General features: G+C 48.0%; 3 protein-coding genes across 3 annotated transcripts; all 3 read right to left on the bottom strand.

Annotated features, from left to right (window-relative positions):
* Positions 1–4439: 4439 nt before the first annotated feature.
* On the bottom strand, positions 4440–47471 carry GCN1 (GCN1 activator of EIF2AK4; the record flags this gene model as incomplete). Its single annotated transcript, XM_084271828.1, has 58 exons — positions 4440–5146; positions 5737–5955; positions 7190–7294; positions 8406–8554; positions 9228–9324; positions 10478–10592; positions 11215–11408; positions 11772–12002; positions 12519–12632; positions 12941–13210; positions 14144–14287; positions 14540–14632; positions 15227–15388; positions 15813–15977; positions 16268–16483; positions 16627–16744; positions 17371–17513; positions 17854–18050; positions 18156–18294; positions 18443–18511; positions 19232–19452; positions 19793–19972; positions 20421–20535; positions 20826–20947; positions 21575–21821; positions 22004–22198; positions 23117–23282; positions 24058–24128; positions 24548–24737; positions 24878–25005; positions 25725–25868; positions 26381–26461; positions 26742–26923; positions 29876–30031; positions 30499–30697; positions 30892–31005; positions 31766–31859; positions 32021–32199; positions 32518–32642; positions 32753–32942; positions 34067–34226; positions 34403–34478; positions 35896–35988; positions 36719–36871; positions 38421–38594; positions 38851–38949; positions 39340–39390; positions 39619–39747; positions 40009–40083; positions 40499–40607; positions 40694–40762; positions 41083–41217; positions 41300–41398; positions 42099–42207; positions 43347–43478; positions 44063–44126; positions 45120–45222; positions 47454–47471. The coding sequence occupies 58 exons, from the start codon at positions 47469–47471 to the stop codon at positions 5021–5023; spliced, it is 8013 nt and encodes a 2670-aa protein (XP_084127954.1). The 3' UTR covers positions 4440–5020.
* A 320-nt stretch (positions 47472–47791) lies between these two features.
* RPLP0 (ribosomal protein lateral stalk subunit P0) lies at positions 47792–50811 on the bottom strand. The gene is made up of 8 exons (XM_084271946.1): positions 50801–50811; positions 50505–50608; positions 49950–50125; positions 49764–49851; positions 49338–49484; positions 48812–48997; positions 48349–48489; positions 47792–48030 (listed from the first exon to the last, which is right to left on the bottom strand). The coding sequence occupies exons 2-8, from the start codon at positions 50556–50558 to the stop codon at positions 47866–47868; spliced, it is 957 nt and encodes a 318-aa protein (XP_084128072.1). The 5' UTR covers positions 50559–50608; positions 50801–50811; the 3' UTR covers positions 47792–47865.
* A 3182-nt stretch (positions 50812–53993) lies between these two features.
* On the bottom strand, positions 53994–72956 carry PXN (paxillin; the record flags this gene model as incomplete). Its single annotated transcript, XM_084272063.1, has 11 exons — positions 53994–54346; positions 56265–56413; positions 56761–56842; positions 57462–57635; positions 57982–58152; positions 68061–68196; positions 68709–68910; positions 69108–69247; positions 71074–71189; positions 71640–71866; positions 72935–72956. 11 exons carry the CDS (start codon positions 72954–72956, stop codon positions 54080–54082), a joined length of 1686 nt encoding a protein of 561 aa, XP_084128189.1. The 3' UTR covers positions 53994–54079.
* Between the last annotated feature and the right edge of the window lie 32972 nt (positions 72957–105928).

Below are 105928 nucleotides of genomic sequence, written 5' to 3'. Positions count from 1 at the left end.
TATGCTCACAGAAGCCCTGCTAGGAAAGGGTTTGCAGCTAGGCCAATGCTAAAGCAAACTCCAAACACACACCCCCCCTTGCCCCGCAGAGCGCTCAGGCAGCCCATGGTCTAACAGAGCATCAGGGTAACTGAGGACACCACAGCTGCAGGGAGATGGCTTGAATCCAGCACACAAACCACCAGCTCAAGCCTGACATGACAATGACTCCTATTACCTTGATTTTTAAGCTCATGAGATCTCATCATGTGAAAAGCATGAGACAGGTGCTGTCCTAATAAAACGGACAGTGCAAACTGAGAGTTATCAAGGAGGGAAAAAAAAATCAAAATACTTGAATATTTTATGCTTTCACATTTGTCTCTTCTCCATTGAAATTTTTAGCACCTTGTAAGTTCGAACATCTCTCATAAATTATTTTTTGATCTTGAAATATACACGGTTCAGCTGTCACTCACAGACAGTTGCTTGACAGTTCAAAGATGTTATTACAGTCAGTTGTGAGGAAAAAATTATCTTCCCCTGACAACTGGTATTTTTAAGACATTTGAAATGAGAAAAAAAATTAATTCATTAGTCTCCAAGTTGGCACAATCAATTTATCAGATCTCATGTTGTGGCAAAAATTATGGGTATTTTATCTCTGCTGTATTATAGTGCAGTGTATAAATAGTTTAGTGAAAAGTAGCTATCAAAATCCAAATCTGCTGTTGCCCTGTAATTGAAAAATCAGCTTATTCTCAGTCAGTGCAAGGAAGCTCCAGAAACTGAGCTGCTGTTCTGGAAGATGAACGAGCTTTTCCACTTGTTGCTACATAAGTGGAAATAGAAATCATCCCAATACTTCTAATAACAAAAGAGCTTAATTGCTAAAATTAACAGGTTTATAACAAAGGCTGCAATTTAGTGGTAACTTTCTCCCATAGGTTTATGTGGAGCATCAACTAGAATCTTGGATAAAACAGGTAAGCCAAGGTGCCTGTGATCAGACAGCCATTCTTCAGAGAAACTTCACAGAATCACAGAATCCCAGGGGTTGGAAGGGACTTCGAGAGCCCATCGGGTCCAACCCCCCTGCCAAAGCAGCTCCCCAGCTCATATTGCACAGGACGGTGTCCAGACGGGGCTGGAATCTCTCCAGAGATGGAGACTCCACACCCCCCTGGGCAGCCTGTCCCAGGGCTCCCTCACCCTGACTGGGGAAAAGTTCTTCCAAATGTTGGAGCAGAACTCTCTGTGCTCCAACTTGCAGCCACTGCCCCTTGTCCTGTCTCCACAGACACTGAAAAGGGGCTGGCCATTCCCCCTGCATCCCATCATTAAGATATTTATAAACATTAATAAGTTCCCCCCTTAGTCTTCTTTTCTCCAGGCTGAACAGTCCCAGCTCACTCAGCCTTTGCTCATAGGGGAGATGCCCCAGGCCCTGGAGCCTGCTGACCACACTCCTCCTGATGCCCCCCAGGATCCCATTGTCTCTCTCAGCCCCCAGGGCACGCTGCTGGCTCATGGCCAACCTGTCATCCACCAGGACAGGACCCCCAGGTCCTTCTCCACAGAGCTCTTCTCCAGCAGGTCATCCCCCAGCCTGTGCTGATTCCAGCAGTTATTCCTTCCCAGGTGCCAGACTCTCCACTTGCTTTTGTTGAATCTCATCTGGTCTCTCCCTGCCCAGCTCTCCAGCCTGTCCAGGTCTCTCTGGATGGCAGCGCAGTGTCCTGTGTGTCAGCCACTCCTCCCAGCTCTGTATCATCGGGTACTTGCTGAGGGTGGATGCTGTTCCCTCATCAGGGTTGTCAGTGAAGATATTAAACAGGACTGGACCCAACACTGAGCCCTGGGGAACACCACTAGTCACAGGTCTGCAGTCAGATGCTGCTCCACTTGTCACCACTCTCTGAGCTCGATAAACTCGCAGTTTGTCTTTGTCCCTGCCTGCAGTGGAGAACTGGGTGGTTCCAGTACAACCACTGAGCTCTTGCCACCTGTTAGTAGTTTTTGGGTGGCACAGAGTTTGGTAGGTGGTCCAGCACACGAAGTCTCTGCGTTGTGTGCTTTAACTGCTGTGCCTCTGTTACCCCAAAACACATCAGAAGTGGAACTAATCGCAGTGCCCTGACACTGCCAAGTCCTTAAGAGCACTGAGTTGAGTTTGCACTCTGATTATTAGTAAGTGCAAAATACATCATTTTAAAGGAAAATAAACCAAATACAGCTGAATTAGGCTACTAGCATCATCTTTGAGATTTTGTAGACAAGAATGGAGATGTAGAACCCTGGAAGACAGCAAATACTGTTCTGTAGAGGAGAGGGAGGAAAGATACACTGTGGAGTTACAGACACAGTGGTTTTCAGAATACTAAACAAAGGTATTCCCACACAAAATGTATGGCAAAGGGCATGAGAAAAGCCACAGGTAAAACCTTTGGTGCCTACAACTGAGTATTTTAGTGTAGTAGACTTTGAATTTCACAGAGCATTCCCATAAACATAAAATACAGTCTTGACTAAGCTACTCCAAGGGATATCCATCAACAGTAAGTGGGAGCTTTCTACTCACTGTAGTTCCTTACTGTTCACTGTCAAACACTGAGCAGTAAATAGCTCTTCACAGTGGATTATCCCAGGACTGGTGCAGTTCAGTTGTTTCATTAATTACCTACATGCAGGGATGGAGAATACTACTTTTTTTTTTAATCCATAGGTAATAGAAAGCAGAACAGATTTGCAAGTACTTTGGAAGGCAAAATTAGCATTAAAACCACTTTAGAGCACAGACAGATGTTGTAAGTAGACTACAGATCCAGCAAGACCAACTGGGAAGCACTGCAGCTTTGTAGAAATAGCCAACTGCAGGAATACAAGATTGGAAATAAAGAGCTACAGAGCAATTCTGTAGCTTGGCTGCATAGTTGATTATAAATCAAACACATTAAGCACATTGCTGTTGAAAAAAAAGAACCCCCAAACCTAGTGTTGGGATAGACAAGAGGGTGTTATATAGGACTCACGATGTAGAATCTTCTCCTAGAAGAACTGGTCCAGCAGCAGACACCATGAGGCAAGTATGAATCAGCATGGGACAGACAGAGAGGGCAGCAAGTTTAGAAAAGGTGATCTCTGAGAAGACTCAGAGTACTGAGAAGTGTTTCATCCAGGGCTGAAAACACCCAAGTGACAATGTGGTTTCTGCAAAAGTGAGCTATTTTCCATGAACAGGACAAGCAGCAGCAGACTCAAATAGCAGCAGGAAGACTTTTTTTAGACATGAGGTAAGCTCTGACAGTCTGAAACATATACTTCAATAAATAGATGGCATAGAGAGGTTATGGAATCTCCATCACCTGTCAATAGTGTAAAAAAACAATTAAATCAGGAATGATTCAGCTGGAGCTGAGCCTTTCTTGGCTAAGAGATAAAAGCAGCTGCTTTTCCCAAGTCTCTTCCAACAGTATTCCACTGTCTGGCTCCTACAGCAATTCTTTGTTGCCAGGAGTCTGAACCACAGGCTTGGGAGCTGACATAACATCAAGAACATTTTGACAGGTTCTTGTACCCAGAACAAGGCACAGCACTCCCCATGCCTGCTGGAGAGTGGATCTCGCTGCTTCAGGCAGTAGCACAGTGAAGAGAAATGTTTTCCTGTTGGCTGCTACTGCTGTAACAATCAGCAAATTGCTTCTAGCATGAGGTGTGTTCCCATGTGGTTACATTTCATGCTTTCACCTTTTATGATGTGTAGTACTGTGTTTTCCTCCCCTCACCGTGGTTTTAGCCATCTACTTACATGCAAGGAAGAGTCACACACACACATATAGCACACACCCATTTGAAACAACAAATCTTAATACTCTGGCTTCTCAGGCATGACCAGCTTCTGTGTAGTTTCATAAGATAGATAAGGTTTACTTAACTATTATTCTACACAGAATGTGAAGTTCATTTTTCCTTCTAAAAGTTTGTATTCTGCAGCAAGAGTTTCACTATTTCCACCAAGTGGCATAAAAGGTATTAGTAAGTTACAATACATTTTTAAAAAGGTGTATGTGGCCAGGTAAAATAAAACATTGCTTTCTCATAGCAGTACAACTCCCTGACAAAAAACCCAAATCTCTGTGTTGGAAGTGCCAAGTATCTCATGAAGCCTTTGAAGACATAAAAATAGAGGACATTTCACAAGCTGAGTAAGTAAAAAGCTGTCTGTGGTCAAAAGTACTTCAGAAATGAATAGGGGTAATTACTTACAAATTTCATTAACTGTCAGTTCTGGCTTGGTGTTAAAGCCTAGCTTGCCTCAATTCTGCAGAAGGCTTTTATAGATGACAGTGTTAGCTGCTCCACAGACTATGTGCCCTAGAAAAAGCAGGTCTGAAAACTAAATCACAGTGCAAGCTTGTTGACTAATGAATTTCTAAGAAGGACACCTTACACCAAAAGGATCAAAGTCAGAGCCTTTATTAAATGTTCCTTCCTTAAACAGACTGCATTTAATCCCCCCTTCCCATTTGTGATTTCTAAGGCTATTTTAAATACTTTTCTTTACAGGGATTTTCAGTCTTCAGAACCGTCACAAGCAGCAAGTTAGCAGTAGACAAAAACAATACGCTTTAACTTCCACTGAGTTCTATTCCAGCTTCACAAGGTCAGTGGAAAAGCCCGACAGTACTTCCAATACTGGAGTTTTTGCACAGACCCTGGAAAGAAAATAGGTGTCACCAGAGTTTAAGCCTGATGTGCTCAAGCCACAAGTGGCCACAATTTGCCAGTAAAGATTAGCATGGCTGTTGCTTGTGCATTATCTGTTCCAAAAAGGGGACCAAATTTTCAATTTTCAGCTAATGTGGGTCTAATTAAGGCTATTCTGGTATATTTGATACTAAAATACTCTCTGGGAGTCCTTTTCATGAAATCCCATCAGAATTAATATTTTCAAAAATGAAAACATTTTAAGTAGGTGTTTGAGTTGAAATGCTGATGCAGCGGCTGGTTCAGTGTTTTCTTGTCTTGTGGAGCTGTGTTATCACGTCAGTATAGTGTCATCTATCTGTTCATCAGAGTCAGCCTGGCCAGCCAGCTTCTTCAGAGATCTCCTGCAGCTTTCATTGAGAAGCTCCAAGCTGGCAGCATCTAGAATCTTGGAAACCGACTGTGGAAGGAAGACAACACCCATTACCAATTCCTTCGGACGTACCATTCAAAGTAAGAATAAACCTAAGTGCCTGACACACTGTATTCACCCCAAAATCTTTCAAACAGACCAAAACCCTTCATTTGGTTTTATGGTTCCAGACATGGGAACTATCCAGCTACGACTTAGAAAAGCAGTCTGGAAACAGATGTATGAAGTAGCTGACCCCAAAGTCTCTCTCCAGCACCACTGATGCTACAGCAGGATGAGGCGGTGACAAAAGGACTAAGCCAGCACTGCTGGCACAGGTAACTACAGCACAGAAGGGCTTCAGGCAGTTGGAAAGCACAGCTGCTCTGTTAAACATGGCAGGTACATAAACACCTTGATGCTATTGATACTGCACCATAAGGCTGTACAGGATCAGTGCTGCTCATTGCTTCCAGCTTTAGCACCAGGACACTGACGAAGGCTTAAATGCAAAGAGGAACCTGCCACTCCATCTACTCCATGAGGGACAAGGGACTGCCAGCATGTCCTGAGGCTCCAGGCACAGCACTTAACCCTGCGCCGAGCAATCACCCGTTACATTTTCTCCTGTCTCATACCTCAAGCACTTCTTCACCCGCTCTCATCTTCAGAAGGTTGACAATAGCTTGGTCACTGTAGGCTCTTACACTGGTGTTCTTGTCCTTTGTGTTGTCCAGAAGTGCTTTGAGAATTGGTTTAATTGTCTGAGGATCCAGCGAAGGAAGATGGTTTTTATTTGCCCACCAAATCATTTTTTCTGCCACTAACTTTACGTCACTGGATGAGTTCTGGAGACACTGAAGGAGACAAAAATGGACTTCAAGTCAGATATACCAAGGACCAATATTTAAGGCAATAGCTTTTATCTCTTTTTTAAGTTAAGTGTTTTAAACTATAAAAAAGAGAAGCAATCAGGTTTCAACTCAGAGGTACACAAGAGACAAACTTGTAACCAGCAAGTTGGGCAAAGCTGTAAGAGACTACCAAACCCTGAAAACAAGACTCCTTTTTCAAAAGAAAACATTAAAAAAAAAAAGAGTGTGGTTGACAACAGGGTCAGACACCTCTCCCAACTGTCTCAGGAAATGACAGTGACCACCAACTGCACCAAAAGCTGATCGTAGCAGGTTTTACCTCTGTAAAACACAATCAGCAGCAACAGCCCAGTCAGTCTCTGGCTGGAATATAAGGTGCATTTCAGCAGTGGATTTCATTTTAAAATAATGTAAGTTTTTATTTTTTATTTAATCTCAACACATTTAAAACATGAAAACTATCATCTGAATGTGCTAAAGGTATCATGACAACAGTGATGCTTAGATTTTGGATTTAAATGCTATATACTAGGATGCAAATCAATAAATAAATGCAGGATTTCAAGCAAAAATTCTGCTTTGAAGAATGATGACCTGCATCATGTGCAGTAAGCTGAAAAGACATGTAAAACCTGAAAATGTAACACATTTTTATTTACAATAAAGATGAGAAACAAAAGAAAAAGCAGGTCTCCTGCTCCAGCACCTCCCCTCACTCCATCTTCCCCTGCTTTCCAAGACGTTAAAAACAACTGTGGTTTTAACATTCACAATTCAGACCTTGTCTGCCATGAAGAATGTCTGCCATTCCCTGGGTATGGGGAAGCCCACACCCCAAAACCCCAGAACAACAAAGAAAAGGAATTTTGAGGTAGAATATTTAAAAAGGTATTAACTGAAAGCACAGCAACACCAGGGGAGGCGAGTTGGCTTCTGATGCATTTCTAACAGAGGCCCCTTGACCTTTAGCAGCCTCAAAAATCTGACAGCTCCCCCACACACTCCTCTCTGCCAGCTCTTTGTTACAACAAATTAAAAATGAATTCAGAACAAGCAAAACTGAAGTTTAACACAAAAAGATCAAAAGTCTCATCTCTATTGCAGCCAGGATAGCAGTGGTGGGTTCATTCCTGCAGAGCACTCCAGTAACATTATGCCATCTGTACTCTGCCACAAAAAAAGGACATAGCTTGGGATTTCTCACAAGAAGTCTTACCTTTATAAAGAGGTTGGAAAGTTTTGGAGGCAGGTTCCCTCCTCCTTCCATGTGGTATTTCATAAGAAAGCCCATCCCTCTGATGCCGCTAACTGCAATGGGAATCTGCACCAGAAAGACAAAACCTGGCATTAGAGCAGCAGAGTTCAGCAGTCACATAGGCTGGGGAGCAGCTGTGGCAGGCTGAACAGATCCCAGCAGAGCAGGAACACATTGGGTCATGTTACTGGGTAATATCACAGAATCACAGGGTTGGAAAAGACCTCTGAAGATCATCAAGCCCAACCATTCCCATCCTAAGCTAAACCATATCCCTAAGTACCTCATCTACCCTTTTTTAAAACACATCCAGGGATGGTGACTCAGCCCCTGCCTGGGCAGCCTGTTCCAGGCCCTGACAACTCTTTCAGTGAAAATTTTTCCTAATGTCTGCTCTGACCCTGCCCTGGCACAGCTTTGTGCCACTGCCCCTTGTCCCATCTCCTGTCACCTGGCTGAAGAGACCATCGCCCACCTCTCTACAACCTCCCTTCAGGTGGTGAGAAGGTCTCTCCTCAGCCTCCTCTTCTCCAGACTAAACAGCCCCAGCTCCCTCAGCTGCTCCTCATAGGATTTGCCCTCCAGCCCCTTCCCCAGCCTGGTTGCCCTTCTCTGGACTCGCTCCAGGACCTCAGTGTCCTTCTTATGGTGAGGAGCCCAGAACTGGACCCAGCACTCGAGGTGCAGCCTCCCCAGTGCCCAGTACAGGGGCACAATTACTTCCCTAGACCTACTGGCTACAGTTTTTGATACAAGCCAAGATGCCATTGGCCTTCTTGGCCACCCTCTGGCTCATATTCAGCCTGCATATGGTGGGAAAAAAATCATCACTGGACTATAAGCCACATGGAACAAGGTGTCAGGTCCCACAGAGCCCTGAGGTCCCCTACATCGAGTATTTCATTCTACCCAAGATGTAAAATCTTCCTCCTAAAATGCAATACTTGCACTTCTTGTAAGCCTGGCCTTTAATCTTTCCTCTCCAGAGAGGTAAGAGGTCGAAGCATCGGAACAGTTGTGTAATTGCATGATAAAACTGCATCTAGTGAAGGGAGAACCATCCAGTTGCACCTGGGGTTTCTGTCCGGCTCAGCACCGCAGAGAACCCACACACCCTCTGGAGCTACTCCCAACAGGCACCTGCAACAGAACTCGCCCACTCTCAGGTAGCACTGACCCTGTCAGCAGTGGCATTGCTGAGGATCATCTCCTGCACGCTGTTGTAGTACTTGGGGGAACACAGCCTGCTAGGAGCAACGTTCACAGCCACGGAGAGAGCCAGGCTTCGGCCGTGTCTCACCATCCAGTCAATGCCAGAGACGTCTGCTGCAAAGGAAAGAAGTGAACAATAGCAAGGCTCCTGCTAGCCATTCCCCTTCACCTCTGAAAGCTTTTGTCTCTGCTTCCACACAACAAAATAACAAGCAGGATTCCCTTTTTAATTCCATAAGAGAGAGTAATCCCGTAGCACTGCCAACCACTATGGGTTCGTACAAAACTCATGCTTTTATCTAACTTAGAGGCAATTTAATAAATTCTCCAAAAGCATCTGAAGCCATCAGATGTGGTCTGCAGTTAGTAAAAGCCCAACTACGACCAGTGTCACCAAAAGAGGTGGGACAGTGCTCCTGCCTGCCCTGCCTCCCATCCCGTGTCACCACAAGCAACCACTCAGCTGTGGCACTTTGATCAACTCATCTGAACACAAATCCAGAAAATGAAGGACTGGCAGCCCCAAACTGGAACCACCACCCTGTGCTCAACTCTGTACCAGGATACACAAATGAACAGCCACGAGCAAAGCGAAAGAGAATCCAGAGTGGAGATTCAGGTTTAAGGTAAAGAGGAGGAACCTGAATCATAGAATGGTCTGGGTTGGAAGGGACCCCAAGGATCATAGAGCTCCAACCCTCCTGCCACAGGCAGGAACCAGTTCCTAAGCAGGGCCTTTCCCCTGCTACCAGACCCAATTCTGATCACCGCAAACAGCATCACGTACCCAGTAGGTGCTGGTGGAGAACGGTACTGAGCTCCTCTTCGGACAGAAAGGCACACAGCTCTGCTAAGCAGCCAGCTGAGGCCATGCGGGTGGCATCCTAGCGAGGAAAGGAAGGGAAGAGTGACACTGGCTGAGCTCAATGCACATCAGACATAAGCAGCAAGAAGAACAAGTGACAGAAGATGATACAAAATAAAATAAAAAGAGGAGTAAATAAATAGTAATAGCTATATTTCACTCTTACTACTTGTGGATTTCTGTTAGGTTGCAAGGTTTCTTGTGCTTAAGGGAACTTAAAGCCAAATCCACAGTCCAAAAAGCCATCAGTGGCTGAACAGTTACAGACCTTGGACATACATTCCAATTAAATGTCAAAGTCGCAGAGATGGAAGTGAATGTTTTAAAAGGCACGTTAAGAGTTTAGCTTCACAGACTAGAAAGTAAACATTGCTTCTAGCCATCTCTAGACCAGCTTATTGCTGTGATAAACTCATACTAATTTTAATTTAAAACTTCCAGGCTTTTGTTGTTTTGGCTTGCTTATGTGACCGTCCCATCACTACTCTCCACCACAAATCTCACTATCCAAGGGAAACTTTTCAATTCTTTTGTTTCTAACATGCCAACAGTTGCATGTCTATGTTGTACAGATTAAAACATAAGGGAGAAACTACTAGATGATTAATTTTTATCTCACAGATGACACTGCTGCTATCTGCCATATACAGAAAATCCTCTTAAACTCGGAGAGCTGCTTGCTCACTGGAGCAAAATCTGCCATTATTTCCTCATACTGAAGGACAAACTTCACCTCAGAGCCTAAAAACACGTGTATCTGCACAGAGTGAAGAAGGTTTTACGGGTTTTCTCCAAGACAAAAAACCAAATTGACTTCAGAGCTGCCTCAGACCTGTTGGCAAGGAGCTTCAGGTCAAACCCACGTACAGGGTTGCTAAGGAAATACTAAACTCACAGCCTTTCAGAGGTACCAGTGATTGCACAGGCAGCTCTGATTCTTGCACCCAATTCTCAGCTAACACACTACAAGGCTGAAACAAGATCGATTTTACAGACCATATTCAGCTCAGTGAGCAATGCCCAACCACATGCTGCTTTATTTAAGTTTCTTTCTACTCCATCATTAGTAATTTTTCCTGGAAGTTATTCTAGAAAGTAATTCTGTTGGAAAGATCCTTAAATGGAAAAGCTGAAAAGACAGGAGGGATCCGTTGCAGGGGCTGAAGCAGTACCTCATCATGTCCCAGCATCCCTAGGAGCACCGTGCTGATATTCTTCCTAATTGCAGCGTCTACTTTTGCACCAGCTCCTCGTGTTACAAACCGCAGAGCTTGCAGCATTGTGTCCCTAGAAGTGGCCAAAAGGTACAATCAGACACTTCCTCTTCCCTCACCCTAAAGAAAAAACTGAGCTCTGGATACCTGTAACACTTTCTTACACAGCAACATCTTCCTCTGCCTTATAGTTTAGGAGGCAAATACTCTCTCTGCAGAGCTGAAAACTCCACGCTGGAGAACATTTACTCATCTCTGTGTTTGCATCTGCCTTGTGCAATGTAAGGATCTTCTGACTATTCAAATATTGTAAAAATTCTCACATCAGGAAGCTGATTTCTTAGGGATCTGTCCAGTTCATGTGCAAGGAAAGTGGCATTACTTCAGGTCAGACTGATAATGGATATGGTTTTGTATTTGGGCTGTGGCAGGTTGCTGGGGGCATGCAGGAGGGAGAACCAGGCAGATCCCAAGCCATGCTTCCCCTGATACACAGTCACAGTTTAACTTCTGACCCAGGAAGTCCCCATCATCCATATCCTTTGCATTACAACCCTTGGTTAACAGTCACCTGCTCTCACCAATAAGTAAATCTTACTCTCAGAATTCAGGGGAGGGTGAGAAGCAATTCTAAACAATCAGCTGTAATTCATCCCTAATAAGCAGGAAGGTCTGACACACCACCTACAGCTTACCTGATGGCAGAGTCATCACTGGAACGGATTCCATTGAGCAGCTCTGTGAAGAGAGGATCCACTTTCACATGGATGACAATGAGTTTACCAAGAGCATCAGCAGCTTTAAGGCGAACAGCACGGTTTGAGTCTTGCAGAGCTTTGGTGAAGGTTGTTTGCAACTGGGGCAAAAATGGTTTCAGGGCAATCTCAACCTATACCAGAGATGAAAGAAAGGGAAGTGGCTCAGTCAAGTCTGAAATCAGACCCTAAAAACAGCACAACCTCTCCTATAGCACAGAGTTATTGTAAATAGCCCTTATGCAGAGTTAACATACTACTAAAACCAGAAAAGCAAGTATTTAACCATGCAACTTTCATCCCTTTCCAATGTAATCTAATTTTCTGTGTACTGAAGTACAAGAGTAACACTGTTGAAAGACTTTACAGCATCATGATGAGTCTTTTGTACACAGAGCCCTAAATAAAAGCTCAGCTCAAAATGAAAAGCAGCAGATATTCCTGAAAGTTATCATGGAAAATGTTCCCAAACCACAGTCAACTGCTTTGAATCTTACCTTAGCTAAAAGAAGGCTCAATGTTTCCAGCAGAGCCACCTTGACATTCCAGCTGAACCGATCTCCCAAGATGCGAATAAGTGGCCCGGTAATGCTCACCACAGATGGTTTAAGGGCTTCAGCTGAAGTCAGCTTAATCACCAGCCCTAAGGCCTTTGCTGCCTCCTCCTTCTGCTCTGGATTACCAGTTAAAACACCTTCTCGCAGCACCAGGAGTATGGAAGTCACTCCCTGTCATGAAAATTGGATAAGAAAGTTTAGAAGCTAAGATGCAAAAATATGCATCTTTATTTTTGCTCCTGTTATATACCAGACACACAAACTTGGAGAGTTTCTCTCAATTTCCTGTTGACCTTCAGCTGCCTGCTTCCACATTTACAGAGCTGCTTTTATTTGGTTTGGTTTCATGCATCTCTGCCTTACTAAGCCAGTTGCTATGAGAGAAGTGGTGGCAGCTCAGGGAATTTTTAAACTAGAGAAATTTGGCACAGGCGTCCAGCTTTACTCCCCCACAAAAAGCAGCCACCAAGACTTACATCCCTAACAGAACTGTCAAAGCTCTTGTTACAAGGAGTCTTCTGCAGGGTAACTCAAAAGCAGCAGTAACCTACAAATCATCTCTCCAGCACACAGGACTGGGGTGCCCCAAGAGTTACTGCTTCTAATAGCTGTAAAGTCCTCTCAGTCAGTGTCCCCAAACAGTGTGTCACTGCTGTGACAGACCCAGGCTCATCCTGATCCCTTTACCTTCTTGGGAATACAGAACCCCGGCACGTGCTCCCCTTTGGCCTCATTCCCTACGATCCGGATATCCTTGTGCAGGTCCTCAATGAGAGCAAGCTGGTTCCCAGCATCCAGTTTCTGCAGGAGAGAAGGGGAAGATAAAGCTGAGTCCAACATGACAACCAGCTACAACCTGTGAATTCTTTGTGGGTGTACCAAGAGGAGCCACCAACTGCCTGCCTCCTCCAAAGAGGTGGCTACTGGCTCACACAATACCGGAGCCAAGCTCCTCTTACAACTCTCAGATCTTTGCAGCATTTGCAAACATCAGTGTGGTTTAAAAATCCAAACAGAAGGTGTGGTTTAGGCAGTGTTTATTTTACCAGCTATGCCCATTTTCTCCTCACCAGGCATCACCCCTGTAACCTTCTTCAGCTGGCTCTCACCTTGGTGATGGAATTCAGCGCGTCCCAGCTTTCATTCAAAACGACAGGGTTGGTATCATTAAAGAGACGTATCAGGCCTGAAACCAAACTCTTGAGATGACCAGTATAGTCTGCTTTTGTCTTGGAGCAGTAGATATTCAGAATGACAGCTGCTGCCTGTCTCATTCCCAGCTCAGGGCTACGGGTTGCTTCTAGTAAGTCTTCAATTATAATCCTTTGTCCAGCATCATCTTCCACAGACAGGATTACAGACTGGCAGTTTGCCATCTCCTGAAGAGTCCAAATTAACTTCACGTTAACTCTCAAACAGAACAAAGCCAAATTTAACCCCAGGTTTCCCCGTGTCAGCCACAGCATTATCTCCTAAAGAAATGCTAGAAAACATCCCACCAATAACCTTTTCTCCTTAAATAAAGGGTGACTTCCCCACGAGAGCCTCTGTGCAGTCCCGGAGCAGATGCAGGTGTACAACCACCCCTCAGAATTTCACATGTGACAAACTCTGCACAGATCACTCACCAGCTGCAAAAGGGCTAATTCCAAAAATGAGAGTAGCTCAGTCTCCCCCACCTTATTGACCCCACAGAGACTGAGGGTCTAGTCACATAACATTTTGTTAATTTAGCTAGTTTAATGCTGTGCGTGATAACATTAATTTGAAGCACTTCTGGGGGTACTTTGGAGATCTCCAGGCAGACTTGAGGCTAGAAGCAGACAGACAACAGGACTCTGTCACTCACACTCCTAATCCACCAATTTATGTTCATGTCTATCTGCATCACAGCTCCAGGATGCTCTCTGGAGTCCAAATACCAGATGTTTTGGGAAGCAGTACAGGAGGAGCGCTGCATGCAAAACAGGAGATTTCCTCCCTTCAGCCCTTTAATCTCTCAGTCTTGTACACCAAGAATAAATACAAAGTTAACCAGACACTCTGGCAGTTCTCCAAGAATAAGCAAACCCAGAATTGTATCTTGTTGCCGGCCAAAGAGACTCTTCTATGGATACAAATAGCTTTGGAAAGCATACGGTTTCTGACTCGCAATATGCCACCAGGCAAAGACTCATCCTGAGGAAGCTAATGGGCTGGATTAAAACATGCAATCTGTGAAGCCAGAGAACATGGATCCTGTGCTGGGAGGTAAACCCAAAGCACTGTCTTCAGGCAACTGTCACAACAGAGCACTGAGCTGTGCTACTTGCCAACTGCTCTTCGCTGGTCCCCAGCTTCTCCTTCAGCGCAGACATCATAGCAGGGAGGATGACACTCAAGTGCCGCGTCAGAGCGTCCCCTGCCACCGAGGAGAGGAAAGCCAGCACACGGGTGTTCACAGGGGGGGTAGTCAGCTAAAACAGGAAAAAACAGGTTTAAACATTTTCAAAAATACTTGTTTTTCAGAAGGAATCTGATTTCATCTACAACATGGCAAATTCCTAAGTCAAAATGCATCACAACCCAAAAGACAATGTTTTGAGAATAAAGCAAGAAGACTAATTTCAGACTGTGCTCTTCCTTTTGGCCCATCAGTCTAAGGAAAACTGGCAGCAAGTGGAGGAAAAAGCACAGTTTGGAAGTTTAAAATTTGTTTCCAGTTGTACCTTTGGCACCAGATAAGGCAGCACCACTCGGCTCTTGACAGCCATGACTTGTTTAAGACCATCCACAGCAAAGTCAGATGTCTCTTCGTTATCCTACAGGGAAAGAGAAAAGTTATAAACCTGTGAGATGATTTGTGACACACCGAACTAAACCCTACTTCAAGTGACAACTCACCATGTCATCATATATTCAACACTCAAGTTCTATCAAAAAAACCTACTCTCATACTATATAGCAAAAACCTAACCCAAGATCTCCTGTCACATTTTCCCTATCAGGCACAGTGGCCAAGCAAGAAATGATGGTGATTCCCAGCAGGGCCAGGTGTAGGAATCTTTAGGCCCATGCTTCAGCCACAAGATCTTCCCCCTACCAATGGCTGGGATGACTGTGGAGAGGTCAAAACAGAGCTGCCATGCCCTGGAAGGTCTGCTACTCCAATCCTGCTTCTCCTTTAAGCTGATTATTCAAAACTTGATCTAACACACCAGTCATCAAGTTGTTGGCAGATCACAGAATCACAGAATTGTAGGGGTTGGAAGGGACCTCGAGAGCTCATGGGGTCCAACCCCCCTGCCAGAGCAGCTCCCCAGCTCATATTGCACATGTCAGCGTCCAGACATGGCTGGAATATCTCCAGAGAAGGAGACTCCACCACCTCCCTGGAAATGTTGAGCAATGCTTACCAGCTGCTTCAGCAAAAATGGCAGGATATCTTCAAGAGCCTGATGTCCAATGGTGGAGTGTAACTGCTCAAATGTTTTAGCTGCAGCCTCTCGGACTTCTTCCAGAGGGTCACAGAGCGCTTTTCTCACCGTAGGAACCAGGGACTCAGAGAAGAGAAGTACCTAAAGATGTAGGAGGTAAAATTACAGAATGTCTAAAGCACAACAGCCCCGTGCAGCTCAGTGAAGTAACTACAAATGCAGCATTTACACAACTGAAACTAAATTGCAGTTTGCTTGGAGTGTCTTGGAAGAACAGAGGGATTAATCAACACAAACACCTGCACTGCTCTACAGCTGCCTAGTGGGTGGTTTCTATTATTGTATCTCATAAAAGTGAGACCTGTGCAATGCTTTTAATTTACCTTCAGATAAATTAATAATAAGACATTTGCCTGAACAGCAACTGATGTTAGCTATAAGCCCCAAATTCAGCCCATAAAACAAGCCCAGCACTAGCTGCCTTACTCTGTCTCAGCTGCAATACCTGCATCATAACCCGGGTATCCAGCAAAAGTGACATTTCCACCTTGCACACAGAACTTACCGCATCCCTGCTGGTAGATTTCATTATCTCACTCAGTCCAATGCAGACGCCTTGCCTCTCATCACTCTTGTCTGACCTCAGTCCATCTTCCAGAATAGGAATGATTTCAGGAAGGATCTTCTCTCCTAACTTTCGGACAAGGTCTCCTAATGTCCGTGCTGCAACCTGTCCCCAGAAATTGATTCATTAGCTGGAGCAAATGTTAACTTTTGGCCACAAACTACTGATCACAGGATAGACAGAGCAGTAGGAATGGAAACACAACTACTGTAAGTAACCAGAGAAAATCACAGCTGCCTTCAGCGAAGAGCGAACTGTGAATTGAGTGAACTCAGAGTCATGCTCAGAATTGTTAAGGGCAGCTGTGATTTCTAGAAAAGAACTATCCTGGGTTCTTCAGGAATTGGTCTGTATGGTTGCCTGCACTAACAGGAAGGGATTACTCCAAATCTCACCGTTCGCTTATCTGCGCAAGTGCTGGCCAAGAATTTCAGCAGGAGCCCGAAGAGGGTCGGCAGGATTTCCCGCAGTGTGCGAGGGGTGTTGGAGACCACGATCTTCCAGACGTGGAGGGAGGCTTGTCGCACCACCAGCTGGGTGTCAGAGCGGCCCATGTACAGCCCTGCCAGCACCCTGTTCCTCCTCTCCACACCAAGAGCATTAATAATAGCCTGAAAAGAAACAGGAACACAACTGTGTTATCCAGTCTTGAAACTTACAAAAAGACAACAGGTGAGGATTCAATACATCTTTCCAGCAAGATTTAATTTTAAGAAATTACAAATAAAGGCACCAAAGATACAAACAGCTTTACCTTGTTTGACTGGGCTGTTCCAAAGTTGTCATCCTCTGAGGCAGTTTCTGTGGTCATTTTTCCAGTGACTCCGGAGATATGGAATAGAAGATCTCCGAGGAGCTGAACTGAGCTAAACCTGGCAACAGGAGTAAGTCAGGTGTTACAAAGAGCATATTCAGGTGGCACCTGTCCAGACACGACTGTGTGTCAAACATGAGCAAAGTGCAAGGCAAAGAGCCAGGTCAGCAATGCAACACTGCAGGGGCTGATACGTAACATCAGTCTGCCAACATGACTGAGAAGCAGAAGAGAAAGGGAAGGAGTGAATCCATGAGAGAATCCCTGTACCAAAGCAATCAAGGAAGGAAATGTCGTCTCCACCTGACAGACACTCACCTGGGACAAGCACGCTCAGCAGCTGACACAGGCCTTGTAGTACAGCTAATTTCTGAGCACTTGCTATCAGCTGTGAGTGCTCCACTGCACACTCCCATACACAGGGGAAAAATAACTTACTCGGCAGTTTGAAAAGTGAAAAGCAATATATGAGGGCTAATTATTGTCACAGCATCTGCCTCAGAAGTGCTTTTCAGAGCCACTACCAGAATTAAAAACCTGGTAGGAATGCTTTTCATGCACCAGGAAGCCTGATCCTGCTTTACAGGAGGTCTGTGCATTTTCTTGAGGAGCAAGAGGGTCTAAATCCACTGGTTTTTCAACCATGGAAGAGAAATGTCTGTGACTATGATGGCTACCCCTTACCTTATCCTCCACAGGTCATCAAACAGGCCATCCTCAAGCTGTGGCAGGAGCAGAGCAATAGCAGTCTCAGCGTACATGCTGATGATCCTCTGCCCGGCACGCAGGGCAGTGTCCCGCACAAACTCATTCTCATCTGCCAGGGCCTGAGCAGAGACAGAAAGTGTCTGTGAAAACTGAGGGGCCTGTTCAATCCCATGTACATTGCAATGTATTCCCTCTCAGCTATGGAAAGTATATAGAGCTGTGAATGCACAAAGGTGATCCAAGAAATTCTTAGTGACTCCAAATAGAAGACAGTAAAGGCAAAGCAGCACTTGGAAGAAGAAATCATTTCTAATTTAAATTGTTTTATAGTTTTTGTAATCCAGGAATGCTGGACAAGTCTCTGCATGTCTCCCAGTTACCGGAAGTGATGCTTAAACTACTCGAGAGGCTTCTTTTTATTCTTTAACAAATAAAACTCTTCAGGTCTCTGCTACGTACCTTAAGGATACAAGGTATGATGGGACCAACATAGGGGGTGAACTTGTCTCCAAAGGTAATTGGCAGGTAGTTGAACATCATGATATAACCATCTCGTACATGTGGAGCAATATCCACTTTACTGGCAGTAGCTACTATCTCTGGCATAAGTTTCTCCAGCTTTTCTACCCCCAAACCAGCCATAACTTCAGCCAGACCTGGGAAGAAAGGCAGGGAACAAAGCTGATGAGCACAAGAACAATCAAGCTAATTTGATTTAACGGGAGGAAGTCTGAACCTTGCACTCTGGAGGCTGTCCCCACCTTGAGCAGCACCAGACCGATCCACTGAGCTCTGCTCATATGTCAGTGTCTCCATCAGCCACGGCAACAAATCCTCAAAGCAGGATTCCCCCATGCCCTTCACCATGGCTCCCAGCGCCTTGGCAGACACCGTCCGCACCTGACAGACAAGAGGAACAGAGATTTCAGAAACATCCAGTCAAGTTTCCCCATGACAGACGTGTCAGACTGATTACAGATCTACAAAAAGTTAGGGCAGAGCCTAAGCTAATGCACAGAAAGACAAACTGTGTTTGCACAAGACTTACTTCAGGTACAGGATCCAACAGAGATGCTTTCAGCCCAGGAGTCACACTGGGTAGGTAGGGAGCCAGATCCTGAAACAAAGAGCCCAAGTAAGAACTAGATTCAACATGAGAAAAAAAACTGTAAGTAACCTTCTCAGAAAGGACATTCACCCCCTTATTATTAGCAGCCATCTTTAACTTCCTGAGAGCTTAAATAGTTGCTTTCACAGCCCTGCAAATAAGCACAATGAATTGTTCTGCAAGTCCAAGACTAGTTCCGTGCTGATCACTCAAAACCTTTTTGATGCTCACTCACAACCCAGCAGTCTGTACCTAAGGCAAATCCAACACTTAACATTTACACAAAGTTTAAATGCAGAGATTATCAGCACAGGAATTAAACACAGATCTTCAGCCTTCAGTGAGGTTCTACAAATACTTTTCAAACAAGCCCTGGATCCATTTGTAAGCAGCTAATCTGAGTTTCACTGGTGCTGGTTTTGCTTGTTTGTTTGTTAAGGCATTTCTTACACACTAAAAATTACAAGACCTTTTTGCAGGGATAAATCTGGTGATAGCTCGATGAGTCAAGTACAAAGCTGACAGTCTTAAGCACCTGAGAATTTTCACTGTCTTTATAGCCATCACCTGCTCATCTACATACATTTAATTAGAGCAGCTCCACAGATTCTAATATTGTCTACTTCAACAGCAAAATCTTCAAACCAAATAAATGCTCTCTAGTGCTTTCTCTGTTATCTCCTAAACATAACTACAGCAGGCAGGCAGAGAGCTTCTCCAGCACCATACCTTCTGATCAGTCAGGGAGTACATGTTGCCAATGATCTGTGCTGCCATTTTCCGCGTGTCCGTGGAACGGTCTTGAAAAGCTCTCTGCACAATGGGCATGATCAGTGCTAAGGATGGGGCATCAATGAAATGGACAAATTTGGTATCCAGGAGCGTTTGCAGACACTTCTGGGTCTTCCTGGAGGGGTCAGTGAGAGCGTCCAACAGAACTGGAGCGATTGCTGAACAATTTTAAAAAGGAGAGGAAAGACTTTAGTTGTAGATACAACAAAACACAGGTCAGGGTGAGCTGATGTTCTCTCATGGGATGTTTTAGATCCTTTTAAAGCAACTGGAAGCATAGGGACAGTGGAAACCTTATTAATGTTAGCTGACAAAATGGATAGGAGCATTCAAAAAGCCTCAAAGGAGAGAGCTGCTGTTAAGCTTTCCTGTTATACTTTTCCAGTAGTAGTTTCATTTCTATAGTAGTTTGGATTTAATCCTAAATGTTGTGAACATAAACCTTGCTATCATAAGCCATGGTCATGTCTGGACATTATTGATGCAGACAGTCCTTACCTAGGATCTCTGGATTCCTGATGACAGACCCAATCTGCCTGAGAGCTTGCTGACCTGCGTTCTGCACCTTCACATGAGAATCTGTGAGCACCTCAGTAAGTTTGGGTACAATATTGGGTAAGCAGGAAGAGAGCTGTTTGGGAGCACAGTATGCCATAGCCCCCAGCAGTTCCACTGATCCTGCATGTGAAGTACACAAAAAGAGACAAAAGAACACACAGCATTAAAAAGAGATATGAGAAGATGATCACATTTACCTCAAACTCCAATCTACCAGGTGCACAACACACAGAACGGCTGAAATATCTCTAAGCTACTCTATGTCACTTAAAGACATTAAAAACTTGGGGGGTTTTGTACAGAGGAAAGGAGGAGGGGGGAAAGCTGCCAGCTTCTGAGGTACTTCTGGAGAGGTAGGGGACAAAAGCATCCCTTGAATCTGCTGGGGAAAAATGTTGCTCAAATCTGCCAGGGAACTCATATTTCAAAAGTTACAAGCTCCACAGTCCCTTATGAGACAACAAATTACCACAGACATCTGAAGGGATGAAGGAATAAAACAAGGGGAACAACAGCAAAGGGAACTCTGGGTTACTCCTAACCATGGCAGTCAGGTATTGGTTCATACCAGCTTTGGTTCTCCAGGATTCTTCTTCCAGTGCTGCAAGAAGCGATGGCAAAACCAGCTTCACTCCATGGGTGCTCAAGTTGCTCATCACGGCTTTGGCACAGTCATCTGCAGCCTCCAAGGAGAAGAGAACATTTACAAGCTGTGTCACAACACTTTTTCTCCTTCCTCAGAGACTCAATGGGAACAAAGCCTTCACTTAAAATAGTGCAGCTTTCCAAGTAGGTCCCAATTAATGGGCAATGAAATAAGGCACTTTCAGTTATTAAGATGATCAAATGGTGTTACTGGTATCTCAAGGGACAGATCTGTCTTCTCAGTTTGACCAAATCCAAACAGTATTTGTATCCATTCCATTTCTGGTTTCTCTTAACACACTGTTCTGGGAAATGTAAAGCATCTTACCTCTCGCACGTACTGGTTCCCATCTCCAAAGCAAAGCAGCAAGTGAGGTAGCACGTGAACCACATAGGGCTCAAAAAGCTTTCCAAGCATGCTGCAGAGCATCTCAAAGGCAAACAGAGCCCCTAAAGAAACAAAAAGGAAAACACAACTTCATTTAAAGAGGGTGGAAAGAGAAGATACAATTTCTCAGATATCTGTAGAACTTCTCCAAAGGCACTTTAATCTCACAGCTGAAAGTCTCTGCCCTCTTGCATTGGTGGCTCACGCTACAGTGGGGATTTCTACTCTCAGAAAGGGTGAGAAGCCCAGTAGCATTAAAACCATGTGCAGTCCTCTGTGTCCTAGCTTACAGAAGCAGAAGTAATGACAAGAAACATCCGGCAGCAAAAGGAACAAATATGCTGCAAGAGCCCCTCCAGACCAGCTGGAGCATAATAAGTAGAGGTCTCTTCCCTCTCAGGAAGGAGGAGCCCACCTAGCAACACCTGCCCTTGGAAAGAGGAGAGAGGCCAGCAAACACCTTGTCTAGGATCAGAAACTCTTTCTACTCCGGAATGCTAATAGAGCAACCTTAGGACACAGCCCATGGCCTCCCGACAGATACAGCCCATTTCTTACTCTGCAAACACTGGTAAAATACCTGTAGATAAACCCAGCACAGGAGTCAGGTACTGTGTGATCTGACCACAACAGCAGGAGGTACAAGAGAAAACTCAAGTATTTGGGAAAGAAAAGCTTTTGTCCCTTACCCTCCCGCCGACGGAAGTTCTTCTTGTCCTGGATAGCATCAGTCAGTGTGGTCATCATCTCCTGCTGCTTCAGGGAGAGGATACCAAGGCCCTTGACCAGACCTGCCAGCCCATAAGCCGCACCTTTGCGCTCAGCGTATTTATCAGACTCCAACAGCAGCTGCATTAGCTTCTGTATCATCCCTCCTGCATCCTCCTTAATCGCAGGCACCAGGGGTGGCAAACAGCTTGCCACTGACTCCTGAACCTGTAAAACAATCCTCTCAGATCACAAAACACTCATCACCAGCATAATGTCCCCACAGGCTGCACCCCCAGTGACAGCTTTCTGTCACCAGAGCCTTTTTTCATCTCTGACATCTCTGAAAGCATCGTTGTGTTAACCTGTCTCTGCACAGGACACGAAAACTCCTCTGGAAAGGCACCTACCTGCTGAGACGGTGTGGACAAGGCTGCTATCAATTTGCCAACAATTGGTTTCACTTTAGGGTCACTTTTGTCCAGATGTTTTGCCAGTGAACCCATCAGAATGACCACACTCTGCCTGACAGCATCATAACTGGCATCATTAGGAGCATTTTTCAGGAATTCTTCAAACACTGGCAAGAGAGAGTTAACATTGTCCTGAAAAACAAAACCACAGAACTTGCCACTAGAGTCCACTCAGAATGAGATTTGCTATGCTCAGTGGACTTGTTTGTTCTTCTCTGAGCCAACAAGCTCAACCATCACGCTGTCTTCGCAGTTCATTTAACATGTCACATCAAATAAAACCTTGTACCAAATATTTCCTGCCAGAGAGAAGTTAGTTTTTAAAAATTAGACCCCCCCCAAAACCTGCCAGTATCAAGTTCTGCCAGAAGCAGTGCAAGCTACTAGGCAGGGCTGCCAGCCGAGCCGTCAGCACCTCCCTTTGCAAAGGGACAGCCAGAAGATAAAACCAGCTTCATGTGGCTTTTCTAAGAAATACAAGGGAAGAATGAATAATATGAAAATAACCCAATTGTCTTGGGCATAACAGGAATGCAGAGGGCTGTCCAGGAGAGGTGAGGGGCGCATATGAGGAAATCAGAAGCTGAGCAGTTCACACTGCGCACCTCCGCCATCTAACACTGACAGGGACGGGCGAGCAGCAGGAAGGATGGTCCTCAACTCTCTGAATGACTGCAGCTGGTTTCAGTTTAATCAAGCCAACAATCAGCAAGGCTTCATGCTTTGCTTTGTGTGAGGCCTGAAAAGGAGCTGTCACCTTCCCAGGATTAAAAGATCTGTGGTCTGATTTTACTTTTATTCGCCTACTTTTATATCCTTTTAGCTACAGTTGATTCAGGGCTGTTTCTTTTTCCTGGCAAAGACAGGAAGGACCATACTGAAGTCAACACTGGGCACTAACAGAAAGACTCTGAACACACCAGAATTCCTACTACAGGAAGGTTTTCAGCTGTTACCTCTGAAATAAAAAGTAATTAAAAAATCCTTGGGGTCCGACTCTGTATCTACATTTTCCCTCCACCTTCTCCCAGCGCCAGAGAACACACTTACCTTGCCATGAGTGTTGAGCGTTGAAAGAGCCGCATCCAACATGCACTTCCTGACCTCAGCACTGCGATCGTTCAGAGCATCAGGAACAAAGAACTGGAAGAGGGGCTTCACCTGAGAACTGTCCAGATGCTGCGAGAGCTTGTTGAGGGCCAACGCTATGCCACACCTGTAAAGACCGTGAGCCTGTGAGCTTACTGACTTCCCACAGGATTTGGGTGAGGTCACAGTCACATCAGCAGCACATTACAGAAATTGAGAGAGAACCATTAGGAAACCAAAGAGCTTCAAAGTATCCCACCTACTTGCATTTCGTTACACAACCCCTTGCTGCAGGCACCCAAAAGGACAACAATCCTTCAGCCATATAATGACTTTTATCCTGATTAAGCATTACAGATACTTGGGCCACCAAAGACAGACATCGGGGTCACTTCATCTACTGCTGAAATCCAGCAGCTTTATAAGGTATATCAGCACTAAAGAGCTCATTAGCTTAAGACAGGTCGTGAACAAGATAATCACCAGTTTAACCCGTATAGGGCATACAAGTAGACAAAACTTAATTATCCAAACTGCAATTTGTCCAGTTAATTAAGGCTTGTGCTGCTTCTCTTGAAATTATCCATTGCCCACACAGGGGTGGGAATACAGTATGGCCAGATAAAAGTCAGATCATCAGAGGGGGAAAAGACTCTGTTCTGTCCAAAGGGCACAGAGAAGATGACATCCAGCACTTAGAGGGAACTGAGAGCATTTCAGCCCAGTCACAAATATTCTCTACCAGCAGGACACACGAAACCAGCAAGTCAATATAACTGCTTCTATTCTGTTCCTCTAATATTCCCTTATTTCTCCACTAGCTGGACTTCTAAATATCTGTTTAATCTAACATCTCATCTGGACACAGAGGAAGTGATGAGATCATCTGAAGATGACAGTACCTTGCTTCCCACTGGTCAGGCGGTGATTCAGATATCACTCGTCCCAAAGCATCCAAAACTGGAGGTGGCCTCTGGAAGGAGAAAAACTGCCATCAGAATGCCTCTTCCAAGAACACACACACAGGGAATACTGTCAGCTGGACCTGTGATACCATGTTATAACACTGTACAGGGGTACAACACCACTAGCACAAGAGCATAGGAAAACAAACAGGGAGCTAGCTTAAGCCCAGAAAGACTCAGAGTGAGCCTGCTCTGGCACAGCCCCTTCCTGCATCACCTAAGGCATAGCTTCCTCCCATACAGTGGTGCCACAACTGGCTGGTAACTTGAGGGTCAAGATACTAAAGTCTGTCATAAGCTCAAACACAGCAACAGTAGGCTTCATGCAACATCCCCAAGAGAGACAAAAGGAAAGCCAATTAATAAAAAAAATATAAACTGAAGCACAAGCTTGTGCCTGTCAACCCCTCAGGACAAGAGTACTTACATAGAGCTTCTCCTGGTAGATCTCTGTAAGTTTATTCATGACCTCTGCTGCTTGGTTTCGATACTGAGCTACAGCTCTGGAAAGAGCTTCAGCACCTGCCTGTCGCACTGCCTCTTCGTGGTAGATGACATCTTTGATCAGCAGAGAACAGAGGTCAGGCTGCAGCTCCAGACCCATGGACTCCCACAACCTGCAGCACAAACCAAGAGGTCACCCCTCAGCACAAGAAGCCACCACTTCACGCAGTATCAGGGCCCTTCCAGTGCAGCTCCACAAGGTGAGCAGAAGAGAGGTCCCTTTGCAATCCAATCAGCCAGGAAGAGCTCTTACCTCTCTGCCAACTTCTGAATCTCATGTTCCACATCAAACTTTACCACCCAAAGGCGACGCAGCAGATTCAGCCCATTCTTTTCATCGCTGTCTGGGGTCGGTAGAACCATCTGTAGCTCCATCAGTCCCTGGATTAGTTCACAGAAAAAAAAGTGCTAGGATCTGATTTTAGAAACAGGCGCCTTAAGACACTTTAATACTTTGCCAAGTCGAGCTCTCAGTGGTTGGAAGGGTCAAAATTCAACATTTGCTTGTGCAGTGAATTGCCCAGGCAGATCAGAGACTTCCTGCTGCGAGCAGACGAGATGGTGAAACTCCGGAACAGGCAGGCTGCAGAGAGGCAGCGAGGCACTAGGTTCTGCTCTGCTGACTACAGGCTTTCCTGCTTCCAAGTATGGAGAAGCCAGCTCCAGTGAGCTAAGCTGAAAGTTGTCTCATGGCAAAGAAAACCAAGCACTCTTGGGTTGGTTTTTTTCCTTTTTATATACTCAGGAGTGACTAAGCCTTAATCTTTTCAAAACCATTGGGCTCAATACAGACACAGGACATTTTTTCCAGCTTCTCTCTTTAAGGCTAAGCTCTATGCAATTATAAATAGAAGGTGGCAAGGTGTCATAATGACACCTGTTTTAACAAAGCAAAGGTGTGGATAGACCCAGAGTACTCCTTTTTGCAACATAAATCCAGCACAAACAGCATTACTGTTCAGCAGCTGGTGCCTCCTCTGGCAGACACACTACCTAAAGTCTGGCATGACAGCCAAAGCCTTTCTTCAATCAGACCTGGAGAAGATTCACCTTCCAGAAAATTAAGCCATTCAGTGTGACCCTGAATGATTCCCACCTACCCTGAGCGCTGCATCTCGCACATTCATGCAGGGAGACTGCAGGGCCAGAAGTAACACATCGATCTCCTCCTGCTCGGCGTAGGCACAGCCATCCTCCCCGCTGCTGCTGGTGCACAGGGTGGTCAGGGCGTTGGAAGCCAATACCTGAAATGAGGAAATGCTAGAGATTCCACCACTAACTTCTGCTTCTGTGCCTTGGCTTAAAGCAAGCACAGGGTGGGGGTCTGTGGGCCATCACAAGAGAAATTCTCAGAGCAGTGACAAGGGTCCATGGCAAAACCAAGAACTGATGTGTTCAGCCCAACCCTTTGCCTTTTTGTTATTTTCGACCTTTCTGCCATCTCATCCCTTAGAACAAAGTTTACTGCTGGTTACTCAGGGGAGCAACTATTAAACTTCTTTGCCAGATCAAGGCCTTAGAAAAGGGATAAATGTCACCTGTGGAAAACTGAAGACTACATTTGGTGTAGTAAAACCACAGGAATAAAGATAAAGGCATTTTATGCCAAGAACACCATCATAAACATAGAAGAAAACTGGTCACATATCAACCACCAGCTTCAGAGACTTAAACCTGGTGGGTTTCTTAAACCTGGTGGGTTTATTGCCCTCAGGTAGATGCCAATGAAGCTGTGGCTATGAAGAAGAGGACTCACCTGTAACCGTGGGGAACCCGTTCCTATCACCCGGGTCAGCAGAACCAGCATGTCCCTCCGGGGCAGCAACTCTGGGCCATTCTGAAAAGTTGAGGGGAGAAATGGCAGAGGGAGGAGGAAAAGCTTTATCTCTTGTGAATCCAAAGGACCTTGACAGTGTACCACACTCCTTAGAAAAACCACATCCAAAACCTAGGGCTGGACTGATGTCACAAAACCCGTGACAGAAAGCAATCTTACAGTGTTAACTTCAACTTGTAGAATGAATCTGCTGTCCAGTTAACACATTAGCTGTTTTACCCTGTGCTTCATGAGAACAAGTGCTGAAGGAGGTCATCTGATCCTCACTGCACTCTCTCACCTCGTCCACCAGCAAAGCCTGGCCAGTTGCTGATGATCTCAGCTGAGCATGGACCGTAAGGACCTGCAGAATCTTGACCAGAAACTCCTCCTTGTCTTCACTGTCCTGAGGCGTCTCAGTCATAACAGTCTTTAGGAGAGGGAAGACTAAGGAAAATGCTGGAGCTGATAATGGGGCAGCACCTGTGAAAGGAAAACCAATCCTGTGAGCACAGCTGATCTGGTTCCACCCCCAGTGTAACTCTCAGCATGTCTGCTCTATAGTATCAACTGGTATAAAACACCCCCCTTGGCAGCACAGAGGGATACTGCCAGCCCCAGTCTTACCTACAAGCATGCTGACACTAAGCAGTTCTATGTCCCTAGAAACACCTGGTCTAAAGGACAGTCCCAGCAGCATCTGGACTTACCCTACACAGACATGCTTGAACTGGGCAGGGCAGAGCATGCACGGTTTAGCCTCTACCACTTTGCCACTTGACTTAATGACACTTAAGGCTCCAGCAGTGACACTCAGCATTTCAGTGTGAGGTTAGTGGCTGGACATGATGATCTTAAGGGTCTTCTCCAACCTAAATGAGTCTATGATTCTACCTAATGTTGTTGCTTGCTACACCAATAAGCTGGCTTTAATTAAAGTCCCACTAGGATTTTAAATTACTTCTAATGCTTCAACAATAAAATTGAAATAATTCAATGGACAAAAGCAAACAAAACTGAGGCTTTGTCCATCCTGGAAATACTTGTGGGCAGGACACAAACTCAAGTCCATCACACAACCAAAGTTGAAGTAAAATCCATTATTTAAGGTGCATTAAGTTTGTATGTACATTCTGAGAATTAAAATTCATTGAGCCAAAAAAATTACAGTCAATTCTACTTCTGAACAGGAGAATCCACTCAGGGTTAGGCTACAATTTAACAAATTCACTTCTGAAGTTCATTTGTCCCATTTGCCAGCTGTATTCCCTTTAAACATTTCCTACCACCCTAGCTAACCTGTCCTGCCAGTGTTCAGCTGGGCTCTTGAGATGAGGTTGCTCTAATTCTGGTGCAAGTCTCAACTCCCTGCCACCCCTGAATAAACTAAAGCATTTGGTTTCCTGTTGTTAAAGATTTTGATCCTTCCTTCTCAGAGACTTGGTTATGGGACATAACAAATGCTTCCCCCAGTCCTCCAGCCAGTCCAGTTAAACCTCAAGCACTAAGACATCCAGGGAAAAGGTCTGCTTTCTACATCCCATCTGTGCTGTCAGAGAATGGCAGATTTTACATTTCTGAGAGGCAGATGAAGAGCACTGCAGATACAATACTGCAGTATTAGTCAGCTTATGTAGGGCACAGATACAGCAAAAGTAGTTCAAAGGAGAAACATGAAATAGCAAACACACTGAGAGCTCCTATTTCACATGAACACTTTAGGTACAGCCCCCTCATTTCTGATGTGGGATTTTTCTCTCTGTTCAGAACCTGGTTGCTTTTAAACTTCTTTCTTTTTCTTTTTTTTTTTTTTAAGTTATTGGCCAGATAGTTTTAGGCTTAAGCAACTGTCCCCCTACACACAGCAGGAGGAAGAAAACTACTTTATCTGAGAAGATAAATGTTCCATCATCACAGTAGCTGGTACTGAGTAGGGTTATGAAATGTATCTTGGCATTTCAGCAAGGAATGGCACATTTTATCATCTACATTATAATGAGATAGGGTCTCTTTCAGGTCTCCTGGTAACCTCTACTAAATAATATTGCAACACTACATTCCAAAGAACTTTGAAAATGAGGAAAACAATCATTTGTGAATATAAAGACCTGTCCAGCAAAGTGCAATGGATCCTATTTCCCCTCCCTTGCAGAAGAGTAAAAAAACCCCAACCCAACAAAAAAACCCCAGACATTCATTTAATTAAGGACAGCAGGAAGTCTCAAATGACTTGGTTTGAAAATACTCCCCCTACTTTCTGGAAATAAGCCTGAAAAATGATTGAAATGTTAATGAACTTGCACTTACTATGGAAATAAACTACACAGCAGAGACACTGAGCTATCACTGAGATGTTCAGCACTGAAGTGGTGCTCACATAGGCAACTGCTGCTACTCAGCTGGGAAGACTGAACATGCCACAGCCATACAACTGTGGATCTGACTAGCAACAGCACAGCAAGAGAACTGAACTACAGGGGTAAGGCACCAAGAATCCTCCATTTCCTTTAAACAATTGTAAGTCATCTACCATGGTGGCAGCTTTTGATTGACAAACAACTCCAAAGCTCAGATCTGACCTCTGTCACTGCAGGACACCAGAGGCTTTGAGACAAACGAAGCCATCCCAGCCTCCAACCTACCCTCCCCCTCTTCTGTACTAGCATCTTCAGTGTACCAGTACCAGTACCTGTGCACCAGATTCTGGAAGTGATCTAGATTTAAACTAACCCAAGTGAGGGGAAAAAAAAAAAGACAAAAAAAATTAAATACAAAAAGGTTTGTTTCAGCCCAAAATACTTTGTTGTGCTGTATAAATCTTGGTGCCTGCCTTTGTGGTACAGAGTGGGAAAGAACTGCTTCTTCAACAACTATGCCAGAATAAAATATTCATGAACTGCAGCACTACACAGCAAAGGAGCAGAGGCCACTGGCACTTCACTGCTGAGATCACAGATAACAAGCAATTACTTTGTCTTTCCACTTAGTCTCACTGAATTACTTATGCTAAGTGGTGCTGAAAGTTAAGAACTGTCCTTGGCAAAGATGAGTTTTAATTTCACTACATTTATTTCTGTATGAGCCATTTTAAGAAAAAAGACTGTTATTTCAGGTCTACACTTACTATACTTGTAACATCGTTGCTACTACTACCACCACCACAAAACACACCCCTTGCAGCTTTGCATCTCTATGAAGACTGATCCAATTTAAAAAAAAAGAAAAAAGGAAAAAAAAAAGGTGCAGTCTGACCTATAATACATTATACAGCCCATCAGAACTAAACCACCACACAGCCCATCAGAACTAAACCACCACACAGCCCATCAGAACTAAACCACCACACAGCCCATCAGAACTAAACCACCACACAGCCCATCAGAACTAAACCACCTAACAGAGTGACTGGGGGGCATGGGGAGGGTCACTTTTTACCTGGCTCTCCCTTGCCTGCACGGCTAGGAATGGTATGGGCATGCAGCAAGCCAACAACTCTGTTCAGAGCAGTAGGCAGCTCCTCTTGACACCAGGATTCATCTAATTCACACTCCGGTTTCATCAGGCGCAAGGTGACGTGGCTCACTAAAGTACCTGGTATGGAAGAATAAGGACTCCATGAGAGGACTAAAACTGAACATTTCTGGAGAGAAAAACTCCCTGGAACAGAGAGATTCAAGAATTGTAATAAATCCCTGTGCTGCAGCCCAGGCAGCAGAACAGGCACGGAGAAGGAAGAGCAGCCCCAAGGCTTGCAGGCTCAATTCATACACATGCATGTGAGCTACACTCACATCCTCCAAACTCTGCAGAGGGGAGACAATCCCACTGCATCAAGTGCTACTGAGAGCATGGTCACCATGGCTAGACACTCCTTGTCTTTCTACCCAGTGGCAGAATCTCTGAGACATCACAGTCATCTTCCTAAGCTCTATTCCAGGGTGGTTCTTCCTCTTGGCTGTCTGTGATACATGGTCACAATCCACAGCTTGTTAAGAGCCAGGATTTTCAACGCCCCCAACATATAAATAGTTGCTTAAAAAGCAACTGCAAATACTCACCAAAGGTTTTCAGTCGAGCAGGCATGACACAGGAAGCTAAGGAAAGGAAAGGATCCCTAACCCTTGGAGCAGCCAAAGGGGATCGAAAAAGCGGCAAGAAGGAACCGACGAGCCCAGGGATGTACTGAGTTAGACCAGGAGGCTTTCTCTTTATCACAGTGTCCAGGAGTCCTAGAGCTGTTTCCAGCTCATTATCAAGCTGTAAGAGAAACAATTCAAAAGATCACATAAAACCTCCATGGGGGGAGAAATCAAGTCATTAAATCTGATTTCCAGTGAAACAAACAAATAGGGTCTTGCTAAATATTTACTCTGCTTCTCTATCTTCCCTTTATCAAAATTTCCTCAGTGTCAGTAGCTGTGGAGTTGGCAATAGAGCTGACCAAAACTCACCTCCTTCAGACGTTTCCTTATCTGTGACTCCCTTTCCAGCTGTGCATGCATCAGCTCCTTCTGCTTGCTAGTCAGCTGCACCTCATCCTTTATTCCTTTCTTCTTCTTTATTTCCTGCAGTGGAGTACAGAGACATTAAAAACTCAAGCAATTAACAACCCTCACATAGTCAGGTAAGAAATTTGGACACATTGGGTGGGGTTTTGTTTCAACATTTCCTTTTAAAACAGCATCAAAATATTTATCCAAGCATGTCAAACCTTAAGCAAAGACCCAAAATGGAAATTGGCAGGTTAACAACACTGCAGTGTCCCATTAGCAGCATAACACCAGTTTCTCCCAGGTTTAAACTGGTTGCAAAGTACTGGATACTAATACACAGCACTAGAGCGGCTGGGCGCATCATCCTCCCCAGAGCAAACAGAACTCAACCTTTACTAAGAGGATGCTCCAGTCAACCCAGTACATTCTGTTCCCCTCCCCTCACCAAATTCTTCCCCCATGTCCACCTACTGCTCTGGCCAGACTGGACAAAACTCTTGGCTCCCTACAAGGTGGAAGCATGGATTTAACAAGCCTTACCAAAAGAGTGATATGAGATACACTGAAGAAGAGGCAAAGAGAAAAAACAGGTACTACCAACTAGTAAGCACACTCACAAGTAAGTAGAATACCACATAAATTGATACAAATAGATATAAGAGAAAAGAAACTAACATGTCCAGATATAAGAGCAGACAATAAGTATTTAGAGCAGTTCAGAGGATCTTTCCCAACAGTGCATGCACAGATGCCAGAAGCCATGTGACAAAACCAACTGGACAGCCTGCTGTCAGAACCCCCACTGATGGCCTTCTTATAGCCATCAACTCACCTCCTTCAGCTCCAGCTCAATGATCTGTTCCTTGAAGGAATAAGCTTTGTTCTCTCTCTTCATGTTGGCCTTTTTCATGCTATCCTGTTGAGCACTGAGAATGAAAAGCAGAGAAAAGAATCAATGCTGCTTTGGGCTAAGATCCCAGCACACCAATCTGGGGAAAAGCATCTGACAATCCCACTCAGCTGCTGGCTAAATGCCAGGAGAAATCAATCCTCAGATCCACAGAGAAAAGAAGTTCTCAGGTCTTACCTCTGTATTATAGATTTGTCATACAGCTCTCCCTCTGGGGTCTTCATGATGGCAAATTCCTCTCGAGTAACCTGGCACAGAGCTGGATTCGCCATTGATGTCGAGATAATGCTGATGAGCTGGGGGAGCACTCTACCAGGTGAAAGCAGAGACAGAGATCCCACTGCATTCATAGAAGACTATCAAGAAAACAAAGGAAAAAACATTATTCTCAGTACTCCTTGACATTGTCTCAAAAACATATGCCCTGTTAAGGCAGCCCACGTTATACTGTAATTCCTAATTCCTCGTTCAGCTGGTACTTGAATCTCATCTAGAATTCCACTCAGTTGCTGGTACATACATTCCTTCCCCTTTCCACCAGAGAAATTCTCTCTGAACCACCTTTTAGACAGATCTCCTTCCTTATAGGCCTGTTAGTGCTTAACTCCTCCAGAAAACTCTCCTGTTCCACAGAATCTCCCAAAAGTAAAGCAAAGCAAGCAGGAGTTTAGCACCTGGTTTTCTGGAGCATAGGCAGTGATCCTGGGTAAGATGTCATTCAGGTGTTTGGTAATGAAGTCTTTGGGATCTATCTTCATCTTGATGAGGAGAGCTGGCCAAAGACCCGGCTGCACTGCCACTAGTGAGAACAATAAATGAGCATCATTAATATGGAGCAGACTGCTAACAATGAAACAGTGTCAGAAACCCATACAGTGGTCAGGAGAGGGGTCTTATCCCTTTACTTACCTACAGATGGATGATGGCTCACCAGCAGCATCTCCAGAGCCAGCTTTTCTGGCTCATGGGAATCCACATCAAGCCCTGCCACACTTGAGATGACACAGAGTGCCTCATGAAGGACACGAGGAGGAACATAGGTCTTCCCTAGCTCTGACAGCTCTCCCGACTCCATCACCAGGACCTCATGAGGCAGAACCTGAGTGGACAAGTTGTCATTAACACATCACACTATGTCTTCCTGAGCCCTGAGCACGCTTCCCTGCAGCAACACCACACCATATGCCAGCAGTCAGCTCCCTCTGTCAGTACCAACAACCTGAAGCTTTCAAAGGGAAGAAGTGATAAAGGCTTATCCAGGCTGGAGGTTGGTGGCCCTGCCTGTGGCAGAGGGGTTGGAGCTCTGTGATCCTTGGGGTCCCTTCCAACCCAGACTGGGCACAGAGATGACAGAGAAAGACAGACTAAGAATGGAGGACTATACTAGATTTGGCAAGCTGAGGTAAAATAAAGCCAAAATGATCCTGTTTGGCAGAGAGGACTGGAAAAGATTGAACCAGCTGGCTGGGAACACTGTGCCCAACTTCTGCAGTCTAATTTTACCCAGTATCTTTTCAAAAATACTTTATCCAGGCTGTATCTGTTACACGTATGTAGCCCCAGGCCTGGCTCCTCAGTAATGCAACTTAATCTATTATACAACTTGATGTGGCACTGGTTTAGCAGTGTGCCCAGCAATATACTGCTCATTCTCTCCTTGTTTATGGTTATAATAGTAGTATTTCTGCTACATTTGCTTTAAATAGGCAGCCTGAGCTATAAGCCAGGGCCAAAGAAATAGGCCATTGTTGTAGTTTTGCATGGCTGGGTTCTGGTGGAGGATGGGGCTGCAGGGGTGGCTTCTGCAAGGAGCAGCCAGAAGCTCTCTGCAGGCCCCACGGAGCAAACACCAGTCGACTCAAGGAGTTGTTGCTGACCAAAGCTGAGCCCATCAGTGATGGTCACAGCACCTCTGGGAATCACAGTGAGGAGAAAAGAACCGCCAGCAGCTGCTTTTTGCCCCCAGAGAGGGAGTGAGAAGATGTAAGAAACTGTGCAGAGACCTTTATATACAGGGAAGACTAGGCACACCACAGACACTGGTACAGTAACATGCAGTAGTCTAGCATTCCAGATCATACAGTAGGAATCAGATCATACAGTAGGAATCAAATCTTCTTCACATCACACTTTGTCAGTAGTAACTGCAAATCTAGGGTAGGGAGGTGACTGGCAGCATGCAAACAAGTGGCTAAGCACAGACTAGGCTTCTGGACTACTCACCTTGTGAGAACTGAGGATGACTTTCAGCTCCTCCAAGAGCCCATAGGCCAGTTTGTAGCCACCCAGAGAGGACAAGAGCTTCTTAACTGTTTGATGAGCCTGTCTTCGAACATGCCAGGTCCGACTCAGCAGCACTGCAACAAGGGCACGATGGTACTGCCTGGTAACAGAGAAACACACAGGTTTAGTGAGGGAGGCAGCTCTGCAAACCAACTGGACAGAAAAGCACAAAAAGCTCCATATTTTGTGTGATGTCCTGAGCCCACCCTCTCCACTGCCCACATTAACACTCAGGGATCAGATGCAGAGCAGTGGCAGCAAGAGCAGTCTACGTACTGAACTTTGCTTTCGGGCAGTCGTTGTGCATGATCCAGGAGAAGGCGTTCTGTCAGCTGCAGCACTGTGCACATTGCTGGGGGGAGAGACAAATGTTTACAACAGTGTGAGATCCATAAGGAAACAGATGGTTTTTTACCTGAAAGCAAACAAAACTGCAAGCAGGACACATTAAAATAGCTGCCCAAATTGAGCCACTACATAATCTCAGTGAAGCCAGAGACAAATCCAACTCAGATCTGCCAAGACTGGAAACAGGACTGTAATTTCATAGAAGTGTTGTCAGCTGGATCCCAGGTGAATTTTCCTGACCACTATGTGTAGCCTATTTCTGTCTAAGTCAACAGCACAAACCAAAGGATAAACACAGTGCTCGCAGCATCAACACTGTCAACCCCTGAGTGCTGCCAAAACATCTCCAGTGACAATAAACCCCACACTGAATTCATAGAAAAGTACATAATGCTATTTGAATAGTAGCCTTGGTATTTATCTCATACTCTCTTCTGAGCTTCAACTGTCACTGGACCCTTTGGTTTGTCTATCACTGTTCAACCATATCACAAACACAGGAGCAGAAAGCCCTGGAACGTGGGGTGGGTTATAACTCCCAGTAAGGATGGTACAGCAGACAGTTTGGGGATGTTAAGCATGTCAACTGGATGTTTTTGCCTAAATAACCAGTAACAAATCATGACAATGTTGACTCTCAAAATATCAGTGTTAGTTTTTGGAGCTAATGTCCTAAGGGAGCAATATAAAATTCTCCAAATCAGGTTGTTTTAGGGTATTTGCAGACTTGGGAGGGAAAATGAATGGATATACACAACAGCTTCTAGAAATAAGGATCACAGCAAGTTAAAGAAAAAGTCTGCTCTATGCCACTTAGAAAAGTTCACCTCTTCAAAGCTTTGTACAAAAGATCAATGAATTAATTTCAAAGAAATGATTCATCAAATCGTTTCCCAAACTTGCAGTTTAAAATCTAGCCAGCAATGTTTTCTGTTGGGCACTTGGCCATTATTTTTTCAGTTAATTTTTAAATACAAGAGAACAAAACAGAGCATAGAGACACTAATTTATAACCCCATTGATTTCTTGTTATTACTCTTCCCAGTGTCTTAAGATATTCACCTACATGTTTTCTTCTCCAGTCTTATGTTACTTTTTCCCATCTTCTTCCTAATTTTAGGCTTCTCCACATCCCTTAGACTGGCTGCAAGTATTTGCTTACAAACTGGAACACTTTTTGTATCCAAAACACTTTCACAGAATATACAATTTGGAATTACAAATGTTTGATAACTCAGGTTCATTATTAATTGTCAAATTTATAGACTACAATTAGCCCAGCTGTTCTTCTGAAGGAGCAGCTCTTCATTTTAATCTGAAACTAGATCCTCCAAGGAACATACAACAGGGCTACAGCAACAGCAGCTCTCACAAGTAACAGAGTTAAACAGCAACCAGATACACAATAACTGGCAATTTACCTTCCTCTGATGCAGACTGCAAGAACTTCTCAGATGTAAAAATCTGTTTTTTCTCATCCAGAATCAGCTGCCAGAAGCCACTCAGCTTAGACTCTGCCAGGAGAATAGGTGTGTATCAAGGACATTTCAAAACAAGTCAGAACTTACCAGGGTGCATAAAATACAGTAGAGTTCCATCTCCTGAAATCACTCAAGTTACTTCTAGTTTTACTTGTCTCCAGTTTTGAAGCTACTCATCTCTCACTCATAGCTATAATCATGCCAAAAAAACCCTGCTGAAAAATACTCATTTCACTTGTGAAATGTAAAGTCTGTTTCACCTAATCTTTCACAGGACAATTCTTCCTAAAAACAAAGGAAATGAGGAGACTGGTGTGTTGCTTTTGGTAGATAGAACACACCTGGATTTTTTATCCTGGCAAATGTATGAACTCAGACAGTTCCTGGAATATCCTCTAAGGGCAGACAGATTTCCAGTCCTTGTGCTTTCTCAATACTACACAAATAAAAAGCAAGTAATACTTCTAATGCACCTGTCAGGTCCTGGCATGTAAAGTCTGGGTGAACATCTTCTGTTGGAATAAAGAGCAATACTGCCCTAAGCAAACAGAAGGTGGAATATGCCAAGCCACAGGACAGCAAGAATTCCTCACTGATATAAGGAGAGAGATGGGAAATCCTTCCCTGCTTTACAAAAGGGCAACAACTCTGTACAGAAACAGTACTGAGATTACAGAATAGTATCTCAGGCACACTGTCAAGGCTAAGCATTACCCTCAGAACCTGTTTCTACTGGATTCTACCAGATGTTTTGTGACCTTACCAGTTTGTCCTTCGATTACAGACATTCTGCAGATCAACAAAGCTGCAGCAACTCCTTCAGTTACCATGGGAACCTGAGTACTTTGAGATGCTGCTTTTTCTACTGTCTGAATCAGCATTGGCAGCAAGTCCACTCCCTGTAACAATGTGTCACCTGAGGAGACAGAAAGAGACAAGTGACAAAACACCACAGCCCTTACCACAGGGATATCAATGGCTTTGCTGGTGTCAAGAGACAAGGAAAGGAACCAGACACATACTGGGAGGACTCTGGAACTCTCAGAGTACTGGCTGCTCACTACTACGATTAAAGCTTATCTATGAAAAGCTGAATGATAACCACTTCAGTTCCTCTTCTCACAGATACAACAGTCCCACTTCCACATGAGTTTCTGTTCATGGGATGTAAAAGACAGGACTAATTCAGTTACATAAAAGGATTTGGTTCCAATCACAGGAACTCTGACTTCAAAGACTTCCCTGAGCAGGAAAGTAAACTCCTAGCAAGTTGTCACCTGTTCCACTTCAAACACTCCCAAGTCAAGGAACCCCAGTGATCTGTGACCCTTGCTTGCACATAACCTGAGCTCAGAGTTCCTGGTACTTCCAGAATCAACACCTCACACCCAATACTGGAAAAGGAAAGAAGAGACTTGGTGATTCTGTGTGTTGAGTATTTGCAGGCAGTGTTTAACTGTATAAACTCCTCAGAGTCAGAATCTCTATTTTCTTTATGTCCCAGTTGGATGGGACACTGGGTGGGCCAAAGCAACAGCAGTCAGCATTGCCATGGCTAGTGGATTATTTTAGAATACAAATGCCTTGGGCCGTGGTCCCTTGAACAGCTGCACACATCCCACATGCCCCAGGCCCGTGGCAACTTCAGGTCTGCTGCATCAATGTCTCTAAAAGGGCCGCCATCCTGGGACACCTGAGCAGTTTTAGAGTGAGTTTTTCAGTCCTGTGATAGCACAGAAATTCCCAGGAGCCACAACAGAAACATGTACAATTACAATTTCACTCATAGCCATATTGAGAAGGTGATGGCTAACCCATGGCATCTGTCCAACACACGGAGTTCTCGACCTCCAAAGCAACCATGTACCATCCTTCCAATGCACACTGCATCCAGAAAGGGAGATCCCACATACAGGCATCAGACTGATCACCTGCTGACCCGTGGATGACATGGATGAGAGTCAAAGACAGTAAGGCCAACAGAGGCAAAGCTCAGAAGGATGAGCAAAAGTTTAGAATGTCTGTAAATCTTCATTTCAAAGACATAAGGTTTTATTTTTCTGTATTTTTGTTAAACCTTCCAAGAACCAAAGCCACAGACCAGGATCCCAGTCTGCTGGGTGCTATAAAAACAAAAGCATGGTCCCTGAGCTGAAACCTTATTGTTTAATCATAAGACAAAAATAAAGCAATCAACAATTACTGGGGGGGTATATGATAACACAGCACAATGGGCAGCAATGCTAGTTATAGGAGACAAACCACCTTTACAAACTTGAAGGCAAAAGAGAGTTCAAGGAGAAATACAAAGGAGGTCAAGGAACAGATACTGCCTTACAAAATCTTTCCTAACCCATGCAGCTATTGACTTGTATCAGGAGGTACAAAAGTTGATTACTTTTCTCCTAAGCCACACAGTCAAGAGCTATTAATAGCTGTAGTATTGTATTGTATTGTAGTGGTACCTTTGAAAGAGGCTAGCATGCACTGCAGGTAGGCATGTCTCACAGCTGAAGTGGAGGTTTTGAGGCTGAAAGCTTTCTTTAGCCATTCTACCAGCTTCTTAGGAACTTCTGTGGTGAACCGAGCACACCAGAGAGCCAGGACAGAGACAGCATGAACCAGCGTGCCCTCGTGGACTAGGAAGGAACAGCAACCTCATGTCAGCAGGGCAATTGCATAAAACAGAAACATCAAACAGAAAGCAGGAAACATCAGGAAAAGAATGAATGTGCTTCTAAGGGACATGGGACTGTCTCCGTGGGGCTGCTCCTCAGAACATTTCATGACATGACAGGCAAGAATCCACGTTTATCCTGAACAAAAGGCCAGGTGAAAATCCCACTCAAGACAAAAGCAGCTTAGCAAACCCAAAACAAAGACAAGAGGCCTCACCTTCCTGTTGCAGGAAAGGGATGAAAAGCTCAGCCACAGTTCCAGCTAGAGCTTGGCTAGAGGATCCAGAAACCACGTGGTGACTGAGGCTGCCAATCCCTGGAAGGACAGATTTCTCTCATTAGTTCTCAAACTACCAGCACTTGGTGCAAAATCTAAAACCAAACCAGAAGATCCTTCACATTTCAATCCTTGCACAGACATCTCTGTCTCATCACTACATCTGGATGCCCCATCCACCATGTACCAACACTGCAGGACCTCTGACTTCATTTTTACCCACAATACAGTCATCTTCCTTGCAGAAACCATTTTAGCCAACAATTTCCTTTGAATAGAAAGTAAAGAACTGGCACATGGTATCCAGCACCCTCTATGACATTAACCAGAATTTGGAAGGACAGGCAAGGAATCCTGAAGGGTTAAGTACAGGTGCTTTTCACTCAGCCTTCTGCTGAAGCTTCTCCACCTTTCCTCTAGGATCCTCACCTGAAAGGACACTCATCTTCTGAGCAACAACTGTCAACTTCCCTTCTGAGCCTGCCAACAAGAAACAAACGGGTGACAGCTGACTCACAGACAGACAATGGTTATGTGCTACAGCAAGAGCCTTCTCTACAAATACAACAGCTTGCCTGTTATCCCCATCCAGGCTGAGCCACCCCTGCCACACAGGCAGCTAAGGACAAAAGAAAACAAGACACATGGAAGTCCTGGAAGCCAGGAAATCTTCATTCACCTCCACTGCTCACCCAACAACATACTCACCCCCTAAGATGGCAAAAAGGTGTCTGCCCAGCGACTCCACAGCCGAAGGGTCACTGCACTGGCGAGCCAAGTTCTTTAATGCCACCACTGCTTCATCCATCAGCTGCGCGCTGTTGGACTTCAGGTGACCTAGGAAACAGCACCCAAGCTAAGAGCTCCTTACAACCAACTGCATGGAATCAGCAAGACAAGCACGTGTCTCTACATGTGGCTTGACTCAGTTTCTGGAACCATCACGTGAACTACACCAGTTCCAAGCTACAGCATCCTCCTCCCTCCCATATAAAACAGCCTCTTCACCAGCAATCAGGCTGTCAGAGGTACCGCCAGCAAGTTGGAAGAAAGCTTTATTCTGAGTTCATCACTCCCTCCAGAAGTGAGAGTACTTACTGGCCAGTCCTTTCACAATGTCTAGAGCATACTGGCTGAGATCCAGGTTCACAGATACGAGCAAGCAAGAGATGGCTGAAGACAGAAGAGAGAATGGCATATTACACTTTGCTAAGCAACTGTTTTCAGCATTTTCATACACCCTTCTCCAGAGTTTGCATCAAGAGCAGACAGGGTCAGTAAGGAGTGGGAACTAAAAACACTGACATTGATTCCAAATGAACAGATTAGTTCAGGATTATTCTTAGCACTCAGCTGTGGAGTTTTGTCCACAGTGCAAACAGTAGCTATCACATACCCAGACACTTGGGATCACACCACAAATGTTGCTTCTCCACATCCAACCCTTAGATGCCAGACAATCCTGCCACCTACACTCACAGGACAGAAAGCACCGTCCAGAGACACACAATCCACCACAGCTCTAGACTTCTAAGGAACAACTGCTCGTGCTCCCTGACACAGCAATGCAGAGAGATGACACACTCACTTTCAATTACGTTCTCAGGGCTCCGGAGCAGGGATTTCTGCAGGGTTGGCAAAACCAAGTCCTTGAATTCAGCATGAGACATGTAGCGAAGCAGCGGGGAACAGCTGTCCTGTGAAGGGAACACAGCACTCAGCACAGCAGGGGACACTGCACATAGGACACAAGCACATCCAGCTCTGCAACAGCATGTCTCACCAGCACGTGCTTCTGAGGCTTTGTCTTGCTCATAAGGATGGTCTTCAAGTAGAAATCCAGAAGAGCACTCTAAACAAGCAGAAACACAAAGTTACAACCACATCACAACCTAAACAAAGCTCTCCACACACCATTGGGAAAATCCAGGCTTGACACCCCACCTCATCCTCCCCCAGAAGCTTTGCTTCCATCCTCACATGCAGAAGCAGATATCTGAGCCCTCTGCCCTACCCTTCAGCCCAACTCACAAATGCACCAAGACCTAAATGTGTATCTAAGGGATCGATGTGAAGTTCCAACCTCATCAAGACATCTGTCCACCCCCCTTCTCTACAGTGAGAAGTGACACTACTTACTGCAAAACCAAAAGAGCAGTGTGGCAGATGTACCTTGTGGTGTTTAATAACACCCATCTCCTTCTGGGCTGTGCAAAACTGCACCAGAAGTCCCAGCATTGCAGCGTAGCTCTGGTTCGGTTCAAGACCAAGAATGACAGTTAGGTACTGATCCACCAGATCTTGGTTCTGAAGAGAAAAATAGCACAGCATGTTAACACAACAGAACCCAGAGCAGCTACTGAATATGGTCACTTAAGGCATACATCACCTCCTTCCACAGCCTGTTCAGCTTCTTCATGGCCCCATCCACCGCCTGCTTGTGAGAACCTCCCAGGACTTCCAAAAGGAGCAAACACTGAACCTCTACCTGCCAAGGGAAACAGCCCAGAAAACCTTCATGCCCCTGCTTCTCAGAGAGCTCACAGCAAACAAGACATGTCAGATGCCAGTCACTAGCTGAATCTGCTTGGGAAACAGTCCTTAGGTCATGTTAAGTTCTTCCAACACACACCACTTTGCAGAACCACGCACAACAGTTCTTGGAAACCCTGACTTTGAAAACAGCAATTTGTATCAGATTTCTTTCTCTTCTTAAAATGTGTTCCAACTCTATCCCAAGGTGCTATGAGCATGGCTGCAGGTCCAGGTTGTGAAAGCAGATGAAAAGAAAGCGAAAGCCTACTTGACAGTGTATGATGGAATCTCACACACACCCATGTCAAGGGAAGCCCAAGGAATTCACAGCACGATGCAGGCTGCACCATGGAGGCACCACCAGCACACCTAGCCTAGAAACACTGGTGTACCCCACAGTATGCAGAGCAACTCTGTGCAGGTGCAAGACTACCCCACTGTCATGCTTTATACACCTCCTGCCTTCTCCAGCAGAACAGGAGAGATCAAAATAAACCAGAAAGCAAAAAAGATGGTCAAATACACCTGGATTTTGAAGTGGCATTGTCAGTTACATCCAGAATTATTTGCATCATTTCAGCAACTTAAAAGACAGCAGACACATTAAGTCCTTATCTGCAAAGGGGTATTTCTGCAAACCAAAAAGAACCTACCATTTTTTTCCATGTTTCTCCCTGTCTCTTTTCAGGTGTTGGGAAGACCGTGCGTACAAGCAGGCACGTCCAGGAGAGTGCCAGCAAGGCTGCAGATCCACTGCTCTTACTGTTGGACAAACAGGAGGAGGTTAATCTACAGCTCCCAGTTGGTAACTTACACCTAGTAGTCCATCACAGATTTGTCTTTACCCAAGTCAGAACATGAGCTCCCAAGTGAGGCAATATTATCACAGATAAAAATACAGCTGCAGTCTAAGCATTCAAAGGAAGTGATTACTCCTCCTAAGCTCCTCTTTAACACTTAGAACTTCTGAATGGCACCACAAGGCCAAGTCTTGCCTGCTGGGAACACAAAACCTCAGCAGAAGAAAGGCCATTTTTGGATCTTGGCAGTGTCATTAGAGAAATGAGTTAAATACTTTGCCAACTAGGAGCGCTCAAAGAAGTGACTCAAGATTTCTCATCTGCTGCTCATCTTTACTGTCAGAGCTTCCCAGCCTCAGATTGCCAAATCATTTCTCAGCTTACATTCCCTCCTGGCACACTACTCAGCTCTGGTTTCAGCTCTCTCTCTCTCCTCCTCCTCCACAGCAGGTAACGGGTATCCCCTTGCAGCTCCCCGAGCGCTACCGCAGAGTGAAATACAGGAAGGCCCCTTGCACCCAGAGCCAGCCACTGCGACTGAAGGGTCAGTACCACGTCACTGCAGGTCCTTAAACCAAGATCAGCTCTTTTTCTAAAAGCTGCCCTTCCAGCTGACCACAGCAGCACTGCAGGACAGCAGTCTGTGGCCTCTGTCAGCTGAACAAACCCTCTGTCCCCTTTTGGAGCCACTGGTGCTCCCAGATGCTACCACAAGACCACACCAGTCTGTTTCTCAGCTCAGCTTCCAATTGCATTACCTTCCTATCTACGACACGGTCTTGAATTCCACCACCTGAACAAAAATGAGCAAGGAAGTTCTCTTTCCTAATCATTTTGAAATCTATTTCTTGATAAAATAGTTTATTGCTCATCTCTCCAGACCTGAAAGCTAATCAGACCCAACCCACCAGCAGTAACACGGAGATAATCCTCCTGCTTTCAGAGAAGACATGAAAAAGGCACAAGAGGAACATCTGAACCATCACTAACAGCTTTGCCTCTCAAACATCTTTAACGCCTCTGGCACACAGTACCAGGAGCATCACTCTGAACACAAGAGCAACTCAGAACGGCTTCCACACAAGGAAACTCATCCAGCACCTGGGAACTCCAGCCTTGCCGCTGATCCCTGAAGACTGAAGCGACTGCAGAAGGTTTTTGGCTGTTGCATCTGGCTGGGACTCTGCCAGCTGCTGCAGTGCCAGCTGCAGGGCTCTGCGGGACGCTGCATCCCTAGAAGGGAAAACACATCTCTGTGAACAGTACAGACCTGGCCAAGGCTACACCTATTTCTACACCTGCATCACACAAAGGACATGGTTTTCTCATTTTAGCAGTCAAGCTAATGGTTATTTTCTCCTCTCTGTTCCAGGAAGAGACATTTCTGGCAGAAAGCTCCATTCCCTTCCTCAGCTGAAAGAAGTTATGTTGAGGTTCTCCAGCAGGTTGCAGAAGAAAACACAGGTTCTAACAGCTTCTCCACAACAGGCCACAATATAATCTAGTCTAGAAGTGTCTAAAAGCTGTCTAAAGGCACCTGTAGTCCTGCTTCATGGACATTCATTCTTGCAGTCTGACCACAGGATACAGGTTTTAATTACAAAAGTCAAAGTGAAACATAAGGTAAGTGTTGGGAAACTTTTTAATTTCAAACATAACTCACAAGCCTTATGACTAGAAGGCACCATCCAGTGTCCATACACATCTATGAGATGCTGCACAGTAACATTTCCAGACACTCCATAACAATTTAACTAATTAAACACATAAATACTGACAGATTAAACAGCACAGCCTCCCCACATCAAGTTACTCACCGGTATCGATGAAGAGTAAGGCAGAACAGTTTGCAAAGGCCTTTCACTGCAGCCTCTGGAAGATCTGTAACAGAATCTATTTCAAAACACTTCCTCACGAATCAGCGAGTTCCTTACCTCTAACACAAACATCATTCCCTTCACAACTAACACCTCACAGCCTCTACACACCCATGAACTCATCTGTGAAGATCACAGGCAAGAGTTCTCTCTTTTTACAGATTTTATGCATGTTTTTAAAGTAAGGAAAAATTGGAACACACGCTGTTCCTGTCAGCTTCAGGAAATTAGGTACATCAGAAAGATTCTCAACTGTTTTCTTCAGAGAATCACTAGGTTGGAGAAGACCTTTGAGATCACTGAGACCAACCACACCAGTCCTCTACTAACCCATATCCCTAAGCACCTCATCTACCCATCTTTTAATTACACCCAGGGTCAGTGACTCAGCCCCCTCCCTGGGCAGCCTGTTCCAATGCCCAACAACCCTTTTGGTGAAGAACTTTTTCCTGATGCTTGCTCTGACCCTGCCCTGGTGCAGCTTGAGTCCATTCCCCCTCATCCTATCACCTGTCACTTGGGTGAAGAGACCAACACCCACATCTCTGCACCCTTCTTTCAGGTAATTGTAGGTGGTGATAAGGTCTTCCCTCAGCCTCCTATTCACCAGGCTAAACACCCCCAGCTCCCTCAGCCACTCCATGTAAGGTTTGCTCTCCAGCCCCTTCCTTCTGGTTGCCCTTCTCTGGACACTTTCCAGGACCTCAATGTCCTTCTTGTAGTGAGAGACCCAAAACTGAACACAGTACTTGAGGTGCAGCCTATTAACATGATCTAAAGTGTTCCACACTCACCCCCTCCCCACACTGCTACACCCAGCACTAACTGGAAAAGCAAACACACCAGTAACTGGAGTTCTGTGTTAGCGCCAAGCCCCATGCTTAATGAACGCCACAAGAAAGCACAGGCTACTCCTGCTTCAGGATAGGACCCCACAAGCTTCACAGTGCCTTTGAAACAAAGTGTTTTAACCAGCAGAGTGCCCCAAAGCTGTTACCTTTCCCAGAAATGCATTTTCCCAGCTCAGTGAGGATCTCCCTCCGTTCCTTCACGCTGGCTGTAGTTACTTTCACCGCAAACCGCTTCAGTGTGTCAGAAATCTAAAACACAGGTGGAGGAAAAAGCCCATCAGCCTGGCTCTGCTCTCACACAGAGAGCACAGAACATGTCACCTGCTGCCACACCACCTTAGTGTGACTGATTGTGGGCACACACAGTCCTACCTGCAGGGAAAGGGCCCCTGTGCCTCCCATGCAAGGCAGCTCAGAGACCTTTCTGTCCGGCCAAAGGATGACTCTGCCTTCACTGTGCTAACCCAGGCCCTGTCTAACCTACATCTGCTCCTCCAGAAGTAGGGCAGAGTGAGAGGTAAGACAAATGACCTAGAGTACAGGACCTTTCAAAAGCACCCCAAAAAAATATACATTTCAGGAACACAAAGGTGCTTTTCAGCTCATGTCACCTCCTAAAGCCCAGGCAGATGACCCAGGGCTGACAGGAACACTGCTCTGTGGTTTCTGCTGGCAACAGTTGTGAAATTCTCAACAGGATCCCAGCAAAGGAACAAGCTGCTCACCTTGAGTCACCTCCAGGATTAACACACACATCAACGGGACCCAACAGGTTACAAAAGGTTGTGCCTTGCAGTGAAAACCCTTCCAGGAGCTATCAGTAGCACCAAGAGAAGAAAGAAAAAAATTCCCCAAAAAAGTGGGGTGGGGGGTTCATGCCTCTGCTTTTGCATGCCTGGAGCTACAGTGGGACAGCCTGGGACAGCTCGAGGAGTTTAACTCCTGTAAGTAGCTTGTATCAGCTCCCAAGTGGAGACAGTGAGATGTGCTGGAAAGACTAAGGAGGAATTTCAATGATCAGTGTTCTGCCCCTGGGGCTACTGAAAGCATCTCCATGGGGTTCCAAGTGTCACTCAGGACAGAAGACTGTGTGTGGGCTGGACAGGGCTCTGCCAGGTCTGTGCTGACGGGTTTTCTGCATTCACAACTCAGCTCTCAAGAAAGACCTTTTAAGATTCACCTCTTAAACTGAGTGACTTTGTATCTTAATAGTAGTTGTTGTCACCATCTTATGGAAGGGCAGCAAATCAGTGTGCATTTAGAAACTCAACAAAGCTGTTCTGCCCCTCTTTGAGCAAAGCTCCATCAGTTTTGCCACAACAAGCTTTTTCCAAGCACAGGAAACCTCCATCCTTCTCCAGAGCTGCCTTCAGTGAAGGCTTTTTGCTGCCTGAAGGAAGAGGAATCCTGTAGAGACACCCACACCTCCCTGCCCAGGTGACCAACCTCACACCGAGCTCTCCTTAACACCCAGCTGAAAGCAGGGCTGCACCCTGAACATGCAGGTACAGGTCAGCCTGTGGAGGAGGAGGATGTCTTACCACCTGAACCGACAGCAGCAGCTGCCATTAAACAGCCCATCTTCTTTCAGACCTTTTAATTACATGAGTTCATGGCAGACAAACTCAAACCACGCTGTGCTTACTCACAGGGCTTAATCACAAGCAAGGAGGCGTACAGACAAAAAATAACCCCCACATTAAAATCACTCCAAGAGCCTAAAAATCAAAAATACAGATCCCAAGTCACACTACAGGCCTGTCCCAGCAGCTCGGTGACCGACACAAACTGCATCTCCACAGCCTCTGCGGAAGAGCCCCTGGGACAGGCTGGTTTTCCCTTTGCCGCTCGTTTTATTAGGAGGCACAGGCACAGCCCGAGGAAGGCAGAACCAAGCAGCGCTGCTGCAAGCGCGGGGCACGGTCGCGGGCGGCGCCGGCAAGGCCCGGAGCCCCCGGGAGCCGAGGAACGTCCAACTCGAGGCACCGTGCCGGGAGGTAAAAGCCCGTCGGGGCGCACGGCCGGACCCTGCCGGCCCGGGCACAGCCCGCAAGGCCGCGCTCAGGGGCCCGGACCGGGGAGGGCGCTCGGGCTCTGCCGGGCCCGGCGCGGGGAGGGGGACGGGACAGCAGCCCCCGCGGACCCGCCCGAGGACCCGGTCGGTGCTCGTGGCGGTCGCTCGGCGGGAACTCGCTTCGGCCGCCGCCGCGCCCCTCCCCGCCCCCGGGCTACCGCGACCCCCGGCTCGGCTGCCAGGGTCTGGCGCGGCCTCCCCGCGGACGGCCCGGCAGGCAGCGCCGGCGCGGCCTTCTCGCCCAGGGCCGGCCGCCACGTCCCCGTCTGGCCGCGGGCGCCCAGCCAGCCCCCGCCGACGGGCCGAGGGAAGGCGGCGCGGCGGCAGCGGGCGCGGCCCCGGGCGGACTCCCCGGCAGCCGCCAGCGGGCCGCGACCGCCGCGCCACGGGCCCCTCCCGCACTCACCTGCGTGTCGGCCGCCATGGCGCCGCCCGCGACCCGGGAAGCGGTAGCGGCTTCCGGCTGCGGGCCGCGCGCGGAGCACGCCGGGGCGGACCCGTCTCCATGGCGACAGCGCTGCTGCCGCCCCGTCCGGCCCGGCCCCTCCGCACGGCGCGACCCAGCCCGGGCGCAGGGAGCGGGAGGGCGACGGGCGGCGGCCCCACGGCCAAACCGCCCGGCGAGAGGCCTCCGCTCGGCCCCGGCCGCAGCAGCCGGCCAGGGAGGGCCGGGCCGCCCTCTGCCCCTCGGGGGCCGCAGCTCCCCAGCGCCCCGGGAACACACCACGGCCGCGGGCACACAGGGAGGTGTAAAAGAGCTCTTTATTTCTGCCATTGGACCAGATCTGACACACACAGACACAGGCGGCTGCTGACAGTTAGTCAAAGAGACCGAAGCCCATGTCCTCGTCAGACTCCTCCGACTCCTCCTTCGCCGCTTCTTTGGCAGGAGCAGCAGCAGCAGCAGCAGCCGGCGCGGCCGTTTCGGCTACCACGGGCACGGCAGCCACAAAAGCAGAGGGGTCTGCCAGGAACGCCTTCACCTGCAAAAGCAATAAAAAGGTGAGCTGGAAGGAAAGAAGCCTTTTGAAGGACCAAACCTTCGGTGCCACGCAGGCTGTGCCTGCCAGCAGCACAACTGATGAATTCTTGGCAGCCACACACGATGAACCAGGGCAGGGAGGAACACCAGGGAATTCACCCATCTCTTGCCACCCACACACAACACAGGGAGCAAGCACCTCTTTTCAGGGACAGCCCCTCCCACACAGGTAGGTCCCTGGGTCCTTTCACACCAGGGGACACACGAGGTGTTTCTGTCCAGGGGCCTGGCTGCACTGCCAGCCTCACGCTGCCGTTACCTTTTCAGCCAGCGGGAAGGTGTAGTCAGTCTCCACGGCCACGGCGAGGACCCGCTTGTACCCGTTGACAATGGAGTGGGGCACAGAAGCAATGGTCGGGTACCCAATTTGCAGGCAGACGCTGGCCACGTTACGAACACCCTGTGAGGAGAGACACTCATGTTTCTGTGCTCTGAGAAGCAACCTGGACTAGAAACCACGGTACACGACGGCACATTTCACACTGCCAGCGTAACGAGGCGCAGCGTGCACAAACACCACAGCTCCAGTGGAATCAGACACAGATTTAAATGGCCTCAAGCGTGTTCTGAAGTGCCTACAGGAGGAACTCCTCGCCAGACCATTTCTGCAGGGCACTGGGAAAAGCTCCTGGCTCTGCAGGAATTGCCATAGGGTCCTGCTGGCTGCCAGCACAAATCAGCAGAAGAGGTGGAATAGAGAGGGAACAGGTTGTAGCACTCACTTCCAGGAAACGCTTATGCAAGGTGTCCTCAGTGATGTCCAGCACTTCGGGATTGTAAATGCTGCCGTTGTCAAAGACCTGCTGAATCACCAACCCAAAAGAGAAGGGGGAGATGTTCAACATGTTCAGCAGGGTGGCTTCGCTGGCGCCCACTTTGTCTCCAGTCTTGATGAGCTGCACATCGCTCTGAGGAAGTAAGGAGAAAAGGGGTCAATAGGCACCAAGAAGTTCAGGCACATTAACATAAACAGGACACAAACACCCATTGCCAATGGCAACAGATAGAACTGAAGGAACAAAACCAGGCTCTGCAAGTGGAGAAAGGCCTTCCTGCAGGTTCCTCCAGCAGAGCTTAACCACGCAGCTTAGACCTGATGGAGAACTTAAATCCCCCCACAATGCACCCCCAAGCCAGGCCCAACATCTTCTTTCAACCTGCCAAGACTTTACAGCTCCATCAACCACCACAATCAGGGCTCTCCAGTCGTGGAAGAGCTTTAAGGACAGCAGCATGTTGTTCACTAACCAGAATTTCAATGGTTCCTCTGGAAATCTTCGTGGTGATGCCCAAGGCTTGGAAAAAGGAGGTCTTCTCAGGTCCAAGACCTGTGTTCTGGGCTGGCACAGTCACATCACAAGGAGCAATAGCACCAGCACGGGCAGCAGCTGGCACCTGGAGAAATGGAAAACAAGAAGCTGAAGTAATTGTCATCTCTCTCTTGGATCTCATGGGATGGTGTCAACCCCACCCTGAAGTGTTCCTCCAGGGTGGGCAGCACCCAGGCACCCACTCGAGGCAGATGGATGAAATGTAGCAGTTTGGCTACAGCTGCTGCAGCCTTGTTCCAATCTTGAAGACTCACAATAATCAGGTAACACACCTCACACACACACCCTGAGTTACACTTTTACTCCCAGCCCAGTGATGCAGCAGGGGCTGATCTCCCTTTACCTTGTTAGCCAGCAGCATGTCTCGGATCTCAGTCAGATCCTCCTTGGTGAACACAAAGCCCACATTCCCACGGATGTGAGGCAGCAACCTGAAGGAAAGATGACAGCCCTCAGTTCCACTTCTCAGGCAAGGCCTGCTCCTCCCAAACAAGAGGTTCCAGGAGTACATTCAGACAGCAGTACCCACTTTTCCAATGCAGGGTTATTCTCCAGGTGACCACGAATAGCCTTGCGCATCATAGTGTTCTTCCCCATCAGCACAACAGCCTTCCCACGCAGGGACATACGGATTTGCTGCATTTGCTTGGATCCCACATTGTCTGCTCCCACAATGAAACATTTTGGGTAATCATCCAGAAGTTGCTATAGCAAGAAAAACACTGTAACCACGCAAAGAGATCTGGACCAGCACACAAAGCAGCACTGAAACCACCAGCGGGTTAAAGCGAACGAAAGAACTCTCAGAGGTCTGGAAACGCTCAGCTCCAGCTGAGCCAGGAAGTTCAGCTTCCACTCTGATACCAAGCTAGACCCCTCAGCCAGTCATCCCGAGCTGCCACAGCAACTTCCCGCTGATCCGGACCGAATCACGGCTCCCCACGCCAGGCCAGGCCAGGCCGCGCCACCCCACCTTTCTCCCCAAGGCCGCCGGCAGGCCCTGCGGGCCCAGACGGCGGCAGCGCCCACCAGGCCCGGGCCTCCTGGGCGGGCCTCAGCCCGCCGGGACCGCGCCGACACTCACGATGATTTTCATGAAGTAGTTGGACTTCCACGTCGCCCTGTCTTCCCTGGGCATCGCGGCGGTGCTCCAAGGATCGCCCGGGGGGTTTAAAGACGAGACGGGATCTGCCAGGGAGAAGCGGCTCAGGCGGGGCCCCACCCTTCCCTTCCCTTCCCAACTCTTCCCCACCTCCACCCCGCGCTCCCCACCCGACGGTCCGGCCGCGGCCCAGAGCCCGGTACGGTGCCGGTCGCGGTGCCGGTCGCGGTCCCGCTCCTGTCCCCGTCCCCGCACGAGAGGCCACGCAGCGCACCCACCTCCACGAGGGCTCCGGGAAAGAAAGGCCGGAGGGCGGACCCACCTCCTTTTATATCGCGGCTCGTGCCCAATCGCAGCGAGCCGCGGGCGGACGCCCGTGCACCCCATTGGCTGCCGCCGCCTGTCAATCGGGGCGGGCCGGCGCTCTCATCGAGCAGCGCGCCTGACGCGAGCGGAAGGCGCAGGCGGCGCAGAGGGCCGTGCGGCTCGGGGAGGCGCGGCCTGGGGCGCCCCCTGGCGGCCGGAGGAGCGGCTCCTCGGGCCGGTTCCCGCCGGCGGGAGGGTAACACAAGGGCCACACAGCGGCAGTGACGGCAAGAGGTTTATTGGCGTAACCAGAGCGCGCGAAATAGAGAAGCGACCGAGCCGAAGCGCAGCTGTACGCGTACAAGCGAGAGAAGCGCCAGGCCCGCCCCGGGCAGCCTCCGCTCCCCGTGCCCCCCCACAGCCCCAGCGCCCCCCCGGCCGCTCGCACGGGCAGGGCCGCGGCCCAAAGCACAGGACGGGGCGGTGCGGACACCGCAGGGGCAGCGCTGGAGCGGCCCCGCCCGGCGGCAGCCGGACCAGCCCCGAACCCAGGCACGGTCCCGCGCGGGAGACGAGCCAGCGCCCGGCGGGCCCGGCCCCGGCCCCGCACCCTGCGCCCAGGGGCGCCACTCACACAAGCCTCAGCTGGGGGTGAGGTAGGGTACAGGCTCCCCGGCCAGGGAAACTGAGGCACGGCCTCCACAGTCTGCGGCTGACAGCAGCAGCTTCTCGCCCCTCTCCCGCCACAACAGCTTCGCGCTGTCCCAGCGGGGCCAAACGGAGTTGCCCTTTTCAGCGAGACGCAACACACGGAGCGTAGAAAGGTCCCGTTTAAGTCACATCAGCTCCAGAGGTGAAGAGACAAACGCATGAAGGTCTCTGGCCTCGGGCTCTCCCAGGGCTGTGCTCGGCCCCGCTGCCGCAGCTGTCGCTCTCCTGCTTCCGCAGCTCCTCCCGGTCTCACCCCCACCAACCGGGGTTTCAAACAGCCTCAGGGACCCCAGCTGGCAGCGAAGCACCGTGACAAAGTCAGGCGGGACAGGAACCCATGGATCCCAGCCTAAGGTCTTGCTGGTTCCTGACACAGTTGCCCCCAGCCCCCTAATGCACCTGCCCAGCTGAAAAGCAGAGCCCAGGCTCCATGGGGATATTGCTGTAGCGCTCTGGAGAAGGAATTACAAGCACCGCTGCTTCGGCTGGTACCACAGAGCACTGGCGTGTGATGTTTCACCTTCCATAGCACCCTCCAGGCAGAGACCTAAAAGTGCTTTAGCAAACGTGAACTAAGCCTCCCAATAACCTCACAAATCCAGGCTAAGCTGCCCCCATTTTACAGATGGGGAAACTGAGGCACGGTAAGGTTTAGTGACTGGCCCAAAGTTACACAGCTAGTCAGGAACAGAGTCTGTCGCTCCCCATTTCTCCTCCTTAGTCACAGGACCTCTTTCTTCCACAGCAGAAAAGGAATCCCTCCCCTATTAGCTCTGTTCTGGATTCAGGTGGCTGAAGAGAAGAAAGCAAGGGTGAAGGTCTGAGCTCTCTTCCCCCTGCAGCACCATATTAAGACTCACTATGACGTCCTGGAAGCTCGGCTTTGGGAGAATGGCAGGTGATTCAAATACAGCAGTTTACAAGTTACAATAAAAACCAAAAAACACACTTTTAGGTGACCCAGAGGAGGGGGGGGGAGGAAAGCTAATCACAGTTCACCTGCCTGTGCTAGGAAAAAAATATTACAAGTTACATTCCCTTCCCTATAGATTCCAGCCCCTCCCAACCCGCAGTAAAAATAAAATATTGCATGTTAGTTAGGCTTAACAAAGCATTGAGGTTACAGTGCAGCAAGCCAGCACAACTGGCATACTGCCTAGAAGAGCACAGCTTGATATAAAAAGTTGCTTCCTTAAAATCACTTCAAAACCAATTTCTGTATAAGAGGATTAAAAGCAAAGTAGATATGAATTCAAAATCAGTGTAGAAATCTACAGTTCTTATCAAAGACAGGATACAGTATTCACTTTGATAGTAAAACCCCAAGTGTGTCACACACACAACTAACCCAAGGGACTTGTTATACCAGTAACAGTCAATATAAAAGGTTATTGCTCTAGCATCTCTCAGTAGAACATGTTTAATAAGAGCACAGAGAAGTGAAATACCAAGGGCTGACAGGTCTCATTAGAAAAAAAAAAAAAGGAAGAAAAAAGGATATAAATTTTAGGTCTTTTCTTTTTCCTGGCTTCTTAAACCCCTCTAACTTCTCCCTGCTCTTGTGACAGTTTCAGGCCCCCGTAGGTGGGACAGTCTGAGCCAGACGAGTGCACGCACGTCATTCGCTCACGACAGGGGTGGATGAAGAAGGCTGTGTTCTAACATCTCTGCACTGCTTTTAAAGAAGGGATGATGCCTCTTCCTCTCTCCCAGGAGAAGCAGATGCCCTGAGCAGACCTGGGTGCTGACAGAGGAGAGGATAGGATGTCACTCACAGGAGCGCACATCTGTGCTGAGGGACGGTTGGGGCTTACTCCACCTCCTGCTCCAGTGTGGTGAGAAAAGGCAGAGAATAACAAACTAGGGGAAAAAATTTGAAAAGGAAAAAAAAAAGAAGAAAAAGGGAAAAGAACCACCCCACACAGTAATATCTTGATTCCTCTTAAAAAAAGAAAAAGAAAAAAAAAGTGGTATTGTCTCCTTACAGTGTACTGGAACTGGAGAGACCCTTGCAAGGTTCTTGGCTGCCTGCACTGACACTCTGACCTCAGCAAGCCACACGTGGCACATGGCTCTGGTATGCAGAGCCAAGGTGACCCAGAGATCACGGTGCCCTCACTGTGCTACTGCTCAGAGTGCAGGCATGCAGACAAGAGGTGTCAAAGCAGAGGGCCACGTGTCAGGATTTGCTCAGGGAGCTGACACTGAAACCCACTGGAAGAGGCTCCTCCTGTCAGGGGGACTGGGTAAAAAAAGATCTCTCCCAGTTGGAGCCCTGGAGCTAAGCTCAGCGCCAGCCACACACAGACACGCGCACCAACGAGGGGACCTGGCCTCTCTGCTCAGACACAGCAAGGGCATTTCCAGTTTAATGGTCCGTCTCTGGATCTACTGCCTCTTGCAGCAGCAGAAAGCACTCCCACCCCTGCCCCACCCTCCTTCCCCAGCCTGGTAAGGTTCCTAAATCACAGTAATGTTCAGAGAGACAGAACTGCCAAGGGGGTGGCAGAAAGATGCTTTAGCGCCCATCTACAATGCCTCTAACAGAAGAGCTTGAGGAAGCAGTTCTGGCAGTAGGGCTTGTCATTCTGTTCCTTGAAGGTTCCTTTGTTGAGCTGCTTGAGGCAGAAGGCACAGACAAAGTGTTCGGGGTGGAATTTCTTGCCCATGGCAGTGATGCAGCGTCCTGTGATAGGCTTCTGGCAACCGGAGCAGAGCGAGCCGCGGCGCTCGTGGTAATGCACCTCGCAGTAGGGCTGCCCGTCATGCTCGAAGAAGCTGCCGTTGATGAACGGTGTGAAACATTCCTGCAGGGCAGAGCAGAAGGGCACAGACTGTGTAACTCAAGCTGGGGGTGCAGGCAGTGCCACGCTGTAGCGTGAGCAGGATGCCTTGCAGCATCGTCCTCTCATCCAGAGCCAAACTCTGCCCGTCAACCAGAGTTTCCAAGGAAAGGCTGAGAGATGACAGACACGGTGACAAACAAGGGAATTAACCACGCTCCCTCCCTCAGCTGGTTTTGCTTCTACAATGAAAATACTACAGACCAGCTACCAGATGTGTCCAGCCAGGAGAGAGGAGAACACTCCTTCCCCTGAGACACTGCAGCAGCTTTCCCTTCTTTATGCTGAATCTCATTCCACCTTCCCTGCAACAGAATGCAGAAGTGGGGACCAACACAGACCTTCATGCAGCACAATTCTGATGAACATGGGACTGGTTCCAGCTAAGAAAAATGAAGCACAACTAATCTTTATAATAAGTGATCTCTCCAGAATGGCTGGCATTTTCACAGGTACACATCATCCATCCTGAAACATCCCCACCAGGTATATACACACTGCTGCTAGGAGAAGCTCTTTGTTCTACAGTGCTAATGATTTTAAATAGATGAGGATACAGCAACCACATGCTTATCAGCATCCAGAGCTCCTCACCCCCCTCAGTGTCAGGCAGCTGAGGATGCCACACACCAAAATCTGCATCCACCATCCCCACAAGGCTTGGGGGACTCTCCTCCTTGTACCAGAGGGAAACAGACTGCAGGGGAGAGTAGAGAATCCTGCCAGATTTGCCAAAGATCATGTGCAAAGCCCAGAGGAGAAGCCAGATTTCCAGGACACTGTTGTTGCTCAGTGCTGACACCATCCTCTTCCCCAGGGTCAGCAGAAAGAATCACACTCAACTGGACCCCAACACATACACAGGAGTCCAGCAAACAGCACACAGAGCCATGAATGGCTAAACACACTCAGTAGAGGGCAGGGGAAATGCAGTTTGCCTGCAGTGATCCAAAACTCTTCTAATGCTGACAATTACTTCAATAAACAGTCTCCTCTCTTAGCCAGCAGGAAAAATCTGTTGTGCTTTAGCAAACATGGGAAGAGAATCCCATCTCACATCCTGGAAGACATCAGTGCTGGCCCCACAGGTGGTGAAGCAGCAGGGGGAAAGGAAAGCACTGATTGATAGACGTCACAATCTCTGCAGAAAAGGACAGGGCCCTCTCCAGCCCCACAGAGTCAGGACTGTGTCTCCACTCTCTGCACACCACTCTGGGAGCCACAGATAGTCTGGGCAGGCAGTGCCAACAGCATGGTGACAGTCTGCTCTGAGCATCATACAGGAAATCAGCAGCTTGTGGTTCTGCTGCTTGTTCTGGTCTCTGCCTGCCCTTCCCACTCCAGCAAACACTGGCTGATTTTGCTCATCTCTTGGGGCCTCTAAGAGTTAATATCTGGAGGGCTCTCTGAAAGAGTGCCAAGCATTTAATCTGCCGTATTCCTGTTTATTATGCCTGTTGTATGGAGTCTGCCACTATTTCCCTGACTTGCATGTTTGTCTGAACAAGGTCAGTCTCATTAGTTTACATTGTCAGATGGAGCATGGGAAGAAGATCCTCAAAATCTGATTGCTGAGGCAAATGCTTAGAGACCAGCTTAGCTTATAATTATTTAAAGGTCACAGAAAATGTCTCTGTTTATCTGTGAGCTGCTGCAGAAGCCCATAATTGCAGCTGGGAACAGAAAGAGCAAAGCAGCAAGAAAGTTTAATGTAAACAGGCAGAGAGGCAAGAAGGTGTTTGGTTGCTGACATGTTTTATCTTGTGGGGCTGGCTGCCCTCCACTACCCTACAGACGCCTCTTCCCAATAAGGGACCAGATGCCTGCAGGGTACAGATGAGAGGGGTCGCCCAGCAGCAGCGAAGGACCTTGGGTTTCTTACCCGGCAGACAAAGCATTCAGGGTGCCACAGGGTGTTCAAGGCAGAGATGTAGTTTTCCAGGATAGCCCGGGCACAGCCTCCACACTTGGGAGCAAACATGTCAAAGTAGTCCTTGCGGCAATAGGCTTTGCCATCCTTCTCATGAAATCCTGCCAAAGGAGAAGAGAGGCAAAGAGCATCAGCTCCTGATCTTCACCAGTGGCCAGCCAAGCTCTGAGGGGTACCAGGTGTGGGTAGGATCATCCTTCCCCATGCTAACACACACAGCAGGTCACTCTTCTTTATTCTGCTGCCCTTCCTGCCCCATGTGTGCACTCTCATACCCCTCCTTCTCCAGGGAGAAGAGATTACTGCTAGCATCCTTCCACCATCAACAGCTACAGCCCTTGGAACATCCCTCTTCAGCAGTTCCTATCTCTCTCAGGCTGTGCCCTAGCAGCTCCACCTTACAAACTTGGCTGCAGTTCAGGGCAGAGACTGCCTAAACCTGCCATACCTTCAGGTCCAAAGAAAGCTCCACACTGGGCACAGAAAAAGTGTTCAGGGTGCCATGTCCTGTCCAAAGCCGTCACCACTTTCTGTTGGGAAGACAAAATGCAAGTCATGTAAATGCTGGCTTCAGCCTGGAGGGAAGGGGGGCTAGGGAGAAGAAGGCATTAATGTTGGTACTGACAAGAGCCTGCATTAAAACAGGCTGTCCTTCAGAGAGCTGAGTCAGTTCTCCCCGACCTCTGGCTGATTCAGGCTTTCCCACTGCACACAGCTTTTTACCCTAAAAGGATCTTGCGTGCCAGTGCCTCCCTTACAGAGGGCCCCGCCAGCTCAGCGCTAGCACTGGCGCCGTTACTGCGAGCCACCAGCAGACACCACTGAGGAATCACTGCAGGGCTCAGAAGGAACTTCAGTGAAGGTAAGAGGGATTAACTCCTCTCACTAGTGCAAGGATTTGACTGGGCCAAGTTGTGTCCCTTTCGGAGCCAGGACCAAGGTAAAACAGAAGTCCCCAAAACACAATCTTCCACCCAGGACAGAATCACAGAATCTTAGGGGCTGGAAGGGACCTCAAGAGATCATCGGCTCCAACCCCCCTGCCAAAGCAGGCTCCCTATCTCACATTACAGAGGTGAAGTGGTGTTTTTAACATCCAGGCCTGCAGCACCTCACCAGCTCCCTTCATCCCCACCCCAGGGAACTCACATCAAGGATGGGCCCGTTGCAGTAGTAGCAGCGCGGGGAGAAGAGGTTGTGGTAGTCCTTCTCGCAGTAGGGCTGACCGTCCCGCTCAAAGAAGTTCCGTGACCCGATCTCCTCCTGGCAGTGGGTGCAGACGAAGTGCTCAGGGTGCCAGGTCTTCCCCATGGCTGTAACTACCTGTGGGAAAAACAAATTATGAAGGACAACTCTGTATCTCCCTCTCCCCTAGACCACATGACAAGACACCAGCTGGAGGTCAGCAAGAATGACAAGTTCTACTACTCAAGTGAGCCCTGGACTGGGGTAGCATGAAAACTGAATTACCTATCATCTCAGGAGAGGGCAGTCCCTCAAGGGCAGGGTAGAGGTCACTGGAGGAGCTTACAGCGTACCTAGCCAGTGGATAAATAGAGTACTTCAGTTTCTCTAGCATCTCCAGCCTCTTCAGCCTCACGAAACAGCCCTCCCATTACTCCCAGCTGCAGCCCCAAGATTCAGCAATGAGACAGCACCTTCAACTCACCTGTCCAGCAATAGGCTTCTTGCAGGCTCCGCAGACACCTTTGGCAACTGTGGCTACACCCAGTTTGTTCAGGTCAGACTGGAGACTTCCCAGCATGGTGTCCAGCTGACTGCCAGGCTTGGAGGCTGTGGATGGAGGGGAGCTGCTCCCAGCTTTCCCCTGTGCCATGAACTGCAAGGAAGAGAAAACAAAGACTGTAAGGCGAGTGCTGCTGTGCTTAGGACATAAATGCAGGCTGTTGCTGCCAATGGCTCCTCTGTAGAGATGGACAGGACATCGCTAGGAGACAGCTACACTCTCTGCAGAAGCCAGCAAAAGCTGAGATCAAGTACACACACGTATTCTGCCCATGCAGAGACCCTCAGATGGGTAACAACAGAGCTGGGAAAAGAGGGTTTGATTTTCCTAAGCTGTGCATACAGTCACGAGCAGATCCCAAGCAGTCAGTACAGTGCTCTCTGAGCCCCTGCCAAAAATCTCCCTTTACCTCATCGGTTCCTGGCAAGGTGACAAAGCAGAGATGCCATCCAGAGGGCCCCTTCCCCTTGACCTCTCCCTATTTGTATGCTGTTGCTCTCTGAGTTGTCACTCCTCTCTGATAGAGATCCCTCTCCACTTCCTCACCTCACCTCCCCTTCGGCTAGAATACCTTCTCCCTTCCCCTCCCACCCTTTGCACCACCTTCTGCAGATCTTTTTGCCAAGTCTCCTTTGCCCCCATCAGGTGGTTCTCATCCCACACCTGAGCTAGGCAAGTGGAAGCAGAAAGGAAATAACTCCCTTCAAGTTGCCTGCTGTTTACCTACAGAGAGGGCAGTGCATCCACAGCAGAGCCCAGGCAGACAGGACCATGAGGGAAGGACTGCCACATCTATTGTCAGGCCGCTGGAAATGCTATGGGGTGGGGGTAAGGGGATTAAGATACATATCTCAGAGGGAATTTCTGAGACACACACATGGCTTGGAATGCTTCCCAGAAAGGAGGGAGAAACTGCCCTGCAATACCCACTGTCAGGTTTGGAGGGACCCAAAGTCCTCCCTCCCTGAGGTGTTGCCTGGAGCACATTTCTCTTACTAAGAGGACAGATAAAAACAAACTTAAAATCCCCATCTGTGAACAGCCACCAGGCTGCTGCCAGCACAGCCAGGGCAGCAGGGACACCCTGAAGCGCTTCACAGCCGTGGCAGACCCTGTCCTTCCAGCCACAGGAGGAGCTCTACTCCCTCTCCTGCAGCTGCTTGCACTTGGCAGTGCACTAGTTTACTCAATGACAAACCCTGGTTTCTACTTGTCTGTATAAAAATTCTCATCATTTTAGCCTTTTTACACACACATCTCCAGGCACCCCTTGTCAGCCTTGCCTTGCATGACTCCCAACGGAGCCTCACAGACAGTTCTTCCTGTCCTCTCTCCTCCCAGCCATCCTGGAACTTGCAACCTCTCCTAGTGCAACCACTGAGCAGCCCCATCACACCCCAATGTCCTGAGCCTAAAACAAACCCTCCACCACAGAGCAGTTACTTGCTACCAACCAGTTACACAGCACACCACTGCAAGGAGACTTCTCACACAGGGAGACAACGGGCCTTTGTACACAAAGCCAGGCCAGGTCCCGGGACTAAGCCAGGGCTCCCTGTACAGGAGGAAAAGGGCTGCAGCATCTTGAGTCACACCCCCTCTCACTAATCCTGGGCTTGTGGCCACCAGGCAGGGCAGGCACACACACCACACAGATTATAAATATCATCTGGGGAGAAGGGAGATGCGGTGAATCCCCCAGGTAACAGCAGAGCACTTCCCCCTCACCGGTAAGGGACACATGCTCCTGCAAGCCACAGCTGACCTGGTGCTAGCACAGCCTCCCACCCACACTCCAATCTCTGCCTGGCCTGGTGATCCAACCTTCTCACAGCTCAAAGGTGAGTCGCCACCTGAAAGGGGCTGGTTTCCACCTCCTGCACACCACGCCTGCTCTTAACAGGGGACACTCAGCACAGCATCCACATGAATTCATCATGCAAAGGCCCTTCACACCCCTGCCCCTCACCCACGAGATCTGCCTTCACCGTCACTCAAGTTCAGACAGGAGCTCTGTGAGCAGCAAACCACGCGCCACAGGGTATCATCTACACTAACAGCACTGGGAGCTCTAGGAACAGATCCCAGCAGCATCTGTGGCACACACACTGAGCAGAAGAGCACACCATGCTGAGGAAACAGAAAGGAGGTCCTGCCTTCTCAGGGGCTGGGGAGCCCAGGGGCGCAGGACCAGCCAGCAGATGGGCACTGCAGACGAGGGGAGGAGCAGCGGTCACCTGAAAACATGATAGTTCAAGATGCAGAGGTGTTTCTTTCCTCACTGCTGAGAGCTGCCCATACACGTAACATCACACACCACTGCACTGCTCATACACACTAAGACATCCCACCACCCTGAAGCTGCAGCCCTTCCCTGACAGGAGATGCAGAACACAGCTCTTGATCATACCATCGCCTCCCCAAAATCCACTTGCACTGTGGATGCTTGTCTAAATGAGCAAACAAAGGAAAGACTGCAGCAGAGGGAAAGGAGTTCCCCTCATCCCAGAGGGAAACAGAGTCCCTGCTGCACAAACTCATCATCAGGGCAGACAGGAACCGCACACACCCCTGGAGGTTACTGCACAGACATGTCCTTTGCAGTGCTAGACAGGCACAGCCAGGGTCAGACACTGCCAGGGAGTTCTCTCTCCTACCTAGCAGTTCAGTATCAGACTCTACCTGAATGTTCTATCTACCGAGCTATCAACTTGGGAGTAGATAGACTGGAAAATACCGCTAAAAACAACAAACCAGGAGAGAGAAGCCTGCCTGCATCTGTGGGAAGAAAGCATCTTCAGTCTGACAGCCAACAGAAACTACTGTCTTGGTGCTGAGGGTCCAGGTCTGGGGAGAACAGGAATGCCTAGGATCTTCAGAAGGAGGGGTCCCCACAACAGAAAGCTCATGATAATCATCATCAGAAGTTTCCCACTGCAAGAGAGGCTGGGGAGCCAAGCTGAAGGAAGAGGAGGAGACTGGGCTAGGAGCTGGGGTACATGGCATGTAGGAAGGCTGAGGTGGGAGTGGAAGGAGAGGTGCCGGACCAGAGACAGGAGAGGGAGCAGCATTAGCAGAGACTGTCTTTGCAGCATCAGAGACTGGAACAGAGACTGTCCTCCTTGGAGGGAGCGGGGATTCTGGAGGGAAAACCACCTAGAAAGACACGAACAAGAACAGTGAATAAATTCAAAGATGAACCAACAAGCACTTCTTGCAACAGGAAGGCTGGTTGTTACCTCTGTGTTTATCTAAGGGGATAAAGCAGCAAGAAAGAGAAGAACTATAAAACGTGTTTCCCTGGGTAGCTCAAGGAGGAACACCACCTCACCCAGAACTTTCTGCACAGGTACAGTATTGGGGAACACAGAGCACACCTCTATGGCAGGCAGGGTTTTAAAAACAATCCCCACGGGGACATCGGGTATGTGGTAGTAGCAGAACGCCCAACAGATACCATCACCAGCACCCTCAGATCCCACTCCGTGTCTTAAACATCAAGAGCTAGGGCCTGAGGGCTGGTTCCCTTTTGGGGGGTGCTAGTTCTTAGTTTCATATAGCTTAGGACACTCAGAAACTTAATCTGCACATCCACGTGATGCTGTCTGGACAGAGGGACATGCTGGAACTTCCCAGCACATGTCCCTGCTTTCTACCTTCTCTACTTGCTGTCCACCATTCTGCTCCTCCCCCTGGGGCCTGGCAGTGATGATGACCCCCTCTGTCAGCCAGTCATCCTGGCTTTTCCATGCTTCCTGCTCCTGCTTAGCGATGCCCAGTCTGTCCTGCAGCTCTTCAATCAAGCGATCTTGGGACTCAGTCTTGTGAAATATGGCAGGACCTAGTTTACGCCTTGGAGAGAGGTCACGGGACATTGGATGCACATTTGAAGTCTCTTTTGTCCTCTTGATTAAATATTTAATCTAAATGACAAAGGTAATAGTATCAGCAGGGAAAAGCAATGGCAGAGCAAGCCCCAAGATGCAACAGCACAAACTCAAGCCATTAGTGACAACTGTGAGCAGGGAGAGCGATGGTATTTATTCCACAATGCCAAAATTCCTCTTGGCACAGCCAGAACAGTGACTCAGTGGGAGGAAAAACCCCGCAAGGATCATGACAGCAGCCAAAAATAACTATCTAGAAAAGGAAGGGAAAGATTAACCAGCAGGAAGCCAAGATAGGAGATACAGCATGACACTGAGCACTTCAGAAACCTCAGCATCACAAGGACACCAACCATTTGCCCTTTACAGGCAGAAGACTCTTGGTCAGAGATGTCTGGTACTTCCAGCACTGGAAGGAACACTACCAGCTCTGGTAATGAGACCTAAAAAGGTGAGCAGAGCAGAAGAGCTGCCATCCCAAGCCGGGAACATCCTCCAGTGGTGTGAAACAGCCCTTTAGTTTTTCAGACATCTCTGTGGACTGAGTCTTACACCAGTTAAGGAATAAAAGTCCAGTCCACAGGAAAGTCCCTACAGGCTGCCATGTGCCTGTGCTGCTGACCAACAAGCAGAAAGGAGTGCAAGAGAAAGTGGAGGATTTCAAACCTGTGGCATGCAGCTGTCAGTAACATTGCTCCAAGCTGCATGCTGTTAGTGTGGGTGAGCACTCACACCACACACAAGATGTTAGTGCACTGTTAGGACAGTCCTAGCTAGGACTTTCCTACTCCTACATTCACTCAGTGCCTGCCTGGCCTGATGCAGAAATCCTCTCAGTGGGTGGTTTGGAGACGCATGGCCGATCCCATTCAGCTTTCCAAATGTTTTCAGGAGATTCCAAAGCAACTGCAGAGCTTCTGAACTGCTTGTTTTCCTCATCTCCTCCTCTGGCTTTGTTCACATCAGCAGTACCTGCTTTCCTAGGAGTTCTCTCTCTGCTCTGCCTCTTCTTGACCAGATCAGGACAGACATCTACTTTGGTTTCATGCGGTACTTCAGCTTTTAGCTCCTGTCCTTGCTCCCCTACAAAGCCCAACTGGTTTGTAGTGTCTGGGAAGACATCCCACCGATCCAAGGCCACAACAGAAGGCTCATACACAGGATTCAAAACACTGTCATTCTTTGCATGTACCTCTGGCACACATGCAGACAGCTCCAGAGCCCACAGCTCATCTGCAGCTGTTTCCACACTTCTGCCCTGGGAAGGAAGGGCTGAACTGTCCCTGAATGGTCCTGGCTGATCGAGCTCTTTAGGCATCTGCCCCTTCCCTTGACCATTTAAAGCACTTGACATTTTGGGATCAGTTCTTGATTCCTTCTTCTCAGTCTCTTTTGCCACATCATAATCTAGGCCTTGTGCCTCCACATCAGCAGATCTAGACAGAAGCTCCACACTGGAAGCTGGCACAGCCTGGGAGGTGTTTCTAGAAGAGCCAGGCTTTCTGCTCCCCTGAACCAAGCATGCAGAGGTCATCTGCTGCCCACGACTAGCGTAACCAGAAGAGACCCGTGGCGGGGGCACAGGGACCATCTGTGAGAAATGGGAACCATGTGGAGGAGCAGCAGGATGCCCTGTTGTAGGCAGAACAACAGTGTTACTGCCTTCCTCAGTGCAGGGGACTGCAGAGTGGGCAGATGTGGACACCATCAGGTCCCCACTGTGACTTGCAGCAGGGTGTCTGCAATGGGGTAGCACTATTGAACTGTGAGGAGTGTTGCTGGCGTCTGCATTTGCTGAACTGGGAACCAGTTCTAGTGAGGGTTCGGAAATCAGAGACACAGTGGAACTAGTCTGCAAAAAGGAGACAGAAGGAATAAGGAGAGAAAAAGATAAAGACAGAGGTAAGGAGAAGAAACAAAGCAGAGAATGAAGCATTACAGCAATCACAGCCTCTGACTTCCAAGAGTAAGGAAGGAGAAAGGGATATCAGAGAGCAGAACTGGTATGACTTTGTGCTGATCTTCACATGAGAGTATGGGAGATGAAGTTCTACAGCCATGGAGATCCTTTTCCTACGCCCTCTAAGTGAGAGCTGCGTGTTCACCTGCAGCTCTGCCGAGGGCGCGCAGCCGCCGCTGGGAAGCCAGCTACAAGCCCAGGAATGTCTGGACTGTGAGCCAAGGGCACGTTAACAACTCACTCATCCTTGGATGTTTAACTGTGACACTTCAAAGCTGAAAAAAAAAAGCAATCAACGAATAGGACAAAGTGTGACATTTCCTTCTTGATACACTAATAAAATGCTCCAGTCAGCTGAGCTCATGGCAATGAAAACAAAGCTTCAGGGCATTCACAGCAAGAACAGATGACATGGGCTCTGTTCTATTCACATCACTAATCTCACCTAGGACGTGACACATACTGAATCTATATGAGTCTGTCAATCACTCCATGCCCTTGTAAACATTGCTTAGGTGGCTAAATGAGCCTCTTCCCCTTAGGCTAAAGACTCCATATCTATATTGTAATAAAATCAGTATTAATTTTGATGCAAATTACACTCTAACAAGAGTAACTGATACAGAGGTTTTGTTTCTCCTTGACTTACAGGGTCTTTTGTAAATAAAAGATCATGAGTCCTCCTTTCCCCATTATCATTGGCTCCTGGCTAAAAACTAGGAGACAAACTGGCATTACTCCCTTTTCTTAAAGGGGAAGATCAGAACAGTGGCTTGGACAAGTTCACACAGCAGCTCAACCTAAGACTAATACTGAGCCCTCTCAGTTTCAAAAACATATCCAGAAAGGCTTTCCAAATCCAAGAGCTATCAAGACCTGTTCTGATTCTTAGTCATGTTTTCCAAAGCCTCAAGAAGTTAGATGCTTATGCTCTAAGGTAGTGGGGCTCCTAACTTCCTAAGCCTATATATGGTATCTCAGTCTCTACTCACCTTTCTGAGATGCTGATGGTGAATAAAGGATATAATTAACCAGAACATGCACAGCATTTGACATTAGAGGGAAGAGACATATACCTTCAGCTGCCACCATCCGAGGTATCAGGCCCCACTCTAGTTTAAAACCATTGCCCCTCATCCCATTGCTACATGCCCTTCACCACAGATTGCTCCTCTCTTCAAGCAGCGAGCACATCAAGACCCACAGTCACAGCAGAGACAAAGAGGACATGCACATTCAGTAGGTACAGTGAGGGAGTTTCCTAATATTGCCCCCCCAACCCTGTTTTGCCTAACCTGGATGCACCTGTAAAAGTAACTGGAGTTTATGCCATGGTTCATGGTTAAGTTTCTAGACTTCCTAAAATTAAGCCAATCTAACATTTTGCTCAAAAGCAACTATTTTGAGCACATTAAAAACATACTAGCTCCAAAATAAAAGCAATGGTTAAACACACACCAGTAACAGAACAGTTAAGTACAAGCATCCAGCTATGCAGTAAGCAGGCATCTCATTACACAGAAACTGCAGAGTGCCATGAATAATCTCAGTGCCCACTGACTGATGAGCTAGATAACCAAAATCAAGTGGATTCTGTAAGCAAAAAGAATGAGCAACTCATTAAAGCGAGCAGAAGATGATAAAAGGTTAATGTATCAGTCTGCCACAGCACCTTTTACTCTTGGGGATGAGGAAAATTAAATGCCAGTCCTCTGCTCCTTCCAGCTCCCTAGAATCATAGAATGGCCTGGGTTGGAACGCACCCCAAGGATCACAGAGCTCCAACCCCCTTGCCACAGGCAGGGCCACCAACCTCCAGGCCTGGAGCTACACAAGGAGGCCTCCACCTGGACATAGACCCATTGACCACCACCCATCTACTGCAACCTCCAGTTGTACCAACTCCAACTAATTACACCTCACCCTTAGTTTTTCTGTCCTATTTCTTGCAACCACACACAGGTCAAACAATACTCAAACAGTAGCCTTTCATCTTTGCAAGGACTCTGCTTCCCTCCTTTGCATCCTGCCACTGGTACAGACCAGAAACATGTTTTAAAGACAAGCTAACACCATTAGTTGGCACAAATACAGGAGATAAACACAATCAAAAAGGACTGAAGGGAAAATGAAGCAATGTGGAGGACAGGAAAAAGGAAAGTAACTTAAAAACAGTCAATGACAACATGAACAAAGGGAAAACGATCACAGAAACCACATTCTTTGTGCTTCAGATGAGCTCAGTGCCTTGTAAAAACATTAATGCTGCATTTATAAAGCCCAATGCTTACAACCCTGCTGCACTTCAGTTTGCCCTCAGAGCTCAAGAGACTAAGAGACCAGAGACTAAGCCAGCAAGGGGGTGGCACTACCAAAACCAGCTGCTCTGTCATGCAGGTTTTGCTGGAGCTGCACAAATACTCTAAGGCAAAGTAACTGAACACCCACACTTCAAAACATTTCCTCTGTGTATCTTGCAAGGAAAGCCTGTGCTGGGCAAGGTCATTCTAGTTGCCTAGAGCTCATCTAGGAGCAAAGCCACACCCTGTGCTTGCTTTCTGAGCCCTGATAAGAGCAGCAGTAGCGCTCAGGCTCCCACTGCACGTGGAAGGAGCAAGGCTGGGTGTGCCAGCAGCACAGCTGGGAACTCAGTCCAGCATCATCCCAGCACAGCTTCCCAACCAGACTGCACAGACACTCATGGGTATCCTGCACTCTACCCTGGGACCTAATATGGAGGAGAAAAAAAAGGGAACACCAAGGTGTCAATATTTGCAATTGACTAAATCCACACTGTGGTAAGTCCAGAGAAAACAGTGAGTAACTCCTCCATTCTCACAACATGAAGCAAACGTGCCAAAACCAGCAGCCTGAATTCCCTTCCAGCAGCACAAGGTGAGTGCAGCCCCACAGAGTGTGTGCTGACTGCTGGGTTCTGAGGTCACACACCTGGTCACACTCCAGGTATGGTAATGATGAAACCCACTGCATGCACATGAGAGAACTGCAAGCAGCAAAGCTGTCACTGAATGGCCAGTCTACATCTCCTCACACCACATTCTGCCCCATCTGAAGTCATGGGAGGAGGAGGAGTTCAAGAAAAGACCAAGCATCAGCTGAATCTTCCTTATGAGGGAAAACCAGAGAGTTAGGCACTTCCTTGGAATTAGAAAGCAGACCTCCATGTGTACATAAGGCAGGCAAACCCAACAACGACAACAAAGAGAATATGTATTTGCTTTCTCCACCTCTCTCAGAACAAGTTCAGGGGAGTAATTCAGGAAGGCTCTGAGCAAAGCAGCTGAAAGCTGAAGGAAGAGAAAACATTTTCCATTTTACTATGATTACCCTGGTTAAGTTTCATGAAAATAACCTCCACATCTGGTCTAGAATGATAACATACCTATATGGGTAGAGAACAAGTTATCCAAGTACATCTGCCAAGTACTCCACATATCAAGATGACTAGGGGCAAGTCGCTCCTGCGCTTATCCTATTATGGCATTGTTATGTGCTACTTGAGACTAAGTAGCAGTTCTCTTCCAATATAATCATTTGATTTCCAAACAAGTTTCTGAATAGTATTTGCCATCTTATGCCCCCACAAGAAGCTCTTAATCCCAGTTTGGGGTGGCTGAGATACTGTTTTAAGATGGAAACCTTTCAAGTCTCCAGTGGTCTGATTCCAAGGCTTGAGTGCTGACACCACATGCCTGGAAGATCCTCCTTGGGAAAGGCACTGCAGCGTAAAAATGTACTCTGAAGAGGAGTGTCATCCCACAGAAAAGCCTGGTGTCTGTCAGCAAGCTGACTGGTGTCCCATGCTCCCTTACTTCTCGTTAAGTTGTAGCACAGGAGAATAATTCACCCTGTACTGAGCAGTAACTAAGCTAATTACCTTTGGCAAACAGACAAAACTGCAGAACTGAAGGAAAAACAGACCCCAGAGCTGCCTTACCCTGCTAGTAATGAGGATTTATAGCAGGCAAGAACATCTACAGCAGCCCTCAGAAAGCACAAATACCACCATGGGAAGTTTCTCAGAGCAAGAGGATATTCTGGAGACCAAACAAGGTCAGTAGATACGGCAAATGGGCAAGAGTCTGGGGATGGGGAGGGACAAGATGGAGTATTAAGTTGTCTTGATAGAGTACCTTAAAGTCAGAGAGAGATGCCATCAGCTCATCCAGTTCCCGTGTCGCTGAAGAAGCAGATATACGAGTTTGCTGCTGACTGGCAGTGACCCGCTGGGGGCTGCTCACCTCACCCTGGCTCACAGTGATTGCAGGGCTGGCAAGAAAAAGGAAAGAAAATTTAAGAAAAAGAAGGGTGTGGTTAAGCCTAAGAGAGACACCCCAGACTGAAAGTCCCACTGCTTCCACAAGCAAGCACTGCCTGACAAGTTATCAGCACTGCCCAGCCTGGCCAGCCCACCCCCAGGCCCAGCTTCCACAACACACACAGACAAAGTCTCTGCTCAGTCTGTACACACACACCCCACACACACAGACACACACACACACTCCATCCACTAACAAACAAATGACAAACAGCAGATACTGGAGATCAACTGTAACACAGAGTTTGATCAACCTCTCATAACACGACATGTATTTTCTCATCCATGAACAGATAAAAGGGCACCGGCATCTCTAAGCTTCAGCTTGATTTCCAACCCTTTAGAGAACGCCCGTATCCTGCCTCTCACTCTCCTGCAATATCAGCACCTATGCAACAGCCACTATTCCCACAGGGGCCTGTCCCATCCCACCCCAGCCAACCATCACCAAAGCAGCACTCACACTGGGCTTGGCACGGAGCTCTCCAGCTCATCCAGCAAGCTCTCCACACTGGGACGCACATCTTCGATCCCACGTGCACCGTTCCGCTTTGGCTTTTCTTTGGGAAGGGGCGCAGCCTTCCCTCCCGCAGAGCCGCCGCTCTCCGGGATGACATAGTGAGGTCCTGTCACGCTGGGCACTGATGGGCTTCTGCTGGCTTCATCTTAAAGGAGGGGGCAAAAAAGAGTCATTCTGACCCCTGAAAGTCCACACATACATGCTAATCACAGACAACAGCAACATATTACTCAGAAAACTCATGGGACATTCAGAACTTAACAATGCCTTGGAAAGAAAAAGGAGGGTGCTATTTTGAGAATCAAACTATCCACTGATAGCAAAAGTCTTGCTATTCCTTACCTGCTGGGAAGCCACTGGTGGGGTTATGTTGAACAGCATTCAGTTCCAGAAGAAGTCTGTCCAGTTCGGAGAGGTTGCTGCCCAGAGAGGAGCTGGTCATCGTGGGAGATGGTTCTGCAGACTTCTGCTTGTTTGGGAAACTGAAGACAAAAGGGAAGCGTGAAACTTCTACATCAAATTACTGCAGAAGGATGGAGGGAAAGCCACAGTGGGGTCACAGAGTTTACACACGTGCTTTATTCTTTCCAAGCTGGTGTTTTCAGCACTAGCAGAAAGAAGACCTGTGCTTTGTGAAATGACTACAGCACTCCTTAGCCACATGGTGGATTGACAGTGACAAAGAAACAGCACTGATGGACACAGCCTCAAGGTTTAGAGCTGTGCAAGACACAGTGCTATAGCAAAGAGTTAACTGTCTGCAGACCCAAGACACAGGGCAGCAGAACCATTAGCTTGCACACAGGGAAATTACTTTTTTCTGCTGACATCACACCAAGCAAGGAAACTCTCCCCCCTGGAGCAAGGGAGCAGCAGCACTGACTGGAAAAAGAGGCAAATTACAAACCTCAAGCTAAGGACAAAACCTCAAAAGCAGCAGTTACGTGGTGCCCTCTTGCAGCACTCAAGGTCTCTTTTCAAGCCCTCAAACCTTTGATTTGGGGAACTCTGATCAATTTCTAAGACATTAATTTGAAACTGTTTTCTACTGTGTTAAATCCAAGAGCTTTTAAAGAAGTTTACCTGTGCAGAAACGTGTATAGAACACTGGCTGCAATTACTCCTTATCCTATATAGGTGATCTTGTTTACCACACACAGCTGCAAACTGTTTCAAAGCAAAACTCAGCACCAATGCAGTGATTTTTTAATAGTAATTACACTGTACTAACAGTCTTTCTATCGTCAATAGCAGGGAAATTATTTTCTCCTAGTTTAAGAAATGGAGAAATAACTGCTCTAGAGTTCTTATTTTCTAAGAAGAGACTTTCCAAATCCAAAATGGGAACTCCTGTCTCACACACACCACCATATTAACATCAGAAAGTTAATATGTAACAAGCTTTAGGACTCTGACACCTGTAACACCAGTGACAAATGGGAAATTCCTTACGGGCAGTTATTATCTTTCTCTTCAGATTAAAAAATTAAAAAAAGAATTCCACACACAGAAGGTGAGGAGAGCATGCTTCTTCCCAGCCCAAACACACAAGCTGCACATTCACACCAGGACCAAGCCAGACCCTTGTACAGGAGGACTCATGGCTGTAAAACCTCCATTTTGTACCGACTGTGTGCAGCCATCTGAAAAAAATTGTAACTGCTGCCTCCACGGGGCCTCCTCTGGCTAGTCCTGCCTCTCCCCAGAATTGGTTCTGGTTGAAAACAACTTCTAGCTCAGCAGAAAGAACCAGGCATGGTTAGTACACAACACCAGAGAAACACCAGTCTCTGTGCTGTAAGAAACGTCTGTCCTACGTACAGGCCACTCCTCCAACCTCGCAGCTGCCTTTGCCAATATAAACCAGGTATCTGCCACCTACTGAGGGGAAAGTTTTAAACCTTGAGTTGCTTGAAAATCCAAGTGGATGCACATCCTGCTAGGCCACAGGCAAACGAGTTCCTGGGACAACTGACCAAAGGCCACTGACCTCTGAAAGAGGTTTTGGGCTGCTTAACAGGGGGATGAATTTGTCACTTGTCTCCAGACTGTATCCTTTGCAGCACAACCCCGGTCCTGCTCTATCTGATGGATCCTTAACCTCTTCTGCAGCTGAGCAAACCAAAGGGCCAGGTCAATGTCTGAAGTGAGTATGAAAGCTACAGCAGCCTCTTACAAAAGAAGTAATCAAAACCAACACAAGGCAACATAACATACACAGGGAGCAGCATTTGTTTCCACTTATAGAAAGTGGCCACAGCAGGCTCAAGGTGTGAGTCAGGCTTATCTCTTAACAGGGACAAGATACCTGTAGACGTGTTCCTCTTCACTAGCACGGGGCGAAGGAGAGCTGAGCCCGTCTCTAGGAGCTGAGGCACTGGAGCTTTTGGCACTAGAGCTGTATATAGGAGACTGGGACTGAGGCTGTGGAGATGAGATTTGCATTGGAAACAGAGAATACAAAGGAATAGACACACTACTGCAACCCCACAAGTGGATAGGGCAGAACAGAGCCTCTCTCAGAGGGGCTACACCAGGAGCAACTTCCCACTTGTTTCAGATTTCCCTATGAGTTGCAGATCTGTGCTGGAAACCCCCAGTCTGCTTTCCATAGGTACAGGGCAGACAGATGACTAACATTAATCTCATCGCTCCACTGTTTTGTTGGAACAATGATGGTTGTTTTTGCCATTTGCTCCAACCAGATAGTTCTACTAAAACCCCACATTCCCCACCCCCTGCCCCAATTTCCCCACTCTATTCATAGCAAAACTCATCCTCCTCTTGCTTTTCCCTCCCCTCGCCTAAGTCCTTGAGAGACACTGCACCAACAAAACAAGTGTGCACCCTCTCCATCCACAGACATAAACTTACTTGCTGGTGGACGTATCTGGATGAGTTGGGTTGCCACTGGTCTAAGGGGTCAATCACAGTGCCATTCAGGGCCTCACTGGAAGGTGGCGGGGGCACTGGAGGGGGCACAGCAATCTCCTGGTACGTGTGGTTTCCAGTTGGATAAGAGTAAGGTGTTTCTTCCGTCAGAAACACCGGCCTTTTGGAGATATGTGAGGTGGTCGATTCCAGGTCTGCCAACAAGGCATCTGCAGGAAAGAGGAAGGAGGGAAAAATAAAACAAACCCACCAAAATGGTAAAATCCTGGACTAGAATTCATTGAGGATATCTGTATCAGGTTGTCTTTGAGGAGACTTTTCATCTAGGGTGATCTACAAAACACCCTGAAAAAACACTACTGCAGCCCAGGACTCAAGGGGTTAATCAACCCTCTAGTACAAACACCAAGAGGTGACGAAGCAGCCAGAAAAACTCTGTCAGTCTCAGATTTTTGTCCTAACTAGGAAACCACCCAACAACAGGGACCTGTATCCTCAGCGCACCCTGCAGAAGAGCAACCTGGGAGAAACCTGCCCAGGGATCGACAGGATACTGACACAGACTAATTACAGGCCCCACATCATCACAGAGTCATTTACTGTGGCCTCAGGCACCGCTTTCTGCAGGAAACAAGGTCTTGGGAGGAGTTTGCTCAAGAGTCTAAGGCAGTGAAAGAAGCATTAAACTTCCAGTGCTGTCCATCGGTGTGGCAGGAGTATGTGTTTCAGTTTTCCTAACACAAACCCCTCTCAGTCCATCACACAAACAGTTAACTACTTTCCAGAGGCTGCCAGGTAAACGCCATTTCTTCTCCTGGAAACAATTCTCAACTTGCTGGGTGGAGACTGCTCACAAATTCCTGAAGAGAAGAAAAACTTCCACCAGCTAGAAACACTGTCACTCATGCCAGGCAGAGGAGCCCACGTCACACAGTTAGCACCTCTTAGGAACCTTAAAGCAGGAAAAACGCTCTCCCTCAGAGACAGGGCATGAAAAGGCATTCCCCACACTGGGATTTCTCCCTGCAAGGGATCCTCTGCCCATTCCCAACCCTGCACTCCTCTGAGGTGACTCACGGGCAAATCCCAACTTGTTGGGCCTTCAGGCCTGTGAACCCACCCTGCAGAGCCCACTGCAGTCCCTGGCGCGGGGGCCTGCAGGCCCGCGCTGTACTCGCTTTCTAAAGAAAGCCTCTCTGGCTGGGTGCCCAGCTGCTGCTGGGGCAGCAGGCTCCAATGCACACCTCTTCAAGGCTATTAGAGAGGAGCTGGCTCACCAGGGACATCAGTGCTCTCCATTATAAGAGCATCAGGATATACCTGGCAGGTCCCTTTGGGTATGTGGAATTCAGCCAGACAACAGTAAGGCAACTTTGGCAGGTCTCAGAGAGGCGGCTCACCCAAACCCCCCGGATCTCCCTCCCCTCCACGCAGATCCAACCACCTTCAGGCAGCCTCAGCAGGATTTGTCTTTCTCCTCCTGTGCACAGGAGGACCTTCATACTCAGGTTTGGGGTATGGAGGGCTCAGCCCAAGCACAGCCACCCTGCAGCATCCTCCAGCCGGGCTCATACGGAGCTGAAGTTATCAGAATGGCACCAGAATAGCAATCAGGGAACTGCCTGCCCTAATGGCTGCCTGCCGGCTCCAAGAGGGCAGGCACCTGCCAGCTTCAAGCCACTTCCTGAGCACAGCAGACCACACCAGCCAATGCACTTAGCAATCCTTCAAGAAAAGACATTAAAGGGTCAAATGGAGGACAGTATTATTGCATTACAAGACAAGGAAGGTGCTGCTTTTATATTCACTCTCTTCCATAAACCAAAGCATCACACACACACAAAAAAAAGCTGTGCTGCCCTCAGAGAGCAGAATACAGCCATTAGCAAATTAAATACTGTGTTAAATTAATGCTGCACACCTTTCATTTAGCCAAAAGAGATGCTCCGAGTCATTTAAGCCACAGGCATCTTCCCTAAAGGGGCCAAGAGACCCCAAAAGCAGTTTCTCCAAGGGGATACAAGCTTTCTGCAGCTGGGGAGAAATGAACTTTGTATTTTCAAGCAAAAGAACATCTGGCAGATTCCAGAGGAAAAGGCACATACCTCAAGGGAACTGCTGAAGAGCTGCAATTCCTTCAACCAGGAAGGTCCTAGGACTGGAGGTTTCATGCACAGAGAAGTGCTGTCCGAGAAGGTGTGGTTTTTGTTTCTCCCCACCAATGACAAAGGCAAATCAAACTCCACCAGGAAGTGAAAATCCCATGAGGGTGTTGGGCTCCTCCAGCCCTGCAGAGGGGACCAAGCCCATTTTTCCACCCTCCATCCCCAGCCCTCGCTGTGGGACAGGCAGCTGTAACCATCTCACCACAGAATTCGCCTCCTCGGCTCAGCACTCTGCTCAGTGAGCCATCGGACAGGGTCCCTGCTTTTTACTAACGGCACCAAAGTGAGTTCCCCTGACTGACTGGTTTTCCTTTACAAATCTGCAGAGGAAGAGGGGTCTGGAAACGCAAGGAGTGCTCTGCCCCAAGGTTCTGAAGGAGTTAAGGAGAAGACATTACAGTTTAATGATTAACTTCCCCCATACCCTCCCCCTTCCTGACTTGAGCAAACAAGGCAGAGCTGAGGAACAGGAAGCAGAGGGAGGAGAAAAGCCTGGAGCGGAATCACTCCGTGACTCAAACTGTACTTCAACTTTACAACTGACACTGAAGCAGTTGCAGGACAGCACAACCCCAGCCGATGGGACAAGGAAAGGAGCAAGCAAGGAGCAGGACAGGCGTTCACACACCAGTTTAACGGTGGCAAAGGACGTTTCCTTGTGCTTGCTCACCTCCATGTTCTGCAAACCCACGGTACACCCTTCTTCATGCCCCAGTCACTCCCTCCCAGCTCACTGCCACAACGGAGGGAAGATTTTCCTCATTCACATCCATCCTCACTGCTGCTTCCAGCCACCCAAGCTGTTCTCTGATCCAATCCCAGCAGCAACCAGTTTCCTGAAGTTTTGCTGGACCAAAGAGTTGTGCCTTTCAAAAGGTCCAACAAGGGCAGCAGAAATGCCCCAAGGAGGGCAGGGTGAGAGCAGCAGTGGCACGGCACCCGCTCAGACCACAGTGTCTTGCAGGGCTTCACCCAGTGTAGGGGAAGCAACTCCGCAACCCACAGGCACAGGCTGCAAATCACTCCCTCAGAGGTCAGCAGAAGGAGTTGCTCTCTGGACAGCAAAACTGGAGGCAATTATTCAAAACCCAACCAAAGGGATTAACATGCTGTTTCCCCACACTGCACCACCTCATCCCAAGAGGTCCCGAGTACTGTGCATTTGTGCACCTTTTTAACACTACCATAAGACAACATGAGACACAGATGGGGGTGAAAGAAGGACAATTTATTAGTGGAAGAGACCAATTGCTCTCTCAGCTGTAACCTGACAGACTGCAAGGAAGATGCTGTGCCTTGCACAGCACCACACCTCAGGTTACAGGATGGAGTTTGCTATAGCGACCGCTCCTTAAACAGAAATATTAACAGTTCAATCGATTTAGTGGGTAATGAAGTGTTCCTTCCCAAGGTGACTCCTGAGGGACGGTGCTGCAGGAGGTATAAATCAACCAGTTAGTCCCTCCAAACCCTTAGGAAGGCGCTGACGCAGACCAGGTCCCACAGCCACCAGCCATCAGAGGGCACCACTACCTCCTTACATGGACAGAAAGATGAAACCCGACAGCGACGGCTAACTTGGCAGCAACTTCACCTCACTTGTTCGTCCCCGCAGTCAGGAACCTGTCCCTATTTTAGGCGCCCAGAAGCTTCCTGCCGGTGCCACATGTGCTGCACGTCCCCTTGGAGACCTGCCCCTTCCCCACTGCAGCGCCTCTGGGGTGCTCAGAACTCCGGAAACAGCCGCGCACACCAACCTCACCACAGCTTTACTGCTGCTCCACACACACTCCCACTCCCAGCTACTACAGACACGGCTCTAGGAGGCAGAGTCTCCCCAAGGTTTAAAAGATCAGAGATTTATTTCTCTCTAAAGGATAGATTTAACCATTTTGTAGTAACAACGTAAACCAGACAGAGTTACACTAGACCTTGCAGCCATTGCTCCTCCACAGGATCCCCCCTCCTTCCACCCTTACTCCTACTACTAACACAACCCACGTACATGCAGATGGGTGTGGAATCACAGTGCTGTGTCAGTAGGGCTCAGCCTACCCACAGGCATGGGCTGTGCATATAGAAAATTGTATTTTCTGCTCCATTAACTGAGCAGTCCTCTGCTCAGTGAGGTGCAGAGGAGTGAGGGACACTGGTGAAGGGTGGAGGGACCTGGTAAAGCTGCATGCAAAGAGGGGACAGCCACACAGGAGGACTGAGTCCTCCCCCTTCCACTGGGCAGCCCAAAAACTTACACACGCTATTGAAATCACATTCAGGCCAGTGGGCTGCTCAAACCACATGCTCCCCAGAATGGGAGAACAGCTGTGTTCACATTCAGATGTTGTTTCTACACAGATTTTCCTGCAGACAGCTAAAGGATGGTATCACCTTTAGTACCTTCACTGCCATGAAGCACTCCAAGGCATCTGGAAGTCCAGGTGGACTAGTCTGCCCCTCTCAACTCCTTTTTGCCAAAAATCCTTATTAACTATGAGGTGCTTTGGATTCTGGTCTTGAAATCCCACACAGAGCTCTGTGTATGGATTAGATAGGTATTAGTGGCCCTTAATACCAACTGCATTGCTTCAAGGTAGCTCCCAGCATCTGCCAAAGCTCTGCCAGTCATTTAGACAGCCTGGGACAAGGACTCTGATGTCCAAAGCATTGAGCTGCTCAGAAAAAAACAACCCTTTTACCGAGAAAATCAGTAAGAACAGGGCAATCCCTCAGAGGAAGTCCCATTTACCAGTTCAATCTGAGCTGAAAAGAGTGATCATCTCCCAAGCTATAGCCTGCACATTCCTGCACTATCTCCCCAACCCACACCTCTGTCAGGCCGAGGAGCAGCTCCTGCATTCCAGGGGCTCTGACACAAGCTCCTTCGCCACCGCTGCGTGTCAGCACTCGCTGTCCTGAGGATGCCGGATCCTCCAGCGGGAGCAGCCCTGTGTGCAGCCGCAGGGGCACATTCTTCAGCTTCCCACATCCCAGGTTTGTCTGACAGAGGGAAGCAACGCCAGCCTAGGGACTGCACACAGTTCTGAGGGACAGGAGAGGAATGGGTAACACGGGGGCCCCTCTGAACTGATGCACACATGAATCTGCTTTGCTATATGTCTGAGTCGCAATCAAAAAGGAAAACAGAAAAAAGAGAGATTTACATGTATCTTCCCATGCATATCAAAACATGCTTTGCTCACTCCCCTCTTCCTGTGCCTTGTGCACATCTCAAAAAAGCTCCTGGATTAAGGCAGCACAGTGAAGCAGAACACATCATGAACTAATTCTGGAAAAACCTACATGACAAGACATCAACAAAATCACATTTGCCAACTGGCATCAAGCAGCTTTTTAATGCTAATTGTTCCTCAAGCAGTAAATAGTATTCCACTCTTCATAAGCGGTCTAGGAATTTCCTTGGGGTTTTTTTAAGTGAGGTAATTTAGAGAAATCTAAAGTTGCTTTCCTCTCTGAAGGAGAAGCCTTCTACTACTGAGCATCCAGTGCAACTCCAGCCTGTGCAAGGGCCAGAGACACACAGCATACTCAGCTCAAAGATGACATCATTAGTGTCAGAAGAGAGAAAATTACCTCAGATTTCCACATACAGTTCATCTCTCTCAACAACTGAGGATGAGCTATTTACCATGCCGACACAGCAAATCAGAACACCATCAATACAGTAAGTAGATCAAAGGGATCATGGTCAAGTTTTCTTCTGCATCTCATCTACTGCTGGGCAGGAAATGGAAGCGTAACTGAGGCAGGATACTTCAAATGCCTCAGATATCAGCCTTTCATTTTCAGCAGCTGAAATCCACATCTGTACATTCATCAAGCCACACATTGCCTGTAGCTCTAATTCTTGCATGGGACATCTGGAAAGCAAGTGACATTAGAGACAGGATTCCTCAACCAGCCTCTGCACAGAGCAAATGCTTCAGCGTTCAGCCACAGAGTCCCATCTTCCCCAGCATCTCCTGCCACATGTCCCTGATATCCAGACACATACCTCTAAGGTGCTGAATTTAAATCCTTGGGTTTTGGTGTCCCCTAAAAAGGCAAGGGGAATTGCATCTCCAGAAATGAACCCTGAGCTTGCAGACTCATCTGAGCAGCCTCTTTGCAAAATCCCTGAATCTAAACTTTAAAATTCTCATTAGGTTCAGTTAAGTCTTCTCATCCTCTCCTCCAGGAGTAAATGCAACTCCAGCGCTCAAACAGGCAGACAGCTTGGGGTAACCCAATCCCAGGCAAGGCAGTTTTACATTGTGAGTAACAGCAGAGGAATGGGGAGCCTGGGTATATTTATCGTATTAAATAGCCTTTCAAAAAGAGACATTTGCAACACTCTAGAAAAGCTGCATCAAAAAGACTTGTTGGAGCCATGGTGCAGGTCTTCTCACTGCCTTGAGTCTTGAGTCTGAAAGAGATGGGGACCCCAAAGAGCAGGACAACTGGAATTCCCTTTTTAACAGCAACTTTGACTTTTCTCAGCAAAATGGAAGAGCATTATCAGAAGTACAAGACCCACAAACAAACAGATGAATGCAGGTATTGACTTCCAAGTTTAAAAAAGAAATGTATGTAGTAACCTTCTTAAGGAATTCTATTCTAATCAGTGTTTTTAACTGCAAAAAGATCAGAGACAACAAAAGCAATAAAATACAAAGACTACATTCAAAATGAGACCTTAAAAATTCAAAGAGTAATTAGATGCTCTTAAAATCCTGAAGTTCTCTTGTTCACCTATACAGAGAGCACATAAAATAGCTTGGCTCACTTGCTAAAACATTTTGAGGAGGTATCCAAAATTTAACCAGTATGTTGAGAAGGTAGTTAGAATATAGGACACGTAACAGCTCTCAGCTTGTCATTTAAGACAGAGAAAAAATTCAAGGCACAAGAGCTAAGTCATTTGCCAGACCTAACAACTGCTGCAGTACCAGCAGTACAGAGCAGCAGTTGGTATTTTACTTCACATTGTCTAGACCTGCCCAGAGGACCTTCAGGTGGCATGGTCAGGACATAAAAGAATCATTCAGCTATTTTGTAAACGTGTTCCAGTGACCAAGGTTTATCCAAAGCCTGGTGCTTTCTCATTATCAGGGTAACTGTGCGAGTGTCACTGCTTAGTAACACTCAGGCTAGTATCAATGCGTGGCAGGGCCAACTCCAGTAGAAGACAACATGCATTAAGATCCCTGAAGCCTCTCTGTTCTTTGAAGCCCATCCTGCCCCTTATAACAAGCAAGGCCCTGCATTTGCAGCACTGCTTTACAAAGCTGCATGGGTGCCTCAGAAAAGCTTAAGGGCAAAGGCAACCATCTAGTAGCTACACCAAGATGCAGGAACAAACTGAGTAAGAATTGATCCTGTGACAGACAGAACTGCTTTCAAAATCACACGATGCCAGCCACCATGAATCCCACCTGTGCCATAACTCCAATACAGAGAGCCAAACCAGTTACCTTTCCCCAGTACAGCAGCCCATGTGCCCAGCTCTGACCACTATCAGTGAATGTCCAAACGAAGTCAAGACTCTGAGCTGTGAGATGTGGTCTACTCATCTACAGCTGCAGCAACGATTGTGGTTTCCTGCCCCAACCACTAAGACCCAAGCTGGAGAATTTATTCCAGAGTTTGTGGCCAACAGACTGGTCACAACTAATATGCACTACTAACCCCCCAGCACGGGGTTGTAAGAGCATGTGCAAATACCACCTGCCTAAAGCAGGTTCTCTCTTTATCAGCAACTACTCGCAGCACATTTGGGGATGAAACGCAAACCCTTCACAGAATCACTAGGGTGGAGAGCTCTGGCCATGGTTTCAGCAGAGCTGACACCACCACACGCTGCCAGAGTGAAGAGAATCACCCAGCATTGAAACCCACACTGTCCCTGGAGCTTGCCCCTGAGGTCCATGCGATGGAAAACCATAAAGATCCTGAAAAAGATCCTTCCTGGAGCTCCCACACCACTTCCTGTCCAATTAACGTTCCACTCCAAGTCAAGCCTGCCCTGTAACATCAGCAGTAGCAGGTTTGTCAGCACAGTGAAGATGTTAGACTGACAGCATCACAAGGGGTCAGCTCCCTTCCACATAAAGCTACAGCAAGGCTTTCAAGGGCACAAAGACACTCAGTAGAAAACCAAGCTGACCAGTTTGCAGCGTGACACCAGCAGTTCCTGGGAAACACAGCGCCGTTCCCTGAGTGAGCATCTCAGACCCACCTCTTGCTCTCTTTGATGAAGCAGGCTGGGAAATCCTTCAAGTGCTGGCACACTTCACATCAGGCAGGAAGGTAACCTAATCTTAACCAAACCCACAGGGCATGGGATCATGGATACAGCATGCAGGCTGAGCAACACTGTGACTGCCTCAAAGATCTGAGTCAGCAGTTTCCTGGATGAGACAACACAAATCCACAGCATGCTCTGGCCTACAGTCCAAGTTGTGTGAAGGAACCACAAAAGATTTTCCTGTAGGACCAGGATTTTTCCACTTGGCTCTTGAACACTCAATTAGACCCCAGTTCAAACTTGCTGACAGAAATGAACCACCACCTACAGAAGAAATCATTCAGCCTTCCCCTAACTACCATAGAAAATCTTTCATCCCCTCTTTGCTACCTCAGAACAGTTCCTTAGATGGCTGAGGTAACAGAAGTCAAGTCTCACAAGGCACGTAACTGCTTATATGGTCAGAGAGAAATATTCCTCAGTACATTATAGGTTTGCTGAATATCCTCACACTGGAAGTGATTTGCCGTTTAAATATGGTTTTAATATGGGGTTTTTCGGTTTCAGGCAACGAGCTGCTAAACCAAGTGCAGCCTTTTCAAGTTCTTCAAACTTACCTGAGCTGTCCACTCTGCTGCCACAACTGTCACATTTGGAAACTGTCAACAGAAACACTAGGAAGAACAGACTTCTACTGGCACTGAAAAAAAATGTGAGGACAGCATAGAGCAAATCAAGGCCACACAAATTCAGATTAAGCTCCACATATTGTCTCCACAAGCAGTACTTGAACTGACTCACAGCACTGTGACATCTCTGGTTTCAGAGCCTGGTCTCTCCCTCCCCTTTAATTTCTCATTTCCAGAAAGTGCTAGAGAGGGTGGGAAGGAAGTGTTATTTCCTGTTGGATACAGCATCCTCTTTTTTATAGCATGGCTTTCTCCACACTTGAAGTGAAAAGACATATTTACTTCCCTCTGTTTATAGCCCTGAGCAGCAAACAGCTCGTGATGCCAGGAGAAAACACCCTATGCTAAGACCTGGTGCCTTAAACTGAATTCATGTTCCAGCTTACTAAATAAATAAATGTTTTCAGTGTCACAGCTACCAAAGGCTTCCAAGAACACCAGCTCCCCAGCCACACCAGCCTTGACTGCCTCCAGATAGCAATCCAGGGACGACACACAGTTGTGTGAAGCTAGGAGAGATTCCTCTCTACCCAGATCCACTGCACTCTGAAACTGAGTCCTGAACAACAGGAAACAATTACCAAAGATGGGTAAGCTTAGTTAAAACAATCCTTCCCACTGCTCTATGCACAATCCTCGGGAGAGTCAGGAGAAGTTCGTGAAGGGTTTGCAGACCACAGCTCCAGCACATCCTGTGCAAGACCAGCTGGCTGAGCTAAACTCAAAACTCCTGCAATGTTTAAGAGCACAAAGCCAGGTCCTGGTTTACTGGACAGAGAAGCTGGAAGTTGCACAAGAAAAAAAAAATCTTTATATGCAAAATGCTTCTTAACCAGCCTTTACTCAGTACTCCAGCTCACGACCTCCACTGGTTCAGACCACCATGACGTAAGTACTACTGGTCTCAGATGGTTGTCCCACACACAAATTACAGCACTAATAGCAGAAGTGGAAGCCGTTTTTAGCCACATTTTTCAGTCACAGCAGTTGACAGTGCCACACCCTAAGCCTCCACGTAGGCCAGTTTATATTTTACTGACATGACAGGCTGTGACCTGCAGCAGCTGCCTGAAGTCTGCAGCCACTGCACCTGAATTCCAGCAAGGATCACAAATCAGAACCCTCACCCTAACGTTCACACCTCAACAGCACAAAAAGAGTCAACTCCCTTTCCAAAGCTGAGAACTGATATTCAGCCCTGAACAGCCCAACGTAACATGGCAAGTCCACCTTATATCAGAATAGAAAGCAAGTCTGACTCTCAGGCCTGTACTAAAAATACTTAAGTTGGAATTTCTCAGTCCAAATCTGCAGCCTACTATAAGCTCCACCTGCTACCAAGGCTTCTGCCCTCTCCTTTTGGAAGCAAACAGAACGGTGTTCCCACAAGCAGTTGTAGGTTAGCCATATGAAAGATTATGAGGAGCAACAATCTGCAAGAATCAGAGAGTCTCCATCTCTCCCTCTGTTAACTGCCAAACTGGAAACAGCTTTGGTCTCCACAGAGCGAGTACAGCCTCTGACAGTCATCTCCTAGAGTGGCTCTTCTTGGGCAAGATCTATTTCTGATCTCTGCCTGACAGCAAATAGATCTTCAGACATTTCCAGGAAGTCCCAGACAAAGGCATTAGCAAAAGGCCAGTATTGACCTAGCTGGCTCTGGGAGGGAGGCAAGCTGACTCAGAAGCAAAGGACACTACTATGTCTGTTCAAACACAGCGGTGCTCAAAGGGAATTCAGCATCCTGGCTGAGTTTGGTGGAGGAACAGAAGAGTGAAAACGTTTCATACCAGCAACTAAGCAGTTCATACCATCTCAGTACTGACCTGGGCTGGATTTCAGCCACCCTAGATAGAAAAAAACCCAAAACAAAACAAAACATTAGCCACCAATGCCTTAGACTTTTCAGTCCTGTATTTACCTTTACATGCACAAAATAATTAAGTTAACCTCTCCATGCATGTCAAGAATTTCTATCTGCTGATAGCTTCCCTCAGCAAGTTTCTAGAAACTGAGATCAACATTCAGAAGTCCAACAAGGTCTCCTCTCCTCTGCCAAAACACAAAAAAAAAAATCATTAAAGAATTCATGAAAACCAAACAAGCAGCCACTGAACTGACCCCTTGGGACAGTTTCCCAGGACCGAGGCCTGGGATGAAAATACCAACTCCCTTGTACTGCTACAGGAAGAGGGGCTCAGCCAAGCCAGCTATCTGAGAAACCAGACCCTTCCTGCTGCATCAGCATGCAGCTACTCCACAAGCACTGGGTCAAAACACAGTGCACACTGCCATGTTACAAACAGCTAACAAATCTAGCACAAAGGGGACCTCCATTAAACAGAGCAAAGAGTCCAAGGCTAGATACAGAAACAGCAGGGAACAAGATTTTAAACCACAGCTCTGGCAAAGGAAATAAACAGAAGCTGAGGGCTTGAGACACTTGGAGTCCTTGGCTGATCAGTCAGGCAAACACTGGTGGAAATAGTGCCAGTGGGCAGCAAGAGCTTCACAGCAGTGGGAAATTTATCATGTCCTACAACTCTGCTGTAGCAGTTGCTACTCCAAACCTGCTGCTTTCTCCAAGCCAGGTACAACAGGTTAATGCCACATCTTGCCAAGAAGTCGGTCTGCTCTCCATGTGCCATGAAAAGCCAGACTCCCTCTACCTATTATTCTTCCTCCCTAGCAGCACGTGGAGCTCCTGGGAAAGTCAGTCGCCTGTCTCCTCCAGCAGACCAGCTTCAGTACCAAAATATGTTCCTTAGAAACCTGAACCGAGCAATTTGTTCTCACACCCTTCTGGAAAAGACAAGCTGAGAGAGGGGACGAGGACAAGGACAGGAGATCAGAGTGGAAAACACTCCACCATTTGTGTGCCAGACCCTGCTCAGCCCTGGACTGCAGGAAAAACTGCCAAGTGCAGAGGTGTGCAGCACACAAGCAACCTTTTACATGCCCACTGAAATAAAACAGTAGACAAGAGCATTCTTTAAGCCCCAAGTGGACTGTATTTGGTTGAGATTTGCATCACCATAGGCAGTTAGGTCCGACTTGAACTGAAATCTGTCATAAGCAGCAAATTGATGTTACAAGACAGGCAAATGCAGTTCTGGAAAACTCTTCTGAGCAGCTTCTAAGCAGTAGCTTAGTGCCATAAGCAGCAGCAAATCTGAAGTGTGAACACACAACAGCAACCTTTGTTTGCTTGCTCTCCAGAGCCCTCAGGTGGGATTAACAAGTGTGTGAATTTGACTACTGAAGAGGACACCTTACAGCAGTACTTGCCCCTTGCAGATCATCATTAAGGGGTGCAAGCTGGAGCACAGGAATCTCCATGTGAATATAAAGAGAGACTTTTTTACTAGGAGTGTGACAGAGCCCTGGGACAGGCTGCCCAGAGAGGTTTAGGAGTCTCCTTCTCTGGAGACATTCAAACCTGCCTGGATGTGTTCCTGTGTGATTTAGTCTGGGTGATCCTGCTCTGGCAGGGGGTTGGACTAGATGAGCTTTCAAGGTCCCTTCCAACTCCTAATGTTCTGTGATTCGAGAGCTGCCAATTCCAACTCATCTACAGGAGGAAAACATGTCACATCAGGGTTTACATGGGAAAGGTGGAGCAAAGGATACAGTTTCACGAGATGCAGAAAGGCGAATTAGCAGATCACCACTGCCAAAAATGGAGAGGTTTTACTCCCTCTTCCAGACATGTGCTGCTGCCACTTACTTGTGTTGGCTCCAGCTCTCACAAGACCCCTCTGCAAACCAGTTCAACAGAATATACACCCAGCCAAAAAAAAAAAAAATCAACTGTTTTCTTTTGGGTTAGAAAAGAGAGATCAACACAGCAGTCAGGAAGAAGGAAGGGTATGTCCAAACAGCCAGAGAAAAGAGCAGAAAACGAGTAAGGATGAGTAAAAAGTAAAGCCATCTCCCCTTTCAACAGCAGCAAGCCATTATATTTACTCAACTGTGAGCAGGACCACCATCTACCCCAACATCTCACCTTTGCCACACAGAGAACTGTAGCCAATTATAAGATCAATATGATCCTGTCCCTCTGCATATGTAAAAATGGGTCTGGACACAGTCTGAGAACTTGCACATTCTGTGTTAATCATCTGCCTTTTGAAAACTAACACAGGAAAGCATGTGGACCCTATAACCAATAAAGGAAAGAGTAAGATTTGCATGGTTATGCAAGATGATATGAAATTTAAAGGAGAAAAAAAAAATTAGCATCTTTTAAACAGTGGAAATCCTACCCCAGCAGCATAAACAGATCTGAATATAGACCCATCCAGGCAAAGTGCCAGTTACAAAATTTGAGACACACATAAAGATGATGAAATGAAAGACAGAAATATTAGTATTAATTCTGAATTCATTAAAAGCATTAGAAGCACAAATTCTGCCCATGAGATGCACAATGCTCTGGCTACCAGCAAAAGTAGGATTCCAGCAATAAAGAACAGGGACACTAAAGAGACACTGCAGTCACACGGACAATGCAATTGTATCCCTATTTAGTACAATCTTACTGAGGCATTCCCATCCCAGAGGCTCTTAAATGGGATATCAGAATGCAGGCTGGAGAGATACTAGCCCTTGAAGAAAATACTTCTCATTAACTCCAGGAACTTCCCATTCAGTAAGTAACAAGCACATCTCCCAAGACTATAAACGCAAAGAACATTCAACAAATGCAAATCTACCCTTAAAAAGCAAGGGCTCTCAGGTTTGAAAAGCCCGTGCCTATAAGGAGAAATAAAGTCCCAGCAAATCCCACCCAGATGCTATGGATACCAAATAGAAGGTTAGTACATCGAGATATAAATAAAGACAAGTTAAAAAGACTTGCTGGCTTGACCTGCCAACCACTCTGAGGCAGGTTGTTCCCCTTTCTATGAAAAAGGAACTTTAGTCCAACGTGGTATGTGGTTTAACTGGCTTGTTAAAGATCTAATTACTAAGAAAGTACTCTCAAAATGGTGGATTTTTCTTTTTAAGAAGTTTTCGTTTCTGCAGGGGTTCTTTGCAACAGAGTAGGAGCAGACTTGGAAGCAACACCAAACTCTCTGTAAGCCAAAAAGTCTAAGTCATCCTCAGCAACTGACTTTACGTGAAGCGCTGCCAAAAGCCCAATGTAAACTCAGAGCAGGGCAGGAGGAAATGACAACAAAATATTTAACATTTTTCAGTCATGTGAATCATAGTACTACTTATAACTATAATAGGTATAAAACTTGAAAAATCTTCCTTTTGCATGAAAAGCAGCTTCTGGGAAAGAAAGGAGGACAGCATTCCAAAAATGAATGTGGGAACTGGTCCCTCAGTCTACTTCTGGAGAAGATGTGGGTGGTAATTTGATGGAGATGCTGATGGCTCTACGAGTCTGGAGTTTTTTGGGTTTGTTTTTTTTTTTTAGCATTGGCAGAGGAATGTGGCCCAAGAGTTTCACAATGTCATTAAAAAGAGGCCTGCTGAAGGACACTGTGAAAGCCAGACAGAAAAGTAACATTTTTAGAACTGAAATATAGTGCAGCCAGTGGATGGAGAAGAGCTGGCAAACGTTTTCTTATCTCTTCCTACTGCAAGAAGGTAGATGACTTATTCTACCTATCATCCAGTATTATGACAGAAGTATTTAGTCACAAGTCTCTTGCCTATTTCATCACCAGCAGAAGAAATAGTGAGGATTTCTTTTTACCAAGAGCAGTATTAATGAAGCAATTAAACGCATGACAGCTTCTTCAGCTCACTGCCCTGCACAGAAGTTGTTTCATTAGACAAAGTAAAAAAAATTATTCTATCAACCAGAGGCTGTTTTACAAGAGAACTCATGACCACAGAAAGCAGCAATGTTAAAAAAAAAATAATAAATAAATAAAGACCAAAGGGAAAGTAGATTTCTGAGAAGATGAGTAAGAGAGACCAATCTCCAGTGCTGACCAAAAATGGAAATGCCAGCAAATACTGAAATAGAAGCAGCATGAGAATAAACTTCCTTTTCATAGATACGTGAAGTGAATGCTTTTTTGAATTATTTACTAAAAAAGGGGTTTCAGCATGATCTCAAATTGGTTCTCTATCAATCCTGTGTTAAAAGTCAACAATCATCTAACTGGAGAGAATGTTTTGTACTAGTCTACAGAAGTCACAATTCCCAGTCCCTACATTTCTACATTGCTTTAAAATTAATCTCCACTCATCAAGTTCTTCCCTACTACACACTGAAGTAGAGCACAGTGGAAAATCGATTTATTTTCCTATCAAGTACCTAGATGCATATATATTTTATATGGACATGTACCTACTCACATCAGTATCATCCCATTACTGATGAGCACTTGAAAATTAATCTGATCCACTCCAGAACGACACCAGCATTCACAACCCACAGAGAAACAGAGGGACAAGGCTCTTCCACTCACACAGTAAATGTACAAAGACAACCTCTCACATGTGCACAGCGGTGCAACTGCCCCCTGGCTGAGAACAAAATTCCACTCCTATCTCTGTGACAAATCCAAGCCTAACTGGTTAAAGCAGCTGAAAAACAGACTAACTCCAACCCACCCCCACCCCCCCAAAAAGAGGGGGGAAAAAATTGCTTGCCTGGCAGCAACAGCTCTGAATACACTGCATTCCATTTCATTAAAACAATTGCTCAGAAGCTGGCCAAGAATTACATAAAGCTTCCTCCCTGCACCACCCTCAGCCCCTTCTCTTCAACCTCGTCCTCAACATGCAAACAGCTCCCCAACCCCACACCGCCCAGATCACAGCAGAGCGATGCCGCTCCACAGGAAGTGGCACCAAAGGCCTCACATCACACTGGCTACTCCATCCCGCTTGGAGTAGCTTCCTAACCTACACAAAGCAGTCAGGGGACTCCAGCTGATCCAGGCTGCACTGAAGGTCTGAATTCTACATCACACTAAGCCACATCACGGTGATCGGTTTCGTGTCTCTTGGAGAAGAGGAGGCTGAGGGGAGACCTTATCACCTCCTACAACTACCTGAAGGGAGGTTGTAGAGAGGTGGGTGATGGTCTCTTCAGCCAGGGGACAGGAGATGGGACAAGGGGAAATGGCACAAAGCTGCCCCAGGGCAGGGTCAGACTGGACATTAGAAAAAAATGTTTTTACTGAAAGAGTTGTGGGGGCCTGGCACAGGCTGCCCAGGGAGGGGCTGAGTCACCTTCCCTGGATGTGTTCAAGAAAAGGTCAGATGAGGTACTTAGGGACATGGTTTAGCTTAGGATGGGAATGGTTGGACTCGATGATCTTAAAGGTCTTTTCCAACCTTGTGATTCTGTGATTCTCCCTTCTGTTTGATGGTAAAATAGCATCCAACAAATTAAGCTCTTAACCATCTCCTACAGAAAAAAATTGAAGATAACCTAAGAGATTTTCTCTCTAAGTCACAAGGCCAAGGCTTTTAAGCATGATCCCAAGGCAGAAGATACTGGAGGCACCAGATTTAAGTGATTAAGTATGGGAGCAGCATGCCAGAGCAGCTGTGCTTGTGAGGCACTGCCCAAGGGAACTGCTCAGCACAGCCAAGTAGCAAACCTCAGATTAAACACCAGCAGGACAGATTGAAAACTACACACATAGGGTTATAAGAACCTGACTGACAAATTCATCCCAAACTCCACACAGCCATTCCACAGCTCCCAGCCTGACTGACAGTGCTGAGTCCTCACTTTTCACAGCAGAAATCAAAGGCAGCTTCTTCTGGCCCCCACCACTCACCCACCCACAATACTGAGTTGGCCACTGATAAGAGATTTCATGACGTGGATGAAATGGCATTTCATTCCCTCCCCCAGTGCTCCAGCTCTCTGCAGGGATCCTGTCTAACTGCTGGAGCTGCTCACAGCCCAGAAGAATAGTTCCAGCTGTGTATCACTCTGCCTAACCAGACCTACACAGCCCAAGAAAAGTCTCCCATATAAAACCTTAACAAACAGAGAGAAAGCTGCAATCCACAAGTACTACTCTTAGGCATCTTGCTCTTGTGGACCACCTCCACCTTAAAGTGATCATTTGCTAGCAGCCACAAAAATCCCCAGTGCCCAGGCAGCTGGCAGTGCTGAGGAATGGGGAGCAGCAGGCATAACTTAAGGCCATACAAGAAGAGGAGCAAAGACAGTCACCAGCCAGGTCATCATCTTATTCCAACCTGAGGGGTGTAGGTAACCTGAACTACCTGCAGATTGCTTCAGGCTCTTCTCTCTGACCCAGGTGAAACTAGCGGCTCCAACTCAAAAGAAACCTTTTCAGAGAGAAGCCCTGAACTTGTTTAGAACCATGAAAGAGGATAGAAGGAGGGAGTATTAAGCCCCTAATCCATGGCAAATCATTTACAGCCCTCCTGCCCATGACCTTTTCTACTTCTGGCTTGTTTTGCTCCCTCCTACCCTCAGAAAAACCCAGCCTAATCGCAGTCCTTGAACCACCACAACCCCCAACAGCACAGAGTGAATTTCTCTGCTCACTTTGCTCTTCAGGGATGGAAATAAAGCAAGGTCCTATCAGGCATCTATTCAGACACAGGATTAATTCTGTCTGCCAGCTCAATTTTGTGACAAAACCACGGGATTGGTTTATTCCTGCAGACCCCATACAGTTTGATTTATAGCGAGCAGTTTAACACGCAATTCCCCATGCAAAGTGTCGTTCAGGAAGTTTATTCCCTGGAGCACCATTTACTTTTTGTTATGTTGTTCACATCATTTGCAAAATGTTAGAGGCTTAAACACGGTGCAATAAACAGCAAAAAATAAGAAGCCAAGCTACACCCCACTGCATGCTGTCAGCCAGACATACTCAGCAGCTCACCCAACAAAGCCCTCTGCACCAAACTTGCATATGACAGTAAGAATGCTGTGAGGAGGGGCATGAAAAACTGCATTAAGACTTCAGACTGCTCCATCATCATTCAAAGAACTTGAACTAAACTTGTTCACTGTGTAGAGACAGCCCAGCAGAGGAAAAAAAGGAGCCAAGCAGTAACAATGCAGGCTACCTCCCTTCTGTGCCCTGCCATAAGCTCTCTTGGATTCCCAGCCTACAGTTGTCTCAAACTGCTTAGATAGATTTCCCATGTAAATTCAGGATAATTACTGTCTATTACAAGAAAAAGCTGCATTTATATGAGCAGAAAAGAGAGCTGAGCAGACCCCTAAAGAGCACAAACATATAACCTCAGGGATTCAAGTTCCTGTAACTGAAACACCAACACCAAACATTCTACAGCACTCCAGCTTCCATTTCTACTTAGCTCACTTCATCAGGATTTAAAAACATACATAAATGGATTTTAACACCAGTGAATCGAGGGAGAATGTCCCCAGCCAGCTGGTTTCTGCTGCTCTGGGGCCATTTGCAATGAGAAAAAGCACGAATGGGAAAAATAGCAAGGAGCAATCTGAGAAAGTCAGATTTTTTATGATGTATCTTTAGCAGACAACATTCTTTGAATGACTTCACGACACTCTGTGGTAAAGGGAAAGACTAGACTAGGACTACTGTGGGGAACTTGGAAGAGAAAAGAAATCTTTTCTCCCTACTCATAGCCTGTCATGAGAGGATGAAGAACGGATGAGCAATCAGAAAGGCAGAGAAGGAACATTAAACAGGGCTGAAAAAGGAAGAAAAACTTATGAATCTAACTCAAACTTGCCACTGTAAGCTTTTCTAGCAATGGTGACCAGAGATGCTTGAAAGAACAATACATTCTGATAGATTCAGCTGGAAGCTATTTCAGAAGCACAAAGATCTCAACAAGCAGTTCCTCACCTGCAAAGTATGGTTAATAATATCCCTGTTCTGCAGACAGAGAATCATCATGCCTAAAGCTGGGGCAAGTTTTTGAGGCTCTGGGTAAGTGGTTACCACATACTAGGTCAAATACAAAGCACAGCTAGAAGAGGTGGCCTCACATACTTACCAGCCCAATAATATTGTGGACACCTGGAAGGGAGATGAGGGAGTGGAACACAACTGCTGGCTGCTGTCAGGTGTATTAAATCAGGTTAAACTAATCTGAAATCACATCTTCCACTGTGTCTCCAATCCATTCAGCTTCAGCCCAGACTGGAAAGGAACAGTGTCACTCCTTGCTTCTACACAGCACCAGATCTAGTTGTCCTGCCACAGGAGAGCCAGTTCAAGCCTATTGATCCAACAGCAGATCGTTTGTTCAATTTGGGGGAAAGAGCTGGTTTTCCAGATCAGAAATTTGGTCCAGTTCACTCTGGAGTGTAATATTCACTACGTAAGCAGCAATCACACCAGAGATGGGGAAACTAGAATCATCATTTTTGACTGTGATTTGATGCAAGGTGAGATTTTATGAACACTGAAACAAGAACAGGACCCAAAGGTCTCCACAGTTCCCCACCTAGCAATATATAATAGCCTAGTAGTCATGACAACCTGTACTTCCCTGGGCTTATTAAACCTAAGTTAGTTAGGACAGGCTAAAGTGAGCAAGAAACTCATTCCCTAAACCCCAACTTACCATAGCCTGGGGAAGCTGCCCTCAGACAATGCCTCACTTTCAGCAGCTGGAGCAGACGAGCATCTTCATTAACTGCTTCCGCATCAGACAAAAAGGGACACAGAAGATCAGCAGGCAAAGGGAGGGAGGCATAGTCTGAGGCACAACGCAGGAAACTGGGATCACAGATCCTATTTACTTGCAGTGATTTTCAACTAGCACAGCACAAGTTAATTCAGAAGCTGTTCTGGCTTTCTCCAAAGCAGCAGCAGACCCTGGATATCACAACTAACACATTAGTCTGATCCAAAAAGATTTGCTCTGTGCCCATGGACAGGCTTTCCCCCTCCTAGTTGCACAGATTTAATGTAAGGAATTAATATGTGTCTGTCTGAGCAGTGGATCAGAAAAACAACTCTGATCTAAGAAGTAGTACACTGTTACTGCTTGTTCTGCTGCCAGACTTGAGAATTCTATCTGTCATTTCTACAGTTTCACAACTCATTTCACATAATAAATTCAGTTCAAGTGGAAAGAGGTGAGGAGAAAAGGATCCAAAGAAATTAGTGTCATGATTCCCTGGGAAAGGAAGAACCAGGAGAGAGACCGTTTTAAAGATGATGTGTGAGAAGTTACCCACTTCTTTATCTAGAGGTAGAGATGGTGCTGGAGGATCAGTTTTAACCAGGAGGGCAGCTGAACACTCGGGGCAAGTTGACCTCTCCCAGCAAAGGACAAAGGAGCTAAAGACAGCACAGAGTCCAGCCTACTTGTGGAAATAGAGCAACAAGAAAAGAAGCCTCTCTCTGCATCGCACACTGCTCGAGGCAGAGGACTCCCTGTCTGAGTCGCTCAGGACAATGAAGTCCCTGTTTTACGAGGGGTCAGGACAGCTAAGAAGCTGAAACAAGTCAGAACCCCATTATACAGAGTATTAATCCTGTTTACAGTCTTCTCACCCAGCAGCAGGAATGACTCGGAAACCTGAGCCTGTAGAAAGCCAAGGGACCAAATTGCGTTACCGCTGTTGCCCCCCAGTAGCATTTCCTGGGTGTAGCTGACCATAAGCAGTTTCACACTAAACTTTCAGTCAAATAACTGTGTGTGACTTGCAGCCTGAAGGAACTGAGTCAGAAACAGGCAAACGTCCCCCTCAGGAGAGGGATGGACAGCACAGGCCTGCAGAACACAGCCATCTTCCAAATGTTAGGGGAGATGACGGATGGAAACACATGCACCTCCCTGCACCCTCCCATGAAAAATCAATGGCAAGATTGCTCCCTTTAAAGTCAATCTTGAGAGGATTAAGCCCTGAAGAGAGGGTGGGTTACAGTTCCTAAAACAGGGGGAAACGACTTTTAAAGTAAAATCTCTTGTGCCGCTGCATCTTTGTGGCCAGAATTTGGAAGCTAAGCCGCCAGACAAGCATTCTGCAGAAGAAAAGTACTTCTAGAAGTGAGCAAGCACATTGAAAATAAGAAGCTTACAGTCTAGTTGACATGCACAGCCAAAACACTGCCATACATGCGTTCTTATTGAACAGAAACAAGGTCTTTGTAAAACGTCTTTTAGAAGCTCTAGTGAAGGCGGTTTGGATTTCAAAACTCAGTTCAAAAATTCTGAAGCCTTTAAGAAAAAACAAACAAGCTGTAGAGAAGTGAGGATTTCTAAGCCATCAAAAAGGACTTCACAGTAGTGTTTGCAAACAACCCTTCTCAGAAAAAGGCTGTAAAAGTCATTCAAAGTCACAATCAAACGGCATCTGACTAAGGCAAACGTAGTTTCCTTTCTCCCCCTCCCCTCCCCATAAAACACATGACACATTGCACGAATTAGGTTTCTTCCTCCACACCCAGCAGATCCCAATGGACTCTTCACACACGCTACTTAGACAAGGCAGCACCACAGAATCAAGACTAATTCAACACCCCAAACTGCCTGAAACACATGCAGGCAGTTGCGTGCTGGAAGCACAGGGTGTACCACCACCACGCTGCGCCCTGGCAGTGCCCTGCAAGGGACGACAGCCCCCGAGCTGGGATTCTCACTCTTCAGGACTGAGTTTTACTCCCTGTGCCAGTGTCACTGCTGCAGAACGGCCCAGCCATTCAGCAAGCTTCCTGCCAGGCTCGGAGCACATCCGCAAAAGGTGCTTCCTCAGAGAGATTTGAGGACAACAATCTGGACCAGGCAGCTCAGCTGCTCGAGTCCTCCCCCTCCCCACAAAGTGCTATTCCAGTGCACACCCGGGCTCAGCACCAAACTCCCTGTGACACTCAGACTCCCCCAACTCCATGGGATGCAGGAGTTCCACCTGCAGAGCTCTTTGACAGTTTTCTGTGTGAGCTGTGCACTGTTACATCACTTCTTCAACATTTGGGAGAGGGGGGAGCTGTGTGGGAAAGGAACAAAGTTCTTTTCAACTCCAAACCAATCCCCAAAACAACACAAATCCCTTCTCACAGATGTTTCCTAACCCCTCCAGCCCAAGCAGCATGAAATTGAGATACTTCTGGGCGTCCATTTTACAGTGCAAATATACACACTGATTAACTCTATCAGCTCCAGGACAAAGGAGGTGATTTGTTATAAATTCAGTGAATTGAGGACACACCAACTGGCTGTACAAGGTGTTCCCTCATGGCCAGCAAGGTCTACCAGCCACTAGTCATTTCTGCACCACACAGATTCAGAAGCATGGTGTAGGAGTATCTAAACTGATTTTACATGACATCAACTCCTAACTTGCCAGGCATACTAGCTCAGGCTCAATGCTGAACTACTTCTGTGCCAAAACTGGCCCTGGAAGCAGCACAGCTCTGTCTGCATGGCACTGTGCCTGAACCAACAGGTCCTGCTGGACCAGCTCAACTCTGGACCGAACCAGAACAGATGCCTGTATCCATGGCACAGTTAATCCATAACTCAGATAATCCACCAGATACATACACATCCCAAGGTGAATGGCTTTAGAAACATTAAGTGAACAATTTGGGGGCCAACAAGGATTTGCAGAGGGAAAAATAGCTGGTGTGCCTTTTTGTGGTGAATTCTGTACACCAAAGAAAAGTTTATAGAGAAAAAAGGGGCCCCCTTTTGTTAATTGCTTACCACTAGATAATCAGATCTTGTCCAGTCTGAAAGACTACACAAATATTGAGAAAGGCATGGCATAACTAAGACTTGGATCAGGTTGCTGAGATGATAAAGTTCAATTTCAACGAGATCACAACTTTAACTTGTGGTCATGCCAATACATTTAACACATCAGAAGAACAAAACAGGCACAAATTCAGATCGTTTTCAAAATTTTTATGCAGTTCACCTCTAATCCTCCTACAGAGTAAAGAAAAAATGTGTTGAAACCGCAACAGGCTGTTTGGACAACCAGCAAGTCACACTACTACTGTTCAAGGAATGCAACAATTGCAGTGGGCACAGTACAGCTCCAATGGTTGGTTACAGAGGAGGCTGACGAGACACTAAACTGGCCCTACACAATGCTATCTGTAAGCTCACCTTGAAGGGCCACTCAACAAGTCAATACACAGACTGGGTGAATCCTGTTCTGACTAGCAACGCATTCCTGAGCACTCCAACAACTTGCTGAAGGAGCAGAACCAAATCTCCAAGAGATAACCCAAGCTGAGGGATAGGAGAAACAGCAAACAAAACTGTCTCCACTTAAAGAAACAATAACCATGAGAAGAAGCTGCAGCAGAAGTTCATTCTCTTTGGATCACCAGCTACTTCACCCGGGCTGAGGTCTGATGCCCTAAGAGGTTTCAGACATCCTTGGTGATGCACCTTTCACCAGGAAGCCACGCAGCTGATGGACTCTGACTCCGTGCCCCGTAACTTTATCATTAGCCCAATTCAGAGGCTGTTTTCTGAAGGTGTGACCACCAGCTTTATGCCAGCACTGTAATGCGAGAGCCCAGGGCCAGTCATAAAACTGCAGCTTTCCTGGAGGGTATCTTAGCAGGACGTCTGGTTTGTATTAAAGGTAGGATGGAAGTAACGGAGTGCAGCCCCTCCCCAGTGTCTGGTTTAATCAGTTTCACAAGCGGAACTCAGTCACCCTAATGTCTCCCAGAGCACAAGGGATTTTGGCAGATCCACCCCCCTTTCCAGCTTGGTACACCAGAGCTCAAACTCTCTAGATCTTTCCAGTGAGACCAGTTGCCTGGCGTTTCCCCACTGCAGAGTTCTGGGAGGTTTTGGCACACCTAGGAGACGTAAAGGGGTCAGAAGGAGCAGCTCTGAGCGGGGCAGGGGCTGCGCTCCGCTCACCCCCCGAGCGATCACACCCCTGCAAAGTTACAGACCTCGCCCAAGCGCAGCCTCGAGGGGTAGCGGCAGCCGAAACCCGACCACGCCGCTGCCGGGGCAGGGGACCGAGGGGCGCCTTCCCCGGCCGAGGTTTGAGCCGGGACAGACACCGGGCGGCTCGCACCGCCGGCGAGGGTGGGCGGCGGCGGCGGCCCCAGCGCAGCCCCCCCCCCCCGAGGGGCCCGGGAGCGGGCGGCGGCTCGGAGCGGGCGGCGCGGCCAGCCGGGATGGCCTGCGCGGTCCGCGGGGAAACGACACGTCCACCGGGCGCCGCCAGGCCCGGCCACAGCCCCACAGCGCGGAGCCGCCGGCGGCGGCGCCGAGGGGCGCAGCGTGGCCGGGCGGACCGCGGGGGCTGCCCGGGGCGGCGCCCCCCGCCGCGGGGAGGCGGTGGGCCTCGGAACTCACCCAAGTCGTCCATGGTGCCGCCGCGCCCGGTCCGTCGCCGCCGCCCGCCTCAGCGCCTCGCAACTTTCCCCGCTCGCCCCCGCGGCTCATGCGCGTCCCCGCCGCGCCGCGCCCGCCCGGCGCCGCCCCCTGCCGGCGGCAGCGGCAGCCGCCGGCCCGGCCCCGCCGCGGGCAGCTCGGCTGTCCGGCCCCAGGGGCGGGGGTGGGGGGGGAGCTCCGTTCCGCAGGCCCCGGGGTGAGAAAACGCCCCGGGAAACGCCGAGCGGGGAAACGCCGCCCGCCCGCGGGCCTGGCGGTAGCTCCGTCCCGTCCGCGAGGAGCCATCCCGCGTACCGAGGCCGAGGCTGCCGGTGCCCGGCCGGGAACGCGCCCCAAGCCCCACAGCCTCTTCACTCCAGGAGCCGGACCCTCCTCAGCGGCACGGCCCTCCCCACGGGCAGGCGTGCCGGGCCTGGCTGGGCTGCGGCAGCCCGGGGGGAGCCCGGTGCAGCGCCGCTCCGCGCCCCAAAAGCCTTCAAACCCACTCTGTTGAGCCCCAAGTGATCCACAGGAGCACTTGGGCATGCGAGACCTTTCCTGAACAGTCTTCCCCTAGCTGTGGCCACCACAAAGGAGAGAGAGTCACCACCACTTCTCCTTTGCTCTGTTTAAGAGCCATACCAGCCCCCCTGGATTCATCATGTCACAGTGCATCTTGAGCCAACATTTCCCGCTTGCTTTCTCTTTCAAACCACCACCAAACCCTGCCCCAGCACAGCAAAGTCCTCAGCCTTGCCCGAACCACAGAGCAGCTCCACCCTCCTCAGAGCCAGTGTTTACCATTAGGCTCCAGGCAAGTCGACTGGGCAGTAAAGAACAGTTACTCAGCCCAAATGTCCAGCTCCCAATCTGGTGAGAGATACGTGGAAAACTATCAGTGTGGGAACAGCTAGGGACCCAGGAAATGGGACTCTTGAAGCACTTCTCCTTACAAAACTACTACTGAGTCAGAGAATGTCCTCAGAGTGGAACAGCACACATTCTGTTGTGTAGCCTAGATCACAGGATCGCCCGTGAGGTCAGCTCCTTGCAATCTCCCATGCTTTATTTTTCCACAAATACTCCCAGTTTCCCCAGCTAGCAAATTCAACAGACATCATTATTTCCTGCTGTAATGAGAACAATCACTAGGGGAGATGGAAAAATCCCCTCCCTAGTCCCAGCTTGCGAATAATCAACAGCCTCCAGGAATCCATTCTAAGTTTTACTCCATATCCAGGACTCCTCAGAAAATGACATCCTTACCCACACCTAAGTACAATACAAATGTAAGTAAAGACTTTTCACCGTGTGCCTCACCATCAATGCCACAGATCTCACCTCACACCTCCCTTGCTGGTCCCAGGGCAAAAATTTAAAGCATTACATTTTCTCAAAACCTATTCTCACTGGCTGGACATTGATGACTTCAGGATGTGTCCCCACGAGTGGAGCAACATAAATCACCAGCATTTGCTGGTAGTGGACCTAAGGTCATCAGAAACACATCCTTTCCTGGAATCTGTATGTATTTCTTCTAGCAATGCATGACAGGCATGTCTGCCCTGACATGGGCTGTGTTTTCACCCCTGCATAGATGAAGTGCCCACTGTGCTCTGTTCATATTGTAGCTTAGTATGCAATTTTTACCTTCAGCTTGCTACAGCGTCCTTTGGGAGTCTGGTAGTGAGTACAAACCAAGCAAGCAGTTTCTATTCTGTCTCAGGACTGAAGTTAACATACCATAATACCAATTAGGGCTGCACCCACAAGAAATAGGTTGTGTCCAAGGTGCTCAGTGTAAAAACCAAAAAAGTCATTGTCTCTCAGGCTTTGCCTGTGGTTTCAGCACTGCTACCAAGGGTCAGTGAGGTGGAAAAGCAGAGCTGTTATGTGAGTGACACTATCCTCTGGCAGTATGGCTTTTAAAACCAACCTTCCTCTCACTGCAGTCCTCACAGCCAGGTACTGTCCAGACATGAATTCTTCTTCTCACACAAGACTAAGGGGGGACCTTATTAATGTTTATAAATATCTTAAGTATGGGATGCAGGGGGGAATGGCCAGACCCTTTTCAGTGTCTGTGGGGACAGGACAAGGGGCAATGGCTGCAAGTTGGAGCACAGGGAGTTCTGCACCAACATGGGGAAGAACTTTTCCCCAGTGAGGGTGAGGGAGGCCTGGGACAGGCTGCCCAGGGGGTGTGGAGTCTCCTTCTCTGGAGAGATTCCAGCCCCGTCTGGACGCCGCCCTGTGCAATATGAGCTGGGGAGCTGCTTTGGCAGGGGGGTTGGACCCGATGGGCTCTCGAGGTCCCTTCCAACCCCTGGGATTCTGTGATTCTATGATTTCATACTTAAAACTACCAGTTCTTAACCCTCCATGTTAGCCAAAACCCAAGCTGCTAAGACAACTGCTCAGTGGTGTGGCCTAAAGCTAAACTCACCCAAACAACGTTTACCCTCTCCTGTCCTTCCTACACTCTGCAACTTCTGTTTTCTCACCATCTACCTGCCTTCTGCCACTGAAACTGTTACTGATTGACAAACACCTGCTTGCTGCTCAAGCACCACTCTTAGGCAGCTGCCAACAGAAGCAGCTGCAGTTCCCCAGTGATGGGCACCTCCAGCAAACCCTTTCCCACCAGAGCAGCAGACATAAGGTGTGCTCAGAGGCTGCTGGTGGGACCAAGGAGGAAGTGATGCCAAGAGCAGCTACATCCCTCGTAACTGGTGCCAGATAGGAAGCACTGGGGAATGAAGGCAGGTAGTGCACCAGAGAAATACAGGGAGCCCTGTGACCATCACACATTATGACTTGACTCACCATCTTTCACAGAAGGCACGACAAGAAGTTGTTGCCCCATCTCCAGATGGGAAACAGGGCTGGAAACTGGAAATAAAGTCAGACAGTGAGTCAATATTGACCTAGTGTTGGACTTCAGTACTTCCTGGCTCCACACAACCCCAGAGTTCAGGATACGTGCTCAAGGCATCTTTCCCTCTCATCAAAGCATCATTTACCAGTTATGGACCAGCTCCACAGAAGGGTGGCTTAACCCTCTGACCTCCACATGCTTGACACTCACAGACCAGATGGATTAAGTGTCTAACTGTCCCCTTCAGGGCTGTAATCTCAGCCTAGCTGTGGAGCAATCCAAGCTCATTTCACAATACCTCCTGTGAACAGCACCATTCTTTACAGCCTATCAGTCAGAGGAGGACAGATACGCAGCTACACTGACTTGTGAGGCATGCTGAAAGCTTACCTGTGCACCTTTCAGAGACTGACTTGAAACTGCAGAGCAGTGAGGATGACTTCATTGCAGCACGTCCTCTGTGCCCCACGGCCATCATGCAAGGGGATGTAGCTCTTTCTTCAGGTGGATACATAATAGAAAAATTTAGGCAGAGCTTTAGGCTTAAAGCAATGGCAGTAAACACGGACATGCTACTTCCCCATTCAAGGTCCAACTTGACACTTCTTAGAAGAACCTGTTACAGCAAAGCAAACCAATCTGGTTTCTAGCATAAGATGTAGGACATGACATTGCAATGCAGAATGAAAGCACCACACAGACAGTTTGGGCAGAAGAGATGAGAAACACCAGAGTGATAAACCCAATACTTATCAACACATTTTACACGAATCAAGCAATTACAGAAGTGTATTACTCACAGTACACTACACATGCCTTCAGTATTTACCCAAGTTGCTTATTTTACCAAAGGGTAATGGCATCCCTACACCTCAGGTTTTGATTTCAAATTGATATTTGATATTGCTGGCAATGAAGTACAAATGGGGGGACAAATGCAATCTATGAGGCTTCACTGTCACTCCTTGGTCATTGTTGTGTGTAATACCCCACCCCAGCTGAATGTTACAGTAGAAGGAACATTTATGTTCACTACTCAGTTTTCTACTCTGCTTAGTTACAGTTGAAGAGAGCTGCCAGGCTGAGGGTCCTACAGGTGGGGTAGGAGCATCCTGGCACACACCGGCTGTGCTGAGAACTCCAGAGGTAACCTGGCAGCAGCACCAACTACATCTAATTCGCACAAAGCGACAGAGGGCAGCTGCTTCCAGCTCCAGTGGAGAGCCGGCCCAGGGAGCTGGTGTGTGGTGGTCACCAGTGTCCCTCCACAGGCCCCGCTCCGCTGCCAAACACAGCAACAGCTACAGCTGAGCACTGGAGAGGTGTTATTTAACCTACAAAACAGGATTTTACACCAAAGTCAGCAGCTGCTTTTTCCAGAGCAAAGGCAACTTGACAAGGCGTGCTATCCTTCTTATTTTAAAGCAAGTTGTGCCAATGGGTATAGATCAAGAAACCCGCCCAACAGGCAGGTTATGTTACAGTGTGCTGACAGCTGCTCCCTGATGGGGTTTGGAGCCGCTCTGGAGCCAGTCAAGCACAGTCCAGACTCTCACACCCAGACACACCAGCCGTGCCGCCTGACCGCCCACCTGCGAGACGCGGGGCTCCCCAAAAGGCTCTCAGGCACCTCCCACTCCGCTCCCCGACCACCCCTCAACGAGCATCTCAATCTCCCCTCCTCTCTACAACTGCCTTGACCGTTCCAAGTCTCTATACAGCTCATTCTGCTCTTTGACACGGAGGTTCAGTCTCCGTAGAGACTGTCAAAAATTGCCAATGCCGACTATATTTCAAGTCGTCATGGCGGGGTATTGGGAAAAGTTTTCAATTAGCAATAATCGCGCCTCGGATTAACCTCATTGGCTACGATACTGCCACTGCGCAAAGCTGACCCACCTCTCCCGCAGCCGCCGGGCCTGGCCCCGGGGCCGCCGCTTAGCTCGGGGCGAGCCCCGCCGCCCGCCCGCTCCCTTCCGCGGAGACCCTCCCCGGCAGCGAGCCCCGCCCGCCGCCGCATCTCCCACCCCTGCGCCGCTGCCGGGAGCGGGACGCCCCGTTTTTCCCCCTCCGTGCCGAGCGGCGGGGAGGCCGCGAAGCTTGCCGGGAAAGAGTATGCAAAGTAGGAGTGACGTCAGCCCATCCCCGCTGAACGAGGGACTCTCCAGCGGCTCCGCACACGGGTAGCTGGTGCGCGGGGTACAGCGCGGCGGAGCGCTCGGGGCGGCGGTGAGCCGCGGCTAGGGCTGCACACCCGAACGGCTGACGCGCCCCAGCCCAGGACCGTAGACTCCAGCCGGTGGCGAGCCCCAGCCCAGGGCCATGCTGCCCGGCCAGTGGTGAGCCCCAGCCCAGGATAACGCACCCCAGCCGGTGGCGAGCCCCAGCCCAGGGCCACAAACCCCGGCCGGTGGTGAGCCCCAACCCAGGACCGGACACCCCAAGTGGTGGCGAGCCCCGGGCCCCGGGCCATGCCGCCCGCCCAATGGTGAGCCCCAGCCCAGGGCCACACACGTCAGCCGGTAGCGATACCCTGCCCAGAGTAAGCGGCTGAGCGAAACTGACCACCCCACGGGCAGTTATCCCTTCTACACTCCCAGAACTGTCTTTGACCAGCGGCAGCAGCCTCCGAAGAGGCTCTCAAAAATTGCCAGTGCCGACTATATTTCAAGTCGTCATGGCGGGGTATTGGGAAAAGTTTTCAACTAGCAATAATCGCGCCTCGGATAAACCTCATTGGCTACGATACTGCCACTGCGCAAAGCTGCCGCCTGTCCCCGCCCTCCCGGCCCCCCCCGTCCTCGCCCCGCTGCCGCGGTCAGAGCGCGCCGCCGTACCCCCGAGCCCTGCCCGCCCGGCCCGCCGCGCACCCTCCGCCCCCACCCACCCCGCGGTTCCGGTGAGGGCGGCGGAGGGGGGGGGTACCGGGGGAGGGAGGCAGGACAGGGCGGCGCGGCGGCGGGACGCGCGGGGGATGCCGGGAGGGCGCTATGGTAATGAGCGCGGGACGGGCCCCGCCTCGCCGGCACCCGGAGGGAGCGGGTGAGGAGCGGCGATGGGTCGAAAGGGGCTTTGCCGGGCCTGGGTCCCGTCGCCGCCCCGGTGGTACCGATGCAAAGTGGCCACCCGGAGATCTGAAAACATGTTTCAGTCTTAAAACCTGCACCCAGCGTCACCGAGGCTCACCGGATGACAGAAAGGGGGTCGTGCCACGCACCGCCGCAGAGCACCAGGCAGCAGGGATGGGATGGGATGGGATGGGATGGGATGGGATGGGATGGGATGGGATGGGATGGGCAGGCACCACCTGAGCAAGCAAGATGAGCTTCTTCCTCCTGGTTGCAAAGCTACACACTGCTATATGCAGGCTTGCACTCTTCAGGGCTTTGAAGCAACTGTAAAAGGCAAGGGAAAGTGATTAAATATTCCTGCAATTTATTGAACCAATTAGCAAAAGCCATTTATTTGGAGCACATGTCTGAAAGGCAGTCCAAGTTATTCAGAGCCCACTGTATGGATGGCAGGTGAGCATGTAGTGCCAGGCTGCTACCATGCAGCAGCCTGGACCTCCTCCTATTTATTTGTTCTTCAAAGAAACAAGACTCATTTAAACAAACCAGACCCCTCATCTCCAGGCAAGTCTCATGATTATCAAGACTGACACCTGCACAATCAGAGAGGCTCTACCAGTTCCTGCCAGGGAGCACAGGGCAGGCAGGTCAGCACAGCCCTGGGGTTGGAAACTGTGCTGTCAGCTCCACAAAAGCATGGTGGGTCACGTTCACACAAGGACTCAAGTCACCACGAGTCGCCAGCCCTGCCAGCTCAGCATTTAGAAGGGAGGATCTGCTGGATCAAGTGGAAGATGCTCAAATTCCTCCCATTAACTGGGTGCTGAGACACAGTAGTAATCCGTGCTGTTCTGCACAGATGGGTTCCCAGCTCATTCCCTTCCTGCAGAGACGTGGTTTCTGTTCCTTCTGCAGCTCTCAGGTTTCACTGGGTCAGACACCCACCTCCAGCAAAGCAAGGATGGACAAAGCAAATGATAGACTGAACTCGGGAAGGGGCTGGTGAGCTGCACGACTGGTACACACCCTTCAGCAGGAAAGAATTTAATTCTGATGTGGCTTAGGGTGTCTGGTTATGTCCTGGGAGAGGTCCTGCCAGATCAAAGAAACAGCCATCCTCTCATTTTTCACCCAGGGTACCTCTGAAAGCCACACTGAAATTGTTTGTCCCATGTAGAGCTCTTGAGCTTTATCTGCCCACACCAACTGCAGCACAACACACCTGATGGACATGTAATGGCAATCCTTGCTGCCACAGGCCCTTCCTGCACCCTCCTCCCAAACCTTTATCCTGTCATCTCAAATGTGTTTAAACTACAAATACCAGGAGCATTGGACAGATCCATCCTGCTGGGATCAAGTATATGTACCAAAGGAAGAGAGTCAGAACAGGACAAACCTATCAGCCCAGTATACTCCCACAGCCTCCAGCAATTTACATCTCAGGGAATTCCTGAGCTAGAAGAGGTGTCTTTAACAGCCCTCAGTGGGGTTTTCCTCTGTTATTTGTTCAGTCCCATTTAAAACCCCAAACCTGTTAGTGGGAAGGAAAACACGTGCTTCTATACAAACAAGCCTCTGCAATGCATTGCAGCAGTTAGTTGCATTTGTATCAAATCACATCTGAGTTCATTCTTGCGTGTCTCCTTGAGAGCAGCTATCAAGCTTTCAGCGATTTCAAAATTGACCTCACCAGGTGCCAGGCTCTGGGGCTTTTAGTTTCTTTGCAGCATGGGTAGTGTAGTCTCTGTGCTCAGGCGTTGTGAACTCCATTTCCCAGCAAACTCCTCTCCCGGCAGGCCAGCCCCTTCCTTCCGGCACGGCACTATTATGAAAGGTAAGTTTTGAAGCATTATTCTTCACCATATCACTCTGGTTTCATTAGATGCGTCCGTTTGGCTGTTGCCCCCCTCCCGCCCCCACCCCGTCATTATTACAGCAGAAGAGACTCGGGGACGTGGGTGTCCCTCTGAATTTCTGGCCTGTAACCGTGTGTAGAAACCTGTTCATCTCCGTCTTAAACTTGCCTGATCTCCTCCTGTGGAGCATCCTGGGGTCAGGAAGCAGCTCTAGCCTCGCATCACAATAGGTATGTTTAAAGACTTTCACTTACTATGTATAGTAGTTGCTATTTTTAAAACTTGGGCACTTTAATTTTAAAAGCAGCGTTGCATTTCACAGGAAACACCTTGTTTTTAAGTTTCTCTCCCACAGTGTCCTGCTCCTGTGCTTCACAGCAGCTCTCAGATGTATGTTATTTTTGCTGCTGGGCCTACCATCCCCTTCTCTCTCATGAGCCAACCCCTCTTATCACAGAATCACAGGGGTTGGAAGGGACCTCGAGAGCCCATCGGGTCCAACCCCCCTGCCAAAGCAGCTCCCCAGCTCATATTGCACAGGGCGGCGTCCAGACAGGTCTGGAGTATCTCCAGAGAAGGAGACTCCACACCCCCTGGGCAGCCTGTCCCAGGGCTCCCTCACCCTCACCGGGGAAAAGTTCTTCCCCATGTTGGTGTGGAACTTCCTGTGCTCCAACTTGCAGCCATTGCCCCTTGTCCTGTCCCCACAGACACTGAAAAGGGGCTGGCCATTTCCCCCTGCATCCCATGCTTAAGATATTTATAAACATTAATAAGGTCCCCCCCTTAGTCTTCTTTTCTCAAGACTGAACAGCCCCAGCTCACTCAGCCTTTGCTCACAGGGGAGATGCTCCAGGCCCTTAATCATCTTTGTAGCTCTTCTTTGGACTCTCTCAAGGATATCCCTGTCCTTTTTATACCAGGGAGCCCAGAACTGGACACAATACTCCAGGTATATACTGGACACAATACTTGGTATATCTTCATTTCATTCCCCCTCATTTCCTTTGGAGAGATCTTTTGATGATAAGGGACAGGAATGGAGAGTTTTCATCAGTTAAAGCAATTTAAACACTGTCAAACTGGCTTAGCCTTTGGGGACCATCATGACAGAAGTTATTCTCAAAGCAAATTATAGTTTATTGGGAGACTTTGTCCATTCATATGGAAAATTAAACCTTTTCAGGGGGAATGCCCAACACAACTCCTGCTAAACAATGAAACAAGGCAAAAATCACTGTGAACAGAATTCACTGCTTAGATTTAAAAAAATAATTCAGGACTATGGAGGAAGTGAAATCTTCCCTGTAATTCAGCTGATGATGAAGCAAGGCCTTGAGAACTAGAGATTAACTGAGATAAAGCTACTCTTTGCCACTAGCACCAGTTTAGTATCACAATATTTACAGCTGAGCACCCAAACCTTAAACGTATTTAAATATAGCTCCATTTACTCTAAGAACTAATACTTGCAGGGGACCAGGGACTTGGGGCAAAGCAATACAGACATGGCATGAGTCTAAAACCCATCCAGGCACTGAAGCAGAGGTGATCCAAAGTGCTGTGTGCCAGCATTTTAGACAGGCAGGCCCACCACTCAAATACCTGTGACTCTCTGGAGCTGCCACACACCTCGCAGGCCCTGCAGATTTCCTGTAGGCAGCATTTACAAAACTGCCCATGTGCTTTAACCATTGGGCAGATAAGAAGCTGCAGAGCCCTCCTTCACACCACTGCCTTGAACAGACAAAAGGATCTGCTGCAGCTGGCTGAGAACTCCCAGTGAGACCCAGTCCCTTTGGTGTCTTCCCAGTAACTCGTGATGGGGAGGGCAGAAGTGTGACTGGGCCTGGACCCATTGCAATCAACTCTTCAGAGGTAATCTGCGTTTATCAGTGGTTAAAGTCCATCCTCCACGTCTCACACAAGCCCCCTTTTGCCAAAGGAGATGTTGGGAGGGAGAAATACCAGACAGTCAATTCTCAGTACTGTTTCCTTCAAAATCTTTTGTCCTTTGTATGCAAAACCACAGACAGGCCCAGAAAAAAAACGGTTTTAAAATAGAGAAATGGACAAAGACCTAGAGATGGCATGC

The sequence above is a fragment of the Gallinula chloropus genome (genome assembly GCF_964237585.1).
Source record: "Gallinula chloropus genome assembly, chromosome: 17".
Classification (NCBI taxonomy): Eukaryota; Metazoa; Chordata; class Aves; order Gruiformes; family Rallidae; genus Gallinula; species Gallinula chloropus.
The sequence above is the reverse complement of the archived record's forward strand: the minus strand, read 5'-3'. Positions and strand labels throughout refer to the sequence as shown.

Excerpts from the sequence above, each read along its gene's own strand:
- RPLP0 (XM_084271946.1), bottom strand. The coding sequence starts at position 50,558 with ATGCCCAGGGAAGACAGGGCGACGTGGAAGTCCAACTACTTCATGAAA. Across the intron at positions 48,998-49,337 it reads GAGGAACCATTGAAATTCTG|AGCGATGTGCAGCTCATCAA; the intron begins GTTAGTGAACAA and ends TTACTTCCTCAG. Across the intron at positions 48,490-48,811 it reads TGCATAAGCGTTTCCTGGAA|GGTGTTCGTAACGTGGCCAG; the intron begins GTGAGTGCTACA and ends CTCTCCTCACAG.